Source organism: Crinia signifera, chromosome 8, assembly GCF_055691185.1.
Source record: "Crinia signifera chromosome 8, ASM5569118v1, whole genome shotgun sequence".
Taxonomy (NCBI): Eukaryota; Metazoa; Chordata; class Amphibia; order Anura; family Myobatrachidae; genus Crinia; species Crinia signifera.
Window position 1 is genome coordinate 51,526,125 of NC_139224.1, and position 121,337 is coordinate 51,647,461.

General features: G+C 45.2%; 1 protein-coding gene across 1 annotated transcript; it reads right to left on the bottom strand.

Moving 5' to 3' along the window:
* Window positions 1-2,965: 2,965 nt before the first annotated feature.
* Window positions 2,966-56,305, bottom strand: IL2RB (interleukin 2 receptor subunit beta). Its single transcript, XM_083158029.1, has 10 exons — window positions 56,210-56,305; window positions 40,474-40,548; window positions 31,487-31,604; window positions 22,871-22,952; window positions 20,931-21,045; window positions 18,687-18,829; window positions 16,552-16,717; window positions 12,839-12,929; window positions 10,067-10,151; window positions 2,966-3,897 (listed from the first exon to the last, which is right to left on the bottom strand). The coding sequence occupies exons 2-10, from the start codon at window positions 40,529-40,531 to the stop codon at window positions 3,247-3,249; spliced, it is 1,509 nt and encodes a 502-aa protein (XP_083014155.1). The 5' UTR covers window positions 40,532-40,548; window positions 56,210-56,305; the 3' UTR covers window positions 2,966-3,246.
* Between the last annotated feature and the right edge of the window lie 65,032 nt (window positions 56,306-121,337).

A 121,337-nucleotide genomic window follows, 5' to 3' on the forward strand; every position in this document is an offset into this window, starting at 1 on the left:
TTATTGAGGAACACAACTAACTAGGCAGTTTGATACTCTATATAATATTAAGGTTTTTTTTTTTCTAATATTCTACTACATGAAGTTGTAATTTAGCTGGAAAGCATATATTTTTACACTACATATTCATATTATGGACACGATAAATAAGACTCTTAGAACCTGATATCCAAATGTATTAAATGAGGATACCTACCACAGCATTTTAACAACCCCTACACTGTGCTAGTTCCAATCACTTTTGTACGTGTTTTGTTTATATTTCGCATTTTTATATATTAATGCATAAAAGTTACATTTTATGTACAGGTTTTTTTGGTGCATCACAGAGTGACAGAAGATGGAACTTGTGTCCCCCACCTGGAGGCTCAACATCATAGAAGTCGAATTTGACAAGTCTGCATGGTAGTTTTAAGTTCTACTTCAATGCATAAGGTGCAAAGCAGGAAAATGTGTATCTGCCTGACAATCACTTGCAACCACAAGCCCAATTCCCTCCTTCTGATGTTATTCCTCACTTTGTGAGTTTGAGCCAAGGGTCTAGCAAAAGAAGATGAGGCGGCTATAGGTCCTGGAGGTATGCCCCAGTAGAGCTTCCTCATTTGTATAGAAGGTGTCCCATCAGGGTACTCTTCCACCTATTGTTTTTTTAGAGCTGGGAACATGCACCGATACCAATGTAAAGCTGGAAGAAACTTGTAAATATGGCTAACTCTCCACAGTGGGTAAAATTATTCATTTTCCAAGGTGGCATTTTCCACTTAGGATGTACAGTATATGCGAATTATGTCCCACACTGCATGATGAGTCCCTATGTATATGTCTGTATATGTCTGTATAGGTGAGTACTAAACATTGCCAGAGACATTCACATTAAAAGCAGCAGGAACCATTTAACTGACCCCAATTAGCCACACCTACTTACACACTAGAACCTACCCATGAACAACACATAAGGCTTATGCCCAACTAAAACGTCAGTGTATCAAACTACATACAGTAGAAGAGATAGGCCTTCTGCCTTGTGTGTGCTCTTCTTGGTTTTAGAAACATCTCTAATAAGGTGCCCATACAGTAGGGTGTTATACATATGATTTGTTTTTTTTTGTATGGTGGTTGTGGTGATAAATCTCATAAAAGTGTCCAAATCACATGTATTTAATAACAAGCCTGATACAATGTACATATCGGAGCTACTAAGTCGTATCTGCTGCAAAGTAGGATGTGTCGATATATCGTTTGCAAAATGACCACACATGGTGTATCGTATGTGATCCTGCTGCCTGGGAAGCTGCTGAGCAGATCAAGGGGGATTGCGTGCGAATTCTCTCCTCAGAGAAATCACACAAGTGTATGGCCAACTAGAGGCATAACATTTCTATCATACATATTTGTATATTATTTTCAAGATAACGAAAAGGTTCTACAGATGAACATATTTACTATAACTAATAGAGAGCTGAAAAGTAACTTGTTTTACTGTAAGTCCTGACAGCATACTATTAAATATTGATGCTAATTTCTAATTTTTTTAATAGGTGGGAACTAATCACATTTTTTTAAATGAGAAAAGTTTTCACCCAGGTTGGATGTATTTCATTGTGGTCATATAACGCACTGTAGTGTGCCTCATGTTTCTGTAACACACTCCGTACTGATGAGCCTCTGTAATGTCCTCCCATTTATTGCTTTACAGTTTTCATGTGCCAGAGAGTGTCCCAGAGTCACATTTCAGGAAATATTGGGCGTATGTCAGACCCATTAGCAAATCTGAGCGCACACTAACACTTAAACTGCCATTGCATTTTAGGTTCCGACAGGGGCGGTATAGAAATCTTCCTAGGCATCCTGTCCTTCCCCAGGATGGAGTTTCTATACACAGATGTGTCCACATACAGTACATTTTAATACAATTTGTCACACCTTGGAAAAAAAAAATATTATAAGGAAAAACAGCTAAGCCGTGTTTTACATGTTGTGACAAATTGAGAAAAATATCCAAAATGGAGAGTGGCTTTTCATTGGCATTTTCTATTGCCAGCCCCCACCAGCTGACAGCCCCCACCAGCCATCGGAAGGGGGCGCGCATGAGATGCTCGTGTGCCCGTTCCGACGGAGCTCCTCGCCACAGCCTCCCCTGCCGCCATCCGGAGCCTCCGCCACCACCATTGCCGTTCTCCACCGCCGCCCTGACCCCCCCTAACCCTGCCCAGACAGGGTCACACCGCCCAGCCACCGAGTGACTGGGACAAGCATGCATGTGAGATGCACATGCGTCCCAGTCTGACGGAGTCCCTCTCAGCCAGGGCTCGCCAGCGGGGAGGTTCTGGCGAGCGCTGAGAGTGGAGAATGAAAGGGGCTCTATCTGTATGTGGACACATTTGTAACATCCTCAACAACTCCAGCTCTCTGTTTATGTTGCTTTTTTACAAAAAACCTTTTGAAATTGAAATTGTTTAAACGCTGGTTCTTTATCGCCTTCCACTTGATCGCTCTCCAAGGCTTATTATATAGAGTCCTTAGCCTCTTTATTATGTTATACAGTTACACAGCAGCAAGGTTTCTCCACAAGAGTGCAGAAGCTGCAAGAAGACTGTGTCTAGCCTTTGGCAAATAGGTGTAATATTTTTAGATGAGATTGGTTTGAAATCCCTGCGGTCGGAATCCCAGCATTCAAAATCCCGACACCGGAATCCCGACCGCCGAAATCCCGACAAGAGGGGGCGTGGATGGCCCCCCTTGCGGGCTCGCTGCGCTCGCCACGCAGCGGGCCCGGTGCCTCGCTGCACTCGGCACACTAATTTATTCTCCCTCTATGGGTGTCGTGGACACCCACGGAGGGAGAAAGTGTCGGGATTTCAGCGGTCGGGATTTCAGCGGTCGGGATTCCAGCGTCGGGATTTTAAACGCCGGGATTCCGACCGCCGGGATTTCAACTGCATCCCATTTAGGCTGGGGCCTGGTATTCTAGAAGAATATTACTTATTTCCTATTTACAAATTGGTTTTGGATCCAATTTCGGTTCTATGTATTTCTAACAACACCGCAGTCCAGACAATAAAGACTGGAAACATTTAACATTATTCTACGTCTACTTCCACTTTCTTTCCACTTGTGTCAAGATCTTTCCTATGGTCATAAGTCTCTTGGCTGTCTCAGTTGACTTTGCATGACTGTAGCAAACCCTAGAGAGAATGAACTTTGCAAGGCTAGCTAAATCCTAGGGCCACAAATATATATAATCAATCACACCCAGGGGCCAATATGCTTCTGGGAAAGCTCATTCAGAGATAAGTACCCTGTTGCGATGGTCATTTCCTGTGATTTAGTATATACATGCTGCTGAACATGAGGAGGTGTGGAGCATGAATTGGGGTTCTCCTTCATGTTTTCACAGTTCTCTTCTTCCGTTGGTTCACTAACCTTCTCCATTACTGGAGGTAGTGAAGTCTCAGGTTGTTCATTATGATATTCTCCTTTATAGATGACTTCCTCTACAAGTATAGGAACCAATGTGGCTTTAGATGGAGCATCCAGTTCAAATGACCTATTGTGGACACCAAGACCAGGAATTGATAGCGGGGCACAGAGGTAATCAGCATGGAAAAGGGGCATATCTTCACCAGTCGAGGAGGGTAAAGGACCATTAGTTGTTATTGCTGGGAAACCTCTGCCATCCATGTTATCATAGCCAGGACAGACAGAGGAGAAATATTCTTGGTTGGAGAAGCTTGAGCAGGACTGTCCACTATTATCTCTTTCAGCCTCTTGGGTGGGAGCCAAAGGAGATTTTTCAGGATGTTCCTCCTTTTTCTCATTAATATCGAGTGAAGAAATATCAAGATGGCTTGGATACAAAGAGAATGACGAAAAGGAGAACGGGGATGATAGCCATTTCTGTAAAGATAAAGAAAGAAAGATAAACATCCTATGTAATAAAATGCTGGCGCTGTTCCTCATCTCTATGGGGGAATTCAAGTGCAAGTTTACGGTCACTTGACAGTGTCCGATGGAGCAATTCAATCGTTGCAGAATTCCAGCACATACAGCAGCAGATACTGATATTCCAGTTATGTTCCATCATTTTGAGGGGTTTGTAAGTAGTTTAATATAATAATCTTATAATTTAATGTAGCTTTGACCTGATTCCAATGGATGGTGCCGACCAAATCGCATGTGACTGACATCCCATCTGACCCGATGCGCGGTCCTGTGCACATCGGGTCAGACCCTGAAACTCTGTGATTATTTGGGGGTGTGGTCATTGCCATCTTGTCATCGTGGCCATGCCCCTCGCATTGCAAAGCCGGTATATCAAACAGTGGCAATTTGCCTTGCCGAGTGGGAATTGGGGGAGGCTTGGGTGATTCCGGGAGGCTTGCCCATCTTCCCAGGGGGTGGGAGGCGGACTCGATTCCTGGGCGCCTCCCAGGCCATTCCAGGATGGTCTCTGCTGTACAGTAAAGGTTCCCATACACGGTGCGATCATTGCATGCAGTTTGGTCTAGATCACATGCAATTTGCATACAATGCGATCGGGACCTACAGTAGTTCAAAAAGTATGTGCAGCACATACTTTTTGAACTGTGTGATGGGATGTGCGCAGGAGTGCCCATTGCATCGCACCCGCAAATTGCACCTGTATGGGCACCTTAAGCCATTATTTGAAAAACAAACTTGTCTTAGGCTATGCAGTTAATGTTACCAAGTGGTATATAAATCACTGTGGTCTTAAGGTTTCCCATTCCTGCTCCAACCACACCACACAGCAGAAATGATCCAGCATCATTGGATACATTTTATTCAGACATCTGCAGATACATGTTGATACTGTCCACCATTCCACACTAGATAACAGATCGGTCATCTGACTGATCTGCTAACCTTTCTGACATTTAGTAAGGGCATACACACTTACCAATCATCGCCCTGATATGTTGTGTCTTATATCACTTCTGGACAAGCATTTACATGTGCCCGCCAAGTTTTAATTTCAGTCATTGGTGGCTTCTGACCACCTGTTCACACACAGCACAGTGTGCCATTATATCTGTAGACATAGGCGAATCTAGAATTATGGTAATGGGTGGTCCCAGATCTAGATATAATAGCAGGGGGACCTTTGCGCGGCATAGCCGCGCGCCAAAAAAGGGGCATGGCCTCATGGGAAGGAGGCGTGGCATCACAAAAAGGGGTGTGGTATTACACTTTAGATCATACACAGTAATGCCCATTACACATTTTAGCAAACTCCGTAATACCCATTACACATAAAGTCACACGCCGTAATGCCAATTACACATAAGGCCACACACCATAATGCCCATTACACATTGTGCCACACATCATAATGCCCATTACATACTGTATAACAAACCGTAATGCCCATAACATATTTGCCACATAAGTGCAGCTTACCTACGTGCTCATTGCTAGGGGGTTCTTGCTTGATGGCACCATAGTACCCATTACACATGATGCCGCACACCATAGTACCCATTACACATGATGCCGCACACCATAGTACCCATTACACATGATGCTGCGCACCATAGTACCCATTACACATGATGCTGCACATATAATGCCCCTTACACATGATGCTGCACACATAATGCCCCTTACACATGATGCTGCACACATAATGCCCCTTACACATGATGCTGCACACATAATGCCCCTTACACATGATGCTGCACACCGTAATGCCCCTTACACATTAAGCCACTTGTAGCGTCCCTTAAGCAATGCCCCCAAAAGTGCCACTTACTTTAAATTGTTATATGAGCCTTCGCTGCTGTTGCAGGGAGAGATGGAGAGCGGTGCAGCTGCTTCTATGGGGAGAGGGGCAGAGCAGAGTGCAGTGCAGAGCACGTCCCCACTACGCTCCTGGTGTCCCCACTAGCCGAGTGGACATTTGAAATATTGGTCCTTATTCAGATCTGATCGCAGTACAAATTTGTTCTCAAAATGGGCAAAACCATATGCACTGCAGATGGGGCAGATGTAGCATGTGCAGAGAGAGAGTTAAATTTGGGTGGGGTGTGTTCAAACTGAAATCTAAATTTCAGTGTAAAATTAAAGCAGTCAGTATTTATCCTGCAAAGAAACAAAATAACTCACACAAATCTAACTTTCTCTAAACATGTTGCCCCACCTGCAGTGCACATGGTTTTACCCATTTTGAGAACAAATTTCTACTGCATTCAGATCTGAATAAGGGCCATTGTGCGCGCTGTCATTGTGCGTGACGTCGGGGGAGCACGCCGGGTGGCGGCACCACATGATTAAAGGGGGGGCGGGCTGAGGTGAAAGCGGGGAGAAGAATTGGAGCGGAAGCTGCAGGGGTGACAGTCATTGACAGCTGGGCAGAGAGCAGGGGGCTACCAGGCTGTATTCAGAGCACTGCAGGTCATGGCTGTTTGAAATAATACTTGTTTGGAGAAATGGATCAATGGGCAATGAAAGGTTGTATACACAAATCTCCAATGTTTTCTCAGAAGGGTGAAATATACAAAATAAATGAAGGCATGTATAAGTAATGATCCCACAGGGTAGGTAACCATAAGCGTACCCTCACTCACGATTGAAATAAGCAAATGGTGCACATAAAGCATAGGTGTCAAGCACAAGGCCCGCGGGCCGAATCCGGCCCGCCAGACCTGCTAATGTGGCCCGCACAGCCGCCGCCATCTGCCCGGCATAAGGAATTCCTCTTTTTTTTTTCAATGTGCGCCGTGCGGGGGGTACGCGGCGGGTAGCGGTGGCAGCAATGGCATGTGTCAGAAATGTAATGTATGCAGCGGCAGCAGCGGCAGCAGCGGCGCAGCGCCCTGCACGTCTGCATCCATTCCGGCCCGGGACTGGTCTCGGGTAGCCTAGCAACAGACAGCCAATCGCAAGGCTGCCTGTTGCTGCTATGAGACCGACAGGAAGTGATTTTGCTCTGAGGCTGTCAGGCTGAGCACGCGGCAGGAGGAGCAGAGGAGCGACTCGTCACTGGAGCACCAGGCACAGGCAGCCAGACTTGAGGTAAGTAAATTTAAGGGGAGGGGAGCCACGCACAAAACATCCTCAACTACAACAGGGGCTGGGGGCCGCACAGCACAATTAAATATAAGGGGGGGAGGCTGGAGCAAAAAAAGTAAAAAAAAAAAAAAGGGAGCACAAATGTCAAATTAAATAGGAGGGGGCTGAAAAGTAAAAAAAAGAATGAGGGGGCACAAAAATATATTTATATTAGTAAATAAATGGCCAGCCCAGGGAACCAGGGAAGTTTTTTTTTTCCTAAGGGGAGTACCAGGACATTTTGTGTATATAGGAATAAATTACTTATTAAAGTCACTAATTTAACTTTGTTGGAGTCCGAGAGTGATGCTGTATATATATGACGATTATTATCTAATAGAGGTGGCATGCTAATAAAGAGTGGACACATAGTCCTAAAGATACAACCGGCCCTTTGAGGGTGACCAAACTGCCGATGCGGCCCCCGATGAATTTGAGTTTGACACCCCTGACATAAAGTTATCTTTTATGGGTACACCACAGGTGCAACTTCAAAGGTAGACGATGCGTACCATACTCACAAATAAATGTGCAGTTACAGACGCATCTCGGTATCTTTATTTGGTAAAAGTGGGTTCCTCTCATGGAAGGTATCAGACTCCATATATAGATATAAAGAGACAGAGATCCCACTGTGCAGGAGACCCGCCCACAATGTAATTTGGAATAATACCCCTTTCACAAAAGAAAATGTAGGGATTTACCTGGGAATATAGTCCCAGGATCATGCAGGGACATTCCCAGGCTGACCCCTTATACACCAGCCTAGTCTCTGCATTTTCTGGTGTGAGGGGTAGAGACAACCACCCCCCTCTCCCTACCCCCCTTTAACCAACCAGCTATATCTTTGGAACCAACTGACCCATTTACATGAGACCAGTATCATATTGAAGAACTTTTGAGTTGGCTTCGAATGATTTTGGTCCTGTGAAACTGGGCTGTTTGGTTCCAGAGAAATCTGCCCTCAAAGAACATAAACAGTCATGAAATTACATTTAAGAAATGAAAAACAAAAAAACAAAAAAAACGTTTAACCTCAATATCCCTGGAACCAATTAACCCATATGGATCCAGCCTGGTATCAGATTGAAGGCCCAGCGATTTGGGTTTGATTAAGATCAACCTTGAGCTTCAGTGATGCCGAAGGGGGAACTGGCAGCCTTTGGAACTGGGTGGCGGTCGGAATTAGCGAGTCCCATGTTATCCTATAGGGAAAACATTCCAGCTTTGTCTGGCAGTATCTCCGGTTCCTAGGGGGCTAGAGACACGAGGCTGGGCTCGTTGGAAAGCCCCAGCCCTCAGCTACAAAATTGGCTAATGGGTGGTCCTGTGCACCCCCGGACCACCCCCTAGATTCGCCTATGTTTGTAGATATATCGGGTATCAGCTGTACTGCACAGCAGACATGTTGTCTGTGAAATGCCGGGGGACAGAAAAGGAGTGTCTTTTTTGTTGGCGCACAGAGGTAATTTGAAGAAATGTTTATATTTAAAATTTCAATTCTTTATTGATTCAATTCTTTATTCTTTTCCCTTGATCAAAATGTTGTCTGTGAATACTATCGTTTCCCTGTGTTAAAGAAATGATATGTGCTTAACCGAACATAATCCAAAGTTTTAATTTAGATCACAAGATACCCATTTAAATTGCGAGTCCTTCCCTGTTTCTGGATATGTCTTTAGCAATCATATCTAATCTGTGAAGGGTCTAATAATAATTAATCATGCAAATGCAATGCAAAGCTTGGGTGACTGTAGAATGGCATTTCTAAGTACAGTATATGGGATTTGTATAGGTTGGTATATTGTGATATAATGAGTGTGAAGCTTATAGAATAATAGTTATTAGAAATATTAAGGTTTGCACCAGTCTAATGCTGGGTACACACCAAAACGATTTGGGCACAATCCCATCAATCTGGATCCAATTCAGACCGATTGGATGCAGATTGGGTCAAAATCGTTTGGTTGGATCAAATTGGATCCGATTCCGATCCTACCTGCTGCATGTAGGATCTGTATAAGATCCATTCATCTGAATATAGATGGGATCGGATCGTATGCAAATCATATGCAAATCGTATGAAAATCGGATTGCACGATTTGCATACGATTTGCATCCAATCCAAATCGTTTTGGTGTGTAGCCAGCATTAGAGGACACAGAGGAATATGATAAATACACCGGTCTTGTGGAGTCAGCATGGGACACTTGTTTGTGAGGTGTAATCTGCAGAATACAAAAGACTACTCCATGGTATGTATTCAATGCTGTTTGCGAGTGGTTACAGCGAGCAGGGCTTCCTGCTTGCTGTCACCACTCACCCTGACAGCATTCAACACAGCCTCCGCATCCGCCAATTCCCCCTCGCTCCGTTTTTTGAGCGAGGGGGAATTGGCGGATGCGGCTCCAGAAGCAGCGAGACTCGCGGCTAAAAACTGCAAGTTTTCTGCAGCAGCCGCGGGTCTCGCTGTTTTGGGGAAATCTCACCGTCCTGTGACGGCAGGATTTCCCCAGCAGGTTGAGTAGTGCGAGCGGCCGGCGCGGGGGTTAAACAGTGAGGATCGCTGGTTTTCAGCAATCCTCGCTGTTTAACCCCCTCGCCGGCCGCTCGCTGCGGCATTGAATACATGCCAATGAGTAGTGAATTCTGTTACGTTCCGCAACTTTTTGATGAGACCTGTGTGAGTTTCATTTTTTAGATGTGACAATGGCTGCTGTACTGCTGTGACTATTGCTGACAGACCAAAGAAAGAGTGAACTCTGATACTCAACTCCTGGTATTGGACGTTTCATGTCTAGTATACACCTCTCATACCTAGTGCTTGGTATACACGTGTTGACACACCCACAATATATCTACCATTAAACTGCATGGCCAATATATATCGGCTAGGGCTGTAGTCAACTTAAGGTTTGCAAATCCTTTAAATGCATCTTTAGGAATCCTTCAAACAATAACATATTTATATGTACATAGTAAGCATAATCTGCTTTACCTGAAAGTTTCCCTTGTGAATAGACATTAAGGGGTCAAAAAATGAAGAAGGATCTGGAACACTAATCCATATTATCTTCTTAAATCTATGAATGAAAGAAGTTATTTTAGAATAACTCAAGAAACTCAAGTACACTTATGTAAAATAGAAAATGATAAAAAAGAAACCTACCTAGTGCAGGGGGGTGCAGCGTTAAGCACATTTAAACAAACATGTTTAACATACATGTAAAGATGTATGTAATATGTGCTGGCAGTGTATCTGGGATCAGCAGCGTGCAGAAGCCGGGAACCCAGAGGGTTTAGGAGAGTGGACCTGCCTCCTCATACGTATGTTTATAGGTCAGGGGTGGATTGGGAACTAAGGGGGTTATTTTGGTTCACTCGATCTGACAAATTCCTTCTTAGATGGACAAAACCATGTGCTGCAGGTGGGGCAGATGTAAAATGTGCAGAGAGAATTAGATTTGGATGAGTTATTTTGTTTCTGTGCAGGGAAAATACTGACTGCTTTATTTTTACACTGCAATATAGATATCACTTTGAAGTAAAACCCCACCCAAATCTAATTCTCTCTGCACATTTTACATCTGCCCCACCTGCAGTGCACATGGGTTTGGTCCATCTAAGAAGAAATTTGTCAGACAGAGTGTACCAAAATAACCCCCCAAGAGTGGACCTGGAAAAAATTCTGGAAGTGACCTCAAGTGGGTGGCACCAAATCACAGGTGGAGACAATTTAAAGTGCTTTAAGTAAAAGACTATTACTTTCCTTGAAATGTATGGAATTCAGGATTCACTTCAGAGAATGTGGTAATTAGTTTTCACAGATGAGTTTTCCATGTGTATGTGACCATATGAAAAAACATGAAATAAAAAACAACATATAGTGTAATAAAGTATGTCCACATAAACGGTATAATTCTTTCCACCCCAGTGCAAATATGTAAGGGATGTGAGGGATCTTCTTCCTCCAAATGGATGCAGAAAAACGTACTCATCAATACCGATGTGGTGAAACCTATAAAGGTATCTTTAAGGGGAATCGTACCCCAACTCACAGTGTGCAGGTATAGGTCTTTCCCATAAAGGTATCTTTTCAACACCAAATAAATGTGTGATGCATACCCCAACTCACTGATATATGAAACTTGATACTCCTATAAACATTTCTTTGAGAACACACAGTATAGGTCACACCAAAGTTTTAATGATGGATTCCGTTCCAAAATACAGAATTAAAACAGGAAATATAAAATATAAAAAGTTGAGAGAACATCTCTTTAGCTCTACACCATAGGTTAGGCAGATGTGCACAAAGTCTACAACCTGGAGCAAAGTCCGGAATTTCACCCCAGGTCGCGGTTGTCAAGGAGCCAAAGTCCATAGATACACATCACACACTTATTTGGTGTTGAAAAGATACCTTTATGGGAAAGACCTATACCTGCACACTGTGAGTTGGGGTACGATTCCCCTTAAAGATACCTTTATAGGTTTCACCACATCGGTATTGATGTGAGTACGGTACGCAAGTTTTCTGCATCCATTTGGTGGAAGAAGATCCCTCACATCCCCAACATATTTGCGCTGGGGTGGAAAGAATTATACCGTTTATGTGGACATATTACACATGGAAAACTCATCTGTGAAGACTAATTACTACATTCTCTGAAGTGAATCCTGAATTCCGCTTTGAATTGTCTCCACCTGTAATTTTTAGTGGTGTTTGTAATGGGGAGAGTGGTGTCTCCCCATCAGGTGTTGAGACGATACTAGCTGCTGCTACACTAATTTCTTTGTTTCCAGATGCACAACTCTGTATGGCCCAAAATGCAACTGCCTGTAGCTACTCCCCTTCAGATGCAAGTGGAAATACATTTCAGTTGTCTATGACTCTGGACCGCTAATAGTTGGTCCAGAGCAGGAACAGTGGGAAAATATGAAAGATATCAAAACCGACTTGGGTTAATTTCAACTAGCCCTGCAACACTGCAAATTCAGGGTTGCAGGACTAAATGATGCACTTTGTATCTTTAGCCCCGCCCCGAAAAATGTGAATCAAGGAAAATTATCGCTGACGCTGTGGAGATTGGGGGGGGGGGGGGGGGGGGCGGTATCTGGGAAGGTTGCCCACCTATCCAGGGGGCTGGGAGGGGGACCAGATTTTTGACCCAGTATTTTGACAATGGAGCTTTCACACTGCACCTAGAGCCGGGTTGACATTCTTGATAATAGGCAATATACCGTGTTTTAGATGTGGTGTAAAAGGGGTATTATACTAAATGCTGTTACTTTGATGTTAATTCTTGTCACCATTATGAGTCTATAACAGGCATGTCCAACGTTGGCCCTCCAGATGTTTTGAAACTACACATCCCAGCATGCTTTGCAATAGTTTTAGCATTCTCTAATAGTGGCAAAGCATGCTGGGAGTTGTAGTTTCACAACATCTGGAGGGCCAACGTTGGACATGCCTGGTCTATAACATTATCATAAACCCCAGTTAATAGTTTCAACCAATGTTTCCTGAAAACCAGACCTCATTGTCCAAACAGGCTCCTGACACTCATCCCATGTGTGCCTGGTGTTACTATTTATCAAATAATCAGGGTTTGCTGACTAACCTTGGCCACAGCTTTATCACAAAGGCAGTTTAGGCAGTATATCAGTAAAAAAGAAAGAGAAAAAAAATGAATTCCACCTTAATTTTAGATTTTTTTAAATATAAAATAGTGAAAAAGACACGCCAACAGAGTGCATTTGTATGTACCTTTTTGACGAGTGGATAATAAGTGTAACCAACAACACAAAGGTCACAATAGCCGCTAATGGTGTGACCACCTGTGTGAAGAAGTTTGGACCTGCAGACAAATTACAAAATATTATAATAATTTTGTATACAATTATAAACATTGCATATAAATTACAATTCCTTATATGTATACATTTATCAATGTGCATTTTTTATTGGGCTTTCTGGTTATTTCGCCATCCTATCTGTCTGACTTCTATCCAGCAGATTTGTAGTTAAACCTCATATCGCGGACAAGGGCAACCAGTTACAAATCCATGCAGAGGCGGAACTACCATTGGTGCAGCAGGTGCATTGCACCGGGGGCCCTGAGGATTAAGGGGCCCACTGCTGCCACCCACTGGTGCACAGCATATTGTGCACTAAGGTTGGAAAGGAGGAGGGGGCCCAAATTTAATTTTGACCCTGAGCCAACCACTCACAAGTTCCACCACGGAATCCACGCAAATTCTCTAAACCTCCAGCAACTTTGAGGAAATGTCATTTTTAAAAACATGCTTTTACTTAATTGACTTATTTAAAAAAAGGGGAAGGTGTTGGTGCCTGAAAGGGTGAGGGGACTATTTACAATTTCTGCAATGAAGGAGATATCAGGTGAAAAAAAATCCCTCATGAGTGCCGGCTGCAGGGCCAGTTGGAGAGATCCAGAGGATCGATCAGCAGTGGTAAATTACCACTGCTAATTAAATCATACCCTCCAACATGACCCATTCCATTAGGTACAAAATGCTCTGTTCCTGGACATCCCTGCCACTGGCAGTTGCAGAGATGGGGCTGCAGCACAGACCAACATTCAAGCAGTGGAGCCACACCTAATGCCACTCCAAACATCACTGTTCTGGACTCACTGGCAGTTGATGTGACACCCCTCTTTGAATTTTGGACTGTGCTGGAGGCCAACCTCTGTAACTGCCACTGGCAGAGATGTCCAGGAACAGAGCATTTTGTACCTAATGGAATGGGTCATGTTGGAGGGTATGTTAAATATCAACCTATATGCCCACATCATACCCTTACTGTACTTTGGCTATGACTGCATGTTTATTCCAGCACAGATGTCGGCCCACTAGTCATACACAGGGGTACATTTGTTAAGATGGGAGTCCTATTACAGATGGTATGTTGCCCATAGCAACCAATCAGATTCTACTTATTTATTTAGCACCTTCTAGAACAGTGGTTTCCAACCTCGGGTACTTGTACCCCTGGTACTCTGCAGACTGGATGGGAGTGCTTGAAAATAATATTGGTAATGGCGGAAGAAGAAGTAGTCTCCCAATGGCAGAATAAGTCTCCCATTGCCATGGAGACAAACCAAGCTGCCTCACTTCCAGTTCCGTCTGCAGCGTCATCAGTGTCTCCTTGTGCTTTTGCCCAACCAGCAATCCACTTAGAGCTACTCGTGCTGCCATCAGACATCAGTGATCATCTGCCCCGTGCTGACACGGGTGGAGGAAGCAGCAGCATAAATCCTAAAGGCATTAGAGGGAACCCGGGAGACAGCCAGTGGGCAGACACATAGGGACCCGAGTCCTGACCACACACTACTCAGCTACTCCCTAATATAATAATAAACATACTGCTCACCAGGGGCAGATCCAGTAGATGGGATTGGAGGGGGAGGGGGTGTTAGTGGTGCCAGAATGCACACTCAGAGAGCAGAGAGAGGGCGGGAATGGGATTAAAAATAGACCCTGGCATTTAAAGTACACTGGCACACCTTGGCATCAAAAGTGAAGGATGTAGTTCTGGGCGCGCGCTCCAGAAAAGGGGGTGTGACCACTCAAAAGGGGGCATGTCCTTGAGTGTAGTGTTCCACACCATACAGTATACCACCTCTACACATTATGCAACAAAATAATAGACCCCATTATACTTGCCCCTTACACATGATGCCAAATGGAATGAGACAATATTCACATAATGCCACACGGATTGAGCCCAAACTCACATAGGGCCAGATTCTCTAAGCTTCAAAAGTGATAAAATGGAGAGTGATAAATAGCCAGCCAATCAGCTCCTGTCTGAGATTTTTCAAACACAGTCTGTGACATGGCAGGAAGGAGCTGATTGGCTGGTTGTTTATCACTCTCCATTTTATCACTTTTGAAGCTTAGAGAATCTGGCCCATAATGCCACATGGATTGAGCCCAAATTCACATAATCACAGCTCCTTATCAGCCATCAGTGGCGCCATCTTGGTCATAGCTACTTCAGGGCAGCAGCAGGGCCTAACAGGCCATTTTTCTTATTCAGCATGTTATATGGCTGAGTCCTGATATCCTGAGCTGAGGGGTGGCCAGCATGTCTGGGGGCCATGGTTGGAGTCGCGGCTGTGAGGTGGGCCAGAGTGGGGGGGCCAGAGGTGAGGCAGGGGGCCAAGGCTGGGCCCGCGCTGGGCCCTTCACTGCTGCAAATGGGGAACTGCGTGAAAGGTCTTCCATCTCCGTATTTTAACAAAATCCTTACAGAACTTTACCAATAGCAGCTATATTGTGAAACCCATAATTACCAGGAATTATGGGTCGTTTTTCTAATAGGAAATTGGTGTTCAATTTCAGCCAAGTGCGTGCAATTTCATCTAACTTGTCACCCCTTTGTTTGGTGACATTTTTCGGCTGGTTCTCTAGACACTTGTGGAAAGTTAATATACCCAGCAGTTTGTATCCTGAACATGTAAAAATTGGGATGGCTATTTACGGTTTGTCAGGATAAGAAATTGGTGGTTTTGTATGTTACATTTTCTCTCCATACATTTCCAAGGCCAAATTGCTATTCAAAGAATGCCTGGGTGCTTAGCATCAACCTATAAGTAATGTTTTTATGGTAAAAAACACATGCACAAAAATAAAGTTCCTACTGTACCAGCCAGCTGGAAATGCACATGGAGGACAAAGTAAAACATCACTGCAATGTCCTGCTTACTATTTTTGGATGATACCCTTCTTTACTTTCAACCTTTACATTTTTGCATAAGAAATTGCATGAATTTGATCCTCATGAAGTCACGAAAAAGACATGGGGTGAGATTTAATAGAGTGCGATTTTTAGACTTTTGCGATATTTCCGAATTCGCACATTTTGCGAAAACCGCACATTTAATAGAATATGAATTGCACAAAAATTTGCATTTTGCCGCGAAAATCCCACATTTTTATGTGCCGATTATTTTCTCACACTTCAATTTGCATCCAGATTTAATAATCGCAAAATTGAATAGGGTGTGACTTTTTGGTAAATGTTACCATAAATAAAATAAAAATATATAGATCAGGTTCTGACAGGCGAATTTGACGGAACCATGCACAGATCAGAGATCTGTGCATGGTACTGTCTTAAAAAAATGTGTAAAAGTTAAAATAAAAAAAATGGCGTGGGGTCCCCCCTCCTGAGCATAACCAGCCCCAAGCGCAGGGGTCCCCCATATTTCTGAAACCAGCCCTGGACTCTTGGACCAGTTAAAAAAAACTGAGGGTCCCCCGTATTTTGGAACTAGCACCGGGCTCCAACATCACAGTCGGGGGACATTTTTTACATAAGGTCCCCATGCCGTACCATGCGCACCGTGGCTGGTCAGGCCTGGATGGGGTACCTGGGGGAGTGGTGGCCCTGCTTAAAGAAATCAGTACAGAGATGGGACATGGCAGTTATCTTTATTACATTCAAAATACCTTCCGAAGGAGTTGTCCATTGTATAGGCTTGCTCCAGTCACTCCACCTGCCTCCTTTAAAATCTGTCTGGTTCAGTCGCACCCTGGCTTCATATTGAGTGCCCGGATGTAGGTCGCGCAGTGAAACACACAACTCGTACTGTTGAATTGTGAATCTGTTTGCATCCTGAGAAAGATATACAGTATATATTTATATATATATATATATATATATATATATATATATATATATATATATATATATATATATATATATATTAGAGATGTGCGGTTAGGTTGACTTGGTTTTTCCTGCCAGGAAGGAATCAGGTAGGAAAAGGAGGCTAATCATCATCTTTAAGGGACAACTTTGATGTTTAGTAGCTGTCCAAACCATATATACAGAAAGATGACATTTAGCCTCGTCTTGAGGTCCGAATTTGGCGGGAAGAACAAGGTCAAAACCAAGAAATACCTTTTCATTAGCATGCCTTATACATAAAAAAAAAAAAACTAAGGGTGATAGTCCGGTAATGTATTATCTATCTATCTATCAATCTATCTATCTATCTATCTATCTATACAGTATATATATATATATATATATATATATATATATATATATATATATACACACACTAACACAGGTCGTACAGTCCGCACATTGGAAAAAAACATTTTTTTTTACTGCAGCAAAGATGCATTTTGTTTCTGATGCACTCGTACTAAAGAAGACCCAATATAAAACAAATATTAATGCGGCCTCTGAAACAACCATGGAAACAAAATGTATCTTGGCTGGATGTGTTCAATGTGCGAACTATACAAGGTCAATGTTAGTGGGTGCTTCATTTCTTCACCCACGCAGTGGCAAAAAAAAATCAATATAAAACACAGACTACAGTATCCTGCAGTGCAATTTACATCCTGATGTGCCCATGTGGCTATATTATGTTTGGATGACAACCAGGAGTTTTAGGGACCAGATGGCAAACCATCGTTCTACAATTCAGCTTGCTTTTAGGACTAAAAGTTTTATAAACTCCTGTGGTAAAATATTTAGCTGAATACAGACTTCGGTATCAAGTCTCAAATGTTTGCTGATAAATCATATCCCAACACCCTTTAATATCTAGGTTTGAAATACCTGGCTTTATTAGGCACTTACAGTACAAGTAGTTTCAGTAAGAGGATCAGACAGTGGGCTGAGTGATAGGAAGCAGCAGTGAGTGTAGGGACTGAGATAGAGAAGGAGATTATAGCAGCTGCCAAATCACACCAAGTGCAAAATTGCACAACCTGTGATTCCCGGATACTGGAAAAGGAGGGCGGTGCTTAAATCGCAAGCAGTCATGAGGGTTTCTGGGTACTCCAAACCGCCCTAGGAGCGCTATTGATTATGAACAGATAAGAAAATCATGATGACATTTTGCTTAAAAATAATCCAAATGGAACTATTGTTTAAATACAGTACAGCCTGACTGACCTCACCTCAATGAGAATTTTAGTATGTCTTGTTTTAATTGATATTTTATGGGATAAATGTATAAAGCAGTGGTGAGCGTGGAGATGTCTGCCAGTGGAAAAGTTGACCATGGCAACCAATGAGCTCCTCTGTATAATTTTATTGTATGCAATTTATAAATGTTACTTCAATGCTGATTGGTTGCCATGGGAAACTTCTCCACTGGCTCATTTCCGCTCTTATCACTGCTTCATACAATTACCCCTCTGTCTGAGGGAGAGACAATCTCATTGTGCCCCAGATCTACCCTGCTTTTGTCCCTATCAAGCCTATTATTTTACACTATACCCCCTTTCTGAGTCTAATCTTGGGGTAGACAATATATTGAGTTTGTGGTTCTTGGGTACACTTGGTAAGGAGAACCCAAGTTCAAAAAATGGTGTTCAAACCTAACACCTATGGAGCAGCTGATTGGTCCTAATGAAAACAATTGTGTATAGTGAATACATATATGAAATACTTCTGTAAAGCCGCATACACACTAGAGGATAAAGTGAAGGATATGATTCAGAGAGGGCTTTAAGAAACACTGCTTTTGTATTTCTTTGAACAGATTATTGTTTATTTTGGAAAGATTATTCCTGTTTCCAGTCATCATTGAGAAATACTGTAGAATTTTTGAATTTCTTACCTGCCATGATCCTTTCATAGGTTTGTACATGACTTCAGTTTCCGTTTGTTTTATATAATTTCTGTGTCTAACGAGCCATGTAAGGTTCCACAGGCCATTGATTGTCATCTTGATGTCAAGGGACCGAGGAGGATCTAGGCGTACTACAGAGGGAATTATTGTATACATTATGCACATGAAGTGTAACTATCATTAAAATACAAAGCCATTTAAATTTTTTTTCTCCCAAAATTCTGCTCGGTTTACTTTGATTAATCCTAAGAATTAGATGCGCCTCCACAGTCTTTATTAAATATTTTACTTTTCTGTGTATGAAACTAAGTTTAACACTGGGCAAATGCACAGAAGTACAGTATGTCTCTTTTTTGTAGGCATAAAAATAATGTGAAAAGAAGAGCCCATACCCTTTTCACATTCTTTTATTTATTACTTGAATGTATTGATTGCCAATTCTCAAAAATTCTAAAAAATTCTCAAAATTCTCTGTCAACTCCTTAATATGCATTTTTTTTAGTAAACAGATTGCATTTCCCATACAATGGGAAATGTGATCTGCACTAATTTACTAAAGAACCGGATTGATCTCTGTGATAATAACGCTATCTTCAGATAGCATTAATAGGACTTTCCTCTGGTTCTCCTGCACAGCCTTCTCTGCCTGCTGGATGTGAATGCTGAGCTCAGAGTTCGATTATTACCACGGGTGTTTCATAGACCACAGGATGATCACTGTGTAAAAAACAAACACCAAAGAAACCCCAGATACCTGCACCCAGGGACCATTGATCGGTAAACTTTGGTCATCTGTTCCTGTGCTCCTGCTGTGACGATGGTAATCTGATCAGTAAAGTGAGCTGAGTTTCCATGCACAGCCTGCACCATAGTTACCTACCTTCCTGCATTCTGCAGGAGACCCCCTGAAATAACAGCAATCTCCCTCTCTCCCTCATTAGTCTACCAATCTCCCTCATTTCACATAGCCCTTATTACACTGAGCTAGGTGAAAAAAGGAATGAGAGACAGATACATTTACATTGAATCATCAGCACTTTAGCAAGTATAGTAGCTCTTACTAACTGTTTTGGGGATCATCTACATTTGTATATAAGTCATTTAAAAAGATTCCTCTTAGATGTAGCCAGGGCTATTTTTGTGCAGGCTCCGGCAGGAACTGTGGCCCTTATTCTAGTTCACTCTTTCTGACAAAATATTTCTCAGATGGACAAAACCATGAGCACTGCAGGTGAGGCAGGTGTTACTTGTGCAGAGATAATTAGATTTGGGTGGGGTTTTACACCTGCCTCACCTGCAGTGCACATGGTTTTGTCCATCTAAGAAATATTTTGTCAGAAAGAGTGAACTAGAATAAGGGGCACAGTTCCTGCTGGAGCCTGCACAAAAATAGCCCTGGATGTAGCAGTACACACCCACGATTCTAGGTGCCACCTTCACAATCTCTCCATATATGGAACTAGACACGCCCCTTGGGAAAAGCATGACACGCCCCCTCAATGGGGTGCTGTGCAAAATTCTACGGTGCTTGTGTATTATCTGGGTGCCCGATTTTTTCATCGCATGCCACTACTTAAGGCATGCGATGCAATGTGATTTTTCATTGTAAAAACCCGATACAATTGTATAGTCACCCATGGGTGATTTCATACCCCCACTATCCAACTACGCATGGAGTTGATTTTATATAGTGTGGCGAGCGCGGATTACTTTACATGTATTCTGCGTCCCCTCGCGGGGCTCGCTGCGCTCACCACGCTTCGGGCTCGGTGGCTCGCTGCGCTCGCCACACTATATAAAATCAACTCCATGCGTAGTTGGATAGTGGGGGTATGAAATCACCCTTGGGTGACTATACAATTAAAAATCGGGTCTTTACAATGAAAAATTGCATCGCATGAATTGTATGCCACTATATTGCATGCGATGCGATGCGATGCAATGCAATACAATGAAAACATTTGGAGCCCAGATATTACACAAGTACCAATTCTACTACCAATTATAATCTCCCTGAAACTAGTTTTCAAAAGTAGACAAGTAGCCACTGCTACCATTGTTATTGCAGCCAATAAGTATTGCTTCAGCCCACTGAATGCCCGTCTTCAATGTGCATGCAAGCAGATGCTTCACTTTTACTCTTATTTCTTTTACATTTCTTTTAAAACCAATGAGCAAATGTATTGTAGATTGACAATGTGCTAGGACTACATGGAAAGAGCTGATACTTACAGTGGGCATATGGGTAGAATGGATACATTGATATGACACTCTTATTTGTGTTCTGTGAGCTGCTACAGATTACACTCAGATGTAAAACATGGCTCACAGTCATCGCTTCATTTACCTAAAGTAAAGGAATAAAACATAGACAGTGTACAGAGAAAAATCACAATTACAAAATGAGTTATCGGTGGTAAATGTAATGGGATACAGTCGCTACAGTAGGTCGACAGTACATTAGGTCGACTGGGCTTAGGTCAACATGGCTAAGGTTGACAATGGGTAAGTCGAAAGTAAAAAAGTTTGACAAAAAGTTTGACATGAGTTTTCACTTTTTTCCCCTCAAACCCCCCCCCCCCACCCTAATTCAGCCTCAGTTGTAGTTTTGCAAAGATTGTCACTGACATGCAGGGGGGCCGGGGGGGGGGGGTGGTGCTCTGCAGAGGGCAAGGCCACTCTGCAAGCCGAGTCCTTCCCCAATGCAGTTTCAAAATCTTGCAACCGCATCTTTAGGGTAGACCTCTGCCTGCACAGCCTAGTTGTGAAGGTAAGCATCAGGCCCTCATTTTTTCAAATGTGGGTGACCCTGACATTTTTAGTGGATATTTTGCACATCTCTCGGAGAGATTTTGGCACTTAAACGGTTAAGAACTTGTACATGCGCTATGCCACGTGCGAGTATGCGCAGAAGTGCAGACATCGCTAAACAGCAATTTCCGCACTTTAGCAAGGCATACTGAATTAGCCCCTATGCCAGAAATACCTATGAGGAAAAGAAAACAAGACAAATCATGGAATGTCCAGAACAATCTCCAGACTTAATCCCCCCATTGAGATGGTTGGAATGAACTAGACAGTAGGGTGACTGCAAGGCCATCCTCAAGTGTATCACTTTTGTGGGATCTTTTGTAGCAGTGCTGGGAAGAATGTCTCAAACTGTGTTTGATTTCCACTGTACAAAAAATGCCAGAAGTGTGTTCAGTGGTTAATCTACAATAAATTTCGAAAACCGATTAGAAATAGTTTTTTTTCTTAATGATTTACTTAGGTGAAAAACATCTAATTTATATATATCCAATACGATCTTAAAATAATTTAGGGGGTTATTCTAGTTCATTCTTTCTAACAAAATCCTTCTTAGATGGACAAAACCATGTGCACTGTGGGTGGGGCAGATGTAACTTGTGCAGAGAGAATTAGATTTGGGTGGGGTTTTACTTCAAAGTGAGATCTATATTGCAGTGTAAAATAAAGCAGCCAGTATTTACCATGCACAGAAACAAAATAACTCACCCAAATCTAATTCTCTCTGCACATGTTACATCTGCCCCCCTGCAGTGCACATGGTTTTGTCCATCTAAGAAGGATTTTGTCAGAAAGAATGAACTAGAATAACCCCCTTAGTTTTGCAAAAATAGAATAATAATTTTTTTTGGCTGGAACATTGCAACCAGTGGCGTCTTAAGCGAGTAGGATTCCGGGAGGGGGGGGGGGGGGGGCAGCGTCTTCTGGCCGGGTCCCCTCCTCTCTGCTGGGAGCAGCACCAGGCGCAGTAGGGTCTGAGTACTAGAGCACTTTGACCCTACCAGTGGCGTAACTATTGCAAGGCAGCCCCAGGAGCCCGGGGAAGGGGGGGGGGGGGGGCACAAACTTTTTGGCAAAATTTATAGGTACGCCACTGGACCAGACTGCGTATGCGCAAACCTCTGAAAAAAATGGTGCAGCGGCCATGTTTATGGCCATTTTACAGCGCTGTTGCCGTCAGCATAGAGCCATCTGATGCGACCACGCCAGGCAAGTGGCTAAACTGCAAAAAATTAAACCAAAACTGGAAAAATGGGAAATGTTTCATAGTGTATGTGAAAATTTCTTGTTGCTTATAAGTTACCTCATTCCATAGTAACCCCCAAATATTATGTGTGAATGACAGAAATAAGCATCATACTCACATATTTATTATTAGATGTCATATTTAGTGCACAACTTCTAATATGAACATAAGTGGGGAGGGAACAGGAGCCTTTTATAACTCTGTAAAAGAAAGACAATGAAAAGATTCAGCTTACATGTGTGTGCAGTACATCATGCAACAAATAACTATAACCGGTTTAATGCTTTGTCTGGCAGATTTATTAAGCCTAGTGAAGTGATGAAGTGGGCAGTGATAAAGCACCACCCTTTCAGCTCCTGTTAACTGTTAAGTTACAGGATAGGTTTAAACAATGACATTAAGGGCGTACAGATGGAGCCGTTCTCATTAGAGTGGCACCTGGTGATCTGATCACCATCTGCTGTCCCCCGCCAGCCTGCGCCGCCTCCGCCAAGTCCACCATAATGGGGAACGTGCACATGAGATGCTCTCGCACCCCATTCTCAGACGTCCCCATCCACTGGCCAAGTCCCGCCAGCCTCCGCCAGCACCTGCCAGTGCTATGGATATGTCGTGTTGGTGGGCTGGCTGAGGCTGGCTCCATCTGTAATTGGCTGGTGCCTCTTTATCACTTCACTGCCCCTCTGTTCCTTACTGCAGGTTACAATACTGGATAGAGGCTGGTAGAAAGGTTAAGGGTGGGTAGGGGTGGTGCAGGCTATAAAGTCATAACCCAGTAACTGCTGCCACTTATTTCCAGGTAATGCGTATTTCAGCTCACTATTTTCTAAGGCCCATGATAAGTTACAATGGCTTAGAGTCGGCTGGCTTCCTGCTGTAAGTGGCTACAGTGAAAAGCCATATTTTGCTGGAAACAGGGCTTTTCATTCCTGAATTACATTAGTGCCAGTCGCTTACCTATAATGGTGCAGTGTGTCTTAGTGAAGCCAGTTGCAGTCTGGGTGAATGCACTGGCTACACTGTAACTGGCTGTGACGTCCTATTGGAAGTCTGACCTGCCAGTCACCCGCAGTAAAAGAGTCCGGTCTGCTATAGGCAGAGAGCTGACTTCCTGTACAAGTCACTCCCTGCCTTGCCGTGCAACCCAATTTGGCTTCTATGTGCTGCAGCCCATACACTCGGGAATGGTGTCGGATAATTTCTGGCATCGTTCCGTGTGTGTGCACCTTAAGTAGATTTAAGTAAAACCTTTACTTCATCTTTGTAAATTTAAGGGATTTTCAGATGAAATATTTCGCAAAAATCCACTGACTGAAGTTGTGACTCAACTTGTGAGCCTAAGTTGCAAGTGATCTAGAAAATATAGGAAACGATTTTTATTCACAAGCAAAGCACCCGGTCATCCATGTAATTAAATAAAATAACATATGCAGTGACAGTTCCTTACAATTAGCTATTCAGTTATACACTCTCAGGGGATCATCCAGTATTACATCATGTTCTATTAAACAATAACACATTCATTACTTGATGGTACAGGAGTTGTCTATCAAACAATACAATACTTGTAATCTTAGTGCCACAAATGGAGATGGTTATATATATATATATATATATATATATATATATATATATATATATATATATATATATATATATATATATATATATATATATAAAAGTCAAAATAGTTTCACTTTTAGACTATGTTTGCCATTAAAGGCTAATTCCACAATTAGTATTACCAGTGTCTAGCTTTATGGATGCTGAGTGTTTTATTACAGTAAGGGCCCAATTCATATTTGTACGCACACCCAATGGTCGGACGCAGACTTCCTGGACCCAGGTATCTTATGGACAGCCTGGTAAAGCTTCAGCTTACTGAGACTGACCAGTGCCTAACACCATTGTGGCCAATGGTCAGGATGGAGCGTCCTCTGACCAGTGCTCAGATACTTGCTAATGCAAACATTACAGTAGTCTGTCTCCTACATTTGCTACCTGCTGCAACACAATTTTAATTACACAGAATTACACAGCCACTTCACAACCAGCGTCGGAACGGCCCACAGGCTTACAGGGGAAACCCAGGGTGGGCCCCACTGCCTTGGGGCCCACCTCCAAATATAGGGATCAGGTTATAGACTGTGCACATGAATTACACATTATACATATGTTACGTTACCACACAGGACTGCTGTTTATCGTCTACAGTGTACTGATTTATCTGATATATCTTCATGTATGAACTGTCAGTATTTACTACACTACACTTATAAGGGCCGGATCACACATAACAGCGCAGTGGGTACCATTCAGCTGGACTCGCTGCGCCGCAAGGAGACTGCCCTAATGGTTAGCCAAACTTCTGTGGCAGCTGCCACACCCCATCTGGAGACTGGCCACACCCCTAAAGTGAGCTCCTATAACTGCATTCCCCAGTGGGCCTTCATGCCCTAATACGACACTGTTCACAGCTGTAAAATGTCATACAAACTTGAATGTGGAGAAAATCTGGTGATGTCAGTAGCCCGCCCCTCCCCCGCACCCAGGGCTGCCGAGAGAGGGGGGGAGCAGGTATTAATTACCCGGGCCCAGGCTTGCTGGAGGGGCCCGGCGGGGGCCCTTATCTGATTCCTCCCCTTCTCCCTCTGTTTCTCCCAGATAGCAGCAGCAGAACACACCTAACAGCATGCTGGAGATGTGTGTGTGTGCTGCTGTTGAGGGGGGGGGGGGGGGGGCAATAACCCCCTCCATTTTAGAGTTTTTTTTTCACCACCCCCCCTCTAAGCAGTTTGGGGGCGTGGCCTAATTGCGGGAGGTGGCCACTTCTCCTGCAATTAGCCCACGCCCCACAAGTTTTACTGGGGCCCAGCATACCTCTTGGCTGCCCTGCCCGCATCATGGCCCCATTATCATGAGAACGCCCAGCGTTCTCATGGGAACGTTCATGAAATGCTGGGCGTTCCCATATGGTAGTAAGCCAGGCCGGCACCCCACGTCCCTCTCCGCCCCCCGCCCACTATGTTGGGTGCGTGCATCATGCATCCGCGTCTGCACAGAAACGCGTCTGCGCATGTGCAGATGCACGCCATCGGTCCCCGGTGTCAGCTCACGGAGGATGCGAATCAATGTGAATAACCCCCATAATGTACCCATTTGGTCAGTAGCCAAGCTGGGCAGAATGATCAAGCCACTGGTGTGGTTAATGCTAGGTGACACTTATCATTGTCGCCCATTGTCATTTATTTCTTACAGACTGTCAATAAATGTACTGATTACTGGTAACCATGGTGATGCATTGTACACCTGAGGGCAGTTATGTAAAGAGATTGTGTAACACAAATTATTTCCTATGAGACTCTTACACAAGGGAATTCTTGCACAGTATGTACTGTATTTATGTTTTTCTATAGCATCACATATTTTATTTTCATCAGGACCTATATGTAAAAGATTTATTTGCTTGTTTGAGTTTACATTGTAACATGGAGCAGTGCTGTTTTATTTAGACCTTTCTTTATTATGGTTATTATTTCATAGAGTAGTATAGAGTCTATAAATCTATGTACCTGTATACAAAGACTTGGTGGGTTATTCTGGTTCACTCCTTCTGGCAAATTCCTTCTTAGATGGAAAAAAACATGTGCTCTGCAGGTGGGGCAGATGTTACTTGTGCAGAGAGAGTTCGATTTGGGTGGGGTTTTACTTCAAAGTGAGATCTATATTGCAGTGTAAAAATAAAGCAGTCAGTATTTACCCTGCACAGAAACAAAAATATTCACCAATTCTCTCTGCACATTTTACATCTGCCCCCCTGCAGTGCACATGGGCCCTTATTCTGATCGGTGCGGATATATCCGCGTGCGTTCGGGCCGCCGATGTTTTGTGTCTGCGCATGTGCAGAGGCGTCTCTGCGCATGTGCGAGCGGGGCGTACGGCCGAATCCCGCATGATATGTGAACACTCCGAACAGGGGGTGGAGAGGGGCGTGAAGGGCTATTTGGGCTCATTACCATATGCATACGCCCCGCGTTTCATGGGAGTGCCCATGAAAACGCTGGGCGTACGTATGGTAATGCAGTCGTGACGCACGTGTAGGGGGCGGACATATGACATCGCCGGATGTCAGCTGCCCGCCCAGATCCCTGCTTATGCACGGAAAAATGTCCGTGTGGTCTGAGGTTGCGGGAGCTGGTGGAGCACTCGGTCCTGCATTTGATGGTCTGCGACCATCGAATGATGGGGGAGGTTCCCTTAGATGGAGGAGGCGTATTCCGTGTAAAATACACGTGCGGTCCGTTCGGCCAGCTTCTTACCGCATACGGACGGAGTTGGCGAGCCGTATGGAAGGCGGGGTTTCGCACGCACGGTCCTGGCCGCATAATCGGCTCCGGCCGCACCGATCAGAATAAGGGCCATGGTTTTGTTCATCTAAGAAGGAATTGTCAGAAGGAGTGAACCAGAATAACCCCCTTGGTGTTTCTGTTTTCCATTGGCAACATGTCCATTAGTGAGCCTCTCATAGAAGCTGAGCCATACACTGTACAAGGTAAGCCTTTATTGTCCTTCATAATGCCTTCCATTAGCTCATCTCTAAAACACAAATAAAACAGAAATAATGTGAACTAGTTTTGTTTGGTAAGAGCTGCATGAGTTGATGTTCCATAGGATAAGTGCTGTAGTACATGAATGACAACTGTAAGAAGATGACTAGGATTGAACAATCTGCAAGTATTGATCTAATATCTCACTATGGGCGGGATGTATTAAAATACATCGACGCCCTTTGTGGCCCCCCCGCCACGATGCCGCCGCATATGTACTAACATATGCAGCTGGCATCGCGATGCGGTGACGGAGGCCCCCCGCGATACCTGGAATGTGGTGTGCGGGGGGTCTCCGTCACCTCCCAGCCGGCTCCTGCATCCCTTACGCCGGGGACAGCTAAGCAAGCTGTCCCCGGCGCCTCCTCCTCCCCCCTGCAGCCGGAAGGATGTCCGGCTGCGTCACTAGGGGGAGGAGGGGTTTACCTTCCAGGGTCCAGGAGGACCCTTCAGGAAGGTAAGCGAGAGGGGGGGTCGGCGAGGCGGCGGGTTTGCGTCGGCGGGTGGCCAAAAGAAGCCCATAGGCTTCTATAGGGTATCGCCACCCAAAGGTGGCGATACCCTACACTGCGCTATCATTTTTTATACATTGTAAAATGCGGTAAAACCGGGGTTTTACCGCATTTTCCATTTGATACATCTCGCCCAAAACGCCATCCTTTTCCCTGAACGCAATGGTATGACACTGTTACTGAGCAATGCATTGTGGGAAAACCTTATAAGGTCTATATTTGTGTACTACAGATTTTGCTGGTGTTACATAGTTACATAGTAGGTAAGGCTGAAAAAAGACTTGCGTCCCATCTAGTTCAACCTGGTATAGATATCCATTGCTGATTTGGTAGGTTCTGGTATTTTACAGACAAATTATATTTCTTATTTGTACCCATGGATGTTTTTCTCCAGTAAATGTTTGTCCAACTTTGCCTTGAACGCATTTAATGAGCCAGCCGTTACCACCTCTCTGGGAAGAGAGTTCCAGAGTTTGACTGTTCTGACCGTAAAGAAATTCTTTCTACTAGCTGAATGAAATCTTTTTTCTTCTAATCTATACTCATGCCCTCGCGTCCTAGATTCCTTTCTAGTAGAAAATAGGGTGTGTGACAGTTCCTTATATTGGCCCTTGATATACTTGTACATGTTGAGCATGTCCCCCCTTAAACGTCTCTTTTCTAATGTAAATAGTCCCAAATTGCTTAATCTCTCCCCGTAGCTTAAATTCTCCATTCCCCTAATAAGCTTTGTTGCTCGCCTTTGGACTTTTTCTAATTCTATGATGTCCTTTTTATAGTGTGGGGCCCAGAACTGTACTCCGTACTCTAGGTGAGGTCTCACCAATGCTTTATATGTGTGTTGCAATAATTTGTATTAAATCAGTCTGATTTAGTATTTAGAAAGTTTTCACTTTAAATCTTATGAAAATATTGCAGAAAATATTGGCACTTTTGCAAAGTTGGAGTCTATCATATTCCGCCATAGTGTGTGTGCTAGGATGATGCTGCTTAAAGCTGTGAATATACCGTATTGCTCACACTGGCTATTAATGTAGTCATTATTTGGTAAGTCATAGCTAAATTGTATTTCTTTTGACAGCACCTTCTGGCAGTGATGAGGGCTCTAAACTGTTAGTAGGACTCATCAGGCATCACAGCTCTAATCTATCAGCATCACAGATCAAATCGGTTAGTAGGACTCATCAGGCATCACAGCTCTAATATATCAGCATCACAGCTCAAATCTGTTAGTAGGACTCATCAAGCATCAAAGATCTAAACTGTTAGTAGGACTCATCAGGCATCACAGCTCTAATCCAGTAGTAGGACTCATCAGCATCACAGCTCAAATCTGTTAGTAGGACTCATCAGCATCACAGCTCAAATCTCTTAGTAGAACTCATCACAGCTCTAATCTGTTAGTAGGACTCATCAGCATCACAGCTCTAATTTGTTAGTAGGACCACTAAGTTAGTTTGTGGATGTGAAATAGGGGGATGTTTCCCTATAGTTTTAGAGGATTGGGCCATTCTATAAAGAAGGTGTTAGAGGTCATCTGATTGGACCTTGGTGAGGAAATCTGCTCTGTGTCCCAATGTCCTACTTTTGAATGACTTTCAAACTTCGCAGACTGTACAATGCTAACAAGGAATTGGTTTTGCATCTTTGTCAACAAGCGGTGGATCAGGCTGAGTTTTGCGTGAGCTGAGGACATGGATTATGCAGATGAGGGCTGGTACTAAACTTGAACCAAACATTCCATTGGTACAAATTCTCCTTCCTATGGCACTACCTGCCCCCATCTTAGATAACTGCAGTGATAATGTATCCTATTCCTTTGTAATATTCTCCCACTCTCCACTGAATATTTGCAGAAGTTTATTGTACATGTAATCCGATACCTATTGTGTTCAGAAGAATTTCTCAAATTCCACCATTACAGTTGTGGTTTTAACAGTATCCATGCTTGAATCCAGACAGCTACATAAAATTGACTGAAGTATTAATTAACTCACCTGTACTCAAGCATGGATATCCTTAACATCTGAACTGTAGTGGCAGAGTTTAGGAAACGCTGGTGTAGGGGGTGCTGATTTAGAATGTGATCCAGACACCCACGGAGTCCTGTCAGCACAGGAGTGCATGGAATATTGGGAGTATTAATATGCGTGGAGGAGGGGAACAGTGGCAAATAGAAAGTCACAGACTTAGAGCCGGAGTGGAGGAAGCAGGATCAGAGCAGAATAAATATTCAAGGTGCGGCTTTTGGTAAACTGATTTGGGAATATTGTGATTACACCCCTCTGTGGGGTCTATGTACTAAGCCTTGGAGAGAGCGATACAATGGACAGCCAAGCCAAACAGCCAATCACCTCCTAACTGCAGTGGTACAGGCTGCTTTTGCAAAAATGGCAGTTGGCTGGTACTTTATCTCTCTCCACTGCATGTCTCTCCAAGGCTTAGTACATAGACCCCGATATTCTTAATCCAATTACCTTTTTGAAGTTTTAAAAAGAGCAACAGATACCGATCATGTAAAAAAAAAAGTTGTAGTACCAGATGATCCTGTTACAGATGTAGTCTACCATTAAATACAGTTTTTAAATGATAAGAATCAAAGTCTGATGACAGCTATTACACATTTAATAAATAATTGTTTATTTTGTATCCTCACGAATAAACTACTTTAGAAGTACCAGTAATTAATTGCAGGTGGTGTGACAACCTGGCTGCTCCATGAGTCATCCCACTACTCCCAAGTTACAGGGGTACATATCTCTTAAGGTGGTATTACACTACTGCGACTTCTCGCAAAAGTCTATGGCCATCTAATCCACCTTGAGCCACCCCCAGGATCGCATGTAAAATATTGCATGCAGTCCAGTTGCATGCCATATATAGCTTGCTACCCTGCTCCCCACCTCCGGGAGAGGGTCCAAGTCAGAAGTCGGATGTGCAGGCAGGACCAACCTCCGATGCTGCACAGATGTGCATGGCACCACGCATCTGATTGGAAGGAAAGTCAAACACATGCGATTTTAGCAGTTTTCACTTGATTTCTCAGCCCGATCCTTTAGAATCTTCCCAAATCATGTAACTGTATGGGGACCTTTACAAATAAGATTGGACTACTGACCTTCAGAAGTATCAATATGCCCATCTCTGGGAATAACTTTTGGCAGCTGACATCACCATATTCTATTCCATCATTATGGACAGGAAAACTAGCAAAAGTCTCCAATACTTCGGACCTGCACCCCCCCTGCTGTCTGCGAGTTACCCTCTTTGGTTCCATTCAGAGCAGGCTCAAAACCAATTTAGGCAACAAGGCTTACTTATGTTTTTAATGTATTTCCGTTATATTATCTGAAACTGTAGGGGTATACTTTCTAAAGTGAGGTTTATAGAAGTGGAGATATTTCCCATAGCAACCAATCAGTTTCTGCCTATTGTGTTCTAGAAGGTAACATGATAAGTAGAATCTGATCTTTACTTCTCTAAATCCAAACTTAAGTAAATATACCCCACAGAGTGCTCCGAGACCCATTGGAGAACGCTTTGTACAAATATTATTGTTATGCTTGCTTTATATCTTTAGCCTTTATTTACATTTTTCATAGCAGATTGACTCACCGATTCTTATCATTGGTAACAATAGCTGATACGTAACATGGGACTGATGTTACATTTCTATCCGCTTTCCATGAACAGGAAACAAGTTCCAAGGAGTTGTATGTACAGTCCAGATGTGCTGAAATTATACAAGAAATAAGATTATTGCAATTTACATTTAGTTATAAAATTCGTTTTGGTCGACATTCATTCAGTTCTATGGTTTTGCCCCTTATACAGAGGACCCTGGTCTTTCTCGGCTCTCCAGTCACTTGACAGGGCACTATGGGGTTTATTTACTAAGATGGGAGTCCTATTATGGGATACGGTCATTAGGTCTACACCAACTAGGTCAACAAGCATTGGGTCGACACCACTAGGTGGACAGGCAGCAAGGTCGACATGGGTTTAGGTCAAAATGGGTCAAGGTCGACATGTGTCTAGGTCGACAGGTCATTAGGCGGACACAAGCATTAGGTTGACATGGGCTAGGTCGACAGTCAAAATGTCGACATGGGGTTTTTCATTGTTTTTTGAGCAGACATGTGCTGACAGGCGGTATTTCATGCCCTACCATCCACTAGGGCGTGGTGGGAGAATAAAATAGTGTGCCCGAAGCATTGCGAGTGAAACGAGCGATGCGAGGGATGCGGTACACTTCAAACTATGTTCATGTCGACTGTGTCGACATTCGGGTAAAAAAAACAGAGAAAAACCCCATGTCGACCTTTTGACTGTCGACCTTGCTCATGTTGACCTAATACTTGTGTCAATCTAATGTCCTGTCTACCTAGACCCATGTCTACCTAGACACATGTCGACCTTGACCCATGCTTGTCAACCTAGTTGACAGGATTACTGGTGATTCCTGCCTCCGCGGGAGAACGTTGGGCACTTCATGGAAGTGTCCTCACCGTGCCATAGAAGGGCCGGTGAGATGGTCACAGAGCAGGCTGTACATTTAGATAGATGGGGTTTTCATTGCCCATGTTTAGGTTGGGACATTCTAGTCGCCGCCATTATTAACACCCATTGAGCGGAGGCTGGTCTCCAAGTGTTTTTCTAGCCGTCCCTTTACAAATAGGGTCATACTAGTTAATAAATATCCATGACCTTTTAACTTGTTGTTGTTGTCCATGTCTTTGATTTTAGTGATAAGATGTGTCCATGTGATTTATTTCTAGGGGTTAAGCTAGTGTTAAAGGTCAAGCGCTATAATTAAATAGGCGACTTACTGGACCGAACGCACGATTTCGGCTTGCTGTGCACTGTGTATGTATCTAGTGCACATCCTGAAGTGTTTAGGTAGGATTACAATGGGAAGGGGATGCAAGTGTAGCTGTGCTCGCGATGCGAGGGGATGCGGTGCACTTTAAACTGTGTCCATGTCAACTGTGTTGACATATAGGTAAAAAAACATTGAAAAACCCCATGTCGACCTTTTCACTGTCGAACTAGACATTGTCGAACTAATGACCTGTCGAACTAATGACCTGTCAAACTAATGTCCTTTCGACCTAGACCCATGTCGACCCTTTCCCATGTTGACCTAATGGTGTCTACCTAGTGACTGTCGACCATCATGCTGTAGACCAAATGATCCCAACCCCTGGGAAGCTGTCAAGAGTTCAAGAGAAATCTGGATTGGATGCTGGTCGTCCTGATGTATGGATAGGAACGTGGTTTTTGGATTCCGCACTAGGTTCGTCCTACCTAGGGTGAGAGAGATCAAGAGAGATCTAGTCTCGCCTGTGGTGGGGGGCGGCCTGGGTGGCCTATAACCAAGTCTCAAAAAAACAATGTATAGTTCCCGAATTGGGTGCAGCTATTCTGAAGAGTTGGTGGTGCTCCCCTGAGTCCGAATGTACAATGGCAGTGGAAAGGAGAAAAGAGGACTCTCTTTGTGGGGCACTCTTACTATGTCAAATGATAGTTTTTAAAACGTAACTTTTATTCATAATTTCCTTTAAGATAATTGGGACAGAAAGGCCTTCTGTATAGGATAAGATTAAATTAAATTAGTCCCTTTTGCAGTAAGCTTTTATCATATCTGCTATGCACAGGGGGATGTATTAAATTAATAGAAAGGGTGATTCCCCCTCTGGGGTCTTAAATGAACAGTATGCACCCAGTATAGCCTATGGCTCTAAAGTCTGGGGATCGTTATGGAGGCTGATGTATTTTATTCGAATCCTGTGTTGGGTAATTTAAGGGGTATATTCCCTGTTTGTGATAAAGGATTCAGAATAATTTTTATGGGGGAAAAATTCCCTCGGTGGAGGAGACTGCTATTATATCAAAGTATCTGATATTGATAATCGGGGTCTGGCTGCAGCAAATAGATGTTTGTGATAGCAGGGTCTGGCTGCAGTACAGAGGTGTCAAACAGCAGAGTGTATCTTCTGATTACAGAAACTGTTTGTATTCTGCTACATTAAAGTTGCAACAGAGTTTTATTCGATGTTGCCAAAGTCTGGTTATGTCTATTGCTTTAGTGTCCTGAGGAAACAATTATGTGTTTTAAATAATTCACATTCCAGGGATCACCTATGCTCAATAGTGTATGCGGGTTGCTTGTGCCACCCAATGTATCTGTGTTAGCCGATGTCCCTTACGGCAGACCACAGATTTTTGAAAAATTTTCACTGTTGGGTGACCAGAGCGGGTCGCGATCGTAAGTATAAGTGACAGGTGTATATTCTGTGTCTATCCGAGATCACAATTGGTTATCAATGCACCAAAACAGATAATCACATAATAACTTGCTAATTATCTTGACATGATCTGTCAATCAATCGCTTAAATTTCCCAGTGTGTATGTGCAGATTGCACAGATAATACAATCAGTTATCATTGCACCAAAACAGACAGTCAAATAGTGACTCTGCTTCAGTGTCATGAGGTAAAAATGATATCTTATAGACAGTTCACATTCCAGGAAACGCTTTTGCAGAATGGTATATGTGAGTCACTAGTGCCCCACACTGTATCTGTGTTGGCAGATGACCCTTGCAGCAGATCACAGAATTTTAAACATTTTGTCACTGTTAGGTGACCAAAACAGGTTGCAATCCTGAGCACAAGCGGCAGGCGCGTATTCTATGTTACTATCAAAACTCACGATTAGTTATCATTGCACAAGAGATAATACATACACAATCAATTTTATTGACACTACGGGTGACATTCTATGCTATGCGCTAAATGCGCATGTTTTATTTGCGCACCACATCGCCGCAAATCGCCTATTTTAAAATCGCATTTTTCAGCCTAAATACGCATATTTAATGTGATGCGCATTGGAGGCTGAAAAGTGCGAATAGGGGCGATTTGCAGTGAAGTGGTGCGCTGTTTTTAGTCCTGAAAATGTGCGATTTTCATGTCTGAAAATCGCACATTTGCAGGACAGCGCAAGGTTGTAAAAAAAAGAACCGAGCGCGGGGTCCCCCGCCCGAGTCTAACCAGCCCCGGGCTCACTGAGCCGGTGCTGGTGACATAAAATCAGGGTCCCCGACAAATAGGGGTCCCCTTGATTTTATGAAACCAGCACCGGGCTCAAGGTCCGGCGCTGGTTCCCAAAATACGGGGGACAAAGTGACTAGGGGTCCCCCGTATTTTAAGAACCAGCACCGGACACAACCAGCCAGCAGGGTAATGCCACAGCCGGGGGGAGACTTTTTATACAAGTCCCCCCGGCCAAAGCATTAACCCCCTGGCTGGTCAGCATGGGCAGGGGTCCTGGGGAAGTGGGGACCCCCCCAATGAAGGGGTCCCCCCCCTCCAGGACTTACCAGCCCATGCTGATAGTCCGGGGCTGTCCTCCATGCCCCTGGGCTGTGGGCATGGAGCTGATGATTTGTGTAAAAAAAAGAATGAAAACTATTGTTTTACACTGGCGAACTATGAGTCCCAGCAAGCCTACCCCGCATGCTGGGACTTGGGGAACCACAAGTCCCAGCATGCGGGGCATTAAAGGGCCCGCTGGCACTTGTAGTTCTGCAGTGTAAAAAATAGTGCACAAAATCACACTGACACCCTGTAAAATAAAACTTTAATACACACAAAACACACACACTGATACTTACCTACCTTGAGCCCGTAGGTCGGTCCCTGGATCCTGGGTCCGTCCTCCGGGGCTCCAGGGCAGAAGAGTCCGGTTCCGGGGCCTTGGTCCTGGTTCCGGGGCTGGTCCTGGGGTTCCGGGGCTCCTGGCGTGAAGAATCCGGGGTCCGGGATCCGTGGTAGTCCCCAGGGGTACCTAAGGAGGAAAATCCAACTCACCTGCTCCCCGGCGGCGACCTCCGGTGACAGCGCTGCTCCAGACTGGTACCCGGCTTGCAGGAGTTTGTCCGGCGCTGAGATGTTTCCTCCTCGCCGTCTCTGAACAGAATGATTTTTCAGCCAATCAGGAGCCGAGAAAGTCGGCTCCTGATTGGCCAGAAATCATTCTGAATACAGACGCCGACGAAGTAACATCTCTGCTCTGGATGCGTTGAGATGTTACTTCGTCGGCGTCTGTATTCAAAATGATTTCTGGCCAATCAGGAGCCGACTTTCTCGGCTCCTGATTGGCCGAGAAATCATTCTGTTCAGAGACGGCGAGGAGGAAACATCTCAGCGCCGGACAAACTCCTGCAAGCCGGGTACCAGTCTGGAGCAGCGCTGTCACCGGAGGTCGCCGCCGGGGAGCAGGTGAGTTGGATTTTCCTCCTTAGGTACCCCTGGGGACTACCACGGATCCCGGACCCCGGATTCTTCACGCCAGGAGCCCCGGAACCCCAGGACCAGCCCCGGAACCAGGACCAAGGCCCCGGAACCGGACTCTTCTGCCCTGGAGCCCCGGAGGACGGACCCAGGATCCAGGGACCGACCTACGGGCTCAAGGTAGGTAAGTATCAGTGTGTGTGTGTTTTGTGTGTATTAAAGTTTTATTTTACAGGGTGTCAGTGTGATTTTGTGCACTATTTTTTACACTGCAGAACTACAAGTGCCAGCGGGCCCTTTAATGCCCCGCATGCTGGGACTTGTGGTTCCCCAAGTCCCAGCATGCGGGGTAGGCTTGCTGGGACTCATAGTTCGCCAGTGTAAAACAATAGTTTTCATTCTTTTTTTTACACAAATCATCAGCTCCATGCCCACAGCCCAGGGGCATGGAGGACAGCCCCGGACTATCAGCATGGCCTGGTAAGTCCTGGAGGGGGGGGACCCCTTCATTGGGGGGGTCCCCACTTCCCCAGGACCCCTGCCCATGCTGACCAGCCAGGGGGTTAATGCTTTGGCCGGGGGGGACTTGTATAAAAAGTCTCCCCCCGGCTGTGGCATTACCCTGCTGGCTGGTTGTGTCCGGTGCTGGTTCTTAAAATACGGGGGACCCCTAGTCACTTTGTCCCCCGTATTTTGGGAACCAGCGCCGGACCTTGAGCCCGGTGCTGGTTTCATAAAATCAAGGGGACCCCTATTTGTCGGGGACCCTGATTTTATGTCACCAGCACCGGCTCAGTGAGCCCGGGGCTGGTTAGACTCGGGCGGGGGACCCCGCGCTCGTTTTTTTTTGTATTTAACCATTTCTTTTATTTTTTACAGCAGAACCCTGCACGGAACATTGCGATCTGTGCAGGGTTCTGGCTAATTCGCCTAACAGACCCAGGTCTGAAATAAGTGCGATAATTAGTCACTTAAAAAATGCGATGTGCAAATGCGCATTGCATTAAATAAGCGACTTGTATACTTTTCTGTGCGAAAACATCTGGATGCGATAAAAATGCGAATTAATCTCGCATTTTTATTCACCAGACCTTAACGCACATAATATGCGATTTCAGCCCCTGTGCGCATCCCATTAAATAAACGATTTCATGGGAAAATGCGATATCGCCATTTTGTGGTCTAATTACCGCAAAATAACGAAAATCGCATCCCATAGAATGTCACCCAAGCTGTCAATCTATCGCTTAGATCCCCCAGTGTGTAGGTGCAGATTGCACAGATCGTCAATCACTTATATTTAGCAGTGTATTTTTGTGCAGCCAAACAGGTTTTTTAAGACCGTGTTCTGATATTGGTCTGTATGACCTGCGATAGTAGCAATTACCCGTTGAATGTGTCCCTGCTATTAAGCCCAAAGTGCCTGGAAAGATCACATCAAAACAATCAGTGGTTCAGTCTGTTTAGTCATTGTTTGTCAGGGCCATATTGGCAGAAGTTGCACTGAGGGATATCCTCCTATGGATCAGCCTGGCCCTTTAGTACCAATTGGTAACAATGACTAAAGAGACTGAACCACTGATTGTTTTGATGTGATCTTTCCAGGCACTTTGGGCTTAATAGCAGGGACACATTCAACGGGTAATTGCTACTATCGCAGGTCATACAGACCAATTTCAGTCCTGCAATGCTGTTTTATCAGGGCTGACCTAACTCTACTTACAGAAGTGTCCTCCTAACACTCATCTACTTTTCTGTCGGTGTGTCTACGTCTTCTCTCACTCTCCGTCGGCTCAAATAAATTATTTTGATGACTTTGGGCAGCAGAAAGGAGTGACTTTAACACGCTGTACTTTCCCTCTTTTCCCACCTCTATAAGGATATCTGGTGCACCATATTATCTTAAAAAAAGGGTTTTTCCAACCCCACAAATATTCATTGCCCCCCAATTATATTAACAATGTCATGATTATAACCTGAATCACAATTAGTTAAATAAGCTGGACATTTCATTTGTTGTCCTATTGAAGGACATAAACTGGTCATACACCAACAGTGTATGCACTAATTAAAAACACCACTAACTGCCACTGCTCAGACATAGATTTATTCTGACACTAAGTGGCAACAATCCTTTATTGTCTATCAAATTTGTTGATTATAGACAGTTTATTATGTGTAAATCATTTTTCCTTTTTTTGAGCCATTATTTTAAATAATTGGAATTAAAAGCTACGTTTTATCTCACTCATTATCTCTTACAACAGAAAAGTGTGCCTCCCACAAGGAATCCCTCTTGTGAACAGCTTCCCACTCTCTAATACTGCTTTCACATTGCAAAAACCTGCTTTCAACCCGAATTTTCTAAACGTGTCTTAAAACTGGTCAAAAGCCAGTTAAACCCCTTTCATATTGCATGATGTAAAGGTATATTGCAGTTTAAATACCGTTTTGTACCTTTCAGATTCAACCCATTTCACCCATAGAAAGCCATACAATGTCATTTTAAATATTTTTTTCCTGCTTGTGGGCGGGGATCAAGTGTGGTTATCATTTGTAGCAAATACCGTTTCTGAGCTTTTCAGACTGCAGGGAAAACGGCTCAGAAACGTGTAGGATCCTGCTTTTAACACGTGTCAAAATACTGGTTTTCTGTAACCGGTAAATTGACAATGTAGCTTTCACATTGCAGCTGGAACCGTTTTAAAGCACTAAAAAAAACGGCAATATACCGTGTTACAGCTGCAATGTGAAAGGGGTATAAGAGGTTGGCTGTTTCTCCCTCTTCAAAGTATTTGAGTACTTGATTCCTGGGGGCACCTCCAACACTAAGTAACTATCGTATACAGTGGCGTAGCTACGTTTTGGGCGCGCCCCCGCCGTTAGGGGGGGGGCACTCCCCCCCGCCCCGCTAAGCACCCCTACCCCCTCCCCCCCCGCTAAGCACCCCTACCCCCTCCCCCCCCTGCCCCGCCGCCCCGCCGCCGCCCATGCAAACCCCCCCTCAATCCCCTTACCTATCGCGCTGGTCCCGGCAGCTCCGTTCTTCTGAGGACCACCAGAAAATGGCCGCCCCCATACAGCAGATAGTTTCAGAGAACTGTGTGCTATATGGGGGCGGCCATTTTCTGGTGTTCCTCAGCAGAAGAACGGAGCCGCCGGGACCAGTGCAATAGGTAAGTCTGCGGGGGATTGGGGGGTAACTATAGCACCGCAGCCCCCGGCGCCCCCACATGCACAGCACCCCCCCCCCCCGCGGTGGCGGGGGCTGCGGTGCTATAGTTACGCCCCTGATCGTATATGATTGATACAAAATTAAGTTACGTTGGTTATTCATTAATTATTTTGTTCTATGTTTGTCTTGTCCTGTGCATGATACAAATTTCCCTTGCTACCTCTGTACTGCAGCCAGACCCTGCTATCACAAACATCTATTTGCCGCAGCCAGACCCCAATTATCAATATCAGGTACTTTGATATAATAGCAGTCTCCTCCACCGAGGGAATTTTTCCCCCATAAAAATTATTCTGAATCCTTTATCACAAACAGGGAATATACCCCTTAAATTACCCAACACAAGATTCGAATAAAATACATCAGCCTCCATAACGATCCCCAGACTTTAGAGCCATAGGCTATACTGGGTGCATACTGTTCATTTAAGACCCCCAGAGGGGGAATCACCCTTTCTATTAATTTAATACATCCCCCTGTGCATAGCAGATATGATAAAAGCTTACTGCAAAAGGGACTAATTTAATTTAATCTTATTCTATACAGAAGGCCTTTCTTCTTGATGTATGGCCAGCTTTAGATAAAATGATATCTTTATGGTCTTTATTTACTAAGATGGGAGTTCTATTGGCGATGGGATGTTGCTATTGGGAACCAATAAGATTCTATAAATATTATCTTCTAGAAGCTGCTAAATAAATAAGAAGTAGAATCTGATTGGTTGCCATTAGAAACATCCCATCTTCAATAGAACTCCCATCTTAGTAAATAATCCCCTCAAAATGCAGTCTTTGTATTTTCTACTTACCCTCATTTCTCAACTACATAGATTAGACATGGGGAGGTACTGGCTACCTCCCGGAGTACCCTCATTTACTGGTGTCTGGCTTTTGTTAAGCATTACCTTCACATTCACAAACTTTAATAAGAATCAATCATCCACCATAAAATAGGAGATTTGTCAATTGTATTTCTTTATATTTGTGTTTGTGCATTTAAATAAGTTATTTCTACATTTTTTGTTCAATAAGCAATATTTTATCCTGGTTAGAAAAAAGCCATTATTTACCCAGTGTCAGCTCCAGAAGAGTGAGAAGACAGATCCAGATGTGGCTGGGGACTGACATTCTGAAAATCCTGGATTCTGTCAAAAGTGCAGAGATCAAGAAAGTAAATAGAAAGCCATAAGGAGGACCCAGCGAGAGATGTGCATTACACAGGGGAGACGGCATATCATGTTACTGGAAGCACACGCCATACAGGTACTTCCTTACAATTCATATCTCTCTCTGTCATGGAAATGTGCAATTTCAATATGACTCACATCAACATCTCATATACAGTAGATACTTACAGTATTTAACTGACAGTTCACCTTCCCATAAGTGTGACTTCAACCATTCTCCTAATACATTACCATGAGGGGAACCTGGGGTTATTAAAAAAACAACAAGTTAATAAAAAATAATCTAATAGTAAGATATAAAACATCTCTGCAAAGTAAAATGTATATTAAATCTAAATAACACAATATAGAGGATTGCTGTGCTAGATATGTAAATGTATTAAATTATTAAAACCCTTGGAAAGAATCCAGCTAGTACCATAAAGCATACTGTAGTTGCCTAATCTCCTGCATTCTGCAGGAGACTCCCTGAAATAGTACTAATCTCCCGGACTCCCAGCTGCCGCTGCTCTTCTGAGCCTCTCCTGTTAATAAAGGTCCTTCATGCGCTCGGCCATGTTCGGCCACTCAGGCGTCCTCAGGAGCCCGGCATCGGCAGTGGGGAGGAAGTGGCAGGTGGAGTGGCCAAGCGACAAAGGGGGGGGGGGGGGGGGGGTGGAGTTGTGGTTATTGCTGCCAGATGGTGCACAACTGGATGCACCACTGGCACATACCTACCATTCAGTGGCATGCCTGGGGGAGAAGTTACCGAGGGGAGAAGTCACCTGCAATCCCCCCTTGCACAATGTATCTTGTGCAATCGCAGCCAAGCCTGTCGAGATGCGATAAATCTATCGTGCAGCAGGTGCATCAGACTTAAAGTCAAACAAATCCGATTTGGTCACTTTTCATCCAATTTCTCGCCATAATCGGATGAATAGTCCAATTCTGCCCACACTTGCCTACTTTTACATAAGTATTTCAGGGAGATTGTGAAAGTAACACCTTTAAGCTCAGAGGTGCACTGCTACATCTGAGGGTGTGTGAGAACAATGGCTTACAACCAAATGTAACTGAGTCCCAAATAAATGTATGTACAGTTGACATACGGAGTATTGTGCCTTCTAAGGAAAATTACACTTAGGGAGAAATTTAATAAGATTGCGGATTACAGACGTTCCACAGTACAAACGGGTAAGACCGGAATCAGCCATAATCGTCTGAAATATGAATGGAAAATACAACATATTCACTAAGCTGCAGTGTTCTCCTGATTGGTATTTTCCGGTGACAAAGTAATTAATATTTGGCTTCCAGATTTACGGCAGCCAAATACATACAAGCCACTAGCATCGTACGGATGAGTTAGATCCGTGCAATGCTTCTCAGTGTTAAAAATATATAAAATTATATGGTACTTGTGTAGTTTCACGGGGGCACTTTCCAGCAGATCGTACGTAAATTGTATGCAAATCTGCAATGCGATTTAGCACACCCCTATCCACTTCAGCCTGAAGCGTGGTAAGCGCAGTGTGCCCTGTGAGGGGACGTGGTGCACATACTCCCGACCTGTTCATACCCCCACTATTCACGTCGGCGTGGAGTTGATTTCATAAAGTGTGGCGAGCACAGCGTGCCACCGAGCCCGAAACGTGGCGAGCGGACGTGGAATAATCCATGTCCGCTCGCCACGCTTCAGGCTCGTTTTCCGTGTCCGCTCGCCAGGCTTGGGGCTCGATGGCTCTCTGCGCTCGCCACACTTTATAAAATCAACTCCGCACCAACGTGGATAATGGGGGTATGAACAGGTCAGGAGGACACTTACCTCATTGAGCCGGTCCATGTTACAGGAATAAAAGGGGGATATAAGCTGGGGTCCCCCTGTATTTCTATAACCAGCACCAGGCTCTTGGCCCGGTCCTGGTTCCCAAAATATGGGTGATGAAAAGAGTAGGGGAAACCAGACCTGGGCTCAGCCAGCGGTGTCATGCACAGCCGGGGGACACTTATCATGTAAGGTCCTCAAAGCCAAACCAAGGACACCGTGGCTGGCCAGTCTGGGCCGGGTCCCTGGGGGAGTGGGGACCCCCCAATAAAGGGGTCCCACCCCTCCAGGGGTACCCCAGCCTGGGCTGAAGCCAGGGGCTGTCCCCAGTGCCCCTTGGCGGTGAGACTGGGCTGATTCCAGTAAAAGTGTAAAAACTAAAAATGACTATTGGGTGCTGTTGTGGGATTACAAATCCCAGCAAGCTCCCTCCCACTTCCTGGAAGTAGGGACTTAGTGAACCACAAGTCCCAGCATACAGAGAATTAATGAGCCCACTCGGTTTTGTAGTTCTACAAAAGAACCAATAGCCCAAGAAATCACATTGACACCTAGAAAAAGAAAGCTAATACACACCCCACATATCCATACTTACCTATAGGGTCCACCGTAGGCCTGTCCTCTTCTCCATGTAGAATCAATGGTGTACTTGAGAAAATAAATTACAGTTTACTCACTACCTCCCCGGCATAGATCGCGTCCTCTGCATTCCATAGATATAACAAACTGCTGACCCGACACCAAACAATCCTGAGGAGCCGTAAGTGTGTTTATAGAGATGATGTCATCTCCAAGCTCCGCCTCAGTTTACATTGTGGGTCGGTATCGCAGTGTAAACGGGAAAAATCCCAGATCCAGCCTGGATTGAAACCGTATTCCAAATACCGGGTCGGATCCGAGATTTTGGTGTAAAAGGGGTAAAAGTTATACAGGCTTATAGGACCTCTCTGCTTACTCATATTCCTTAGTCCCTAGCAACTAGTTCACTAGAACTCAGAGATTTTCTCAGGATATCATCAACTTCTTCACTCTGTGCTATTTTCAAGACTTGATTAAGCTTCTCTTGGGTATCAATAGTAGTGTATGTCCATATCCCCTACAATATTTAACGTGTAAGTCACTTTAATGACTGCAAGCAGCTACAGGGTCAGCATCCTTTAGCAATGGGGTGAATTGCACAGTCTGTTCCCTTGAGTAAATTGCCCTGAGCAATTCAGTACAGACCTTTACAGTATAAATGAGCATTAACTGCTGCCCTGGGGCTGCTTGCGGGGTCATTAAACAGTTCTAGACACTTTATCCACAGGAGCAGACCGCAGAACTCAACCTGTTAATTGAACATGACCATTAAAGGTGGGGAAAATGGTTCCAATTAGCAGGGAAGTGCACCCTATCTGCATATTTTGTGTACAATTAATGTGTCAGGTTTAGTGCAGACCCCCCGCCCCCCTCACGGGATTGCTGACTATGAGCTGCTCTCCAGCTGCACATGCATAGTGCAGGAAACCCTGCACTGTGCCTTGGGACCGGTGGATAGGGATTACAAGATCCCTTTCCAGTGGGTCAGTCCCACTGCAGGTAAAGGACTAATGCTATCTAAAGAACAACAAAGCAGGCAAGATCTGGAAAAGCTTTATGCAAAGTGTGCCACAATCCATATAGAACACTTTGGAGACAGCAGTTTCCGGAGCTTGCAGATAGAAAGCAGTAGAAATGTCTTATATGTGTTGCTTTCCTGTTTGCATAAATCCCAACTTTTGAAGATGTGGAGGAGGAACATTCCGCGCGCCGGAGGCAAGTCTCTGATATTTTGGGGGTGTGGCCTATCAGAAAGGGGCTGGGCCTATAATAGTGACCCTCCCGCGAGGCCATGCCCTTGTTTTCGCTGCTGTGGGTGCATGGCTAGCAGCTCTGTGAGCTGCTGACCATGTCCCCAGCACCTCAGGCTGTAGGAATGGACGCTGTGTGCAGGCAGCAGTATACAGATATTGGGCCGATCAGCCAATACCGTGTAAACCGCTGGACAATTATATAGATGTGTACATTTCTCAGTTTGTCAATAGTCCATTAGCAACTATTTAAGTATACTACTGTATATAACAAATATCAATTTCTGAATTTTTCCATTACATCTCTCAGGCTTACCTCTTATTAATATGGGTATATTTATTTAACTCACCAGGATGTATATAGGGGGTTCTTCAGCGGATAACTCCAATATCTGCTGCACTCTCCAATTGCTGATCAGAATAGCAGCCCACATACTGTAGGTATTTAATATTGCATTTACACCAATATCCCAGGTCATACACTGAATTTTCCACTCTCTATTCCCCGTTTCCACTGCACTGTATTTTCGGGTTTTACTCACTCAGGTGTATGTACACCGTTTCAACCGAAAGGAAAAATCTGGGCAGGGCAGTGGGTGGGGACCGGTGGGCAGGCAGCAGGCAGGGACCCATGGGCTGCCAGCAGGTGGAGACCAGTGGGCAGCATACGCGGAAAGACAGGCAACCAACAGTTGGCCAGGTGGTGTCTAGAGACTGGAGGGCAGCCAGTGAGCTGCTGGACAGCTGAAGGCATCTGCACAATGGCCAAAAATCCCGGGTAAGAGCTGTTTTCACTTCTCATTACCTGGGAAAGTTCCATTAAAAACCCTGCTTAAGTCCATGGTAAAAATCCCCGGTCACTTTTCCCAGGATTTTCAACTTGTCACCATTTTAACTGATAAAAATTCCATGTACATGTGCGTTCATGTGCAAAAACCCAGGATTTTTGTGTGAGTGGAAAATGGGCTTAAAAGTAAGTATTGCTGTATTGTGAAATTGCTATTGGAGCCCCTGTGGCTACAGAACTTGTGTTAATACATTTGAGGAATACATCATTTTTTATTACAATAAATTATAATGAATTAATAATTATTATTATGTTAAATGGGATCCATTGTGTCTGTGTTACCGCTTTTCTTTTAATCTACTTTGTTCTAAAAGGACAAAGGAGCACAAACACAACCCTTAGGTAAGTGCAGGGGTGTAACTCGAAATTTGTGGGCCGCAGTGCAAAATTTTTAAGGGGCCACCCTTACACTTAATAGGAGGTGTGGCTCCAGCAACACTGTATGAGGCCAAATCTGTAAACTGCCTCACACATATATACATTCAGTGCCCCTCACATACATACTGCACATATATACCTGCACTTACATACTGTACATTCATTGTCGCTCTCATATATCTGCCCACTCTCCCCTATACATACATGTACTGCCACTCTCATACATACATGTACTGCCACTCTCACACATACATGTACTGCCACTCTCACACATACATACTACATACACTTCCGCTCTCATTCATCCATACATGGCCGCTTTCCTTTATACATAACTACATTGCTGCTCCCAATCATACATTCATTTATTGCCACTCTCATTCGTACATACTACATACGATGTCACTCTCATTTACATATACATACAACACCGTTCTTCATACATACACACATACAGGGCTGCTCTCATTCATACATAATACATAAATTGCCGCTCTCATTTATTTCTACTGTACATGTACTGACACTCCAATCAATACATACTACATACAATGCCGCTCTCATACATGCATACATACACTGATGCTCTCATACATACATACATACATACATACAGTACATTCACTAATGCTCTCATTCATACATACATACACACATACATACACTGATGCTCTCATACATACATACATACCATACCTCCCAACATGACCCTCTCCAGGAGGGACACATTACTCTGCTCCTGCACTTCCCTCTTAATATATGATTGCCATCACCTGTGTTCAAACACCTTTCTCTTCAATTAACCTGCTCAACACAGGTGATGGCAATCATAAATTAAGAAGAAAGTCCAGAAGCAGAGCAGTGTGTCCCTCCTGGAGAGGGTCATGTTGGGAGTTATGACATACATACATACATACATACATACATACATACAGTACATGCACTAATGCATACAGTGATTCATACATACAGTGATTCTCTCATTCATACATACATACATACATACATACATGCACTGATGTTTTCATACATACTGTACATACACACACTGCTACTCCCATTTATATATAAATGTATTGACATGCCAATTCATACATACTACATACACTGCCACTATCATTCATGCATACATACATACATACACTGATGCTCTCAATTATACATACTGTACATACATACATACATACATACATACATACAAGCACTGATGTTCTCATTCATGCATACTACATACACTGCCACTTTCATTCATACATACATACACTGATGCTTCTCATATATATATATATATATATATATATATACAAGGGGGGATGGTGGCACTCCAAGCAATCCTGGTATGGTTGTTAAAGATGAATAACGCGGTGCCCGTCCACTGTGCAGCGTTAAGCTGTGAATCTGCAAGGGGGGTGGGGGGCGGCGGCACTCGCAAATGATGAGACCACACCAAACTTAGGTGACCAACGTTTCGAGGCGAGTTGCCTCTTTATCAAGGTGCTCAAAATTAAAATTGACATTAAGTAGAAATTACTTTTTTTTCGACGGGGAGTTTTACATCCAGCATAGGGGGTGTGCCATGGGGTCGTCTGTGGCACCCTCCTATGCCAATGTATATATGTTTTCAGTTGAATTTGCTTTATTCCTCTCTGACCCGTCCATTAGGGAGCACATTTTGATGTACACAAGGTACATTGACGATGTGTTCCTGATGTGGACGGGCGGAGAGGAGCGTTTTGTACAACTCATGACCGCCACTAATTCTAATAGCCCCTTCATTAAATTTACTTATGCCTTCAGTAGGGAGTGCCTACACTTCTTGGACGTGGCAGTTCAAGTACAGGATGGTATATTACACACGGAGGTGTATAGTAAGCCAACTGATCGCAACACCTTGTTGCGATCCTCCAGTTACCATCTGGGACCCCTCAAGCGGGGCTTACCACGTTCACAAATGATCCGGGTGGCAAGGATCACCAGCAACCTGGATCATAGATCTGATGGCCTTGATGTGGTTATGGCCAAATTCAAAGAGCGTGGATATGGCGCACGTGAGCTGCTTAAGGCCAAACAGGAGGTGATGTCAATGTCCAGGGAAGAATTACTTGAACCGTCCCATAGAAGCAAAGAGAAGGTTATCCCCTTAGTATGTGATTATTCCACCGTGCATCCAATAGTCCAACGGGCAACTAAGGCCCTCTGGCCTATAGTTAGCACAGATAAAGACTTGCCTGTCTTTAAAGACAAACGCCCTATCCTGGCCTTTACTAGAGGCAGGAACCTTAGGGACAGATTAGTGAGATCTGACATCACTGGATTGGGACAAGGTGTTCCACCTAATACCATCATAAAACCACCTGGATGTTATAGCTGCAACAACTGCATTACTTGCAAATTTTTAATTCCATGTAAATTTTTCAAACACCCACATGGCCCCAAAAAGGTATGATGTCAGGTTTGTGCTTTCTTGTAATACCACTCATGTGGTTTATATTATCATTTGCCCGTGTGGCCTACACTATGTGGGCCAGACGACGTGCAAATTTAAACAAAGAATGGCCGGACACAGGTCCTCTATTGGTCTAGCACTGGGAGGTCGGGAAATCGACCAACCAGTGGCTAGACATTTTAAAGAGGCAGGCCATGCCCTGGAATCTCTGCGTTATTTTATGATCGATCACGTACCCAAATCTTTGAGGGGGGGTGATCGAGCCAAGGTGCTCTTAAAGAAAGAATCGCAGTGGATCATTCGCCTCGGCACTACAAGCCCTGGCGGATTAAACAAAAAAATAAATTGGAACAGCCTCATCTAATAGGGGAGTCCTTATGGATCTACTTTTCAACATATCAGGCTGTCATTAGATGCTGTCTTGACTAGGTTCAGTATCTCTAGGCTGTACACTGTATTGCGAACCTACTGTATATGGGGTTCATATACCAGCTATATTTATGAAATTTCTCTTTGGTATGCAATTACTGGTTGTTTGAATACATATCACTTTTTTCTTGTTTTTCTTTTTATGTTCACTAGGTGTTTTTCTTGATTTTTGTTATATTTTATGTATTGCTGTTTTTTTGTTTTGGATTCTTTTTGAACAGGTATGGGGGTAGAGGGTTGGGGCAATCTGCTCTGTTTCCTTCCACCCGATGCTGTTATTTAATGTATGTGTGTTTATGTTTATTTTGTTTTATAGACCCAGTCTGTACTACTGACGTGGATCCAGGGGATGTCGGAAGTACTGTTCCGGTAAACCCAGACTGAAACAGGCGGTGGAACGCAGGATCACGTAGTTGGAACGCAGGAGAGTGCGCTCTGACTTCCGGGTGCCGCGATACCGGAAGTGATGTCTGTGGAGTTTCAGGCAGTATGGAGGAAGGCGCCGGACGACGTGGGTGTCGGACGCAAGTCTATGGGGGGTACTTATGCGGGTAAGTGTGCACTGTAACCTTGCTTCTATTCTGTGTATTTGCCCTGAGGACGGGGGACACCCCGAAAGCGCTAGGTGCTATAATACACATGTTTTTTACCATCTAAATGCGTTGACCCTGTTTTTTTGAGTGCCGCCCTCCTCCTGGACTGTATATATATATATATATATATATATATATATATATATATACATACAAAAAAGGGAACAGAGTGCGCTTAGAGGTGAAGGTACACAACTTTTTTCCTCAGTTATAAAATTTATTTAATAAAAGCCTACAATTCGGCTCATATAAAATACACAATACATATTGTCATTTTAACCATTGACACAATGTACAATTTTCCAATACAACAGCAGGCCCAACGCGTTTCGTCAACTACGTGACTTCATCAGGGGCATTCGATGACTTGGTTGACACAGACACAGTTGCACTTTATGCAGTATCTCAAAATGAATGGGTACAGAAAAAGTTTTTTTGCAGGAAAATATATTTCACCAGTTAACAGCGCCCGTTATGGCTGGCCCATACAAATTATTATTATTATTATTATTATTATTATTATTATTATAATTTTATTTATAAGGCGCCACAAGTGTTTCGCAGCGCCGTACAAAGGAACAATACAGGGAGACAAAGCTTGGCATAACATTGAATAAATAACAAAAATACAGTACAAATAAAGAGCACCACAGTTCAATACACATTACAGCTTAAATGTAAGTAGTGAGGACCCAATCAACATACAACTAGAGGCTTGGGGCCAATGATGGAGATGAGTATGCAGACAAAGATGGTCACTGAGTGTTGGAGTAAAGGAGAGCTGTGAGTGAAATGTGAAGAGAAGTGGGGTTTGACAACAGGAGGGAAGAGGGCCCTACTCGGAGGAGCTTACAATCTAGTAGGAAGGGGAGACAGACAGATTACAAGAGGTGCAAGCGAGTGGGTGGTGGTTAGATAGCAGGATGTAAACAGGCAAGGGGTTGGAGAACCATCTGGTTTATGCAGTGGAAGGGTACGCTTTTATGAATAGGTGAGTTTTCAGTGCCCGTTTGAAGCTTTGCAAGGTCGGGGAGAGTCTAATGGAGCGAGGGAGTGCGTTCCACTGAAGGGGTGCAGCACGGGCAAAGTCCTGTACTCTAGCATGGGAAGCAGTGATCAGGGTGGAGGAGAGACGACAGTCGTCAGCTGACCGTAGAGGGCGGGAGGGTGTATGAATGGAGATGAGGTTAGAGATATATGGAGCAATGGAATTAGAGATGGCCCTGTATGTGAGTGTGAGGTGTTTGAAGAGGATTCTGTAGGGGAATGGAAGCCAGTGCAGATTTTGTTGAAGGGGAGTAGCAGAATTAGAGCGGCGGGAGAGGAAGATAAGCCTGGCTGCAGCATTGAGGACAGATTGGAGAGGAGCTAGTTGGGATTGAGCGAGGCCGGTGAGAAGAGCATTACAGTAGTCAAGCCGTGAGATGACCAGTGAGTGGATGATCAGCTTAGTTGCACTCTGTGAGAGAAAGGGCCTGATGCGAGCAATGTTGCGTAACTGGAACCGGCAAGAATGGGCCAGGGCTTGGATGTGGGGTGCAAAGGAGAGGGAGGAGTCAAGAGTGACACCCAGGCAGCGGAGTTGGGGAACAGGGGAGATGATGGTGTTGTTAACAGTGATAGAGATATTAGTAGGGGGCATAGCTCTGGGTGGGGGAAAGATAATAAGTTCGGTTTTGTCCATATTCAGCTTCAGAAATCGCTCAGACATCCAGGTAGAGATGGCAGCGAGGCAGTTGGAAACTTGAGAGAAAACAGTGGGGGACAGATCAGGAGAGGAGAGGTAGATTTGGGTGTCATCTGCATAGAGGTGATATTGGAAGCCAAAGGAGTTAATGAGTGCACCCAGAGAGGAGGTGTACAGAGAGAACAGAATGGGGCCAAGGACGGAACCCTGAGGGACCCCGACAGGAAGGATAGAAGGTGGTGAGGTAGAGCCAGTGGCGGATTAAGGGGGGGGGCACCCGGGAACGTGCCCCCCCTGTCATTTATTTTGTATCTGAGGACCAGGGCTTTCCAACGAGCCCAGCCCCGTGTCTCTAGTCCCCCGGGAACCGGAGATATTGCCTGGCAAACCTGTAAGGTTTTTTCCCCATAGGATAATATGGGACCCGTCAATTCCAACCCCCACCCGGTTCCGACGGCTGCCAGTTCCTGTCCTGGCATCTCAGAAGCTTGTGGTTGATATCATTCAATTCCAAATCGCTGGGCCTTCAATATGATACCAGGCTGGTCCAAATCGGTCAATCGGTTCCAGAGATAATGCGTGTAAACCGAATTTTTTATTTTTGAAATGTAATTTCATGGCTGTTCATGATTTTGAGGGCAGATTACTCTGGAACCAAACGTTCCAGTTTCACTGGACCAAAATCATTCAAAGCCAACTCAAAAGTTCTTCAATATAATACTTGTCTCATGTAAATAGGTCAGTTGGTTCCAAAGATATAGCCGGTTAAATGAGATAACTGGTTAAAGGGGGGAGGGGTGGTTTTCTCTCCCCCTCACACCAGAAAATGCAGGGACTAGGCTGGTGTAAAAGGGGCCAACCTGGGAATGCATTTTCTGGTGTGAAAGGGGTATTATTTCAAATAGCCGGGACCTGCAGTGCTCTGAATACAGCCAGGCTCTGCCACTGTCAGTGGCTATCACTTCTGCCTGGCGGCGGCTGTCCCCCATTTACCACGAGCATGTATTCCCCCTTGGCAATGAGCATGTAATCCCACATGGCAACGAGCATGGAACCTCTGGCAATGAGCATGGAACCCTTGGCAATGAGCATGTAGAGAAGCAGCACTTATGTAGCATAATTTTTAATAGGCATTATGGTGTTTGGCATAACACATAATGGACATAATGGCGTGTAACTTAACGTGTAATGGACATTATGGTGTAAATGTTTAATAAGCGCCTTTGGTGGACAATGTCCCTGTTTATGAAGTGTATTGTGAATTTTGGCTTAATCTGTGTGGCATTATGTGAATTCTGGCTCAATCCATGTGGCATTATGTGAATTTTGTCTCAATCCGTGTGGCATTATGTGAATTTTGGCTCAACCTATGTGGCATTATAAGAATTTATGTGAATTTTGACACAATCCATTTGGCATTATTTGAATTTTGGCTCAATCCATGTGGCATTATGTCAATTTTGACTCATTCCATTTGGCATCATGTGTAAGGGGCAAGTATAATGGGGTCTAGTATTTTGTTGCATAATGTGTAGAAGTTGTATATGGTGTTGACACGCCCCCTGTTGAGTGGCCACACACCCTTTTCTGGAGCGCGCCTTTGGCGCGCGCACAACTACATCCTTCACTTTTGTCGCCATGGTGGGCCTCCGTACTTTAAATGCCAGGGCCTATTTTTAATTCCATTCCAACCCTCTCCTGCCGCTCTCTTAACATGTACACTGGCACCATTAACACCGCCCCTCCCCCACCCAAACCCTTTTTTATCATGGTGCCCCCCCTGTCATTTTATCCTGGATCCGCCCCTGGGTAGAGCCAGAGGCAGAGACTGAGAAGGAACGGTTGAAGAGGTAAGAGGAAAACCAGTTGAAGACTGTGCCAGAGAGGCCAATGTTTTGGAGTGTGAGGAGGAGGAGAGGGTGATCCACAGTGTCAAAGGCAGCAGATAGGTCCAAAAGGATAAGCAGGGAGAAGTGACCCTTGGATTTGGCTGACAGCAGGTCATTGGTGACTTTCACTAGGGCAGTCTCAGTGGAATGAAGTGGGCGAAAGCCAGATTGAAGGGGATCTAGGATGGAGTGGTCAGACAGGTAGCTGGTGAGACGCCTGTAAACCAGCCGTTCTAGTATTTTAGAGGCAAATGGGAGAAATACAAATAAACAGTATTTTGTCCCAATAGCACTGAGTACACCCACTCAGTGGCAGATGTCAACATCCAGGTCAGATAAAGCTGTGTGACCAGGAAATAACCTCTAGTGCAGGGGTCTTCAACCTTTAAGACAGTGTGGGCCACATTAAAAAATTCAACGAAGCCCGAGGGCCACTAAGCTCTACTGTGGTATTTAGCACAGCTCTTAATAGATAGGCAGCACAGCCCCCGCATAGATAGTTGGCACAGCTGCCCATACACATCAACCCTGCCCCCAATATATAGTCTGCACCAGGGCTATTTCTAAACAATTAGGGTCCCAGTACGAACAGAATAAAAATGCAGCCCCCCCCCATACATAATTTGGTATTTCAGAAATTGCACGTGCCTGTGGCGCGCACTCCCAAAATGGGGTGTGAACTAGCAGGAAAAAAATTACCTGACATCTCACTTTTGCAACCTGCATGACCAGACATTGGTTACCGCAGGAATGGTTTTTGTCCTTCCACGCTTAAGTTGGCTGTCTAAAGGCCGCACAGTGACATATAAACATGAAGGCCCATTACACCATGATGCCCATTACACATTATGCCACTCACCATGATGCCCATTACACAATATGCCACACACCGTGATGCCCATTGCACATTATGTCACACACCGGGATGCCCATTGCACATTATGCCACACACCGTGACACCCATTGCACATTATGCCTCACATCATGATGCCCATTGCACCTTGCACTATAAGGCCCCCAATACTCCTGCTTATGCATATGATGCCCCCAGCAGTGCCTCTCACAAAATGCCACCAGTAGTGTCCCTCATAAAATGCCACCAGTAGTGTCCCTCACAAAATGCCCTAGTATTGCCCTCCATAGTCTGCACTGCATTGCGCAGCATGCCAGCCCTCCCTTAGTCAGCACCACATTGCACTGCCAGCCCCCCTCCCCATAGTCAGCACCCTCCCCATACACAGGGCCACATTGCACTGCCAGCCCCCCTCCCCCATAGTCAGCACCCTCCCCATACACAGGGCCACATTGCACTGCCAGCCCCCCTCCTCCCCCCTAGTCAGCACCGCAGTAGCTAGCCAGCATCACCCTGTCATGAGACACTTGCCTTAGTGTCCCTTGCAGAGGTCTCCTTCAGAGTGCTTCTGCTGGCGGCGTCGGCTGTCTTAACAGCCAAGGAGCAGGCAGGGACAGGTGCGCGGCTGCCGGCGGTTGTCACACTCACTCAGTCTCCCAGCTGTCTGTAAGGGCACGGGCGGGACGGGTGCGCGGCGTCAGGAAGTACACAATGCGCATGTTTGCGCACAGTCCCGCCCGCTCCAGCCAGCACATCCACCTCCGCCGCGTCCCCCTGCTAAGGGGACAGCTCGCGGAAGGATTTTAAGGGGACAGCGCGTGGAAGGATTTTTTTTTTTAATCAGCACGGCATTTAATTTAAAAAACGCAATTCACTGGCGGGCCACCTAAAACAACTCGGCGGGCCACTCGTGGCCCGCGGGCCATGGATTGAAGACCCCTGCTCTAGTGTATCCAATAGCTGTTATTCTGCTATTGGATACACTAGAGGTTATTTCCTGGTCACACAGCTTTATCTGACCTGGATGTTGACATCTGCCACTGAGTGGGTGTACTCAGTGCTATTGGGACAAAATACTGTTTATTTGTATGGGCCAGCCATAACGGGCGCTGTTAACTGGTGAAATATATTTTCCTGCAAAAAAACTTTTTCTGTACCCATTCATTTTGAGATACTGCATAAAGTGCAACTGTGTCTGTGTCAACCAAGTCATCGAATGCCCCTGATGAAGTCACGTAGTTGACGAAACGCGTTGGGCCTGCTGTTGTATTGGAAAATTGTACATTGTGTCAATGGTTAAAATGACAATATGTATTGTGTATTTTATATGAGCCGAATTGTAGGCTTTTATTAAATAAATTTTATAACTGAGGAAAAAAGTTGTGTACCTTAACCTCTAAGCGCACTCTGTTCCCTTTTTTGTATCTCTATCTGTCTTGAGTCCCGGCTAACAGGGGACTTTCAGAGTTGCTGCTATTCACTATTAGGGCGCGGACAGTTAGGTACTTTCCTTTTTTTCATATATATATATATATATATATATATATATATACACACACACAGTGATGCTCTCAGTCATACATACACTGCTTCCATACATACTGTATATACATTTCATCCCATCTCTGCACTAAGACCACTAGCACTTTCCCCAGGGAGTGACTCTAGGCAGACACCAACTGATTACATACAGCATCTTACTGCTGGCCGGGCTGCTGCTGACGGCTCATGAAGCCCCTTTGTGGGTTGCTGCTACTGGCTTGTTGAGCCGCTGGCGTTGGCTCCTGCTGCCTGCTCATGCTGCTGTTGTTGGTGTGCACATACAGTAGGCACAGTTGCTGTCGAGGAGGCGTGGAGGGGGAACTAGTAATAACTGTTCTCGTTGGTGTCGCCGGCTCAGCACTACTGCTGAAGGGGAGCAGATCATGGTGCAGGGGATGGCTTGCTGGTCCCCCAAAACAGCTATGCCCCATAGCAAGCGCACCCCCTGCACCCTCTATAGTTACACCACTGAGTAAGTGGTCCCCAAACTGGTTGCTGCATGGCACAAGCAGAGGTCCAATGTTTAAGTTACCCCAATTAAGTGATCCTAAGGGTGACAGGTAATTTAATATTTTTTTCTAAATACCTCAATGCAAAAAATGCTGAAACCCAAAAAAGTTTGGGAACCACTGAACAGATGCACTAAGCTTCAAAAAGTGGTAAATGGAAAGTGACAAACAACAAACCAATCAGCTCCTGTCTGACATTTTTCAAACCCAGCCTGTGACATGGCAGGTAGGAGCTGATTGGCTGGTGGTTTATCACTCTCCATTTTATCACTTTTGAAGCTTAGTGCATCTGGCCCTAAGCCCCATACACACTTGGTGATCCACACCGATGTTAATATCAGCGTCGGCAGTGTGCATAAACACTTGCCAATGCCGGCAGGAAAGGGAGCAATGGGCGGAGGGGCACGGCCAGCTGCAGCATGGCCGTCATTAATGACACGTGGTCATTATCGATGCGTGTGTATGGGGCTTTAGATGCAGCATCTATAAAACAGCAATTTTAACATCCTACACCTAAAAGAAAAACTATCCTGTCCAGTATGTGTTGTATGCAGATTTTCAAGGTGTTAAATACATTAAACTCCAATAAGTTTTTTTATAATATATTTAGTTTTTACTATCACCCCAATCAGACCAGTCCGCTCTTTCCTCCTCTTACTCTATGTAGCCTCTTCTCCTATCCTCAGTGACCACTTGCACCCTATGGCGTTCTGGTACTCTGCAGACTCCTTATAGCGCACTATACTTTATCTCTCCTGCAGACACACATTAATCTGGCAGTTCTATTGTCTCACATAATATTCATCTCTTTACCTGACACGTGGGTGATTGGAATCTGCACCACATCTAATTTGCTGTTTCTGTAGGTCTCTGTTGGTCCTCGTGCCAGAGCCCTGACTGACAGTGACTTCTTCCTCTGTTGTCCGGTCCTGTCTCCTCACTCTGACACCTTAGTTATACTGATAACAGCTCTTACAGGAAACTGGGGAGGAGCACGGTGCCTGGTGCTTCTCTTGGGTGCTATGTGTTACTTTTCGGGTGCTATCTGTTACTTTTCTTAAAGATGTCTTTCAAAAAGATATGGAAACTCTAAAAAATTACAATTAAAATGTTCCTTAGCCAGCATTTTTACCCGGTATATTTCAGAATCCATCTGCAATAATAATAAAATAATGATAATAATAATTATAATAATATTGATTTTAAATGGGAGAAATAAATGACTATATACAGCAATTCTGCTGTTCTGCTTTATGAGTCATTTTTTCTTAAATGTCAAGTTTACTAAGTAGCAGTGGAGGTCATCATCTGGTCTCTGTGTGATATCCAAAATAGATGGTGGTGCCCCCCATGTGTTATCACATGTGCGGTAGCACAGATGAGTGGGCAGAGAAGGAAGTAATATGGTCACAATACGATCACATTACTTCTCAGCAATCACCATGACTCACAAACGATACATCTGTGCAAATAAAGCAATCGTTATGAATGGGGATTGTCCATAAATGAAACACAATGGGAGAAATTTAATAGGACAGTGGTTCCCAAACTGTGCACCTAGGCTCCCTGGGGTGCCTCGGGACACTTGCAGGGGTGCCTCGGGTTGGTTGTCCAGGACCAATTCAAATTATTTATGATCAATTATTTCTGGACAAAACCAGTGCTGGTGGCTGCCAATCATAAAATGTGTACAATCAGAACCAAATCCTGCCCTTTACCACATAACTGAACCTAAGAAGCACATATAAACACAATCTACTTCATTTGACATATATTTTTTTGTGGCCTAGGGGTGCCTTGGAAAAATTCTGATACTCTAGGGTGCCATGATTAGAAAAAGATTGGGAACCCCTGTAATAGGATGAGAAATTCAGAAAGTGAGAGATTTGGTAAGAAAGCGCCAGTTTTTTAAAGCGGCAATCATTTAGATTTTGCAGTGTAAATGATTGCCGCTTTAAAAAAAACTGGAGATTTCTTACCAAATCTCTCAATTTCTGAATCTCTTATCCTATTAATTTCACCCATTATTCCTTAAACAAAAAAACCTTACATTATCCCCTACACGCTATTCACACCAAGAGAGGCCAGGTTTAGCAGCGTAAAGTGGTTTAAGTGAATATAAAATAATATGAAATGGGGTGAAAACACATATTATTTTAGTGAACAAAAAGATTGATAAATATGAGGAAACGGGTGGGATGTGATAACGGCCCAATTTGTAATGCGATAATTGGCTACATCTAACAGATATATCAATTATCACATGCAAGGAAAGAACTGTCCCCTGCAATGGTTTTCCGCATCATTACAAAAAATAAATCCCCCGATCATGTGCTGCACATGTGACACTGCCACATTGCACTGTTGGTCATCGGGGCTCCCTGCTCCAGTGATCTCCTGGTGCTGTTTTACTGCACCGGAGGTCAAAAAAGCGTCTTAGAGTCCCGATGACTGGAAGTCCGCCCCACAGCACCGATCAGCGGGCCTTGGGAAGGCGAGTATGAGTTTTTTTATTTAATTTTAGTTACATTGTGATTAGCTTATGTGTCCATAGGTGTGCAAAAGCCAGGATGCAAATAAATTTGCCAGCTGAAGCTGGCATTAATATCACAGGGCTCACTGCAGGTTTTTTTTCCTTCACAAAAACTGCTTTGAAAGCTCTTTAATGCATTCAGGTGATACTAAAATAATGCAAAAATGATGGGAAAACACCCTTTTACAACTTGAAAATTGACTATAAAGACTTGATTAGTACTTTATCTCTGCATTTCCATATGCTCTAATACCCCTCTTTCAGGGCACCGCTGCGTTTGCTGGCGATTCCCTATAGAAGCACCGCTGCTTTTGCTGGCGATTCCCTATAGTACGGGATCCATCACAGATTCCTCCCAGCATGCCCCACAGCCAGGCCATCGCTCTGCGCATGCGCAGAGGGACTCCCGGGTCTCAAACCTGGAAGTCCAGCACCAGCGCCGTATCACAAAGGACAGCTCATACTGTTGCATGTTAGTGCATATGTAATGGGTAAGAATGCGAAGCCCAGTGATTTGTGGCGGCAGATGTTAGGCTTATTACATTAGTAACTAGCTCTTTAGAGGCAATACAAAGTCTCCATCATTCAAAGCAAAATGTACTGTAGTTCTGATGCCTTTCTTTTCTTCTGTGAAGAAAGCACAACTATTTATTTTATTATTGAACCTGCCTTCAAGCATGGATTGCTCTTTTCAATATTGTGTTTCAACTGTATTTATACATGTATTTATTTCTATCTGTTTAGCTTAGTGCTGTTGTATTTTATTCCTAATACTATAATTAATTTTAACTGTCATATTCTTATTCGGCAGGTAAAATTACTGGCAATATATTATGGCTGTTGACAGACAAATGCAGACTGGTTCTGGCAGCTTGCTTGGCTAAATATCCAAAGGAACATGAGGTACTGGTCACAGTGGCATAACTATAAATGTTGCTGCCCTAAGTCAAAATAATTTTAGCCGCCCCCCCCCATTATGCCCTTTACACATTACGCCACACACCGTAATGCCACTTACACTATTCGCCACACCGTAATACCTCTTATACTATACGCCGCACACTGTAATACCTCTTATACTATATGCAGCACACTGTAATGCCCCTTACACAATATGTCACACTGTAATGCCCCTCGCACTATACATTGCACATTATAATGCCACTTACACTATACACTGCACATCATACCAAACTGGGTGAGTGAGGTATGCCTTCAATCTTCTGTGTATTAAGAATTCTTACAGGTACCCCCTCACCTGAATAGTGGTGAGTCACTACAATAGTCCCGATCCAAAGGTGCTCAAAACTGTACCTACTGTGCTGTAGTTTATGCTTCCTATAATATCGGATACTACACGTTGGAGCCCCTTCTTTTCTCTCCTCCTCCCTTGCATATGTCACCTGCTTTTGAGGCTAAGGAGAAAACATCTTAAATAGACACAAGTCCCATTCAAAGAAACCTTGATAGGACATCAGAACACTGGTTCAAAGTGATTTGCCTGTACACCCCTAGATGCAGTGAGTTGGGGGTACGCCCATTTAGAAGTTCTTTCAACCCCTTTTTTAAAAGAAATCTATAACTTTTTAGTCAAAAGTGAGTGAGGCATGCTTTCTTAATTTTTTTCTTCACCCTCTTAAAATAAAACCTCTACCTTTTATGTACAAAGCGACACATTGCTGTTTTTCTTCTTTTCTTTACCACTGCACACTTTGGAGCACACCAAAAAGCGGGAGAACAGTGAAACTCAGGTGGATCTTCTTTCTCTCTGGATGAAAAGATACCTTTATACATTTGAAAAAACCTCGACCAAGAGTGTGTTGGGTATGCCCATCCATCTTAAATCACACAGAATAATTTTTGATTCACATTTATTGAATCTCTAATCACACATTAATTTTCTATTTTTATATATACTTTGCTGTGAGAAAAAAAACCATCAAATGTTGTTTGAACACGGAACACTTTATTGAAAAGGACACTTCATGAACATCATAAGGATTATAACAATGTCTTTATTTTTTTATTACTTGTATTGTAATTTGCACCCCACTAGAGGCATCCTCCAACCTTCTTTTTTCTCAAAATTCCACTTACACTATACACTGCACATTGTAATGCCATTTACACTATATGCCACACACTGTAATGCTACTTACACATGACGCCACACACTGCAAAGTCCCATACACATTACCTCTCTGTCTCTCCCCATGTCCCTTCCCACCACATACCTCTGTGTCCGCCCTGGCCCCTCATCACCACATGCCTCTCTGTGTCCATCCTGGTTTCTTCAATAATCACACAGGACAGGTATAGGGCAGCAGCCAGATACCCCTGACAGGGGGCAATAATCACACACGACTGGTATAGGGTAGCAGCCAGATACCCCTGACAGGGGCAATAATCACACAGGACAGGTACAGGGCAGCAGCCAGATACCCCTGATCTCCTTGGAATAGCAAATCCAGAAGGAGATGCCCTTCATGCGCCACCACGGTATGTCCTTGGAAAGCAACATGGTGCTGCTGGGTGAGTGCTAGCTCCTCGGCCAAGCTTCACACTCTGCTTCCACATGTGCATGCAGCACAGGGATGTGGGATGTACCACTGGTCAGACAGCACAGAGGGGTGGCCTGGATAGGTTGCACCCATGCTGTACGATTCCCCTGGCCGCGGGTGCCCGCTGCGGGTAATGATCTCATGTCCCTGTAATTACCTGCATGGAGAGGCTGGGCTGTGTGTGAGCTTACCAACTGGTAGAGTCCGAGCAGTGCTTAAAGTGGTCCTCGGGAGGTGGTGGAACTCACCCCTTTACAGCCACCCAGCAGAGTGTGGGGGGGCGGGTGGGACGAAGCTAATGTTATGCCTGTAGGTGCATCCATCGTTCATCAGTCATAACGATATAGCTCAGGGACAAGAGGTTAAGGCAAGTAAATTCAGCCCTTAAGGACAAAAAAACACAATTTATTTAATATAGTATAAATATTCAGTACCTAGGTGAGCAGGGAGGGAAGGGGCCAAATCAATTATTTCTTTAGCTCCACCTACCCACCCACCCACCACATCACTGACCAGGAAGCCGGGCTGAGCCTCCTCATACAGTAACAGTACTCAAGTAGCACTGGCGCGACACAGCATTTAAAAGGTAGATAGGCAGCTCTCTTTTCTCTTGATGAGAGCTCAGTTGGGGCCGGATGCACTAAGCTTCAAAAGTGATAAAATGGAGAGTGATAAACAGCCAGTCAATCAGCTCCTGCCTGACATTTTTCAAACACAGTTTGTAACATGGCAGGTAGGAGCTGATTGGGTGGTTGTCCATTTTATCACTTTTGAAGCTTAGTGCATCTGGTCCTTGATGAGAAGCAGACAGCGTGAGTCCCAGTAGGTTCTTCCTCTCATCATCTGCCCTCTCATCAGTGGCCACCCAGAAAGTCACACACATCTCATACTGGGGCAGATGTATTAAGCCTTAACACATAATTCCCAACTGTCCCGCTTATCGCGGGAACGTCCCTTTTTTTTAACCCTGCGGTGCTGGCTACTCCAAGCCACCGCAGGGTCTGCCACACTATAGTTACACCACTGACTGGTCAACACTCTGGAATAAATCCTCTGTTATTTGGATCTGGCTGTGCCAAGATTCATCAGTTCTCATTCAAATAAAGAGATCAAAAAACAACTTCAGCTCTCGTCAGATGTTCTCTATGAATTGCTATATGCAAAGTTCGGTACTTATGTAATATCTGGGCTCCCGGTTTTCTTATGAGACCGCTCGCCACGCTTCGGGCACTGCGCTCGCCACACTATATAAAGTTAACTCCATGCGTAGTTGGATAGTAGGAGTATGAAAAAATGGGGTGCATTTAACATGGGAGTCCAGATAATACATAAGTACCCAAAGTTCCTTTCATACATAAAACATAGTAGGGAATCTATGGTAATCCACGTCTCAAGGTTAGCATTGTTACTGTTGGGTAGATGTATGAAACAGTAATGAGGGAGGAGAAGTGATCCAGAGGAAAAGTGGCCCATGGCAACCAATCAGCAGTGAAGTAACATCTATAATTTGCATACTATAAAATTATAAAGAGCAGCTGATTGGTAGACATGGGCCACTTCTCCTCTGGCTTACTTCTCCTCCCTTATCACTGCTTCATACATCTACCCTTAAGCCATGTTGGAAACATGAATACTTCATAACTTTAGTGCTGACAAACCAGCAACCTAAGCACTTAATTTAAAATGTTAACATGTATTCAATAAATATTGTATTTTTTCTCTCATAAATTGTATTATTTAAGCATGACCTCTTCATCACTGTGTTTTTGCTAATCGAGTTCATTATATGTCAGTAAACATATAATACCAACTGTCTTATATATAAATAGCTAATAACATTGACAGATATACTGTATATACTGTATACTGTATGTGACACTTTCAGGAGCTGATCAGAACTCAAAAGAAGAGGAACAGTATTTTCCCTATGCTGTAGGTAAGCACATGCACATAACACTCACCAGTTCACTAATAAAGTATAATAATAGCGGGAAAACAATAGCACAGGTGAAATTTGTCCAGAATGTTGACCCCAGGTTGCAATCATAAAATGAGAGGGTGAAGGGTGTCAGCGAGTGATGTGAGATCAGTAAGTGCTCTGAGGTGGAAAGTGAGGGTTGTTGGAGGATGGTGCATTTGCCCCCCAGGCAGAAAGTTGCCAGTAAGTCTTTGTGTGTTACCACTATGTCTAAACAAAAATTTATCTGCACTCACCATGTAAAAAACACTACAAACCGCTTATATTTCTGTACTATATGAACAAGAATTGTTAAACTGGGTATACACACCTATACAATCATTTCATTTGAGCGTTCAATCAACCCTACTCCCGATTCAACATCCCCAAACTACTGCCGATATGCACGCACACCTATACAATTTTACTTGCGACATTCAATCTCCTCCCGTCCAAACTATCACAAGAAAATGATTGCTTATGGAGTAGTATTGCAAGAACGGCCAGCATATCGATCGAACGTGCGTACACACTGTACTTTTGTTCCGATATGGAACCTTTCAGTTGGATGAATATTAAACCGCACATACGACTTGTCTGACCGAGGCAGAGTGTTATCGATCATACAACATGAGTTGGGACACCATACAAACCTATATAATCCCACGGCCGTTCGTCCGAGGTTGAAAGAACGGGCAGACAATTGTGAACATGTGAACTCAGCTTAAGTCTTCCCCATATGGTCTATCCTACTGCTTCACATAAACAGTGCTATACTTACCACATCCATGTGTGGAAGTCTAGGTACACACACGCCATTTTGTGATAGTATGGCCGCCATTTTGGTTCGCAGAGTTGCGCAAATAAAGTTCCATACCCGAGTATGTGTGACAATGTGGACCAGAAGAGTAGACATACTATCACACATAAATTCATAATAACACACTTACACGAAAGGAAATATAGTTAAAAGGTTTAGAACGCCACACATAGCTTAGTTAGCCCTGCACACAGCTGTCTGTATCGTGTTTAGTACCGTTCCGCTCAGCTCATCATGCAAAGTATTCCGGTCATTGCGAATATTTCGCAATGTACACTGTCCGATAGTTATGGACTAAATCCATATTCCAGAGACAGTTTCTGTTGTAAGTAGTTAACAAAGGAAACTAGCTCAAACCGGTTCTTATCCTTGCTGACGCCGAAACCACCAAACAAAGGACTCTTAAAGTTCACTCCCCTGCACCTGGTCAGACCAGGTACAGCGTCTAACCTCCAATTGCAGTGGACCGGACATATGATCTCTGGCCAATGAGAATGGCCTTTGACCTCCCCCTTCTGACCCTATAAGATAGGCGACACAGAGCAGCCAGGGTCTTTTCGGCACAACTACTTTCCCTGGACCTTCCTACCGGACTATCGCTCATTCCTGAACGATAGTGAGCTCTGACCGGACTGCTTTTCACATACTAGATGACCACGGTAAACGGTTGCATTTATCACGGTATTTATCCTTGTAGTTATTGTTGGCTGATTGTGTCTTGTATTTGTATTCTTTCCCCTTAGCAGAGAGTGTTTAGTATTCATTGTTATTGTATTGTATCACTTGTTATACCTGTTTATTCTTAATTCTGTAACCCCCTTTTGTCCATTAGGGACTTTAATACAATCTCTTTATGGAGTTCTAACCTCCTTATTTCTATTCCGTGGTCGTGTCTAGTTATTCGCATAATAGCGATAAGGTACATTAAGGACTCTGTCCTTACATTGCGGACTCTGTCCTTTAAGGTATATTCTCACAATTGGAGACAAGTCCTGCGAAAGGATCTCTTATTAAGGTATCGGTTCTTGGTGTATAACATACAATAGACTGTACGCTGCGCTGCGCTACGTTTTGTTCGCACGCAGTTAGGTATAAAGGGTAAGCAGGTTACGGACACATTACGTAACCTGCGCTTTCCACTTATTGTCTCCTTGGTCATATAATATCGGTATTAACAATTGAGGGCTCGTCCGTCCGCTCCACAGTCCAGAACTCAGTACCAGGCGTGCGAGTCGACCTATACCAGCAAAAGGGTGGAAGTATTTATTTGTTTCCATTGCTGGATAGGCCGATTCCACGGCGGTGCGGGGTTCGGGAAGTGCTAGCGCTGAACCCGGAGTACAATAAGTGAAAGCCACGTGTTTTAAAGCATATCATACCTAAGTGTTTAGCAAACTGTACTTCTGCCTGCCACAAGTAGTTTAACGGGGTATAGTGTCCTGGGCTGCTTGTTTATTATAGTATATGTACCACGTGCGATAAGGTTCGCACACGTGGAATCTGTGTTTATTATAGTACATAGAGGATCCCCTCTGTGCAAAACTATAATTGTTTATTGTTAGCTACCGCAAAAACAGGGACTCCGCCATGTGGCGACAAGTCCTGGGCCTTTTGCAGTAACGTAAAGCGTCTATTGTGTATTACGCAAGGTGCGCGCGCACGTGCCCACATCGGGAAAGTTTCGCATCTTTGTACGTGGTTTACGGATTAAGTACGGGATTTATTTCGCATCTTGATACGTAACTCTCGGACAGAGTTAAGGGATTTATTCCACATTTAGGCGCAATTACTGCGTATAGCGAAACCCGAGCGCAACCTTGCAAATACACTATAGAACACGTGGGTGGCCGATTCATCGGCGGCCTGTGAACAACGCACGTACACACGTGGCTGTTCATTGGTACTGCACATGCAGCACACATAGGAATTAAGAGGTGAACAGTAATAAACCACTAGCTTTATTTAAACAGTATAGTAATATACTGCGAATGAAGCGGTGATTAATAAAAGAAAATAAGTTTTTTTTCTTTTTGTTCATTTTCTCATAAGCAAGCAACTCAAGCATTATTTTAATAGATTCCTATAGTTTATTATAAGGGATTTATACCTGCATAAGAATCTAGTGAAAAGCTACCGGCCTGGGAAAATTTTCTGTACAGAAATATTTCAAAAATTAGCATAAGACCAAGGTGTAACTAGCGCCCAGTGTGAAAAATAACTGAGGCGAACGGGTGTGTGACGGCACGACTCAGCGCAGTGTAGTCCAGTGTAGGACAGTCCAGTTAGGACCGGGTTCACGTGACGACGTGCCCATAGGAACTGCCCCTTCAGTGGAATTAATTCCGCTAGGAGGGTACAAGAAGATATATCGGAACGCACTTGTTTCCGATTAGCTACTTTAGAAATCCGATTTTTGGGGGTATAGGAAAGCAAGTTTGTTATACCCTGGAAAAATTGTGCCGCATCAAGCAAGTTGGCTAGAAGTTCGCTGCTAGTTGAGAGCTTGGTGATTGAGTATCATACCTCGCATTGTGGGCTCTTCGCTTGATTGCGTCGAAGTGTCGCTGTGTGGAGAAGTGAGTGTTTGGGGAGCTCTCAGATAATTAATAACCCACCGATTATCTATTAAGCTGTGAACGTTTATTCCTGTAACTATGGGTAATAACGGGTCACGCTGTGATAACGTGCAGGATAGGGAGGAAGCAAGCCGGCCAAGAGGATCGGCTGCTTTTATTATGTGCAAGAAGCACGGTGAACTCGCAGTTGTTTACCAAAATAAATGGAGAAAAATGACACAAGGCAGCAAGTTAGAATTTCCCAGTGTTGGTAGCTTCGATCCAGAAATCTTATCGGCAGTAAAAGATGAAATATGCCTACTCTCCAGTCGTAAGGAGAGAGTGAAGCATATAGATATTCTTAAATTGTGGCAGAAGGAAGGACAGGAACAATGGGGAATCAAAGGTCTGGCAATACCGGACACAATCAGCCACAATAAAAATGCAACCGTTGCCGCAATAGAATCAGCTCCCCCACCCCCATATGTGCCGAAGGGGTTAATGTCTCATAAGAAAGACCTAAGTAATAATGCAACAGTTACTAACTTGTATCCTGTTTTATCCCCTTATAAGGAAACCCGAGAGGAAAACGAGCAGCTGTTGGCACTGGCCGTCTCCCATGCACTTAATATGCTTGAGGGTAAAGCTCAACCCACTGCTGGGGCTCCAGCACAGGAGGAGGAGGCAGCTGGTGCCAACGGCATAGAAGTGGACTCAGGTAAGGATGCACTACACAGCACAGACACAGACGACTCCCAAGCAGGTCCCAGTAATGCAGAGGTGGTACAAACATACCCTGTACGCACACTGGAGGTTCCCTATGGTAAGGCAGACAGAGAGGGTGTGATACCTACCAGAAAGATGACCATGCTAAACCCATGGACACGGTTAGAGCTGCGGTCCATCATTACAGATTTCCCTGATCCTAGGAAAAATCTGGCTCTGTGCCGGAAATTTGTAAGGGATCTGGGAAACTCTGATGAGCCCACCAACAAGGATTGGAGAATCATGTTGAGGGCCTGTCTCCCCACTCACATTGACATCCTGAAATTCATTCAGGATAGTGGATTGAAAGTGGACAAGGAGATAAATGATGACATCAACCAGGAAAATATACGCCAAATCAACTTACAGTTGGGAGTGTATTTTCCTGCAGCAGTGGAATATAGCAAGATATTCACTATCAAACAAAAAGATGGTGAAGTAGCTAGCGAATATTTCAACCGGAGTTTGATGGCGGTATCAAAATACACTGGTGTCTATAAACCTAAGGACGACCCCACTTGAGGGAGCTGATTGTGTCTGTGCTGGTGGAAGGGCTTAACGAAAACCTGAGAGCCAGAGTCCAAACTTCCTTTCCAAATTGGCGTGGAATGACAGTAGACGCCCTACGGGAATCTGCTGTGGACCACGACCGCAACATTAAGAAGCACAGGGAACTGCAAACTGACAAACTGATGATGGTTAGCATCCAAGCCCTTACTAATGCCCCAAACAAAGCTGCCTACCAACGAAACACCAGGGACACAGGTAGAAAGCCAATTATCTGTTACAACTGCAATAGGAAAGGTCATTACTCAGCTCATTGTAGGTCAGGAAACCCCAGGAGTTATCAAGACACATAAGCGAGAATGGGAATCTCACAAAGGTGAGACACGGAGATACCCAGCCCCTAGACAATGGGAGGAGACAGACAGGTCACGCAACATGCCTCCTCCCCATCTGATGACTGACACTGTGCTGAGGGCAACCCAGGTCAGACAATAGGAAGCAGGTCATACCTGCATCCTACAACCAGTTAGACTAATTCAATACCTTAGGGAGGAGCCTCAGATATGGGTAAGTGGAATAGTTTAAATATAAAGTTTTTTGTACCTAACCCGTTAACAACATTCCCTCCTGGTCTAGGTTGTGTCAAGCAATTAGTAGCAGCAATTGGGGTAACAGGAAAAATACAGCATTACCCACTGACGAAACCAGCAGATGTTACAAGCGGGCCTCTGCATACCAAACACTCTTTTCTGTTGGCTGCAGCGGCCCGACTAACCTCCTGGGTAGAGATTTACTATGTAAAATGGGATGTGTCATCTATTGCACCCCTGATGGGGTATTTCTGGACACTCCTAGAAATCTTACACAAGAAGTGCAAGATATGCTGGACAGTCCTCAGAGGCTAATGTTGTATTCCACTGTTATAGAGTCAAATCCATCTAAGGTAGCTAAAAACTACAGCACAAATACCGAGTTCCCTTTGAACTAAAGATGGGAAGGACACAGGATCAATGGCAACCATAGCTTCAATAGAAACCCTGTTAAAAACAGAAAGTATAGCGCCCCAAAGTACAGCTTCACCATTCGAAACCTGAGGTTGAGCTGGGAAAATACCCAGTGAAATAACAAGGTTCCCAAAAGAGAACTTTTAGCTAAATACCCCTAGACACAGCCCATAGTCACAACCACACTGGGAAACAGAAAGAAAGGGAGGGCTTAAGAAGCAGAACAGGAGTTGAAAAGGGTAAGAACCAAATAGTTGAGAGCCAATTCCCCCATAGTGCTAAATCCTGGCGTCCTCAAAATAAAAGAAAAATGTTTCTGTTGAAAATAAATGTACACATTACTGTCATTAATATCTTCTACCTTTTTTTTGAGTTTTTCTCTCTCTCTTTTTCCAATTTTTTCTCCTTCCCCTACCCTTCTGTTCCAGAGACCCACAAATCATAGAAAAACAGTTCGAAGAATCTGTCGCACCCCCAGCAGAGAAATACCATTGTGAATATGCGGTACCCTGTAAAGCAAGTAGTCACAATATAGATATTTTTCAGTAAATTTTGAACAAAGTCCCAATAACTGTAAGCATTACTCCTAATGTTACCCAGGGCAACCACAGCCACCATCTTGTGAAAAGCAGTCCAAGTAATACACAAAGCATTTCCCTTCTACAAAGAATGAAAAGGGTTGTAAAACGCATTTACATATAAATAGGTGCAATCACAATACCCATGTCTTCACAGACAGATGTGGACAATAAAGAAGGAGAAACAGGCCTGATTACAGCTTTTTGCCATGGGTAAAACTGACACAAGAGACCATGTGATTTAGAGTATTAGACCTGCTGAGGGGGCGACAGATATAGTGACGTAAGAAACCTGGTGATGCCAGCCTGACCAATGTCGTACTGCAGTGTACAATTAAAACCCTATTACTTAAGCACTTCATATTTGTCTACACAGTGTAGTTGCCATAGCACTACTGGTAAACAAAACTGAGAATGTGGTGTTGGGGTGTGTTTTAACTGTTTATGCTCCTCGTATAGTCTGGACACTCCTAAAATTCTGCCAAAACATGTGAAAAATATTCATCAGCCAAGTTCACTAAATGGGAACTTGCATTGATGTTACCATGAAAAATGGGTAATAGTGTAAACCCAGCAACACTCTTACCAGGTGTGCCCACTAAGGCACAAAGGGTGGAGTGGTGCTGAGGTTGCTGGAATAGTGGAATTTAGTGGGAGCCGAGATGAATATGATTGCATGACATGTTTGAATCAGACCTTTGCAGCATGCCCCCAAAGGGTGGTAACAACCCATTGGAAGAGGTAATTCATTTTTGTTTTTTTTTTCTCGTTCTTTCCACAACACCGAGAGGGAAAATTGTACACTGGCTATACTGTAATAGATGGAAAAGGCATAGTAGAGGCTGAACCCATTGGACATCTCACTCAGCAGCAGCAGTCTCATTAATAGTACTGCGAACTGAGAGAAAAAAAAAAACAGTCAATATTCATGCCGACTCCAAGTATGTTTGTTGGGGTAATACAAAAGATCTTAGGCCCTATGGCGCCTCAGATGTTCTGTTTCAGTAGCTGGCACTCCAGTGGCGCAAGCGTTGTAAGTTTAAAAGATTCTTGACAATCATACAGCTGCCGGACAGAGTGGCTGTTATCAAGTGTAAAAACCACATCCTCAATGAGGATTCAGTGTCACTTGATAATGAACATGCTGGCAAGGCAGCTGGGTGAGCCATGCGCTCTGCGGATAATGTTTGTGTTCCCCCTATAAATGTCAGTATATTCACATAGTAATACAAGATTTGTGTCCCCTGCAGGAGAAGCAGTCTGGAAGCCGAAGGGATGTGGACAGGAATAGAAAGATGGACAAGGAAAACCAGTGACTCTGAGAACATGCCAAACTGTCAGGACAGAGATAGCCCATGGCCTGACTTGTCTTGACAGGGAAGGTATGTGGAAAAATTAGTCCGAAATTACTGGTGTGGCCACAGACAGGTAAGACGACAGAATCATGCCTTACTTGTCTGGAGGAAAGAAACTGCAACGGCTGTTCCCACAGAGCCATCTCCACATCCCTCCTCCAGCAGGATCCTCTGCAGGTAATACAAAAATTGGCTTTGCACAGTCCACTCTAGAATCATTATAGTTATTTATTTATTATTAGTTTTTTATGTATATATATATGTAGGTGTTGACGTTTGTGTGTATAGATATGGCAGCCCAGAAGCACCCTTGAGTATGCAAATATATATATAAAAGGTTTAAGTCATGTGTGAACCTTTAGGGACTGATGGTACACCCCATAAAACTCCTTTTGTAATAGTAGAATCACTCTCAGAACCCCACCAAAATTTGTCCCCATCGAAACATTGCTTGGCGGGCAGCCACAGGTTATGGTAATCCCACAAGAAGATCCTAGACCACAAATGCAAGTGATGTATCCACACCTGGAAAACTGCAGCAAAAGGACTTTGTTGACACCTGTTGTGAACTGTCATAACCATGAACCAGGAGATGTTGTTGTTGTTTCCCCTGCTTTGCCATATACAGGTTGCTTGATAGACCTTTGGAAAGAACCACCCCAAAATCTTGTTGACCAGCACTACCTCAATAACAAAGTCGCAGAGAGAGAGATTCGGGTACGTTCGTCCTACTGCCAAAGGAACTGAAAACCAGAAGGTCCTTACACTCGAGGGCGAAAGAAAGAAATCGCTAAGAGGCACCATTTCGGGAGGACTGGAGAGCAGCTAAGGTCAAGCAACCTGTACAAGCTACAAAAGGGACTGTGACACACCCCACTGGTAACAGGTTGAAAGGATCACTAACAAAATTTTTCCTTTCTCAGTTTTCTCTACTGTTGTGGGTCCTATTCTTGTCTTCCCCCCCCACTATCCGTTCTCATCTTCCAAATCAAGGATACCGCCGCCGCCCTGCTGCCAGGCATTGGACGGACGATACAGAGTTCTGAGAGTGTGTTACCCATCCCAGCTTAGGTCAAGGTAGAATCTATAAACTTGACACCTTACCCAGGACCGGATGTTTTAATACCATCATACTTAAAAGCATATCAAAAAGAGAGACAACAAAGAGTTCAAGAGTCTGTTGTCACAAACAATACCTACCAAAGGATGCCATATCTGAAGAACGTGTATATGTTGTAACCACCCCTGTTTTTATTTTTATCCCAAAAATTGTACATTATCCTTCGTGACCCTGAGTAGATTGTTCGATAAATGCGGCCCATCGTTTATCCATGATCCTGGATCGGCCGAGAGCAGATGGTTTACTCCCCTTATATGTTTATTTCATGTATCCCAATTTCTCTGTTAGGATTATGAATTTCTGTCTTGTCGTGTGAAATATTTTGTAATGTAACAGTTTTATATTTACTGTTAAAGGGTGGACTGTGGAAGTCTAGGTACACACACGCCATTTTGTGATAGTATGGCCGCCATTTTGGTTCGCAGAGTTGCGCAAATAAAGTTCCATACCCGAGTATGTGTGACAATGTGGACCAGAAGAGTAGACATACTATCACACATAAATTCATAATAACACACTTACACGAAAGGAAATATAGTTAAAAGGTTTAGAACGCCACACATAGCTTAGTTAGCCCTGCACACAGCTGTCTGTATCGTGTTTAGTACCGTTCCGCTCAGCTCATCATGCAAAGTATTCCGGTCATTGCGAATATTTCGCAATGTACACTGTCCGATAGTTATGGACTAAATCCATATTCCAGAGACAGTTTCTGTTGTAAGTAGTTAACAAAGGAAACTAGCTCAAACCGGTTCTTATCCTTGCTGACGCCGAAACCACCAAACAAAGGACTCTTAAAGTTCACTCCCCTGCACCTGGTCAGACCAGGTACAGCGTCTAACCTCCAATTGCAGTGGACCGGACATATGATCTCTGGCCAATGAGAATGGCCTTTGACCTCCCCCTTCTGACCCTATAAGATATACGACACAGAGCAGCCAGGGTCTTTTCGGCACAACTACTTTCCCTGGACCTTCCTACCGGACTATCGCTCATTCCTGAACGATAGTGAGCTCTGACCGGACTGCTTTTCACATACTAGATGACCACGGTAAACGGTTGCATTTATCACGGTATTTATCCTTGTAGTTATTGTTGGCTGATTGTGTCTTGTATTTGTATTCTTTCCCCTTAGCAGAGAGTGTTTAGTATTCATTGTTATTGTATTGTATCACTTGTTATACCTGTTTATTCTTAATTCTGTAACCCCCTTTTGTCCATTAGGGACTTTAATACAATCTCTTTATGGAGTTCTAACCTCCTTATTTCTATTCCGTGGTCGTGTCTAGTTATTCGCATAATAGCGATAAGGTACATTAAGGACTCTGTCCTTACATTGCGGACTCTGTCCTTTAAGGTATATTCTCACAATTGGAGACAAGTCCTGCGAAAGGATCTCTTATTAAGGTATCGGTTCTTGGTGTATAACATACAATAGACTGTACGCTGCGCTGCGCTACGTTTTGTTCGCACGCAGTTAGGTATAAAGGGTAAGCAGGTTACGGACACATTACGTAACCTGCGCTTTCCACTTATTGTCTCCTTGGTCATATAATATCGGTATTAACACATGTTAAACCTGTGTACATACTTACTGGTTTGTTTTATCAGCAAGCCATTTGATATAGGCCTGGCTGGATCTTGCTCAATGGCAGAGCCTGCAGGATCTTGCGGATCCTTACTACAGTGTTTGACAGTGAGTTTAGGGCAGAGGTAATAGCTTTCTACCACTTTTTTATTTTTATTTTGAAGTCCATAGCTCATCACACAGTGAACAGTGCAAAAACCATGCTATGGGCCCCGGTTACTCAACATCCATTCAGAGCTGAAAGGTCTACCGAGGGGAAAATGTCTCTCCAGGTCTCCACTTGCCAAAGCTCAGAGGAACTCCTTGAATCCATGACCTCCGGAGTCAAAAGGCCCTTAGGGGGCAAATGTCTTCAGGCTTCAAACCTCCGCATGGCTGCCCCTTTCTCCCCTAGCGTTTACCGAAGCTTCCGCCTATGGAACAAAATATTTGGCTCTATGTGCTATATGGCACAATAGCAAAATTACTCATTTCAAAAGTGATGCTACAAGCTGCTATTGGCTCATACAGCCGTCTTGAATGAAATTCAAGATGGCCACAGAGAGTCAATAGCTGCTCACCATATCATTAGCATGTCTGCTTGGCTAACTACTTAGCTTGTGTGGAACAAGAGGCAGGCATATCCATGATGGAGGAGGAACTAAGGAGAGCCACTGAAGACACTGAGGAAGACCTGTTGGATGGTGATCCTGCAAAAGAGATTTCAGGCCGCAGACCCTCAGATGAAGATCACAGAAGAAGATGAAGATGCTGGAAACCTTAGGAGTGCAGCAGCCATGCAAAGAGCTTAAAAGTAGCCAACCCCCAGGTGAAAGTGCAGTTAGATAAATTATTAAAACATTTTGTGTTGTGTTTTTATTTTAATATTTCATTTATAGAGAAACTTTTAGTACAAGCAGGCCTTAATGATGCTCATGGTGGTTCTCCAAGTACTAACATGTGGGACAGGCTTGTTGGGACAATATAACATTTTACACCATGAAAAGTTATCAACTCTAGATATAGCTCTGTGCTTCAGCTCAGGCCTGGGGTACACTGGAAAGGATGGGGGGGGGGGGGGGCTTTATTGGGGTTTTCCCAATTCCCCAGGAATCCCTGGCCTGGGTAGTAGACTATTTGGGCGGTCAATGCTTTGGTCAGGTGGACCCTGTCTAGTGTGCCCATGCTAATGTACAATGGAATTACTTTTCAGCTTAATTGTATGTTTAACATGGGGAAGACATCTGGATCTGACATTTTACTGGGTGCTCTTGTTCTGAGTAGAACTGAATTTAAAAATTTTTGGATTCAATGACATTGGCTGAATTGGCTTTTGTTGGAAAAATGTCCAGACATTTCACAAAATCGGACCAAACTTCCCGTTACATCCTGCTGCCCAACACGTGCTGCTGATAGATGTTTCATATTCAGATGTATATTGGGCACCCGCCATAATTTTGAGATTGCAACCGATAAACTGAAGAGACATCAAGTGGTATTTCAGCATATACTGTATGGACACTGAAAGTGGGGTCTCAGTCCTTGCACTTTGGTAGCATGAGTATACACCAGGAGGAGGGTTTATCCTTTCCTATTACTCCATTTATCTCCCAGAACAGCAGCCAGTTTGGGCCCCTCCAACACATTAGGACTCATTCTGAGTCAGACACAAATTGGCTATGTTTGCATGATGCCCCAAAAGTAGATTTACCTACCTAAATCTAATATGAGTCTCTGTAGGGCTAATGCATGGATCCTTGCGGCCAGTGGCGGAACTTGTGGGTGGTGAGCCCAGGTGCAAAAATATAATTTAGGGCCCCCTCCTCCACCCCTACCCCAAATTCACAATATGCAACATGGCAGTGGGTGACAGGGAGAGACAGAGGTGAAAGGGAGAGGTAGGGGGAGGTAGAGTGGGACAGGGAGAAACAGTGGGCGACAGGTAGAGGTTGACAGGGGCAGCAGTGGGCCCCTTTTGTCCTCAGAGGCCCCGGTGCACTGTACCAGCTGCATCAAAGGTTGTTCTGCCTCTAAATGTGGCTTTAAGTGGAAGCCAATCTGCCCAGTGTTTCTACAGTCACAGCTGTCAACATTAGTACTAATATTCGCACCAGCTTATACCAGTCGGAAGAGATACATCAGAAACAGGCTTCCCTTCTCTGTATGCACACCTCAGAATACCCGCTACACTCCCCTGATATTCCCATTATACTTTTCATAAGATGGAACAGTTCAATGCGATCTCACCGTACAGCTGCCACCTAGTAAAGCCAGTTTTGTGCAAAGACAGACCCAGGTAAAAGATCTGTCAGATATACCAGAATGTATACATTTGCTTTTGTTAAAACCCACTATTTGCATTCATGAAAGGGATAGAACCCATTATCCTTACTTTAGTGTGGTCCTCTGGGTATTTGTGGGAAGACAAGATCAATGATTGGTTATCTATCTGCTCATCACCTAAAAGCCACTGGAGTATAGTTTTTCATGAATATTAATTTCTTTATAAGGCATTGTTGATGGAGAGTTAGGGAGAGTAGATTTCATGGATCTTATACAGACACCATGGAGATGGAAAATGTAGTGCACCCCCTCCCCCCTCACCCTTTTTTTCTTCACCCCTTCCCCTACCCCTTCCTCCCTTCTGAATTTTATTTTCTGGTTTCCCTAATGAATGTGAAAGTATCTCCAGAATCCTCTGGTGATCTGTTCTTTCCTATTATTATTGTAAATACTGCATCATGATTTATTTTGTTACATCTATTCAACAAAACACCAAAAATACAGGTTTTAAAAAAGAAAAATAGGCAGAGAAATGTAATCGCCTGTTCTTCAATTATTGGAACCTAAACATGCTGACTGTACATATCCAAAGCCTGTGTCTCCAGACAAATAGACTGACGGATGATATTCTTCGAAAATTCCTTGACTTGGAACTTAACGAGCAAACTGGGATTCAATCCCCCTGTGCTTTGTATGGTGCATGGAAGAGAATGAATAGTAATTAATCTTAGATGAGACTCCCAGCTAATGTGGGTGTGCAAGGGACATGATGATACTACAAAGACTGAACCTAGAAGAGACAAAGTTGGGGGGGAGATATGTCAATCGCACAGGTAGGTATCTAAATTAATTTTCATAAGAGGACCCTCCTGATTACCAATAATTTTTACAGTAATTCATCCAGTAAATGAGGGTGTGCTACCTTAGGCATTAGGAATTACAAGAGTTAGAGGAAAGAAAAGAATGCCTCTTGCTGGTGCACCTAAGAATTTGACTCATAATATATAACGTTTATTGGATATATGTTAAAAATGTATAGCGAAATAAAACCAAGACATACAAAAAATCACAAACATTTAATAAAAAGGGGAAATATTCCCCTGACTCAGTGTGACCCCCAAGTTCCCAGTATCCCCTGTGTATAGGTGTTTCTAAACAGTATGCAGCCGCGAAGAGAGTAAAGTGCTCTCAGGTGGAGAGAACTGATGATACAGACTTTCTCCTGGTCAATAGTAATTATATTGTTTACTGTAACGGTGAGAGTGACAGTTTTCGTACTAAGAGGACTAGCGGTACAGTCGCTCTCGTGTGATAGACGGGACGAATACCCGTCCAGGGCCGTCCTCTAATGCTTGTACCGAGAGGATTAATGGTATAGTCACTCTCGCGTAGTGGATGAGGCGAACACCCGTCCAGGGCCGTCCTCTGGTGTTGCTGCCGTGCGGCTGCAGGCAGTCACTCTCACTTCTCAGGTTTGAGCGCTGGTGAACTACGTTAGAGGTGTGCAGACTAGCACTTGCCTCGTTCATCCAGACAGCTCAAGGAACGTCAAGTCTGGCGCCAGACTAACGTGTAGTCACGGTGTGGACCGGTGACTATAATCGCGCTGCGGTACAAATCAGAATATAAACATTGTATGTGGGGAGGGGAAGAGGGGGATTTAGAACACACTGAGTGTGTTAGTCGGTCAGCGTACGCTTCGCTGTAAAACGCTTCCTCAGGAAGCGTTTTACAGCGAAGCGTACGCTGACCGACTAACACACTCAGTGTGTTCTAAATCCCCCTCTTCCCCTCCCCACATACAATGTTTATATTCTGATTTGTACCGCAGCGCGATTATAGTCACCGGTCCACACCGTGACTACACGTTAGTCTGGCGCCAGACTTGACGTTCCTTGAGCTGTCTGGATGAACGAGGCAAGTGCTAGTCTGCACACCTCTAACGTAGTTCACCAGCGCTCAAACCTGAGAAGTGAGAGTGACTGCCTGCAGCCGCACGGCAGCAACACCAGAGGACGGCCCTGGACGGGTGTTCGCCTCATCCACTACGCGAGAGTGACTATACCATTAATCCTCTCGGTACAAGCATTAGAGGACGGCCCTGGACGGGTATTCGTCCCGTCTATCACACGAGAGCGACTGTACCGCTAGTCCTCTTAGTACGAAAACTGTCACTCTCACCGTTACAGTAAACAATATAATTACTATTGACCAGGAGAAAGTCTGTATCATCAGTTCTCTCCACCTGAGAGCACTTTACTCTCTTCGCGGCTGCATACTGTTTAGAAACACCTATACACAGGGGATACTGGGAACTTGGGGGTCACACTGAGTCAGGGGAATATTTCCCCTTTTTATTAAATGTTTGTGATTTTTTGTATGTCTTGGTTTTATTTCGCTATACATTTTTAACATATATCCAATAAACGTTATATATTATGAGTCAAATTCTTAGGTGCACCAGCAAGAGGCATTCTTTTCTTTCCTCTAACTCTTGAACCTAGAAGAGTCTGTCAAGGAAAGCACAATATAGACTCCTTATAAGCCATATAATAATAATAATAATAATTATTATAATTATTATTATTATACTGTGAAGCCTATATATATATGCTGTCATAAATAACTTCATAAGACTCTTGACAAGTTGTATATAAACAGAAGCCCAAATACTGGACTGGAGAGAGTTGTAGAACATACTGTATTCTCTCTGCTCTGGAAATAGCAGAGAGAATAATTCTGCACGGGAAGTTAGGGGGTTCCGTATTCATTCATAGGTCTACTGGCATAAATTTAGAGTGCCAAAGTGTGATCTTTACAGTGAGCGCTATAGTAGATCCCATTCACGGTCACACTAGTTGCATCATCCAAGCCACAATGAACATGGTTACATCTGTAGATAGACAGCCGATAAGTTGACTCCAGATGGTTGACAGAATATAGGTCAACAGGGTAAAAATGTTGACAGTTAAATGGTTGGCATGTCCTTAGGTCACCCAGGTCAAAAGGTCAACATAGCCAAAGGTCGATGCATAGATGTTCTACAGAAAAAAGTTGACATTGTTTTTCATGTTATTGTTTTTCATAATTTTATTGTTACAGTAGGGATAGGTTTGAGGTTAGGGTAAGACAAGGTTTTAGGGTTAAGCACCAGGGGAAGGGGTAAGGCACTTGGTGAGGTTTAGGCAATACGGTTAGGCACCAAGAGGATTATTAGGAAATTGGGGAGGGTAACGTAAAGCACCCATAGTAGTGTTAAGATTAGGCATCAGTGCAAGAGTCAAGCCCCATACACATAGTTTGATTTTGTCTGACTTTCTATTCAATTTCGCTTATATAGTCAAAATCCAAAATCAAACAGGTTTCAGCCGTATTCAATTCCAATTTGATCCTGCTGTGCGGCTCAGCGGCATCGAAATCGAATAGAAAAATAGATTGTGCAGCCAAGATTATACAGTACAGAATGTGTAAACAGCGCTGTGCTTTTCCATCCTGATTGAATCGGGATTGAATAGAAAATGAATCGCACCCTGTCTTTAAGGTTAGGCACTAGGGGGATTGTTAAAAAACAAACTTGACCTTTTCTGTGACAACTAGATGTATGTTGACCTTTTGACTCTGTCTGCCTTTTTTTTCAGGGGTCTTATCCATGCCACAGAGGAGTGGCCAGATATCCCACATTCCACCCTCTTTTTAGTGAAGTGGGCATAAATATCAGCATGTTACCATGGCGGGTGTGGGGCCCAGTCTAGCCCAGCTTCCCAAAGTGGCCGGCAGAGCCAACTCTTTTGGTTTCTCTCAGAGATAAAGACTTTAAAAGTAGTATGTTCTAATGCAAGGGTGCAGCTACCATAGGGACAGGGAGTGCCGTTGCTATGGGGCCCAGAGCTGAGAGGGGCCCATCCCCATGTCAGAGTTACATGTGTTATACATAAAGGCATAGTGACCATAAGTGCAGGCAGTGCAGCTGCTATAGGGCCCAGAGCTGGGATGCTGGACGACCTCCCGACAGTCGGGATTTCGGCGGTCAGTTTACCGACATCGGAATCCTGGTTGTTAAATACCTGACAGTCGGGACTTGCAGAGGCTATTCTTCCTTGTAGGGGTCCTATAATGTGGTATAATATGCACTGGCAGCATCACTGTAATGTGGCATAATATGGGGACACTCATAATGTGAATTGGGGATAATGTGATGTAATGGGAGCTAGGGCACTACTATTGTTTAGAAATTGGAGCAAAAAAATTAACAACTGCTGCGTAGAGGTCTCTTCCTATTGTAGCTATGGGCCCCACAATGCTCTGGCTGCACCATTGCTCTAATCACTGCTCTGAGCTCTGCTGACATGTGAAATGAGCAACTTTATTTAACTCAATACAAAAATATGACAAAACACCTCCAATGTCAGAAATAACAGCAATGACAGTAACACAATAACCACCAACACAATATTAAAGCCACAAAACAGTTGTAGAAAGTTTGAGTGATCTGTGAAGCAAAACAACTTTCTAATTGTTTATAGTGCTGTAGCTGCTATAGATGGGAATTAGGCAGGTGCTTCAGTGGATGGCAATGAAATGTTCCCATGAACTCTTTTTACTTTTTTATAACAAATCTTTACCAAAAATTTTTTTCTAAACATAATGGAGGAGGGATGTTAGCTAAAGAGATGACATGACAGGATGGGTGCACACAGGGCTATAAATACGGATATGTGGACGTTGCCATTACACAGAGCAATGTGTACTGGAGGTGAAACCATCACTGCCCCATGATTCGTAGGCTCGGGCCACACACAGCGGCCAACTGGGTCCCTTTGAGCAGAAGGAAGCTGTGTAGGGTGGGCTGATACTTACCGCAGGCAGGCAGCTGATGTCACAGGAGGTCAGCCGCTCGCCCCGTCTTCATCCTGGCGCTTGCAAATAAAAGTCAGATTCTGCTGTTTATTTGTGAAGGCAGGAGAAGTCAGTCCATGTGGTCATTGAAGTCATTCTATGGTCAATGACCATATAATGATTGCTCCTGCTGTGTAGACATGCGCATGGATGTAGAAAGAAAACACATCTCCAAGCATGTCTCCACAGCAAGAGAAATCATTCAATGACCATAGAATGAATTCAATGACCACCGACCATAGAATGACTTCAATGACCATGGACCATAGAATGACTTCAATGACCACCGACCATAGAATGACTTCAATGACCATAGACCATAGAATGACTTCAATGACCACCGACCATAGAATGACTTCTCCTGCCTTTGCATGTTAATGAGGGGAATTACGACCACAGTGTGGCACACTACAATGTGTGAACACATTCATCCAATTGTGTGTGTTCGCCCTGAAATCCGGTTGTCCAATGTCCTGTCCAATGGGAACAGGACCCATTTGGCCGCTATGGGTGGCCCCAGCCTTAATGTAACCTGGAGGGCTGGCACACAGCTCTAACGAGCACAACTCTGGGAAGGGACATGTGGGGAGGTATCCGTAGAAAATATGTAAACAATAGTTGTAGCAGCGGCACGCACCACACCAGGGGGACATTTGTGTCAGACTTAGCGGGCGGCTGCAAAGATGGGGTCTGAAGTGATGTAGGGGGAAGGGTGGGTGTGACTGCTCCCACGCGCACATCACACAGGAAGAGAGAGGACTTCTGATCTGTCCCATATGCTGGGCTGCGAAGTGAGGCAGCTGCATCAGCAGTAAGGGGTGGCGGTCACCTCACGACCGTTGGGATTCCAACAGAGTATACTGACATCGGAATCCTGACTGTTAAATACCCGACAGCCGGGATCCCGACTTACAGGGACAATTCTCCCTTGTGGGGATCCTCAACCCCCTATAGAAGCAGAATAGAACCTGTGGGAAGCACAGCGATCTACCGAGACCGCAGCCTGGCGAGTGCGGCGACCCCACAAGGGGCTTCCATGCGCTCGCCCCTATGTCGGAGTACTGACAGTCGGGGTTAAGATGTTGGTATACTGACTGTGGATTTAGACGTTATGGGGCCATAGGCAAGATACCGGTTTGGGGACCACCTCCCTCAAACAATTCATAGCACTATATTTTTTCTGCTTTACTGCCAGCGGCATCGATAGAGTTCCTTGGCGCATACACAGTCTACCAATAAATGCTCAGCTGCGTGAACATCAGCATTGCGTTCAAAACAGAATCAAGCTCTAGGACTATTTCAAGACAGATAAAATATCTGTGTTACATTTGAAGTAAACGGACTGCTAACATGCAGTTCATAAAACCGTTTTGTGTGTCCAAGCATTTTTTATCCCATCAAAAACATCAAAAGGACGGTGCCGATAGCATTGTTCCCTCCGCTCATTGCCATCCTGTTTTGCCACTGGGCGCACAGTCGCTTACTTATGCTGTAATATGTGTAATACCTACAGTAAGTCAGTTCTGCCATATAAAATGTATTTTATTTGATCTGCTTTTTAGATTACTTTTGGTTACAGATAAATCTGTTTGTCACATTATAACATCTAAATGTTATAGAAACATGGAATATTGTTTCATGCATCCAGTGAGATTGTTCACAAACAGAGTGACTGTGAAATTATATGTTGTGAATTGCCACTTCTCACTGTACACCTGGTATTTTCATGAAGGAGTAAAGCAATCCTCTTCTGATTCATTTAATTATATTCTCAAGCGCACTTGTGGACTAAGTGAGTGATAAGGTAAACGTCTCATTGCCCGGTGCCTGGTGCTGCATCTAGACTGATACTCATGTACAATTTTCAACCATTGAAAAGGATTACAGCGTTCAAGAAAACTAGTGACACTATTAAACGGCTGAAGATCAGAGACAGGATCAGCATGCAAGATTAACTAACAGGATTTTGCATTCTAAAAATAGTAACTGTACTGTATATATCACTTTGTGCTGTTTTAAAAATATATGAAGATTTTTTTTGCCTGCCTGCATTTTATAAAGAGAGAATTTGCTTGCCGTCAGGGGCCCACCGAGGGCGTGTCTGACATATGACATCACTACATGAGTGGGTCCAGCGTGTGACGTCATGACACAGTGGGCGTCATGATGTCAGTCGTCCTGTCATCCTGCTGCTGCTGCTCTGGGCTCCTCCCAGCTCCCTCACTCTGGCCTTTCTGCTGCCTTCCACACCCACTCCAGCTTCTGGCAGTAGCTCAGCGGGGGACTGGGGATAAAGATTTCCGCCAGACCCCACCCACCTCAAAAGTGGGTGGGGTCAATGATCAGCGGGTCCTACCGGGGAATCACACGGTCCCCCGCTGGGCCAGTCCGAGCCTGCATTTCTCACAGGGTGTGGTATGGGACTCAGACAGTCGGGATCCCGACAGTCATTATCCCGACGTCGGGATCCCGACTGTCCAGAGTCAGACAGCATGGCGAGTGCAAAGAAGCCCCTTGCGGGGACCCCCACGAGGGAAAATAGCGGGTGGCCGTCGGGCACCCGGCTGTCGGCGTTTTGACAGTCGGGATCCCGAAGTCGGGTAAATGATTGTCGGGATCCCGACTGTCGGGAACCCGTCCGGCACCCTTCTCACATTGCAAAAACATGTACATAAAGATATTTATATGATGCCAAACATTGTAGCAAACACAGAATGGGCTTGATTCAGACTTGTCTGCTAAATTCCGCCCACCGCCCTGGTGTTCATGTACACATATTGGGGCAGATGTATGAACCAGCGTTAAGTGCACTTAACGCTGGTTAACTGGGGGGGATTGCGTTTATGCTAATGTATTACTAGCGCACCTAACGTGCACTAGTGACAGCCCGCCGAGTTACGCTCGGCGGGGCTGTCCCCTGCAATCCCCCCCAGGGATTAACGGCCGGGGCGATGTATTAACAGCCTTCAAGGCATTAATTCACCCCGGCCCCTTCGCCAGTTCAGGGCTATCGTTGTCCTATCCCCCACTGTGGGGACAACGCTAGCCCTGCTTCTGGCTCGGGCTGCGCAGGAGATCTCGCGGTTTTTGCGAGATCTCGCGCATGCCCATTAGAGCCGGACAGGGGGGAGCGCACTGAGTATGCGCGGGGCGCCGGGGGAGCTGATAAGGAGAGCCGTTAACGCTAGGAATAACGGCTCTCCTTATCGGCTTGGGGGGGGGGGGTTAATACATTAGCAAATAATGCTTCTCCTCGTTATGCAGGAGAAGCGGGACCCGTTATTGTAGAAGCGCTAAGGGGGGGGATAGTACATCTGCCCCATTGATTTTCCATGTCGACATTTTTCTTGTGGAGTTACCTTTGTCATTGTCTGACTAATGCATGTCTAACTTTTGTTAATGTCTAACTTATGCATGTCTAACTTTTGTTAATGTGTAACTAATGCATGTCTAACTTTTGTCAATGTCTAACTTTTGACAATGTTTAACTAATGCATGTCTAACTTTTGTCAATGTCTAACTAATGCATGTCTAAGTTTTGTTAATGTCTAACTAATGCATGTGTAACTTTTGTCAATGTCTAACTAATGCACGTCTAACTTTTGGTGGTGACCTACTGACTGTCTGACTATACATTGTCTGTCATCTGTCTGGAACTACAAAAATAGCCTGTTTTGAAAGTTTGTTTAAAATTATGAATAGATGCAAAAGAATAGATAACAAGTTATCTTGGTGGTGGCGCTTAAAGCAGAGATGTGTGGCCAAGCAGCTGTTTAAACAATTTGGGGCATTACTCCCATACAAAATAAACACAGAAGACAACAAAACTGTGCTAAAAAGGTGCTTTAACACTAATGTCAATAATTATATCCAATTTAATGGGAAGATAAATGCAGATTAATTTATAAAATAAACAATGTAAAAATATATTATAAAATCAAAAATAAATACATTTGAATTAAAATATGGGTGACAAAAGCAGCTACAGTCCATACGGTACCGTATTTTTTGGGAGGATATCCAATAAGGATAGAATGTGTCCGTTCCTATATTACAGTGCTCATTACTATTTGCAAAATGGGGGTCCTCCAGTCCACAGGGTCCCTTGGTGTTGGCTTTATGGAGGATACTTACCCCCTGCTTCTTGTAGCTTTGGTGTGCGTAAAGGGTCCACTTTGAACAATGTTGAAGTCCCCAAATAAGGTAGGGCGCAGGCTGGTCCGGTCACTCGACAGTACAGTAGATCATGCCATCAAAGGAGGGAGAGATTTGCTAAGGTCCTGATAGGTGATATAAGTGTTATAGCACCTTTTTAGCAAAGTTTTATTGTTTTGTTTGTTTAAAATTATGAACCTGCAACATCCCTCACCATTAATTTTTTTTCCATACTTGTGTAGTTTCACGGCGCCAGCATGGGCCGTGCTACTTCTGGGTTCTACGCTCGGCACAAACCATGTAAAATAAAGTAACTTAACTCCATGCCAACATGGATAGTTCATACCCCCACTATCTATGTTGGCATGGAGTTGATCTTAGATGAAGCCGTGAAACTACACAAGTACCTTAGTTTTTTGAATAATTACTCACACATTCCCTCCACTGTACCAAGTGACCTATCTCCTTCAAGAGTAATTCACCTGACAGACCTGCAAATATAAGCAGGGGCAAAGCAATAGAGGAGAGGGCATGTGGTGTCAGCTCTGGCCCGGAACAGCCTGTTTCTATTGCAGATGCTGAGCAAGTCCTGGCATACGCACGGACTGCACACAGTGGGGAAATCATTTGATGGTGAGCAACTTGCGAATGTATATGAAGCTATTTGCTGATCCAGCTAATTTTTACAAACCATGCTAAGCAATTGGTAGGCTTGCACAGGGCAGGATTTCACTCTGGCAAAGTGGCTTTGCCTGATCGCAGGGCACCAAAAATTAGCAGCCCAGTGATCTGGTTTGAATTAGATGCTAAGCCTTAGGGGCAGATTCTCTCAACTACAAATGCAGTAAAAACCCAGTTTACACATTTTACACAGTTAAGCATCCTCTGCCGACCCCTTAATTTGTGAAGGTTTGTATTGTGAGAAATATGGTTAGAATTGTATGAAAGATGGCCTGTATTCAGGGCCGGTGCTAGGCACTGGAGCACCCCAGGCGAGGGGCACCCCGGCGCCCTCCTGCTCCACGGGGATGGGGGTGGGTGTGCAGGCTGCGGGAGATGGAAGCGGGTGCAGGCGGTGGGAGATGCGGCGGACGTAGAGTTACGGCGGGCGTAGAATAACTCCACGGGGCGGGGGGGAAGGGAGCAGCATGACGTGTCTCGCTCCACGGGGGGGCTCTCCATGGGGTGGCAGCGACGGCGTGAGATGCGTAGCTCCATGGGGGCTGGGGGAGCAGAGAGGGAGACCGTGAACACTCACCTTCACCTTCATCCTAGGGCTGCTCCCAAGTTGCCACCCTCCAGTGGCCGGCGCCCTAGGCAAATGCCTAAGGCTGCCTAGTGGTGGCGCCGGCCCTGCCTGTATTGCAACTTGAGTTATAGGTGAAATGTGTTAAATAGAAGGGGGTGTGTATTGTTTTGTTTAATTAAAAAGCAGTTGTTTAGGTGTGTGTGTGCAATAGTATAGTAGGGTGTTTTGGGGTCAGCGGCTCCCCACTGGCGGAGGTCACGACACAGTAAAACAGGAGGCTGGGTAGTGATAGGGGTGTGTGGGCATAAGGGGGACTAAAGAGGAGGGTGTGGGACACTGTGCAGCTTCTGCCAGTGGGTGAGGGTCCAGCGTGGCAGCACAGGAGTACAGGACGGTGGCTCTGAGTCAGTGTCTCTTCCTACTGGGTGGGAGTTCGGGTGCATGAGAGCAGGAGGCTGGGCTATGAGGCATGATAGGGGTATGTGGGCAACACAGCGTCAGCGACTCCCCAGTGGTGGAAGTTACGGTTCAGGAGAGAAGGAAGCTGGGTAGTGATAGGGGTGTGTGGGCATAAGGGGGACTAAAGAGGAGGGTGTGGGACACTGTGCAGCTTCTGCCAGTGGGTGAGGGTCCAGCATGGCAGCACTAGAGTACAGCGCTGTCCCATAACCATCCAGCAGAATCTACTTGCTGGTAAAGAAATGTAAGTAGATTCTGCTGGATGGTTATGGGACAGCGCTGAAGTGTATATTCAATTGTTTCTGTATGTATCTTGTTGGTGGGAGATTAGTGACCCACAGAATCTACACATAGCGGCAGTCCCGGGCGCAATCATCTACCTGTCGAAATTCTTTTTTTGCACTAGAGTACAGGACGGTGCCCCTGTGTCAGTGTCTCCTCCTACTGGTTGGGAGTTAGGGTGCATGAGAGCAGGAGGCTGGGTGGTAAAGCATGATAGGGGAATGTGAGCAACACAGGGTGAGCGGGTCCCCACTAGCGGAGGTTACGGGGCAGGAGAACAGGAGGCAGTAGGGGTAGTAAAGGATTTTGGCTGTTGCAGAGTAGGGATGGGCATTGGTGCAGACGCCATCGATGGTTGGCATTGATGGCGATTTTGCACCCTGCCATCGATAGTAGTAACATATTACTTGGGTAACCATCGATTGTTGTAGCTATCGATGGTCAGCCATTATATCTGACTGAATAGGCCGTGGGTCAATCAGAACTCGGTGGCGGGACTTCCGGGTGTGGGGGGGCAGAGCTATGCTCCGTGTCCCGGCACCTTAATAAAATTTGAAACTTGATCGGTTTTCCTTTGCCATTGATGTAGGGAAGCCATCTGGTCCTCTCACATCAATGGCAAAAGTATTCAACATCAGCCATAAACCATTGATGATTTGAAATCATTGATGGTGGATGGACATCCCTAGAACTGGAAGAGGGTGGGGGACAGTATGCAGCTCCCGGCAGTGGGTGAGCGTCTCCTCCCACTGGGAGGGAGTGAGCGTGCATGAGAGTAGGAGGCTGTATAATAGTGGTATGTGGGCAAGACATTGGGCGTGTACTGTAGACCTGGCTGGGTGAGGGATGTGATGTCAAGGGGGTGAGGTGAGTAGAACACTTTTCCTTAGGGGGGGGGGGGCGGGTTTGTGTATAACCCTGGGCGGTAACATTATATACACAGGGGATGAGTGACAGATCTGGCTAAATATATGAGATTGGATTGGTACAGTACTTTATCTCCGTCCAATTTATCCTTTTCCCAGACCTCTTAGTTCCCTGTTTTGCTTATCTCACACATTGTATTGTATGTAGTTCACCCAAGATGGCTACCTAACCACCTTGGAATTTTTTACCCAGGGCTGCATCAACCTTGTACTATATTCATTGATTTTTGTATATCCAACAAACAAAACCTCTGTATTATGTTCAGAATTTCTGTAAAGCTCTTAAAGTATTTTTTTGTAGAAAAGCAATATAAGAATTTCATTACTTTCTTAGAAAAATGGAAATGCAATTTTCAGGCAATGGGCCTATTTTTATGTAGTACCATCCACCACATTGTTAGTCTGGTACTGAAAAAGAGTTGAACGACACAGAGACACTTACGTATACTGTAGATGAGGCACAGACATGAGGCTCTACAAGAGCAGAATGAATCTGCCATTTTTTGTTTGCTTAATCTAGTAATACTGTCTACCTACTCAGAGCTTTATTATGTTTTCTAATATTTTTCTTATACCTGATGGCTACCTGTCCTAATGCTTATCTTGGAAACAATGAGAACAGTGCTGTGGTATGTAGAGTCATACAGGATGGGCATAGCTTAGGCAAACGCAGGGGCAGTTTTTGGTTGCCTGGAAACTCCCCTCCTCTTGGGAAGTTGCTCAATTTATGAAAATATCAATGGGATGTAATACGATTACTAGAGGAGCTACCTTGTCATCAGACAGATGCTGCACACGACTATCACCAAGTTTGCCGTGTCTGGATCTGAGTCCTCAATCAGTGCATTGGACCAGAGAGCAGCTATCAGGAAGAGACAGGAACCTTACCATGAAGTGGGAGAATATTAGCTTAGAAAGTGCAATACTGGTTCTGTTCTGTTTGTATATTTATTCATTATGGCATGTTTAATCTTTTCCTGACAACCTATTTATATTATATAATGTTTGATAAAGACTAAAAAGTGGTTTGCAACCTTTTTAAATCAGGGTACCCATGAGTATCAGAATTTTTCTTCATGGCACCCCTGTACCTTAAATTTCATATTGAAAATTTTAGAAACAAATAAGTAAATTGAGTAAATTGTGTTTATATGTCATTGTTATGTTCAATCATATGGTGAGATCTGCTACTGTCCCGTTTTGTCTTTTAAATGGACCATAAATAATTTTAATTGGGCCTGGACCACCAATCCAAGGCAGTTGTCTATGCAAGTGTCCCAAGGCACCCCAAGCTGTCAGTACATACAGTTTGGGAACCACTGCCAAAGATCATCTATAGATATTAAAATTGTATCCAATGCAGTATCCAGTGTATCCAGCACAGGTTCTTGTACTGCTCTCCCAGACTCTCGCACTTGCTAGAAAGGTTCCACAGAGTGGGGGATTGTAGACTGCATCTGAAGACCCTCCTCTAGAACTACTGTTTGCCACTGCAAATACATTTACAACCTTTAAATAATGATTATACAAATGGCACAGAAATCATATTTAAATATGTTTATTTGAATAGAGTAGATCTTGTGTAAGAACATTTATGTGTCCTGTTAGAGGTGTGAATGCTCACTGAAATTGGGGAGAGGAAGTCACACCGAAGAGGCACAAGTAGAAGTGAGATGCTGTATGGTCAGCTAGATGCTACATAATAAATAAAACTGATCTATGTAAAAATACAGAAACTTACAAACATGTAGTAAATGCAAACACCAAGGAAGGTGTGAAGCTAAATATTTAGTACAGTAGTTGCTGGATACTGAATATATAGAAAAGTTTATACATATACTTATTTTAGTCAACAGCGATACCATATGTGCCGGAAGGGGCTGAGGTGACTGCATGTGTTCCTGTTATGTGCTGGCTACTTCTGAGGTGGTCAGTGTGAATGTGTAACCACAGGTGATTGGGGGTAGGCAGGAAAGCAATATTTACTGTTACAGTATGTGATGTGCATGAGAATCAAACCAACTCTTGACCTAGTTTTACAGTCTTCCTTTTTATTTCTCTCTTATATTTTTAAGTTAAAAAAATTTTAATTAAAAAATAACATTACTTGTTTAGAGTTCTGAAATTGGACAAAGGCTATGATTTGATTTACATGCGATACTGTATATAAGTAGTGTGGCAGGGACAGCATCTTTACACATGAAAGTAATGTGGAAGATCCAGTCCAAATTTTAAATGAAAACTGATGTGATCACACTTGGGCTGATTAGCACCACCTGTAGCATTTCTGATAAAAGTGTAGGGTGGGGACAACTGGAGCATTCATGAGAGTTTGAACTATGCCGTGATTACCTGTAAGCTGCTTGCTGTAATTATACTTGCCTATGCTGTGTACCTGGTATGCTGTGACCTGCTACAAAAATAAAGACCAAAACGTCATCTTGATCAAGTGTATGTGATTCTGTGTCACAGTAGCATTTGCACAAAAGGTTTCAGACTCATTAGAAAGACAGTTGTAGTAACATGGAATTATAAGGTAATGAGGAGCGAGCGATTGGATGAGAGAAAGCAAATATAAACTCACAAGAATTGAGAGATTGTGAATTGTCACACAGGAGTTTATGGGTTAACCAGCTAGTGAATTTTTGGGAATGAGGCTTAGGGGGGTAACTAAGGTGAAGCTTAAGCTGGCCATACATCAGAAAAATTTATTGTACCCAATCATACAATCTCAATTGATTGTAAAATGGATTGTATGCAGATTGTGTGCACATCTTGTGTACACAATCATGCAATCAATCAGCAGATGGATTGTATGACTGATGGTATGATGGATTGTATGCAGATTGTGTGCACATCTTGTGTACAAAATCATGCAGCAGATGGATTGTATGACTGATTGTATGATGGATTGTGTGTAGATTGTGTGTCCAAAAACCACCAAGGACTGCCGGGGATTTCAAGGGAAATTGTACACAATCATGAGCGCAATCGATCTTAAGATCGATCTTTCTGATGTATGGCCAGCTTTAGGGTGTTTGGTGGCATCCAATTCTTTGTGGAGGAGGATGTGTTGGAGTTAAATTACATTACACTGCTCCATAACTCTTAGGGCAGTATTCTATGAGGCCAATTCGCCCTGTTTCACTGCGAATTTGTGGTATTTTCGCGTTGGAAGGTGATTTTTCGTGTCAGAAAGGGAATCACCCTATTCAACGTGCACTTTTCGCCGTCTGCGAACAGTGAATGACGGACAATTCGCTGTCTGATAGGCTTCGCAATTCCCTGTGGTTTTTCAATGGGTTTTTCAATGTGATTCGCCGTGAGTGTATTCAATGAGAAGATGGCGAATTGCTTTCTAAGTGATTTTCACCCTGTGTCACCGTGTAGCAATTGCCATCTTTTCATGGTGAAGTGGAATGTGAACTTTTAAAATATATTTTTTTTAATTTGGTGTAAAAAAATCAGGAATTGTATTATCTGAAGGGGCATGCTATTTTTAGTCATGTGCTTACAGCACATGAAAATATATATTAAATTAAAAATATATTTATTTTTTTACACATAACAGCCAGCAGGGGGCCGGGAGCCGCTCATTACATATTCATATATTCACTGCTCCCGATCATTACATATGCACGATCGGGAGCAGTGTTAGCGGCTCCTACCCGGTCCCCTGCTAACTCTCCCGGGGGGCAGCTTGTGCTTCCTGGGTCCCGCGGAGCCCACCTCCCCCCCACATACATTCTGGGGCAATCAGGGGGACTTTCATCTCCCTGCCTGCCGCTGTCCCCCGGCTCCCTGCGGTGTCCGCCGCAGGGGTTAAGATTCGCCATCAGGGGCAGCGAGCCCATGCGGCATTGAATACGGGGACAGGGAGGGCTGGCAGCGAAGGCTCCAGCCTTCGGAACACGGCGACAGTGCAGCAAATCCTAAACAGGATTCGCTGCATATGCCAAATTTGCTCATTGAACACTGCCCTTAGGGTGAAATGTAAGAAATCTCCAGTTTTTTAAAGCAGAAATCATTTACACTTCAAAATCAAACTGGTGTTGCAGTGTAAATGATTGCCGCTTTAAAAAACCTGAAGATTTCTTGCCAAATCTCTCACTTTCTGAATCTCTCATCCTATTACATTTCACCCAAAGTTTCTAATCTTTTTTTCTCTACAACTTTCCCTTTAGGTGCCCATACACTTGTCCGATTTGGGCGGATTTCACGCATCCACAATGAATTGGGCCAAGAAATTGGCCCAAACCGGATGTTTGTGACATCCCCTTTGACGCGATGCATGGTCCCGTGCGCATTGGGTCGGAGTGGGGAGGTCAGATTGGCTGAACATTACATTTATTAGATTGGACCCATCAGTGGCACATTGCAGGTGCTTTTTAGTACCCACGATATGTTGGTCCGATCCGTAGTTGTGTGCCAGTGGTGAAGCACCTCTGGCACAAATCTATGTGCAGCAGCGTGGTCTGGCTGGCAGGCTCCGGTCAATGGAGTCTGTGGGGTGGGCTAAGGGGTCCGTGCGACGGGAGTGGGCAGTGGTGGGGAGTGAACAGCGGCGGCTGGAAGCTAGTAGCGGTATTCGCTGGGCGGCAGGGCAGGAAGAACTGCTGACTTGAAAAAATATTTTGAAAAGACTCGCTGAACACTCAGGGGGAAATTTACTAAAGGAAATTTGTAAAAAATAGGTGTATTTGTATCCAGAAATACACTTATTTTTTACATTTACTATCGGGAAAATACGGCAATTCGTATTCGTATTGATAGCACATCAATACGAATATGAATTGCCGTATTTTCGGGATAGTAAATGTCAAAAATAAGTGTATTTCTGGATACAAATACACCTATTTTTTTTTACAAATTTCCTTTAGTAAATTTCCCCCTGAGTGTCTGAGAGAATTGAGCATTGAGAATTGTTGGGAGACACGGCGGGTGAGAGACGCCGCGCAGAGGAGCCGTGCAGCCCGCTTTCACCGCCTCTACAGCATCTGCTTACGGCCAAGCCCACAATAACCTCCCGTGTGGAGCGGCACGGCGGGTGAGAGACGCCATGCCCAAGATACCTGCAGCCTAATAGGTGCACCTCAAAGCAGACGCCACACGTCATCCAGACCCCCAGCACCAAGTTGCTCCATTCACAGCCAGCTCCAACAAATCTGGACCCTTGCTGTGGGTGCCGAGTTCCGGCACCACAGCGGAGACCAGCGGCATCACCATTCACAATTCAGCAAATTTGAGTCTGCAAGAACTGTCAGCCCTGTGCACAGAAATACAAATATAAACTAAGTATCAAATTGCTTTTAGTAATAGTCCTTTTATTACATTGTTGCATTCTTTATTGTACTTTTTAGTATAACACTTTAAGTCAGTATATGTATGACGATTGTTATTGCTATTAATTAACTGGTGGCCACCCAGTATCTTTCATTTCTTTTTTAAATTTATATTCTAGAATAATAATAAAAAAATAACATATAGAGTACATTGGTGCATTTGCATTTATCCATGGTGCAAACATCTTAAAGAAACTTCCACCGCTTCTCTATATTCTAGTTTGCTCGGTTGCATGCCCCTAGGGTTACAGCACTGGGCTCTAAACACTAGGCATGGCATTGGTGACACCAAAACACTAGAAGCCCACAGCTATATAATTATTACCAAACAATTCCATATAGTATATATATACAGTATATTTTTATATTTTTCTTCTTCCTTTGTGTATATTTTTTTAATAAGCGCCTGAGCATCTTTGGTTGTATACTTAGGTCCTAATTTCAGCCTGACAAAAGTTGGGAGGTATGTGTTAGGGTAACCAATAACACATCTTTATACTGTCATAGACAAATAGGTGTTTTAAGAGAGGAGGTGACCCAGGTGCAGCCTCCTCTATACGGACCCCCTTCTCTCTGTCAGCACCAGCGCTGTGTTGCAGGAGTCTGAGTGGTCAGACCTTACTGTGCATGCACAGATCTTCAGGCAAATGACAAGGCGGCTATTTTTGCTGTGATCTCCGTAACGGAAGCAGCGTGGCACTGTAGCGATGAGCATTAGATAGCTCAGACTCTACTGTACATGCACAGATCTCCGGAAAAAATGGTGTGGCAGCCATTTTTCGAGGGATTTCAGCAGCGCTGAGGCTGGTGTTGTGGGTCTCCAGAGGGTAAGTATTAAAAAAAATTGGGTGCAGCATGTGCGGTGTGGGCCACCTTGCGACTGTATTCACTGCGACCATTATAAATACACCACTGCATAGAAACAAAGGGACAGAAGGGGGAATCATCTACATGTCATGGGTTTTGCCTTGTAAATGATTGTCCCTTTAAAAATGTCAGAGTTCGGCCAGCATCCCGCACAGCTGTCATACTCAGACTTCATTACATCTGGCCTATAGAATTTGTCAGCCTTGGGCTATCTAGTCTTCCCTGTAATACTGTTACACATCATTTATGTATAAATGCCCTGCTGTACCTCAGTGCCCCACATATTAGCCACCATTCTCACCTACATTACTCCCTGTGTCCAACATAGATTGCATTGGTCGTTGTCTCTCTATCCTTTCATTTGTCATATAATTGCATTTCACTCACTCCAGCTTCTCACCCACCCTCTACTCCAGCTTCCCCCTTTTCAGGCCGGATAATGACCCTATAAAGACAGTGAATAGAGAAGTACCAAACAGCTGTTTCTAGCCCGGCATGATGTGACAGTTGCAGGCTAGCAGCCAAACCTCTTCTCCTGCCACAGCCGGGGGACTCCCCCTCTACGCTGACGCTTAAGTAGACCAACCTAAAGTTTTCCACAAGCCGAGCGGACAGTTCTCAAGTGCAAAATAAAAATCATAGTGAAACAAGCGGTGTACTTTCACCACTGTGAGAGCACAGCAGTCATTATTTTCTTCCTTTCACCCTTCCATTGCCAATATATCTTAACTTGCAATAACAAGCAGTATCTTTGCTACACTACCTTCTTGCATCGGTGCCCAGTTACAGTATTTAAGGAATAAATGCATTTACTTTATTTGGGAATTTCTAAGTAGACTAGACAGGTATACACTCTACATTACTTCCCTCGTGCCAGTGGTGTGGCTGTCCAAAAAGAGGCTTCTCCTAATATAAAGAGACATGGCATCGCAGGCATCTCTGTGAGATGCCCCCAGAGACTGGGCTGAGTGTGGTGCTGGCTCTTAGTTTTGAAAGGAGACGAGTGCTGCAGGAGAGTATCACACTGCGGCACCCGGCTTCTGACACTGCAGAAGAGCTGGCACTTTTATGATACCCGTTCTGTGATTGGGCCACACACACACCCCCACCACCTTGTGATTCCACTCAGACTAGAGAAGTCATGTATACTGTAGTTTGCTCAAGGGCTTACCATACCTCACAACTTTAAATAAACCATGATCGAGATGCTTGCGCCGCTGTGCGTGATCCCGAAAAGGGATGGCTTCTTGCAAAGGGGCGTAGCTTCACGCCAGTTGTTGTATCTTGACATGCCTTTGTTTATTTCAATGAGTCTTGCACAGTGAAGATTAGGTGTTTTATTTCTTATTTATGAGTTCATGAGTGCATGCATGAGTACAGTTAGACATCATCCCACATGCTTGCTCTCCTTCTCCTCTATATCCTTACTTCCTGGTCACATGTTGCTCTATACTGCAAGGTTCTTAAAGAGATACTAACTTAACTAGCTAATATATATAATATATACTACAATCGCAAAGCCCCACCTCCCCTTTGCTGATGGGGTCATGGCCAGCGCTTTGAGAGCTCCTGGCCATTCCCCCTGTCCCTCCGTATACAGGGAATACATACATTGTCTATTCACTGTAGTGACAGCGGGACTCCCAATGGCCCCTCCCCCTCAGCGTGGGACACTGCCGGCCCCGGGTGGGACGCAGAACTGTCACCAAAATCGTGGAAATAGGGATAGTTGGGAGGTATGGCTTACTACACACAGAAAATCCAGAGGCAAATTTTTGTTAGAGAATAAAGTGAAATAGAAAACTGGTAATTCATATATTCAGATGAGGATATGTTAAGTCAAGGAACCAGGGACCTAATTCAGATCCCACTGGATCTGTGACACATAGGGGCTAATCGAACAAGCACCACAGAAGTAAGAAAAGTACTATTTGCAAATTTTCACACTTCTGCGCATGTGCAGCTTCCACCGCAAAGCTCAAATTGCGATCACATCCAGAAATGTTGCAATCGCATTTTGTTTGTTAACAGGGGGCGGCAACACAACAAGAGGGGGGTGGAGTCCAGATAACGCAGACATGTCCGGGCCATTTTTTGAAGCGGCTGCAAAACATCACAAGCAGCTGCTGCTAGTTGAAAAATGCAAGGCTGCTAAGGCATGGCGTGTCCATGCATCCTCCGAGCAGGCAGCTGATGTCACATGACGTCATAAACATTATAAACACTAAACCCCAACAGAATTTTTAACGTTATACCATTTTCTCTGAGAAAAATCCCGGGTAGGAACATTTTCATGTGCAAAAACCCGGGATTTTTATGTCCCTGAAAAATGGGTAATAGAGAACATTTAGTTATTTCCAGGGCTTAGAGTGGTCCTGGAGAGGTGGTGGAACTCATTTCCCCTGCCACCGAACATCCCCTCCCCCCCCCAATTAGGTGAGCTTGCCCCTTGTTCCAAGATTTTAGGAGAAGGAACATTGGTCACACAATAGTACCAAGTGAATCCACGCGCTATATAAGAAACTATAAATAAATAAATCCACACAATAGGACAATCTCATAAACTCACCATCAGGTATCTTTACGCATACATACACATACTGTACACTTTACCAAAACTTTAACCTTTATCCACTTAAACCTTATATCTTAACACTTAAAATAAGACACGGACACAAGTGCTGGCGTTTCAAAATGAATGTCAAATTTATTGATTGACAACTTTGATCTGACTTTATATACTGTATGGTGGCGGCACTAAAGAACGGTCAGTGGATAGGGGTAACATCACCACACACGATTCACACACCGCTGGTGATCAACTCTCACTGCAACCCACCCGTGCACTTGGTGTAAGCCATCTCCCATCCAGAAGTATGGGCTAATATCAATGTCAGGAGAGTGCACCTACTATCTACATACTACTACATATAAACAAGGAACTTACTTTACCCCCGCCGAGAATAGGAAAATAGGGATGGGATAGGAAAAAGCCTCAGGGCGAAACGATCGTTTGTGGTCACCTAGATACGCTGACGGCAGCGTACTGAGACACCTGGATTACCGAGGGTGTCACGCTAAATACCTCCTACTTTACTGACGCCGCTCACACTGTTCCACAGCGAGCGGCTGAGAATCCTGACGAGATTCATTCATAGCAGCTCCGGGAGAAGCCGACACGCTGATCTACAGCAGGCACCAGAGACAGAATACTGCTTCAGCAGCCGGTGCGCCGAGCCCAGACGCTGTGACTTACAGCAACGCTACAGCAGCATACCCGGGCGAGATCACTGATCTGATCCCCGGGGTGAATGGAGAGGTAATCACGGTCTCCTCCTTCCTGCTCTCGCCTTCTCCTTGCCTTCTCTTCTCACACTACTACTCTCTGCTATTCTTACCTACTGATCTTGTCTTCACAGCTGGGGGAATATTACCATATTACAACTTACCATACCCATACAATTTGCAACAGGGGAGACATATTAGCGTATCTTTTGAACTCTCACACAGCTGTGTCTCTTCTTTAGGTTCTTACTGAACCACTCTCTCTCTTCCATTTCAATACCAACAATTTGTGGGGTCCGCTCACCCGCAATACCTTAGGGCCCCTCAGTGTTACTGGACACTGACGGAAGCTGACAGAAATTTGGGCCATTTGAGTACACAGAGGGGGTGACCCCACCGAAGGAAACTTATGATCCCCATAATACATAGGTATATACAGCTGGGCAGCAGCCACCCCTTCTCCTTCCCTCCCAGACCCCTAGGCCATTTGGGGTTCGCTCACCAGCAATACCTCGAGGCCCCTCAGCATAATTATATACTGACGGAAGCTGATAAAACCTGGGCCAATTGAGTACACAGAGGGGGTGACCCCACTGCAGGAAACCATTGCTCCCCAGACATTGCCATAGGTATATATAGCTGGGCAGCAGCCACCCCAAGGGAACTAATAGGGAACACAGGTTGACTTCCCACAATACCTCAAAAAGCCCACTTTCAGTGGTAGCTGGTATGGCGGAATATGACCAGTAGCAGTCAAGGAGACCTGACTGTGAGAAATTGTCTTTCTTACCATACTTTAGGTATATAAAGTTGGTGAACCGTCACCTAGGAGATATCTTGGTTAACTGTTCCCATCTCTTCTCTTTACTTCTTTTTCTTCCTTCCCAGAGAGGGAGGAGACCAATTTTGTCTTCTAGGCAATATTACATATACCAACACACCTACTCATATTTTCGCTAAGCTTTATAGAATTGACTTACTTTGAAAATATTATGGGACGCATTGCTAAGGAAAACTTTTCTCTCTGACTTAGGAAATGTATCCATTTTGAGTAGATTGGATGAGTAGATTGAATGCGCATATGTTATCTGTTACTGCCTTCAGTGAGACTTCTACATGTAGTTAAACGGATACATTACTTGACCTTGGATTTGGGATGTTGCAACATTGTTACTTTTGACGACTGTGAACCATATGTTTCCAAGCTGTACTACAGATGCTGTAAATCCTTTTGTATAAAGATACAGCCTCTAGCAAAATACACAATAACACCAGCATTTCCCTTTTTGGCTATCAGAACGCACGACTTTTTGTTCTGATTGTTTTGAGCGTGTTGAAATACAATACTCATATCTATTAGTGGGAGCTTATCCCCGGAACATCTGTCAGAGGGAACTGATCCCACTAATATCTTTAAATTTTCAGGTTATGTGTATCCATGTTTAATCACGTTATTTGTTTGTGTGTCCATGTCTAGTGCCTATTTTAAATAAATCCTAATTAAAAGTTAAATTGGTACTGGGCTGCCGATTTTTTGATTGTATGCCTTAAGTTAAGGCATACAATCAGATGCGATGCGATGCGATATCGCATCGCATCGCATACGACCATGCGATGCGATGCGATGCGATGACCCGATTTTTCCATAGGATTCAATGTTAAAATGGACTGAGTCCATTTTAACATGGAATTCAATGGGAAAAAGGGGTCCTTTTCATACCCCTACTATCCAAGTGGGCATGGAGTTGGATATAAACCTGTGGCGAGCGTAGCGAGCCACCGAGCCCGAAGCGTGGCGAGCGAAGCGAGCCCCGCGAGGGGACGGTATTCTGTGTCCCCTCGCGGGGCTCGCTACGCTCGCCACGCTTCGGGCTCGGTGGCTCGCTACGCTCGCCACAGGTTTATATCCAACTCCATGCCCACTTGGATAGTAGGGGTATGAAAAGGACCCCTTTTCCCATTGAATTCTATGTTAAAATGGACAGAGTCCATTTTAACATTGAATCCTATGGAAAAATCGGGTCCATCGCATCGCATCGCATCGCATGCGATATGGTCGGGTGCGATGCGATGCGATGGACCCGATTTCAAAATCGGCAGCCCAGTTACTACATAAGTACCGTTAAATTTTAATACACCCAATTTATGCCTGGTTAATTCCCTGAACACATTAATAGTGTACTACTAACCCAAAGGGCTCATACATAATTGATGAACCTATTCAGTAACCTCGAAACTTATTAGCTATAACTTTTTCTTACAACTGTACAAATTATTATATAAGAGTGCCCCGACAAATAGAGAGTCTTTCCCTTCTTTTTCCAAATACCCTGTTTTTACTCTCTAGGGAGCACCTCCACATTTTTTGATTTAAACGAGTCATATACTTGTGCTGGTAATCACACTGTACTGTGGATCTGAACATACTAAACCCCACTATTTGGATCTTACACCTGTGCACTGGTCTATCCCCATATCCCAGTGGCGTAGCTACGTTTTGGACGCCCCCCCCGCCATTAGGGGGGGGGCGCCCCCCCTCGCCACTGCCCCGCCAAGCACCCCTACCCCCCTGCCCTGCCGCCCCGCCGCCTATGCAAACCCCCCCCCCCCAATCCCCCACAGACTTACCTATCGCGCTGGTCCCGGCGGCTCCGTTCTTCTGCTGAGGACCACCACAAAATGGCCACCCCCATACAGCAGACAGTTTCAGAAAACTGTGTGCTATATGGGGGCGGCCATTTTGTGGTGGTCCTCAGCAGAAGAACGGAGCCGCCGGGACCAGCGCGATAGGTAAGTCTGCGGGGGATTGGGGGGGGGTTAACTATAGCACCTCAGCCCCCGGCGCCCCCACATGCACAGTGCCCCCCCGCGGTGGCGGGGGCTGCGTAGCTATAGTTACGCCGCTGTCATATCCCCTCTCCCTCATAGCAGACTATTCCCTACCTCATCAGATCTCACTGCAACTAATAACATGCTACTTAAAGTGAAAGCTTTACAGAACCCTTCAGTGGTTTACAGAGGCCGAACTCTGGGAGGCAATGGAGTCATCTGAGGCCGGGCTCCTGCTCCCAAGGGGCACCTCTCCACCCATGCAAGTTTCAATCAGTTCATTGAAAGCCATCGATATCACTGCTGTGTCTGACTTCCTCTCATAGCAGGACCATAGATGTCACACTCTCTTTATTCTAAACATAATATACATAACATGCATACATACACACACACACACATGCATACATATATTTATGTCGGTTCTCTTTCACATTAGTGCCCCTGCTAAGCAGAGCAGTGAGTGAGAGAGGCAGTTGACATGAGGATTTAAGTCTCAGACTGAACAGCTATATTTTTGTGCCATATATTCTGTTAGAACATGTTGCTGACGCATAACGATTTTTGTATAATACACTGACACTGACCTTATTATTTTACACAATGCATTTTATCAAGTACCCTCACAGCAAAGAGCACATCAGATTTGTCACAGAATGATAAAGAGATTAACTACATTTATCATAGATAATACCGATTAGGACAGAAGTGAAGGAGACAAAATACGTGAAAGGCTAATACAGAAAGAGGTGGGAGAACAATGACGCTGCCTTGGAACAAAATCCTGTCTTATTTTATATCCTTTATTTATACTGCCACCTGCAGGCTGTATGGAAAAGCACAGCTACAACTCATACACTGCTCTGAATGACTGAATATTGGAAATTACAAATTTTAGTTATAAGATGCCTAGATTGGTTTACTACAGGGTTGCCTACTGGAAATCAGGCCCCCCTCCCTGCCTCCCAGAAATCTGGGTAAGACTTATGCATCATGCTTGACATCCACCGCAGACCCCCCTCCCCCCTGCATCTCCCCAATGTGTAAATACTGCCTCCTCCTTAACCCATCACTGGGGAGTATTCAATGTTTTTATTCTCCATGTGCAGCGAATCCTGTTTAGGATTTGCAGGGTTCAGGAGGGCTGCAGCATTCACTGCCAGCCCTCCCTGTCACCCTATTCAATGCAGCAGGGGCTCACTGCCCCTGCTGGTGAATTTTAACCCCTGCAGAGAATGCCACAGGGAGCCAGGGAATGGAGGCAAACAGGGAAATGTAAGCCTCCCTGCCTGCCCCAGAATTTGTGGGGGAGGGCTCCCGGGGCACAGGCAGCAGAGGCTGCCCCCCAGGAATGCTGGCACGGAACAGGGGTAGGGAGCCGCTTCTCTGGTCCCGCACCTAACATGCTGGGACCAGAGTGAAGTGAATATATGAATATCTAATGAGCTGCTCCCGGCCCCCTGCTGGCGAATGTGTAATAAAAAAAAAAAAATGAAATATATATTAATGTGCTTCAAGCACATGAATAAAAATAGCATGCCCCTTCACCTAAAAAAAATCTGTTTTTTTTTACACCCAAAAAAAGAAAAAAAACTTTATTTTAAAAGATCACTTTCCAGTTCACCTTAAAAAGATGTCAAATGCAAAATGGTGAATCATGGCAAAAATCAAGGAGGAAGCAATTCGCCATCCTAGCATTGAATACACTCTCGGCGAATCCTAGTGAAAACCCCATTGAAATACAGCACACCAGCGAATTGCAGCGAGCATGAAACGGAGAACTGGCCGGCATTCACTGTTCACTTTCAGTGAACAGTGAACATTGAATAGGGTGAATCACATTTTCAGTGAAAAAGATTCACTGCAAGGAGTGAAAACAGCCCGATTCACCGAAAAAACAGTGAATCGGGAGCATTGAATACTGGCCACTGTAACCAAGGGGCAGGGGCAGGGGTTATGTACCCCTCGGTGTGCATAGTATGACTAGAAACTAAGGCAAGACAGGTGTCTTCATTTTTCTTTCAATAGAGACTGTTCAGTACCAGTTATTAGGAACAAGCACCATATTTTATGGTTGATACTAAGTAATGTGCACATCACCTTGAAATCGGACAAGTGAATTATGTAATAATACTCTAGATAGATTTTTCAATGATATGCACTTTAACAATATTGTCTAGTGTGTGTCTAGGGCCTCATTCTGGTTCACTCTCAGAGGCAAATTCCTTCTCAAATGGACAAAACCATGGGCCTTATTCTGGTTGGTGCGGTCCGTTCCGAATTCTTTCATATGGCGATTTGTAGCTACCTGCGTATGTGTAAGCGACGCAATGCGCATGTGCAACGCAGTGTCTTCGCACTCATTCTCAGCAATACCATCTACAAATGTGCACCAAACTCCCTCGGGAAATATGGGCGTAATATGGGCGTCATGTGAGCGTACACAAGGGCGCGGTTTCAAAGTGGGCAAAACTGGGCGAAAATCTGGGCGTACACATGGGAGTGCACAAACAGTGGTAGGCGTGCATTCGGACCGGACACCCAGTGTAAGCAAACCAATACGGCAGAAATCTTCAGTGTCAATAAGCAAGTTTCAGTTCTAGGAAGGCAATGGTTCATGCGCTAGGCATTCGGATCGCCCAATTAGTACGGCCGCTCCTTAAACACTCACAGCTGAGCACAATACAATCCACTCCTCTAGTCATTAGTGATTAATTAAACACTTTTCACAGGTTCAATTGGAAGCGTTGCTGTGTAAATCACAATTTAGAATGATTGCATTTGCCTTGCAATTGAAAAATATTATGCATACATAAAACACAGGTAAAGGGGCAACAATGAAGTTTTACAACTTAACATGATGTAAGGGTTAATCTAAAGTGCTAGTAATGTGTTTAAGTGTCATTTAGGAAGTAATTGATTTAATGATATATAAATATATATGTTATTAGGTACCCTAATTGGATAAATGTGTCATGCTGCTGAAGCATGACTTCCGAATAGATTACTGAGTTTTGCGCACATACACCAACTCGGTGCATACGGTCAGATTCCCGTCCGTTCGGACGCAGTAAGACTGTGCAGAATCTTTGAGTTCCCACCGCACACACACGATTGGATGCAGTCTGAAGACACTCCCTCTTCTTAGCCAGTCCGTCCAAAGGGATGCGGACGACCTGTGGGCGTGTGTTCTTAGAATGTCCGCCATGCATGGCGTTCGGTCATTTCCGAAAGAACGCGCATCCCAAAGAACCAACCAGAATAAGGCCCCATGTGCACTGCAGGTGGGGCAGATATCATATAACATGTGCAGATAGATTTTTTCTTCAAAGTGAGATCTATATAGCATTGTAGAAATAAAGCAGTCAGTATTTTCCCTGCACAGAAACAAAATAACTCACCCAAATCTAATTTTCTATGCACATGTTACTGCATGTACAATTACAGGTCATTATTGTACATGCAGTAAAATCCTGACTATATTGTCAGACGACCACCGGTGGGAGGGGGGGGGGGGGGGTGGGACTCCCTCTTATCCACCCCTGACATCAGAAGTGTTTTATTTTTGGAAACAAAAACCGACAAACAGCAGTTATCTCTATTGTTTGGTTAAGTGAAGTTGCACTAATGTAATAAATAATTCAGCAATATATCTGTAAAAGCATCCATGTATGTATTAATACACTCTTGTAATTATTAATACACTCATGCAGTTATTCATTATTAAGGCACTCATCTAATTATGAATGCAGTCATGTATCAATTAATGCATCCGTGTATTGATTAATGCACCAAGATCATTTATAATGCGCTCATGTACTTAATGCAACCAACTGAATATATTTTCCAGTGATTCTGCTGTTAAGCCGCTGCATCCATCCAGGTTTCACAATACACTATTACTAAGGTCCTTGATGCTTTACAATTCCCATCATATCACTTTTATAAACATGCAAAAAAATCTGCATTCTACTGTATATTGACAATGTTCAGAATTAGGGAATCGGTACATCTGTCAGACCAGACTTAGGTCTACAGTCATTAGGTCGACCCCGGAAGGTCGACAGGGTTAAAGGTCGACATGGGTCAAGGTCGACATGACTTAAGGGCGACATGGGCCAAGGTCGACATGGGTTTAGGTCGACAGTCATTAGGTCGACATGAGTTTTTCACTGTTTTTTTTACCCGAATGTCGACACAGTCGACATGGACACAGTCGACATGGACACCCGAATGTCGACACAGACATGAACCGCAGCCCCTCGCATCGCTCGCTTCGCTCGAAATGCTTCGGGCACGGTGCCTCGCTACGTTTGGCACACTATTTTATTCTCCCGCCACGCCCTGGTGGATGGTAGGGCATGAAATACCGCCTGTCGGCACATGTCGGCTCAAAAAACAGTGAAAAACTCATGTCGACCTAATGACTGTCGACCTATTTTAATATGCAATCCTATCACGGGGATGTATGTCTCTGCACACACAGAGATGTCTCCCTGCGGCCCTGTGATGTGCTCAGCCGGGTGCCAGGGGTCTGTGCATGCGTGGTTATCACTGACCCCAAGCTGTCCGGCACTGCGATCTATAGCCCACAGGCTACAATGGGCTACCACCATCTCAGAATGGCAAAATCCCAGGGACCCGATACGATGCTGTCCGATATTGATACATTGGGCAGCATCGCATCCCCAATATAAATCAGAGATTATTGCTACGATCCTCCTAATGCGCGTTTTTTCAAACTCGGTCCTCTGGACTCCACACAGTGCGTATATTGCAGTTCTCCACACAGAATTGCATGTGAAATGATTAGCTCCATATGGATAATTTAAAGTAATTAAGTATTGAATGCACCTGCCAGGTTACCTGGAAAGCATGAACTGTGTGCGGTCCTGAGGACTGAGTTTGAGAACCACTGTCCTAATACAATTGAGGGACACAATATTTGTGACTAACCCCCCAAAAAACAGGGTTTTTTGTGTATTTAGTCGCAGGTATTAAATGGTAAATGGGTCCCCATGTATTAGCCATTGCTATAACCCTGTGGTTCACCCCGTGATGGTGCAGTGTAAGCTCAATATAAGTTGTTGCCCTGGCAGTTTTCTCCAGCTGCTCACTATTATCCTTCCTGTATTTCATACTATCGCAATAAACATTATTACAGCCATTTCATAGGTGCCCGGTGTATAGTTACCAACCCAGAGCAATTATATTACAGTCCTAATGAGAACATAAGTTGCCAAGCAGCAGACATCCCCTCTTGCTTAGGAGATCAGACGTGCAATGAATCCCCAGAAATAATGCAAGACTTTTATATGGACAAAAAGGTTATTTCTTGTATTAAATTCAACATAATTTGAATTATTACAAAAGCATGCTGGAAGTAGAGTCGTTTCTAGACAATGTGGCTCCCAGTGAGAACAGTAAAAAAAATGCCTTCTACAGACATTCTAAATATGAAATATTTGTGCTCGCTAGGGATGTGCACCGGCCACTTTCGGCGTTTTGGGTTCTGATTACCTTCAGAGTTTGGGTTCTAATGGGTTTTGCCAAAACACACCCTAAACGTTTTGGGTTCTGATTTAAAAAAAAAAAAGCAGAAAAACGGCTAAAATCGCAGAATTTGTTTTTTGTTTTTTTTTGCTCCTACGCTACTATTAACCTCAATAAAATTTATTTCCACTCATTTCCAGTCTATTCTGGACACCTCACACTTCGCAATATTGTTTTTAAGGCCGCTGGATAACTATGCTAAGCCACACAAGTATGCGGCACAAACACGTGGCTCATGTAAGAGCTCATGTAAGAGTGGCACTGCAGCTGCAGACAGGATGGCAGAGTGGCACTGCAGTGGCAGACAGGAAGGCAGTTTAAAAAGCTAGGCCCCAAAAAGACCCCTATCTGGATTGATCGTGTTTACCATGTTCAGCCAAGGAGCAGTGGGTGTTTCGTGCAGCACTGAGTTTGTCTGCAAGTGTGTAACCGTTTTGATCAGTTTAACATCCAATAAGACCCCTATCTTGATTGTGTTGTTATTATTATTATTATTATTATTAATAATAATAATAATTAATTTAATCTAATTGCTCAACTTTGGGATTATTATTATCAGTCGTCTCTTAAATCATTGCCTAATGGGTGGAGGGGAGGGGGGGGTAATTAATTACTAGGTGGCAGATGGAAGAGTTCCTCCACCTCTGTAGGACCACTTTTACCCCTGGGTTGGAGATGTATACCTTTTCAGAAACCGGGGGCTTCCTACCTAACCGTACATGTACAGTTAAAAATCCAATAAAACCCCTATCTGGCTTGATCGTGTTTACCATGTGCAGCCGAGGAGCAGTGGGCGTTTAGTGCAGCACTGAGTTTGTCTGCAAGTGTGTAACCGTTTTGATCAGTTTAATATCCAATAAGACCCCTATCTGGCTTGATTGTGTTATTATTATTATTTATTAATTTAATCTGATTGCTCAACTTTGGGATTATTATTACCAGTCGTCTCTTAAATCATTGCCTAATGGGTGGAGGGGAGGGGGGTAATTAATTACTAGGCAGATGGAAAAGAGTTCCCCCACTTTTACCCCTGGGTTGGAGCTGTATACCAGTTCTTATGGGTGGCTTCCTTCCTAATCGCATCTGGCTTGATAGTGTTTATGATGTGCAGCCGAGGGGCAGTGGGCGATTTGTGCAGCAAACAATTTATCTCAGCAGTGGGATTGGTCAGCTCTGTGATTGATTATAATTTATTAAATGTATTACCACTGTCAAGAAGAATGCAAACAGTTGTATGCATTGAAAGTCAAGACAGTTACCCCATGAATGACTGTAGGCAGTGGGATTAATGAATGGTGATGCAAGATGGAATTGTCCTTGGTCCCTCCCACCCACCCTTATGTTGCGAAAATAGGACATTATTTAACAAACCAAACATTTCAGAGACAGGTCCTACAAAACTGTGGCTGGAATGATTGGTTTGTTTGGGCCCCCACATACAAAAACAATCTCCTATATATTTGGCTACATCTGTCACTCAAAGTGGGTGTCTGTGTCTATAACGCTCTGTTCCTGGACTTTCCTCTTAATGTGTGATTGCCTTCATCTGTGCTGAACACCTTTCTGAGAAATTAACCTGTTTAAAACAAGTGATGGCAATCATACATTAAGGGGAAGTCTAGAAACAGAGCATTGTGTCCCTCCTAGAGAGGGTCATGTTGGGAGGTATGTGACAGAGAACCAGCCCAGTGAGCCCACAGACAGTGCCAGACACCCACTGCCTTCACATGTTGCCCAGCACTGCTACTCCACAGCCACCAGGTGAGCGCCCCCCTCCCGCGATTTGCGGCAAAACCTCCCCCCCCCCCCCCGCGCCCCCCCCCTCCCGCGACTCGCGGCAAAAACACCGGCTCCCCCGCGACCCCCCTACCGCGATTCGCAGCAAAAACACCCCCGCGACCCCCCCTCCCGCGATTCGCTGCAAAAAGAACCCCCCCACGACCCCTCCCGCAATTCGCGGCATAACCACCACCCCGCGACCCCCCCTCCCGCGAATCACGGCAAACCCTCCCCCGTGACCCCCCCCCCCGATTCGCGGAAAAAACACCCCCCCGCGACCTCCCTCCTGCGATTCGCGGCAAAAAGAACCCCCCCGCGACCCCCCCTTGCACGATTGGCGGCACCCCCCCTGCGACCCCCCTCCCGTGATTCGCGGCACCCCCCCACCCCCCCCCCCCCCGCAATTCGCAGCAGCCCCAGGATTAAATGGCACATGCAAAACACTGACATGGCTATGGTCGACAATGAAAAAGGTTGACATGAGTTTTTGAAGATTTATTTTTAATTTTTTTAATTTTTTCATATTCATTGTCATGTGTCGACATGGACACCAATGAAGTGGCACACTTATGTCAACATTTACATGTGTTGACCTTTCTGTGTTGATTTTTTCTTGTGGCGATTCGCGTCACACCCCCCGCAACCCCCCCTCCCGCGATTCGCGGCACCCCCCTTGACCCCCCACCTCCCGCAATTCGCGGCAACCCCCCACCGGAACCCCTGTGAACCCCGCCCTCCCGCGATTCGCGGCACCCACCCCCGCGACCCCCCCTCCCGCAATTCGCGGCACCCCCCCCCCCCCCCCCCCCGTGATTCGCGGCAGCTCCAGAATTAAATTGCACATGGAAAACACTGACATGGCTATGGTCGACAATGAAAAAGGTTGACATGAGTTTTTGAAGTTTTTTTTGTCATTTTTTGAATATTTTCATATTCATTCTCATGTGTCGACATGGACACCAATGAAGTGCCACACTTATGTCAACATTTACATGTGTTGACCTTTCTGTGTTGATTTTTTTCTTGTGGCGATTCGCGTCACACCCCCCGCAACCCCCCCTCCGGCGATTCGCGGCACCCCCCCGCGACCCCCCCCCCTCCCGCAATTCGCGGGAACCCCCATGAACCCCGCTCTCCCGCGATTCGCGGCACCCACCCCCCGCAACCCCCCCCTCCCGCAAATCGCGGCACCCCCCGCGATTCGCGGCAGCCCCAGGATTAAATGGCACATGCAAAACACTGGCACGGCTATGGTCGACAATGAAAAAGGTTGACATGAGTTTTTGAAGATTTATTTTTAATTTTTTTAATTTTTTCATATTCATTGTCATGTGTCGACATGGACACCAATGAAGTGGCACACTTATGTCAACATTTACATGTGTTGACCTTTCTGTGCTGATTTTTTCTTGTGGCGATTTGCGTCACACCCCCCGCAACCCCCCCTCCCGCGATTCGCGGCACCCCCCGTGACCCCCCACCTCCCGCAATTCGCGGCAACCCCCCACCGGAACCCCTGTGAACCCCGCCCTCCCGCGATTCGCGGCACCCACCCCCGCGACCCCCCCTCCCGCAATTCGCGGCACCCCCCCCGCGATTCGCGGCAGCTCCAGAATTAAATTGCACATGGAAAACACTGACATGGCTATGGTCGACAATGAAAAAGGTTGACATGAGTTTTTGAAGTTTTTTTTTTCATTTTTTGAATGTTTTCATATTCATTCTCATGTGTCGACATGGACACCAATGAAGTGCCACACTTATGTCAACATTTACATGTGTTGACCTTTCTGTGTTGATTTTTTCTTGTGGCGATTCGCGTCACACCCCCCCCACCCCCCCCGCAACCCCCACTCCCGCCATTCACGGCACACACACACACCCCCGCGATTCTCGGCACCCCACCCCGTGACCCCCCCTCCCGTGATTCACGGCACACCCCCCGTGACCCCCCCTACCATGATTCGCCGCAACCCCCGCCCCCGTAACCCCCCTCCCGCGATTTGCGGCAACAAACCCCGAGACCCCCCTCCCGCGATTCTCTGCAATCTCTCCCCTCCCGCGATTCGCAGCATCCACCCCCCCACAACCCCCCCTCCTGCAATTCGCGGCACCCCCCGCGACCCCCCCCTCCTGCAATTCGCGGCACCCTCCGCGACCCCCCCTCCCGCGATTCGCGGACACCTAAGTTGCAATACAGGGCATCTTTCATACAATTCTAACCATATTTCTCATATACAAACGTTCACAAATTAAGGGGGCGCAGCCCCTTACGACGGTGTGAAGAGCGCCCGTAGGGCGCGATGAATCACCTAGTTCATAATATCTCCCTGTATAAACTGGCTCTACAGCGACAAGATGTCATCATCACTCGTCATCCTTCTCCTCATCCTCTGAATACTCGATCTCTTCAGTGTGTACTTCCTCATCCTCACAGATTATCAATTCATCCCCGCTGGATTCTACAATCACAGGTCCGGTTATAATCTCTGGAGGCAATTCCTGGTCTTCATTGAATAATTGATAATTCATTTTTATAAACATCATCTTCTTCACATTTTGCGGAAGCAACCTCCTTCGCCGCTTACTGACCAGGTTCCCCACTGCACTAAAAACTCTTTCGGAGTACACACTGGAGGGGGGACAACACAAGTAAAATAGAGCCAGTTTGTACAGGGGCTTCCAAACTGCCTTTTTTCCCTGCCAGTACATGTCTAGACTGTCTGACATGTCTACTTGGATGCTGTCACCAAAGTAATCCTCCACCATTTTTTCAATGGTGACAGCATCCAATGCGCCGACAGTAGACATGTCATCAATCGTTGCCAAGTCCTTGAGTCCGGACCAGATGTCAAAACTACCAGTGGGTTGTGTGGGAAATTGTAGCTGTTTCCTCACAGGCACAGGTGTGGGAGAAAATGAAGGAGGAGCTGGGGCCATGACACGGTCCCCTTCAGATGACAATCTCCTGACCAGCAGGTATTTGCATCTTTGTAGACTTGTTGACTTGATGACGTTTTGCCCACGCGGCCGGATCCAAGTCAGGTGGGAAGCTCTGAGCACTGCTCGGAACCGGCCTCGGATTGATGATGTTCGTGGGGGCCCGGATCTCCGGAATCCGAAACTGCACATCTCTAGTGCTCGCCCATAAGGGTGCGTGGCCTCACTGCAATGGGAGTAAGCAGGCAGGAAAAGTCCACCTTAAGGTGCATACATAGATGGTCTGAAAATTGCTCAGCGCATACACACTATGGAAAGCCATCCACACTGTCGCTCATCTGCAGATGGGCAGCAGCGGCTGGTGATGATGCAGAAGTGTGCATCAGCGCTAACTGCTCATTGCTGGCCCGTACACACTGGGTGGTTGTTGAGCTGAAAGCAGCTCAAATGGTAAAAGTGAGCTGCTTTCAGCTCAAAATCACCCAGTGTGTATGGGCCTTTACACCGCTTACACATTATGCCACACACCGCCATGCCCTGTATAACATTAAATGTTATATTTATTAAAGGTCGATTTTGGTCAATGTTGCCCGGTTTTGGGTGATGTTGACCCTTGCACCTTATTATGCCCCTAATACCATATCATGTCATATACAGTAATGGTGCTTATACCATATTATGCTGTTCACAGTAATGCCCTGGACACCAGATTATACCCTACAGTATGGCTGCCTACTTTTAAAATTCCTGGGTTTCTACATGCCTCCCGTTTGGTGCTTACAGTAACTTGAATCACTACAGCAGATCCCTTGGTGGGTCAGCACTCAGCAGTCCCAAAAACATCAGGGTACCGCTATTTGCATCTTTTCCTGTTACTAGAGGCCTTACTATTACATTAGCACCCATTCTTTCCTTGACAGATTCAAGAAGTCCAGAGGACTACTAGCATTTGTGTCCTCTACAGCGGTTTTCGATTTGGGTGGGACATTTTTAGCAGTATTTCATGTGGATGGCTATAGACACTAGCTGTGGTGCCCAGCTCGCCCAGTACTAGAATCGGCCATGGCTGGAAGCACCATACAAAAATCAGGGCCGGCTCTACCACTAGGCAGCTTTAGGCAGCTGCCTAGGGCGCCAAGTTCTAGGGGGCGCCACCAAGTCTGCCTATCAAAAAATCAATGATGTCTGTGACGATCCTTGTTGTACTTAATGCAGGTGACGGCTGTGGAACTTCTAAGACCTCAAATCCATACTTTCCCTTGAGGCATACTTCCTTACGTTGCTGCCCTCCCTTCCTGTACTATGTCATGAGTGGCAAAGGGGAGGGTGCTCCAGGGAAAGCAGGGGTCTTGCCCACCTTCCTGGGGGGCTGGGTGGACCACTCAGTTTTTGGGAGACTCCCTACCATTCTAGAATGTTAGGCAAGTATGCATTAAAAGGTTGGAAAATGGTTTTTGGTGGCAGTATGGGGGGGGGGGGGTTGCGGCAGTGGGTTGAAGTTTTGCCTAGGGTGCTGAGAAGCCTTACACCGGCCCTGACAAAAATAAATAATGGAAGTTACCTTCTGCTCCTGCATGTAGGCCCTAAAGATCTCATTAACTGCCTTCATGGCCATACACTGGACCGACAGAAGTCTACAAATGGTCAAGCTATTGTGGCTGACTATGGCTATCTTACCCTCACCTGCGAATGATTGGCCTTCTTTTTGAATTTCCTGCCCAGGAAGAGCAGGAGACATGATGCTTGTCCATCTGCATCATCAGGTAAAACCATTTCCTTCCATTGTTATTTGATATAATGAATGATGTCACTGCACAATCAATACAGGCCTGATAATGCATATTGCTTTATCATAACCCTGCCTACTTTAGTGTTTAGCTGCCTGCATTGGCATACCAAGAACTATGTTGGCCCCATAGCAACATTTTGAAGGTACCCCTGATCCAATGCTTTTAGAAAGACACCAATTTGCATTAGTTGTTAATGTTATGCCCCACAGTAACGACTTAGTTTATTTTCTGAACCATAGTGGTGCCCTAGTTTATATAATATCACATTGTAGGGCTGCAGTACATATTATGCAACATAGTACCCCTATTTCACATTATGACATACAGCGTGCCCAGTTCATATCACGTAACATTACAGTATCCCCACTTCATATTATGCCACACAAAAGTGCCTCCAATTCATATTGTGCCAAATTACATGCCCCAGCTCATATTATGTAACACAGTGTCATCCACTTCATTTTCTACCACATTACAATGAACATGTACAGTGGCATAACTAGATATATTGTAGTGTCCAACGCAAATGTTTGTAAGGTCCCCTATGCACCATCCATGGTGAAAAATAACTCAGCTCTGGGCCCCAAGATTCGCCAGGGCTTGCAAAAGCATCCACATTCAATTTATACTGAAATTTATTTAATTATTTCCATGATTTTTTTTAAAGGAATGTTCCCATACAAATATATATTTAAAATATTTTGTTAATATTTATTTTAGTTAGAGGAAATAAAAAGGCAATGGGGCTTATTTATCATTCAATATTTGCGGCATATTAATTAATTTTCAAACTTAGGGCCTGATTCAGGTTCACTTGTTAAGCAGCGGTCATTCGCTGCTTAGCGAGTGGGTTAATGCTGCCCGGCCAAATGCCCCACACCGCTGAATCCCCTTGGTACTATGTGAGGGGATGTGTACACAAACACATCCCCTCGCATGCGGCCGAAGGGGAGAGAAATAATTGCGCAGGAAGCGCTTCTGATTTTGAAAACAATCTCAGCCAATCAGCGTGCGGCCAGTGTTTTCAAAATCAGGAGCGCTTCCCGCTCCGCCGCCCGGTTATTTCCAAGACACTGCAGGGACCCGGCGCCAACTCACTACACAGCGCCGCAGGGAACCCTCTCACCGCGGCTTCTAGATAGCACCGCAGGTACACCCACGCCACACGGACCCTCCTGCCCTCACCCCGCTGCACCCACGAGGAGGGGGGAGCTGGGGGTGTAACAATAGCACCCACAGTCTCCCAGGCCCCCACACTTAGTCAGTGCCTCCCCACCTCATTTCATCTATCCCACATTACATTGTTACATTTTTGTGGAAAAAAAGGAATGAGAGATAGATATATTTTCATTAAATCATCAGCTCCATTCCCAGCACTTTAGCAAGTATAGTATCTCTTACTAACTGCTTTGTGGCTCATCTACATTTGGATATAAGTCATTTTAAAAGATTCCTCTGAGATGTAGCAGTACACAGCCACGCTTCTAGGTGCCACGTTCACAATCTCTTTTCACAATCTCTCCATATATCTAACTAGACACGCCCTTTGGGTGGAGCATGACACGCCCCCTCAATGGGGAGCTGTGCAAAATTCTACTACCAACTATAATCTCCCTGAAACTAGTTTTCAAAAGTAGGTAAGTATGTGATAGATACTGTGCACATGTGCGCAGCATTTATTCAGTGTTAACCGTCTGCTTTGCAGAGCAGCAGTGATCACAGGCTCCCGCCCCCCCCCCCCCACCACACACACACACACACACACCTTTGGGACACTGCGGCCTGCGGGTGAGACAGTATGAGTGTCCATAAAGTGGTACAGTTGGGAGGTATGCATCTGCGCCAGGATATCCCATTCTAAAGAACAGTGGACATCGATGATCAGTGATCCATCAGGGAGATTTCAGCATGTTTAGAAAATTGGGTAATCAAGATAACCCAGCATGTTGGATTTCTCCAATCCCCGTGACCCCGCCAGCAGCAGAACAGGAAAATGCCCCAATACAGGCTAGATGTATATAGAGATGAAATCACATTTACATTGAGATGTTAATAGTAACATATAATTGGCAAAGTCAGTTTGTGTTAAATTCACGTTGAATCAGCAGAGAAAAATCACAGAGCAGCAGGACAGTGTTAGTTTGTGGCCATAATTACCATCCACATAGTAAAATGTCTTGTTAGCATCCATTTGTGTCTTTAGTGAAGCCGCTGTAGCCTGCAGACAGATAAATGAAAATGTCAGCAGTCTGTTCACATCTCACTGGACTGCACAGTAATTGTATTATGATGTGTAGCCAAATCCATTCCGTTCCCATTCATCAGTCACATATACTACTGGGAGCTTCCAACGTAACAACTTGTAGTGCAAAGGGTGCAGCAGCTCCTCTTCTTCGTGTGTCTCAGACTGGGGCTTGTAGCTTTGAGGATTCAGTGGCAGCCAGGTATCAAGATTTCCATACATTATTGTGCATATTTATACTATTTATTAAGATCAAATATAATGTATCTCCCTGCTAAATGACATTAAAAAGCCCAACTTAATAGCCCAATGAGGGAATATAGATGAGAAATGCTGTAAAGAAGAAACATGGGATGTATTTATTGCATTATTGTTGTGGCTAATCCTCAATAGGCAGCTATTTTCTGAGGATTTCTGTAATATATCACTATGGGAGCTATTTATTATGAAGATATTACACAGGGCAAAAACTAGGATTCTTGGTGCCCGGGGCAAGGCAGTAATTTGGTGCCCCCCCTCCCCAAAAAAATGAATAAATCAAAAACAAATCCTTCAATTCTAATGCAGTTCAACTACTGAAATAAAAGCATGCTACGGAAAATATTCTCCAGCAAGTTCTGCAAGACACATACTGAACTGGATTCAGTATTAAATCCCGACGGTCGGGATCCCGGTGTTCAAAATCCCGATGCCGGAATCCCGACCGACGAAATCCCGACAAGAGGGGGGACGTGAATCGCCCCCCCTTGCGGGCTCGCTGCGGGCCCGGTGCCTCGCTACGCTCGGCACACTAATTTATTCTCCCTCTGGGGGTGTCGTGGACACCCCCGGAGGGAGAAAGTGTCGGGATTTCGGCGGCCGGGATTCCGGCGTCGGGATTTTAAACGCCGGGATCCTGACCGCCGGGATTTACACTGCATCCCACTGAACTTAACACACAGCTTGCAATGCTTTATCTACCTTGCTACAGTATGTGTCACACTTGGCAATGAAATATAGTCATTTGTCAAATAAATTCCCTGGCTCTGATGCCGGGTGCAGGGCAGGCGACAGGGGGGGTCAAGGGGGACAAGTGTGACGGGCCCCAGAGACCTGAAGGGCCCCAGAGTTTCCATACCCCGGCACGGCCACTGCCTGTACTAGCTGGCCTGTCAATGACCCTTGCGGCCCGGCCGTCTACTGTGCACCATCTGTCTGACTGACTCACTGTGTGCCACTGCCGTCTACTGTGTGTGCGCCCTGCCACTTGGCGCACAGAGCCATCTACTCTGTGTGTGCGCACGGCCTGGGGCCGCAGGCGCACAGCCCTACCCACCACTGGAGCTGTGGCCTCAGTCTCTGGCTCCTGTACTTTTACTGCGCATGCGTGGGTCGTCTGTTCCGCACTCTGCAAAAGACCTGCCCCCCCTTAGCATTCTTTTGTGAAAGTGACAGGCAGCAGCAGCCGGAGTCAGCAGGAAGCAGCAGCCAGGAGCCAGCAGGAAGCAACAGCCATGAGCCAAGCCAGCAGGACTGAGAATGAGAGAAGTCCGCACCTGAAAAGGATCTGGAGCAGCAAAAGGTTAAATGAGGCTCATGCAGAAGAGCACTGTGTGGATTTGGGATTAGGTGGGGGGCCCCAGAAATATCATTGTACAGGGCCCCAAGATTTCTGTTTCCTGCCCTGGCCGGGTGCTGCCTGCTGACATGTGTCACCCCTTTCTGAAAGTCCACATGCCACCTTCTTGGCCCTGCTGCTGCTTACCCCGGGATACTGACTGCCTCGAGTCGACATATCACTGTACAATCACTGTACAGGCCCCTGCGCACAGTCCTGTATCCTGTGTGTGCTACTGTAGCCTTCTCTTGCCCCAGCATTTCCCTATGCTCCGTCAACCCTCAGTAGCTCCAGTCCTTTCTGGCACTGCGGCGTGTCTATTACAGCATGCCCCTACCATTATCCCCGGATGGGCAGTGGCAGCTGAGAAGAGTAGGGAGAGATGAGATGGGAAGCTCCCGTCTGCCTCTCCTCCTCCCACAGAGGGTTATTCTCATTCACTCTTTCTGACAAAATCCTTCTTAGATGGACAAAGCCATGTGCACTGCAGGTGGGGCAGATGTTACTTGTGCAGAGCGAGTTAGATTTGTGGGGTTTTACTTCAAAGTGAGATCTATATTGCAGTGTAACAATAAAGCAGATAGTATTTTCCCTGACAAAACAAAATAACTCACCCAAATCGAATTATCTCTGCACATGTTACATCTGCCCCCCTGCAGTGCACATGGTTTTGCCCATCTAAGAAGGATTTTGTCAGAAAGAGTGAACCAAAATAACCCCCATAGTGAGCAGCCGCATAGTAGTCTAAGGACAGGGGCGGATTGGGGACTAAAAGTGGCCCTGGAAAATTTCTGAAAGTGGCCTCATGTGGGTGGCAACAAATCAATAAAGGACGGAGCTAACATTACAGTAGGCAGGATTATTACATCACTATACTTAGATACATCGTTGACAGGCAAAACTAATGCCACATTTTCGTAAAATAGGGACAACTAGGATAGTGCGCGCCGCAGGCGCGCTCCGAAAATCCACACCGTAGCGCCTATTACGTGTCACACACCCATTACATAGTATACCATGGCCTGCCAGGCTTGCTGGTGCTGGGCCCCCCAACTAACGTCTATACTACAGCACTATGGCTAGTGCCGTACAAGAACCATTGTTAGGGTTACCTATGATTTTAATGCTAGCCCACAAAGCAACTTACTGCTTTGTGGGAGATCCTGTAGAGAGGCAAGGAGAGCGCAGAGAGAGAGACAAGGAGAGCGCAGAAAGAGAGAGACAAGGAGAGCGCAGAGAGAGAGAGAGGAGGAGAGCGCAGAGAGAGAGAGGAGGAGAGCGCAGAGAGAGAGAGAGAGGAGGAGAGCGCAGAGAGAGAGAGAGAGAGGAGGAGAGCGCAGAGAGAGAGAGACAAGGAGAGTGCAGAGAGAGAGACAAGGAGAGTGCCGAGAGAGAGACAAGGAGAGCGCAGAGAGAGAGACAAGAAGAGCGCAGAGAGAGAGACAAGAAGAGCGCAGAGAGAGAGACAAGGAGAGCGCAGAAAGAGAGAGATAAGGAGAGCACAGAGAGAGAGACAAGGAGAGCGCAGAGAGAGGAGGAGAGCGCAGAGAGAGAGAGAGAGGAGGAGAGTGCAGAGAGAGAGAGACAAGGAGAGTGCAGAGAGAGAGACAAGGAGAGTGCCGAGAGAGAGACAAGGAGAGCGCAGAGAGAGAGACAAGGAGAGCGCAGAGAGAGAGACAAGGAGAGCGCAGAGAGAGAGAGAGACAAGGAGAGCGCAGAGAGAGAGAGACAAGGAGAGCACAGAGAGAGAGACAAGGAGAGCGCAGAGAGAGAGAGAGACAAGGAGAGCGCAGAGAGAGTGAGAGACAAGGAGAGCGCAGAGAGAGTGAGAGACAAGGAGAGCGCAGAGAGAGAGACAAGGAGAGCGCAGAGAGAGAGACAAGGAGAGCGCAGAGAGAGAGACAAGGAGAGCGCAGAGAGAGAGACAAGGAGAGCGCAGAGAGAAGGAGAGCACAGAGAGAGAGAAGGAGAGCACAGAGAGAGAGAGAGACAAGGAGAGCGCAGAGAGAGAGAAGGAGAGCACAGAGAGAGAGAGGAGGAGAGCGCAGAGAGAGAGACAAGGAGAGTGCCGAGAGAGAGACAAGGAGAGCGCAGAGAGAGAGACAAGGAGAGCGCAGAGAGAGACAAGGAGAGCGCAGAGAGAGAGAGACAAGGAGAGCGCAGAGAGAGAGACAAGGAGAGCGCTGAGAGACAAGGAGAGCGCAGAGAGAGTGAGAGACAAGGAGAGCGCAGAGAGAGAGAGGAGGAGAGCGCAGAGAGACAAGGAGAGCGCAGAGAGAGAGAGAGAGAGAAGGAGAGCGCAGAGAGAGAGACAAGGAGAGCGCAGAGAGAGAGACAAGGAGAGTGCAGAGAGAGAGAGAGACAAGGAGAGCACAGAGAGAGAGACAAGGAGAGCGCAGAGAGAGAGAGAGAGAGACAAGTAGAGCGCAGAGAGAGTGAGAGAGAGAAGGAGAGCACAGAGAGAGAGAGGAGGAGAGCGCAGAGAGAGAGACAAGGAGAGCGCAGAGAGAGAGACAAGGAGAGCGCAGAGAGAGAGACAAGGAGAGCGCAGAGAGAGAGAGAGACAAGGAGAGCGCAGAGAGAGAGAGACAAGGAGAGCGCAGAGAGAGAGAGAGAGAAGGAGAGCACAGAGAGAGAGAGGAGAGCGCAGAGAGAGAGACAAGGAGAGCGCAGAGAGAGAGAGAAGGAGAGCGCAGAGAGAGAGAAGGAGAGCACAGAGAGAGAGAAGGAGAGCACAGAGAGAGAGAGACAAGGAGAGCGCAGAGAGAGAGAGAAGGAGAGCACAGAGAGAGAGGAGAGCACAGAGAGAGAGAGACAAGGAGAGCACAGAGAGAGAGAGACAAGGAAAGTGCAGAGAGAGAGAGACAAGGAGAGCACAGAGAGAGAGCGGCAAGGAGAGCGCAGAGAGAGAGAGACAAGGAGAACGTAAAGAGAAAGAGAGAGACGAGGAGAGCGCAGAGAGAGAGTGACGAGGAGAGCGCAGAGAGAGCGAGACGAAGAGAGCGCAGAGAGAGAGAGATGAAGAGAGCGCAGAGAGAGAGACGAAGAGAGCGCAGAGAGAGCGAGAAGAGGAGAGCGCCGAGAGAGAGATGAGGAAAGCACAGAGAGAGAGAGCAGCAAGGAGAGCGCAGAGAGAGAGAGAGGCAAGGAGAGCGCAGAGAGAGAGGCAAGGAGAGCGCAGAGAGAGAGAAAGAGAGAGGTAAGGAGAGCACAGAGAGAGAGACAAGGAGAGCGCAGAGAGAGAGAGACGAGGAGAGCGCAGAGAGAGAGAGACAAGGAGAGCGCAGAGAGACAAGGAGAGCGCAGAGAGAGAGAGGAGAGAGAGAGACGAGGAGAGCGCAGAGAAAGAGCAAAGAGAGGGACAAGGAGAGCGCAGAGAGAGAGAGACAAGGATAGGAGAGAGAGAGAGAGAGAGGAGAGCATGTGAGAAAAAGAGGAGGGAGGAGATAGAGCAGAGAGGGAGAGAAAGAAAGAGAGGGAAGAGTGGGGGAAAGGTAGAGGAGAGAGTTGAAAATGGTATGTGTCCCCCCCCCCTTTCCTTCTTCACTTTCAATATACAAGGCAAATAGTGTACCTGGTCAGGGGGGCAACAGCAGGTACCATAGAGGAGGCGGGTCCATTAATGGAGGCAGAGGCGGCAGGTCCCATAGAGGAGGCAGAGGCAGCAGGTTCCGTGGAAGAGGCAGGCAGAGGCGGCAGGTCCGTGGGAGAGGCGGCGGGTTCTGTGTGGAGGGAGATCGGGCAGCAGTGGGTCATGTGGAGAAACCATGGAGGATGAGGCCGCGAGTCCAGTGAGAGAGAGGAGAGAACAGAGAGAGAGAGACACAAGGAGAGCGCAGAGAGAGAGACAAGGAGAGCGCAGAGAGAGAGAGACAAGGAGAGTGCATAGAGAGTGCAGAGAGAGAGAGGCAAGGAGAGCGCAGAGAGAGAGGCAAAGAGAGCGCAGAGAGAGAGAGGCAAAGAGAGCGCAGAGAGATAGAGGGAGGCAAGGAGAGCGCAGAGAGAGAGACAAGGAGAGTGCAGAGAGAGAGAGAGACAAGGAGAGCGCAGAGAGAGAGAGAGAGAGACAAGGAGAGTGCAGAGAGAGCGAGAGACAAGGAGAGTGCAGAGAGAGAGACAAGGAGAGCGCAGAGAGAGAGAGAGACAAGGAGAGCACAGAGAGACAAGGAGAGCGCAGAGAGAGAGAGAAACAAGGAGAGCACAGAGAGAGAGACAAGGAGAGCGCAGAGAGAGAGAGACAAGGAGAGTGCAGAGAGAGAGAGAGAGACAAGGAGAGTGCAGAGAGAGAGAGAGACAAGGAGAGCACAGAGAGAGAGAGACAAGGAGAGCACAGAGAGAGAGACAAGGAGAGCGCAGAGAGAGAGAGAAACAAGGAAAGCACAGAGAGAGAGACAAGGAGAGCGCAGAGAGAGACAAGGAGAGCGCAGAGAGAGACAAGGAGAGCGCAGAGAGAGACAAGGAGAGCGTAGAGAGAGCAGAGAGAGCGACAAGGAGAACGCAGAGAGAGAGAGATGAGGAGAGCACAGAGAGAGAGAGAGATGAGGAGAGCACAGAGAGAGAGAGAGATGAGGAGAGCACAGAGAGAGAGAGACGAAGAGAGTGCAGAGAGAGAGAAGGAGAGCACAGAGAGAGAGAGACGAGGAGAGCGCAGAGAGAGAGACAAGGAGAGCGCAGATAGAGAGAGAGATGAGGAAAAAAGATGTGTGGCCCACACCAGTCACCGTCAGTAGTATTGCTGCCTATATGTAGCGCCCACACCAGCTGCCGACAGTAGTAGCGCTGCCTGTATGTAACGCCCACACCAGTTGCCGTCAGTAGTAGCGCTGCCTATATGTAACGCCCACACCAGTTGCCGTCAGTAGTAGCGCTGCCTATATGTGACGCCCACACCAGTTGCCGTCAGTAGTAGCGCTGCCTATATGTAACGCCCACACCAGTTGCCGTCAGTAGTAGCGCTGCTTTTTCTGTACATAACATCCTCATCAGTTGCTGACAGTACTACGCTGCTTTTACAGATGGAGCCAGCCTCATTGTTGTTGCTGGTGCGCCAGATGCTCCGATCTGGCGGGTGGCCCGCCAGCATAAACGGACACGCAATCGTCTCGGACGCTCGCATGTCCATTGCTGGGAATGGGACAGGCAAGCATCGGAGAAGCACACATGTCAGAATCCCCAGCGCACCGCAGTGATTGGTGTGCAGGGGACAGGTACAATGAGGATGGCTCCATCTGGACATAGGGCCTGATTCAGATCCATTCACACGCAGTACCGATGTTGCGCATCTGCGCAGGCGGGTATCTGCGCATGTGCAGGCGTATGGTGCGTGCACCCATGGCGACCTTTTGGATCGCCGGGTGCACGCACCCATGCCGGCGTGGGGGGGGGGGGGGGCGGAGATGGGCGGGGGGCACCGGGCTACCCCATTACCATATGGGAACGCCCAGCGTTCCATGGGAGTTCCCATGAGAACACTGGGCGTTCTCATGGTAATGAGGCAGTGACGCGGTTGTGGGGGGCAGGTAGCTGACATCACCGGATGTCAGCTGCCCGCCTATATCCACGCCAGAGTGCACGCTAATTTAAGTAACTGAAAAGTCACTTATATAAGCGTGCACGCTAAACATCATTCGATGGTCGGTGACCATCAAAAGATGTGGGCGGTTACCCGAGCGATGCGAATGGATGTTTATGCAAAACATCCATTCGCAGCTGTTCGGGTGAAGCTACACTTTGCGGGGGGGCGGACGTTCGCCGGCCGGGGTTTGGTGGACTCGCAAGGCTGCAAATCAACCTGAATAAACCCCATAGTTTGCTGAGTACTGCTCGCTCTCACACACTTTTTTTTACCTTAAAATCTGTGTGGCAATCCTCTGCTTTCATCAGCCCTGCTGTGTGCTCCCGTGTAGCTCCGCCCCCTCGCCCCGTGTGGCTCCGCCCATCCTTTCCGTGTAGCTCCGCCCCCTGTCTAGTGCTGATAGTCACTGTCAGTGATGTTACGATGTACAGTAGTTACTAGTTAGGGGGTTGGGGGATATGGGAGCTGGGAAGGAGCTTAGCCGGCTGGGCTTCATGTTGCTGGTGCTGCTGCCTGTAGTATGACAGGCAGCAGCAGCCACTGAGAGACGGAGCAGCAGCAGCACAGGGG

Coding starts and splice junctions, on each gene's coding strand:
- IL2RB (XM_083158029.1), bottom strand. CDS start 40,531: ATGTCAGTCCCCAGCCACATCTGGATCTGTCTTCTCACTCTTCTGGAG. Junction 22,953..31,486: donor GTTACCAATGATAAGAATCG/GTGAGTCAATCT, acceptor TTTCTTTTACAG/AGTTATAAAAGGCTCCTGTT. Junction 16,718..18,686: donor CTATGAAAGGATCATGGCAG/GTAAGAAATTCA, acceptor TATCTTTCTCAG/GATGCAAACAGATTCACAAT.